The sequence below is a fragment of the Anopheles cruzii genome, chromosome 2 (assembly GCF_943734635.1).
Source record: "Anopheles cruzii chromosome 2, idAnoCruzAS_RS32_06, whole genome shotgun sequence".
Taxonomy (NCBI): domain Eukaryota; kingdom Metazoa; phylum Arthropoda; class Insecta; order Diptera; family Culicidae; genus Anopheles; species Anopheles cruzii.
In genome coordinates, this window is record NC_069144.1 from 52,476,408 (window position 1) to 52,618,650 (window position 142,243).

The following is a 142,243-nucleotide window of genomic DNA, read 5'->3' on the forward strand; positions in this document are numbered from 1 at the left end:
ATGTTGTTTTCATAGTTAGTCCCGGGACTTTTTGAACGATGTGTTATCGACGCAAAAATTCCCGTTTTTGTTCCGGCTCAGAATCATTAACACGTTCTGGTTTCAACAGTGACCCCTTTGAAAGGGACCGCCACTTTGAGCAGAGCTTCCTCATAGTCAAATGCTCAACTACATAACAGAAAGTCGTGTTAATTACACTATTTATAATTCAAGAATGGCTGAACCGATGGGGCAGAAAATTGTTGACAGGTAGCTTAGAGCCAGGAAACGGACGGATAATTTTTATCCTGTTGCGAATAACAATTCACAAAAGAGGAGTAAATGAAAATGTATGGTTAAAAGTTTGATAGCTAAACGTAATTTTGTCACTGGTTAACAAACAAAAGAGGAGTTACTCTTAGCATAATGACTCACAAACTTACTTAGAATGTGATGACATTTTAACAGCTTCCTTTTGAAGGTCAGTACTAACGGACCAAGCGGTGAATGCAATAAGACTGGCCACCATCTGTGTGTTTGTCCCGATACCTTTCAGCCCATATGTTACATTTCGTGTAAAATTGAACCACTAAAGACTCGCCATCGCCTGGCCATTGGTAGAACCTTTTTTGCGCTCAAGTTCATTGAGTCTGCGGTCACTTCTGTGAGGTCATAAAAACAAGCACAACCACACACAAACGCACCCACAAATGCGCACAACCGCGGTGCATAAAGTGGCTCCCAATCGCTTGGTCGCTTGCGGGCTCATAAAACGGAAGTTTATGATGCGCTCTGTGCGTGTGTGTGTGTGTGTGCTTCTTTTGGCCTCCAGTTTTCACCCTTGTTCCGCCGGCGCTGGCCTCTTGGGAGCAGGACCACCCAGGCAGGGCCCAGAAGCCAGAAACGCGGCTGCGACCGGCCGTTAAGACACCGATCATTGAATTACCCACCGACCGACCGACGGGGGTGGCGGACGGCCACTGAAATCCTCTTAACGATCGCACCGTGCAGTAAGGAGGGCAATCAGGGGTCCGCTCCGCACTCTAAGCCCCGTAGAGGGGAGAGAGTGCGAGAGCGCGTTCGTAGGAGAAAATGAATTCCAAGCCCAGCTGGATTCAGCCCCCGCGCCGCGCGTGCCCCACGGGTCGGACCGGGAATCGGGACTAGGAACACCGTTTTGTCCGCGCCAGTTTTCCGCGGACTACTTTCGGCGTCTCGGCGTTTTAATGCGCGACCCCGGACGCCGCTTAATCTGACAGTTCGTTTCAATTAACGTCTTAAAAGAGCGCTCGACTCGATCGCTAAAATCGGCGAACCGCGGCACCCTGTGGTGGCATCGGCAGGGGGCGGTATGCCCCGGGGTAGGGGGGTAACATTTTAATTAGAATAAATTCCGCCGACGCGAGGGAATCAAAGCCCGCCCGGCCTCTACATTGGTTTCGGTAAACAAACGGATCCGGGGCCGCCGGATCGTTTAGTGATGGTTTATGTTGCGAACTTTTATGTGGCCGGCGTGCGCCCTCGTCCGCGCGACCCCGTATTTCAGCCTTCCACCGGTGGCCACATGGTCCGCAGCAAAACGAGAAACTATTAACATTTCGGTTCGGTTGCCGATTCGGTCTGGGGAGAAATTAACGCAACGAGCTAAGCAAGCATAATCGAGACTGAGACGCACACGAATGGGCACAAACGGGCAGAACATAAAATCATCATCGTTCTCCAGCGGGATGACCGGGGACTTAACGGGTTTTGCGAGGCGGGGTGCCGCAACGAAATGGGAGAGTTCCGTTGCACCAATTTTTAATGTTCCGTAATGATCCGACTCAGACTCCAGTCTCGGAAGCTCCGGCCTCGGAAGCTCCGGCCTCGGAAGCTCCGGCCTCGGATTAGCGTTTCGCCTTCCGCCCGGAAAAGGGCCAACGACGTGCGGGCGCGGAGGAAAGAAGCGAGAACAAAAACCCAACCCGGAGAGTAAAACAAATTCCCCGGAATGCCGTGCAGTTTTGCCTTCCGTTTGAGCCCGGCGCGCTCGGCACGGCTGAAGGCCTTCCCAGAAGGATGCTGCTGCTGCTGCTGCTGGAGGACGGCAAACAAAGCGGAATCGGACCAGGGGAAAACCCATAAAGAAAATCGCCCTTTTTATGCGGCCGCGGCCCGCGGGAATCTCGGACCCGATCTCGGTGCACCGTTAATTAGCGAATGGATTCTTGTACCAACCGCGGGTTGGGATCTGTTGTTTGCCTTTTACTACTTCATTTCGCGTCCACCCGGGGGCCGGCGGTAGGGCCGCGTCTTTTATGTTACACCGACGGCCACTCCGGCCACAGGCCCCCGCCCAGGGTCACGTTTTGTGAACCAATAAAATATCGATTATATTCGAGATCATTTCGAGACCCGTGACCGGGTGTGTGTTCCCTGTATTGCTTTAATTTCACTTTTTTAACCGCCACCGCCGTCGACGTGCGATTGGAATCTGTGGTTGACATCTGGGGCGCTGCCGTATCGCGTTTCCAACCGGTAGCCCGCGGAGGGCCTCGGCCACAATCGACTTGCCACCATCTCGGGACGAGCTCGCTTTCCTTTCGGCCCCGATTCAAATCCGAGTCCGTTGACAAAAGCGGGCAAAGTTGCAGTAAAAAAAAACGACGGGAACGACGCAGTATCAAGGGTTCGATCTACGGGCCGCTCGAATGTGGCCTCGGATGTAGCTAAACATCGGGCTGCAGGTTTTCCACCGTATTTTCGTTGGCTTGCAGGCTCGTGGCGCAGGCTAATTGGTGTTCGATATGGGCTGGCGTTCGGAAGCGAAAAAAACTCCGCATGACGGATCGCGGTCCAGGGTCCAGTTTAGTGGTGCTGAGGCGCTTATCTTGATGGGGCATTACATGAGCTTTCCACCGGGGACCGGTTGATGTTTTCCAATCGACGGCACCAACGCACTATCGACGGACCCATCGCCGATCGCCGATAGATTTATGTGAAACCGTGTCCGCCAAATTTAATGCGCCTTATCGCGGGCCTCGCAATCGGAGGAGAAACTGTGCCGTTCCACTGCAGATGGTTACAGTTAATTTAATGTCTGCAACATAAATATGCAGGATGTATTTTGTAGAAGTAAATTTCTTTTTTTCGGACACGAGCTAGTCACGAGTGGTTTTCCTTACAATACCATCGGAAATTAGACTGGAGACTGGGTTACTGGTAATCTCCAAAAATATCTGAATCGTAATGGCACCGATTCCAACCGTTGCCCACACTCAAAAACTTACCGACCGCCACACATTATGCATATTTCTCAACTCATTAGGAAAGTGCTTTGAATAAAATGACTGCATCATAATGGGTCGGGAGCTTTCTGTGATCCGCTCAACCTAAAGCCAATAATCACTCGCCGGTCGTAAAACTGAATGTTCTATAAATAATGCTTCAAACTGCTGTCGGGCCTCCACGGAGCGCATCGCTGATGCTGATTATGAAAAGCAGTTTCGATTTATGTGTGGAAATTATCGGCAGCCGGTGAACTTTGGTGTTTTATCTGAGTGATTCGTGTCCGTCCGTCGAGAGTGAATCAAAATTTACATATTCATAGCTTCTCGTTTCAGCTTCTAATCCTCGGCCGGCCGTATCATTCCCGGGGTGCAAATGTCCATCATCAGTGCGATTGGAACAGGGGGGGTCGCCGATGGGTCAACTAGAATCAATCACACGGACAATCGAAACGACTGCCGGCTTCGCCGGCGTGTCCAGGTAGCTTCCCGCGCGAAGAAAGCGTCCATTTTTCATCCACAACTGAGCTCATAAAAAATGGACCATTTTTCACCCGTCTTTAACCTTTACGATCCCGGGCCCGGAGGCAAAGGTCTGACGGCCAGCACACGGGCTCGATGGCCTGGGCTGGGCTCAGGGACGGCCCTCCGACCCCATGCTCACCTACTGCCCACCGTCGGGAGGGTTATTTAAAGTTCCAAATTTGTTGGTCAATTAAAACCCTAAAAGAGAGAGAGAGAGCGCGCGAGAGAAGGTGCATGCGCGAGTAAGGCGCGTAGGCATTTCCGAAAAACAGAAATTTAAGACAGATTAGCGATACAGCCAACTAATAGCTTCATTAATTAACATAATGATGGTATCAATAGCGGCCTGCCGGGTCCGGTTCTCGGGCCTCGGGTTTGAAATAAAAGTGTTCAAGGGACGATGTTTCGTGGGCACATTATTTAGGGCTGAAAATACAGTTATCGGTGAATCTGCGGCCCGCTTTGTTGCCCACGGTTTGCGTCTAAAGGTTACGCTCCAGTGCGCCGGGGAGACGAGGCCACCTGGGCCCCGATCAGCATGGGGAAATATAGTTGGCATTCCGGCCGATCGGTTGCCCTTTCGCAACACCTTTTGCACCCCGGCGACGCAGGTCATGCAGATTTTTGGGGGGAAACTGGTTCTTCCGCACGTACGTGGAGTCGGCACGGCCCTACAAGGTGACAGGTGATGAATGATGACAACCCGAGCTGGCCCCGAGCAGCATAACGCCCGTCCTCGAGCCCGGTGATTAATGAGGGAAGACACACACACCATTCGACGGGTTATTGATGTGCATTACTTCTGTGAGTGTCGTCGCGCCACTGTGTCTCGTGTGCGCGAAGTTCGAATGATCGGGCGTGTGTGCGACATGGCAGCATCAATCAATTTTTCGTCCTGTCGGATGCCATCCTGCGTCATCGTCAGAGAGGGAACTGGACCAAGTATTTTGTCGGACAGTTTTTTGGAAAGTTACTTGGATGCTACCCATCATGCGGTCGGACAGCGAATGTAGGTCAACCCCAGGATGGCGATGTAGGCCAACCAAATGGACCTCGTTGAGGAGGAGGTTTCTTGTCACCATCGCTGCAACGACTTCGTGACAACCACATGCACTGTCCAACTCACGTCATCGGAGAGCAAATACTGGTCCAACTCCAAGTGAGGGCGAACTCCGTTATGGAATCGCGTTATGGTGCTGCTTACCTCGCGCAAAAATGTTTCCGATTATACGCGATTATCGCTCAGATCAGATCCGATTACCGCTGGTGGTCCAAATGCCAGGAAATGGCGAACTGTAAATAGAAGAAGAGAGAAAGAAATGGTAGAGAAGCAGAAAGCATAATCGCACAACAACAGAGCCTGCACGCGTATATATAATCAACACGCCGATTTCGGCGACTGAAAGGCGTGTGTGGCGATGCGGCGAGAAGATGAGAGTTTACATAAGAGCCGCCGGCGGGATTTTTATCGCAAAAGCTCACGAACGCACGCGCTCGTGAACCGCGTGCGTGACACGGCCGGTGGCTCGCATCCGCCCCGGCCTTACATCATCACACGTCGTTGTCGTTGGTCCTTCCCCCTTCTAGTTACGACACATACACACATTTGTTTGCGTAGCGTCTCTCTTTCTTCACCGTGGCTCACGAAGGCCGCCGGAATGGAGTTTGGGGAGCTGGCAAGCTGACGGAACAATAGAACGAAATTGAAAGCGTAAGTCTATTCAATTGTGCACCACCGCCACAATCCACGGAACCGCTCAAAATAGGGCTCATCACCATTGGGACACACGGAAATGGAGCAACACGCCCGATGTCTGACGCGAACCGATTACGAAGCAAAACCCCTTTGCCCATTGGTTAGACGCGCCCGCATGGAATGTCGATCGATAGATGGGTCCTCTTTTTTCTCCGGTCCGCCCGGTGTCCTTTCCAGCTTCATGGCCTGGGTCATCCCAATCGCCCGGAACACACAATCGCAAATCAGCGGGCGCAAATCTTGGCCAACGAGGCCACAAATAAAAGCAATCATAAATACGTGGCGGCGTCGGCGGAGAACTACACAACAACCACCGCCACTACTACTACTACTACTAATACTACAACTACTACTCCGCAATCTTCATCCGGGCCGTGGATCGATTGGTACTTGGTTCATAAAAGGTTTATGGCGGTCCCATATATCATCGCCTCCCGCAGCCCGGTTTATGAGGGTGAACCCCCCTGGGGGAGGCCGATAAGCCAGCCCTATCGAGAGGGTCCAGTCCAACCAGAACCAGCTGCAGTGCTCTGGGAGTGTTGGTGCCATCAGACACTGTTCCGGACCATAAAGCAAATCGAACCCTGTGCAGCCCTCCAGAGCCTTATGGTTTCAACCCGTGGCTCGGCTTGATTATTAGCCGCCATCTGTGTGTTGTGGGGGGAATTCAGCTCAGCGTCACAATGAAACTCTAACCTCACTCGAATCAAGCTCTGATTGATTGAGCAATACGCGTCCAACGTTTACTTTGTTCCCGGGCATGGATTGCAAATCCCGCGTCCCGAGCCGGAAATTGATTGCTCCATTGAACGCCGGCCCCATCCGGACATTCCTTGGTCCGGATCGCCCACGGTCCAACTTTCTCCCTGTCTCTCTCTCTCGGGCTAGCGGAAAAGCGGGCCACGGCGAGTGTCCCCGGCGGGTGAACGGGTCGCCCAAGGATACGGCCGGCCTAGCGACAATTGGTGCGCAATTGTCCGATGCCAACCCGTCCCGAGAAGCCTGCCATTTAGTTGGCCATTTTTCGCCGATCACAGTCAGCCTTGACGGCGAACCCTGTCCACAGCCGGCAGCCTGTATCCTTTCGATGGCGGGGAGGCAGTAATCGGCCTGCGCTTGACCTTCACCATCGGCAACCCGGCGTGGCGTGATGGATGTTCGATTTTCACGCCCCCGGCTCGTACGATGCTCGATTGCGATCCGATTGCCTGTGTTCGATGGCGCTGTGTTTGGGGGTTTTCCTTGAACTTGAGCCGCGGTCCCCCCACCGAGCTGGGCACGCCAAGACTTCGGACGCCGTCCAAGGTCTAGCCCTTCTGGAGCCCTCTTAGGGGTGGCGGTGGCGAGTTGTGGCGAAACAATTGCGCGATCATAATCGATGCGGGAGGCGAATTTGTTTTGCAACGAAAAAAAAAACGAAACGAAAAGGAGAAAACCAACAATGGTCGAAGGAAAAGCCAAAAGATTTATGTTTCTGCCCGTTCTGCGGCGGGGCCACCCGTTGGGTCGCTGCCGCCCCGCCCCGGGGGGTTTATGCTTCGTCAGCGCAACGCAATGGTCGGATGCTTTTAAAAGCATTTCGCGCCACCCCTCGGGCGGGGGACGATGTTGGCACAGCGTCCTGCGCTCAGCATGAAAGGGTTTCAGATGCGTGTGCGTTTGTGCGGCAGACAAGATGGATACTCATATCGGGGGCTTCGGGGCCGTAGGATTTGACCGATTTGGACCCAACCAGGCACGGGCTGGCTGGGTGATGGATTGATTTTTATTGTACAGCCCGTAACATAAAGCGTCGCATAGCTCAGCCGATTTCTGTTTTCACTCACCCACAAGTCGGCCCGCCTGGGATCGCAGGCCGGCTAGATTTATGGTGATGGCGCCGGGCGCCAGCTTAAAGGATATCATCGGCAGCGAGGCAAAGCGAAATGTAAGGAATCGCCTCCGTTGAAGGGCGTAAACCTTGGCCATCGGTCACGCGTTTATTCCGTATGGCGGGGTCGGTCGACTGGCCAAAAAATCCTCAAACCGAAATGCATAATACGGAAATCAGCTGCAGGTCTTTTCGCGTCTTCCAGATTCTGGTGTCTGAAGGACGGCATGCCCGGACCAACTCGAGTTTATGCTGATGCTGTGAAAGTGTTCTAGGTGGTGAGTGGTGAGAATGATTGTTTGGACCTTCAAAAGCGGCCTTCATATCTTCGTGAGGATCACGCGGTCGCGTACCCCTATCATGCTCAATTATAAGCCGGTTGATGTCGATATTAAGCGCACCGACAATGTCCGGGATCCAGGTATCCTACTTGACTATGAGCTTACTTTCATCCCGCATTTACGGACAGACAGGCGGCTAAGGCATAAAGACAGCTAGGGCTAGTCATCCTTGACCTTGTGCTCCGTGATTAAGCCTGTGTTGTCTGGTGCCTCTCGATCGCCCGCTCCATTAAACTCTTGCAGGTTATTCAAAGGAAGTTCTCACGATTTGCTACGAGGACTGGATGGAGAACCAGAGCTCCCGCTCCCGTCCTATCGCAACCCTGAAGAAATCGTCTCCATATCCGTCTGTCTGAGTTTGTTGTCCCTTCGAACACTTTCGAGTCCTGCCGAAGGTAGGAATTCTTTCAGGCGCCCGGATCACTCTTTCTAGGAACCGTGCATTCACCAGAAAACCCGGACCGATTGGAGGCCTTGGTAGTAATGGAATGTCCCGTTGTGCGTCGAACATGAGCCCGCGTGAATGGGTTCTTAATTCCGCCTGTCAACACACACCCACACACGCACGTGCAGCAATCGTTTCGAAAGTTACACTGCGAGACTCCCTGGCTTTTGCTGGGTCTCCAAAAAGTGTGTCACGCGTCTAAATGCGGCCCCAGAATCTGTACTGAGTGGTCGAGTCCTTGTACCGATTTCAAATCGTGGTGCGCGTGTGGTTTATGCTTCTCACCCCTTCAGACCCAACGGCGAACACTCCTCGTCGTCGGAAATGCATTGAAAGTGCTCGGCCAATGATTGACGGCGCGGCGATGTTTGTTTGCTGACATTGAAAACCATCGCTCGGATCGGACTCGGACCGTCGAAACCACCGTTTCAGACCGCGACCCCCCCTCTTAGAGTGCTTCCATTTGGGAGGCACATCATCAAAGCAGTGTGTGTGTGTGTGATGGGGTGATGATAATCCCTATCGGTGAATTATTCAACAAACAAATGAGTCCCACGGAGCTTTCCGATGCGTGCCGTTCCGGTCCGGCTGCTAAATGTTTAATAACAACCCTTTTCGGGGCGGACCGAGCGCCGGGTGCGTGAAACCATCAATCATCCGCAGTCCAGTTAGTGTGTGCCCGTTTCCCGGTGCCGGTGGATAATTTCCCGCCGCCCCCCGAATCGGCGAGCCGAAAGGTTAAGCTCGCTGCGCCGGTTTTTATGCTGACTCCTGAGGGGGGCACGGGCGCGAAAAGGTTAGCCGAAGCCCGATCCCGATCATCGCCATAACCTGCCCGACGAAGCCCGGTGATGATCCGGTGCCCGATGGTGGATCCACTGGCGCCGGGGCTGGGCGCTAATAATTGGCCCGGGCAAGTAATTCAAACAAGGCACCCAACAGCGCCCTGGCAGCTTATCGTCGATCGGGCCCTCTCGGTGGCGAAGGATGCGTCCGAAAAAGATGTCGCTTTGAAGCGCACGCGCGCATCATTCGGCGGCGATTTCGATGAGCGATGAAGAGAGGAACCCTGCATCGATCGTCGGGGCGGATCAAGAATAAATGGAGGACGGGTCGGGCTTCTTCTCGCCTGCGGCCCCACGTCCCATTCAACCGTGAGAGCACCGCGGGCACGAACGGGCGGAAGGGGAGGGGCGAAAACGTGATGATATTTATCTGGATTTGAATAACTTACATAAACCATTTCATCATTTTATTGCCGCGGATTTATGCTGCGCTGAGGCCCGAGCGCTTCTGGTTCGGCCGGTCGACCCCTTCATCATCCGTCTCGGTGGACAGAAAACAACGGCGGCAACAAGCAACAAAAATGCTAAGAAATGATGTTGCGTTGTCTTTCCGTCCTCTGTTTTGTGCTTTCGCTTCGTGCCTCCGGCTTCGAAGCCGGTTCGGTTTCGGGGGTCGAAAGGTGAAGGTGATGGATGCTGGATGGAATGGAATGCATTCCGTGCAGCCGCGATCCGTGGTTCGATCAAGATGTTAGCCGCTTGATGAGGGTTACCATCCAGTCGGTGGTGACACATTCCGAGCACCACCCGACTGTCGGCCATGCACGGGCTAATTGAAGGGTTTTCGGGGCGTCGATCGGCACGGTGTAATAGACCCTCATCACCGCCCAGCCGGTGCCCCGCCGGATCGGTTGCGAGATCGGATCGACACTCGCTCAGGAAAGCAAATGGAATCGAAGCCCACAATTGTGCACTTAAAACGTGCTAATTGCCAGTGTCGGCGGCGGGCGAAGGTGCCATTAGTCACCGTCGGTGCACCGTTTCGTCCCGACCCGGCCCGGCCCGGTCCCGGACACCGGCAGTTCGATTGCATTGGCGATATGATGATCGATTTCGCGCATTCACCGCGGCCGGCGGAGGGATAATTATTTGGTGCATTAAACTGGCATCGCACCTTGCGCGGCCATTTCAATCGGTCGACTCGGTGAGGCTTATTTAATTATAAATCTATCCATCAGCCTCGTGGCCCTACCGGACATCGGACAGCTAGCGGACCGAGACCCGCCTCGGTTGCAGTCCAGCTCGGAGCTAATCCGTTCGCCCACTCGGCTTGACCTGCTTACCGGCGATGCAACTGCGCAATGTGCTCCGGACAAATCCCGCGGCTCCGTGGGAGTCCGACCCGTCGGTCGCCCACCCTGGGCCTGGGAAAGGAAAGGAAAGGAAACGCCACGAAAGCTAGCCATCTGAATCGTGTATCGGTTATGGATTGAAAACTTTCCCGTTGTGACAGTCGCTGGTCGGCCATCGCGCTTTTCCGAGCGGAGCATAAGTGCAACATACGTCGGGGCTGGGAATTTCCACTCAATAATCTCAAGGACACGTCCCGAGTCGTGCCGGGTGCGGCTCTATCGCGTTCCACACACACACCACGTTCTGGGCGTGAGTTGGCATTAATTAGGGCCCTCTCGATTATCAATCGCTCGTGGCGTGATTATGAAGTGATGATTTATGCGCGTCATCAGCATCGACTCAGGCGGATGGGGCGCACGGCGGGGAATGTGGCGCAAAAGCAGCACAAATCGGAGCGAACCAGGCAAGTGATTAAGCCGTGAGTTGCCCGGAGGATCCGGCGGCCCGCTAGGGACCTCGGTACCGCGGTACTTTGCATAACTGACATAAAAACATTAATCTTGCCGATGCTCGGTGCGCGGCCACGCGGTGTCAGTGGTGCCGTCGGCCGGAACGTCTTGTTCGCCGTCGGCATCGTCGGCGTCGTGCAGTAACTTTCATTAATTAATTCCCCAAACTGCGTGTGGCGAGGCTGGCGAGCGTTTTGTTGTGCAATTTTAATCGGCAAATTGTACACGTGTGCCAGGTACAAAATGGCGCGCCCATCCTGAGCCGACGCAGCAGCAAAAGAAGTAAAAAATCCGTCATATCTGTTGATTCCGCTTTATTTTCTAACGTTCTCGGTTTAATGTGGCCCACGTGAAGGACGCCCTGTTCGTAGGCCGCCCTCTCTCTCTCTCGCGGATCATTAAGGAGAAATAATGTATAAATCATGTACCACTCCCCGGGCACACTCCACCGAGAAGGTGCATTCCCCAGGTGCAAGTTACAAGTTTCGTCGTTATCGAAGCCGGAAAACGAGTCTCGGGCTGACAGCTGCCAGCCGGGGTCCAGGTCCGATCCCTAAATCATTCACGACACGCGGCGCGAAAATGATCTATTCGATGCATAAAATCTTCAGGAAGTGAGTGCGAGAACTGCTTCTTTAACAAAGACATTGCATCATTGGCGCACCGATCGTTCTGCGCCGTAGGTTGCTGGTGCTTGAAGGCAACGCTCTCGCCATGTACGGGGCGGACGTTGGCGGACAGCCGTGGGAGGATCAACTTCCCACAAAAAATTGGCACAAAATATACTTGTCCACAACCAGCCAGCCACAGGCAGCCAGCCGGAGCACGGTTCTCGCGCGCCGTCTAGTGACATTTGCAACGACCTTCGGGCCGAGGAATTTCCTCACGCTCCGAATCGGGCCCCCCGAGAAGCGAACGGTGCGGAGCATTCACTCTGGCCGCCAAGCGCCTTGCGATCGGTGGAATTCGTTAGACCGGTGCCGCGCGACGCGACGAATACGGCACTCATCGGGACCTGTTCGAGCGTGAGCAACGATCGGCGAGAAAAACCGGTGCTGGTCCCGGGAACCAAAGTGGTTTAATTGCCTCCGAACTTCTGCTACTTCCATCGTGGCTCATGACTTTGGCATTATGGGTTTATTTAAACAATTATGCAACGTTACCTAATGGGGCCCGTTGGTAGCTTCCGCGCGGTTAGCTTAGCGGGCCCCCCTTCCGTCTGGACCGTCAACGTTCCAATTACTGAGGCATCGGACTCGACCGGCCCGACGGCTTCCGTTGGCGGATTTCACGAAAGAGAAATCAATGCCAGAGTGCACGAGTTTAAATGACGGCATTGGACGGGCCGGGCCGCGGATCAGCGCTGTGGTTGCTCCGGTTGCTCTATAATTTGCTCCGGATTACTCTCTGCCCAGGGTGAGTCGACGATTGAATGTTCCGAATCCGACCGGGCCGCTTTCGTTTTCGCTGACCGATCGCGTGGGAAGAATCATTTCGGCTCGCCTGACGATTCTGTTTGTTTTAACCATGGCCGCGCACAGCATTTCGATTGAGTATTCGTCCACTTGGTGGTGGTCTGATATGTTTCCGACCTCAACATGATGGTGGCAACACCAGTAAATGGAAGCTAGAGGATTTTTGATTGTCAACATTCTGGGTGAGTTACTCACGCAGCTTTCAGCCCTTTTTCTTGTACCTCCATTTACCACTGTGATATTTTGGGCAGTTATATTTAAACGTGGCCAGAAGAGCTTGGGAAACGACGAACGATCGGGACGTCCAAAAACTGCAACAACCGGCGAAGGCATCCAGAAGCTAGCCCCAAGAGACTTTTGTCAAACGAAGACGCAATCACCTTCGCGAACAATTATTTTGCAGAGTAAAAGTACTAGTTATGTGTGTGTAAAACGTGTCTAAACGTGAGTGAAATGTTAGAACATTAAAAATAAAATGCATCTTTTTCCGATGGAAAGATGGAAACTTTTCATGCTAGCCTCACAGTTTTTATCTTCCAGCGGACACGCCATTAGACGTTAAAAGTCCCTATGAAAAGGAAAGGCTTAAATAAATAAAATTAGATGCTTGTCTGTTTGTTAAGTGCTTTGTTTGGGCCATCGCTCATCGCACTCGTAAATCGTTATCGTTTGGATTCCAACCGGCAATATGTTGCCGTTTGGCGCTATTCCGCAAATCCTCGCAGACCGCGGTGAAAACCGATTTGCATATTGTGGGTCCGTGGCAATAAAATGGTGCCCGCCCCGTTTCGATGATGCCCCTAGCAAGTACCAGCGGGAAGGATTGCATATAAAACGTTCATTAGCTATTCTTGGCCACTTTTTGTGCGCCGATTGATAACGCAGCTTCGATCAGTGCTTTGCATATAAATTGATTTTGTTTTTTTCTGTTTTTTGTTTCGCACATTACGCACCGGATCACCCGGAAAACGTTCGATTTCACAGCAGCCGGGAGCGTTTCATTCGAGCAATGGTGTCATGAACAGTGTACTCCAGCAGACTCTCGCACTGTGAGGTCGCTCCGTATGAGGTTATTATGATCCGCCGATCCGTTTCCGCTTCGTTATGCTGCCACGGAGCTGTGGCGTGTTGGCGGCCAACAAACAATGGCAACCTGCTACCGGTGTTCGACAGCCTTGACGATTGTTTTCACTTTTTCGCGCTCCCTTAGCGATCCGCTTGTGCGAGGCAGCATCCAGCAGCCACTTCAGCCGGGAAGAGCACGAGGGCAACATCTTGGTGGTCACGGGTTTGCCGGGCCGGGCCGTGTCGTGAGTGGAAGGCGGTGTATCGAGAGCCGAAGTCGTGCATCGAATTTCATTTCATTTTCCTGTCACTCAAACCCCAGACCCGACCGGCCCAGAGACCCGTGTACGAAACCGTAATGTTGGCAGCCTTTATTTGCGCCCTCCCCCCTTTGTTATGTGTGCAACATGTCTTTGTCTGTGGGGGACGCGTGTAGGATCGGGCGGCAAAAAAGTGGATCGAAGAATCGGGCTTCGCGTGGAATGCAACGGTGCGGTATCGATTACTGGTGCAAGCGATGCACATGTTATGATACTCGTTACCCAGTTTCTAGCCCCGGGCAAAAAACCGAGCGCAGGAAAGGGTGAGAGCGCGCCAAGTGGACATAGATTTATGCTGGTTTGAAGAGCAGTCACGGGACGCTTAAGCCGAGCAACAGTTGCACGGCTAGAGATGGAAGTGCTCGGATGCCGGCGACACGGTTGGCGTGCCAAAGTTTGGTGCATTTTTCCGGGAAAAAGTAAAAGGAGTCGAACGAGTTTGCTGGCCATCGGTGCCAGGGCCTCCCGATGGGATTATTAGGTTTATAATCCCCGGTGCATCGATCGGCATCCGAAGCCGAATCCGTATAAAGAGCCGAGCGATGGCAACGTTCGCATAGCTAGCAAGAAGAAAGTGAGACTTTCCTTCGACTGCCGTCAGGTTCGATTAGTTCGGCCGAACAGAAATATGTGTGGAATCGAAAAAGACATGTTTCAAAAGGTGCTTAATCCGATTAATGATAAACTGTTTTAGCTCTGAGTTGCTTTTATTGAATTGAAAGTACTATTGTTGTCATCGAGCTAAAGGCAGTGGACATATAGTGTAATTGCCATCCTTATTATAACACTAGACAAACCCCTTTAACTAACGGAATAACTAACTGTTCAATTGTCCGGATGATGGTTTAGATGTGGCTAGCACGGTCATATGTATTACTTTGATTTGATATTTACAAAACTTTATTGAATAGATTTTAATTCTGAAAAATTATCGCTACGTCAAATTATCACCTTTTTGTTTGAACACTTAACTGATTATGTAAATGTAAACAAAATTGGATCAACAAATACGATTTCAACTCATACACCTGGTACATTGATGCTTGGTCATAGTCAAATCAAACACTGACAATACACCATTGAGAGAGCGGAACTTTGAGTTGATTGGAGCGCTCAGTCTGGAGTCTGTTAGGCAACTTTACTACAGCATCCGCCTAATCGAACGAACTGAGGGTCCTAATCTGCGGGAAGTCAAGCAGAAGAAGCAGGTCAAACAAGCCCAATCAGTCAAACCTTTGGCATAAACTAATTCTTTCGAGCTGTAGATGGAAAATAAAAGGACTTTAGTATGCAACGCTCATGAAACCAATGACAGACCTAGTATTTATGAAAAATGCTGAAAGAAACGAATCAGGTTAATCATTTGTACCTTAAATTTTCAGATAAATTTACACCATTACTTTACTTTACACACGCTCCTATTTGGATACAGTTTTCTCACCTGTTAGATTTTCCTATCTCGTCAACATAGATGTTTGCATGTATTGTTAGTGCTCTTTACGTTTGAACATTATTTGATTATAAATTTTAATACATAAACCCACATCGTTTCGAATCCGGCCTTCCATCCGATAAGTAGTTCCACCTTCTCCACTTTCCCATCTGGTTGAGAAATAATAAATTGGAAGTTTTATCAACTCGGCCCGACGGCCCGACACGACCCGAGGCCCCCACCTGGAATGCGGCTTTCCCAGTGAGTCCACCCACCCCTTGATCCTGCGGGCAATGTTTTTCGTTAGGATTTTCCCTTCGTTATGAGCGCCTCCCGCGCCGGTTAAAGAGCACTGGCGGGGGACTCCTTGTCAGCGATTAGATTTAGCTAGACCTACATAATCCGCTCGGCTCCGCAGGAACAAGGAACAGGAACAACGGTGTGCCCGCGACGGCGCGCGCACCGCAAAACCTGTTCCGAAACCGGCCAAGCCAACTTTGAAATCCAAACACCCTCGCCACGTTCCGGCGAGTTCCCCGGCGCGTCCTGGTACACACGCACCCCAAGTGCTTCAACTTTTACTTCAACTTTTGCCACGCCGTGTGCGCACGCGCCCTGCACTGGCCTCCGGCGTGCCACCGATGCAACTCGGGCGCGATGCGCTCAAAAGCCGCCACCTTCGGCCACAACTAGAAAAACCACTTTCGCGACGCCACAAACTAGGGTACACCTTCCGCGTTCCCTGCACCGAACAGTGACACCCGCCACCCCCAGCACCGCTGACGTTTAACAAGCTTCCGCAGGCAACCTGGGGCCTCGGGTCTCGCCGTGGCCCCGAAGATTTGTGGCCCTTTCGCGCTTTTGTGTTGCGCACGGGCGAGCGTTTATCATTCCGCGAAACGGCTCTGGCACCCACCGGAAGTGGACCCTATCCACCCGTGGCCCGGAGGCCCGTGTGCGGCGAAGGGTGTGAACACATTGGCGACACGATTAGCACGATTTGCATGCGCATACACATGGCGTGGCGAGAGAGGTGTCCGTTTTCGGTGGGCGCGCTGTCAGTCGGGCGCCCACCAGCGACTTCTGGGCATGCCCATAGCGATATGCAAATGTCCGAGCCTGGCGGACCGCGGACAAATCGCAGACAAACGTACGGCAGCGGGCGAAATGTCAATTTGTTTGTCCACCACCTGGGCTTCGGCTTGGCATTTATCTGTCGGTGAAAGACCCGCGCAATCCGTGTTTCTGCCGACTTTCATCCGCTGGCTAGTAGCCAGGTATAATGGCCGGCGCCCAAATGTCATGCCTACGGCGTGAGGTTCCGAAAAACGAATGAAGTTCGCACCCGCCGCTGACTGGCGAAGCCCTGGACCCCGAGAAACTCGTAACCTTCTTCGTTTGGTCGCCGCCGCAGGAAAGTGAAACCGGTGCTCTCCAGTGCGAGGTTCTGGCCACTGCTGTGAAGAAGACCGCTGCGTTGGTAAAAACAAAGAAACAACTCTCAAGATGAAGAGCCTCGAAAGAGCGAGAGAGAAAAAGCGAGAAACGAATATAAAAACACGCGAACTCTGCACGATTCTTCTCGATGATGTTGGGCAGCCCGGGGGCGATGAAGGAATTAGAAGAGGATCCTTGGAACCGGGCTTGTCGGGGTGAGTCATCGGCAGCAGCACCAACAACAACAGTCAACAGTGGGGCTTCACTCGAAAGTGAAGCCCTTCGGTCCGCGGTCCGCGGTTGCTTTCGAGCATCACGATCCGCGGTCCCCGGCCGATGCCGTGAGGCTCGTGATCGCCGCGAAAATGCTAACGCGGGGATGCCAAAGGTCTTGCGAACAACTTTTGATTTCCTTTGCAGCCAGCAGCCGGTACCCTCCCTGCTTCGGCTGCTTTCCTTCTGCAGGGCGGTTGGGCGGCTAGGCGCTAATGCCCATGCTCGGGCGTAACATAAAACAAACATGTGCTTTTGTGTTTGTGTGCATAAGCTTTAAAATTGTTTTTCTCAAGCAGCGCTCAGGCAGGCGCTGTAGATAGGGCGTACTACTGTGGCCAAAAGCGAACGGGAAATCCTTTCGAAGCGGGCCAAACTGTCAACAAAGAATGACAACCTTTTACAGTCAACTGTGGAGATAGGAGCCGAAATGAAGAAAGTGTTGAAGGGAAAGGTTGAAGTATTGGAACAAATGTAGACATAGATGTACTATATAGATTAGGGACTGCATACATAATGACATCAATTTAGTAGGATCAAGTAACACTTTTTCAAGGTTTAGATGAATTCCCGATAGGTTTTGGCCGATGTAATACAACCATTCCACTGTCGATTAAGCTAAAGTGCGTCGCAAAATCCCAAAAGTTTAGTTCAACAACACAAAACTTTGCTTGTTGTATGCGAGTGTGAAGACATGCCTTACATTATCGCACATTTGAGCATAAAAACGTTTGGCAGTAAGGATTTGAAACACAAAAAAAATTTTCTTCTACAAAACGTGAATCTTCTTGGCTGTTCGAAATTTCACTCGAACCCGGCTGCATTATGCCGTTAAACGATGAAATCCTAACCAATTAGACAAGTTACTACAGAAATGATCTCTTATTTCATCATCTTTAGGTAGACTTTTGAGTTGAGTTGAGTAGAGCCACAGTCCTGAAGTATTGTTATCGTTCCAGTGGCATTATGCAGAAATGTATCTTAATGGCAGCTTATTAATACAGAGTAGTTTTTCCTAGATTGTTTAAGAAGTTTTCAAACCCCGCTGATGGTAAAATGTTAACGATTGTTTTTGCAATAGAGCCTTGCTTATGTTCAGAAGATTTTAACCGAAGCGACCAGATATGTCTCCATCACGAACCATACAGCGAAAGATCTTCTTGAAAGGTGTATTTGTCGCTTTTCGCATTTTTTGTCGTGGGCAGAACGGGGTTTCTAATGAGACCTTCACTAAAGGGTTATTTTGTTCGTTTTGGTGTTTTACTTTAGTTGAGTTTTTCATATACTTGTTTTATTCTCTCGATTACTTTGGGCAAATATTAGTGCAATTATCTTTTTATTGTTTACCACTAACCAACCATCAATTTATGATCAGCTCTTTTCTGCTGCTGCTTTGCTTGGGTACCAACTTTATATTTCCGATAGATTCGGTGTCCGGAAAGATGATTCACATTAACCATCGCCATCTGTTTGAGCCTTGTTTCATTTGATGTTGCTGAAAGCCGAACTTCTCCCACGGAGTTGTGTAAGACTTTCGAAACCCGTTCGCGTTCCCTGGTATGATTTATTTTATCATCTTCCAGCCTGGCCAGCCTGGCCAGCCCGCCAGTCGGTCGGACCAATATTTAGATCACGCCGAGAGCTGTCGAGAGATTAAGCAATCTTTTTAACACGCTCTCGGTCACAACAATGAAACGGACGAATCGAAGAGACGGCAAGTTGGGATCGATTGTTCAATCTCCTGGGGCTGGTCGCCCCCGGTTGGACTGGTTTCCGATCGGGTCGCCTTTTTTGGCGAGCAACCTTTTTCGGTGGTTCGCGTATTCGTGCGCCGCCCGTTTCCGTTGAGGTCTTGGAACTCCGTTTATGGTGAGGCTCACCCCACAGGGCAGCGCAAATTGATTGTCCTTGGGCCGCTTTGGGCCGGATCGATCCATCGAACAGCTGTGGGCCTCTTCCTACGGAAGTCAGCAATTTTTTTTGTGGTGGAATGGCTGATTGGTAGGGAGCCTGTGTTGAAGGGTGCAGCTCACGTGAGCACGCGTGACTAGATCGAGCGATCACTATCAGCGTGGTGACCTCGTGGGCCCACAAACAGTTCCGTAGGGTGGCAGGGGGCGTGAAATAGCAACGCATAAATTATCGTGTTCCAAGATGGAAGGTGCGAAGATTGGTGTACCGCACAACGCACAGTTCGAATGCCTCATCCTAAATCGCTCAAATTGCTTGTGGAAAACAAAACGGAAACCCTTTCCGTGTTGGGGACCCATTTTGTCGCCCCCGTCCCGTCGTCGTTACGCAACAATAGACCGCCACGCAAAAGCCCCCTTGGCTGTGCGTTCGTAAATAGAGTGCTAAGCCCTGGACCCCGGAATGGGCCGATTGGGGGGACGGTAATTAAAAACCATCACTCGGTGCTGGTCACGTTTGAGTGTGCCCTCGACACGGACACTCACACTGTGTGAGAGGGTTCTGGCGTGTAACGCTACGCGCCTCACGCACGTAGGGCTCCGCTTTTCCTGCTTTGATTGCTTCCTACTTGTCATCGACCGGCGAACGGCGAACGGCGTTGATTTCGCTCGATCATGGAAGGCTCGTTTTTTGCCGGTGGCCCCTGGAGAGCGGGATAAAAAACTCCCATCAACACAGCACAACATCGTGCAGTGCGGTGTTTAAGGTTAATGAAACTGGCGCAGGGCAAATGGCGCGGCTACCCACGTGCCCGGCCCGGTTTTTGGGCAACCGGGTTTTAACCGTTTATGTGTAATTATAAACTTGCCGGTGCAAGTAAATGATCCGTCCCCGGCTCGCTCTGCTCCGGTGCTTCCGTACTCTGGTGCGTGCGGGCTAACGCGTGACGGCATTTAATTTTGAACGCAGAAACGACGCAGTGGCCCGATTTACGCCGTCGTATGTCGTGACACCGGCAGAGCTGCTCTTGACACCCGCGGTGGTTCCGGCCAGGTCGCCGGAAGCACCGGAAGGTACGGAGCCGTCGAAGAGCCACCTCATTTGGAGGTGGCTACAGTCAAGGCAGAAGCAAGCCGTTAAGATGCCGGCGACACTATGAATAGCTTTCAAGGTCCTAACCGCGACTCGTGGAAGGTGGCTCAATGGAAGACGCCGCAACGGTGGCAGCGGCGTTGACATTGAAACAAAATATGACAAACTCCCCCACGGACGGTCGCAGCCGCGTTGCGGCGCTGCGGTTGCGATTGATTTGTTATGCAAATCCTCGCCGGTCGGTGTGTGCGTGGCCGCTGCAAGGCCGCGCCATGTTTGTCAATGGATATTAATGTCATCTCGGTGCCGCCCGTGAATGGGACGTGAGCGGAGGCTCTGGCATCTGGTAGTCGCGATGATGACACAGATGCGAGTGCGAGACACGTGACACATAAGCAGGGGCTCGAAGAGTTGGCGGGCTTCGACACGGTTCCGGGCGCTTCGAGGACGCAACCTATCAACCCAGAAAAGCGCCGCCACCTTGGTCGGGCACCAGGTTACGCAAATGATGAGCTGCTTCATTGTTTTCTCTACGCGTTTGGAACTTTGTGCCCAAATGGCTGAAGGCAAGCTTTATTTGTTTGCGAACAAAGTGTTGTTTTGTAGCAGTTTCTGTGGCGCTACAGATAAACCTTGCCGTTTTATGCGCCTGCGTAGTGGCAGGTGTTTTGTTGCGAAATAAAATGGCCGACGGCGGGCCTCATACCGTTCATGCGAGATCGGCCGATCGCTGATGTCATGATCAAGGACTTCGAACGCAACGAACGAACAGCGAAGGTGGCGAGATCGGAGCTCGGACTTAATATTCAACATACTGCAAACGGGCGGTGACATCATCGTCGTCGCCTCCATTATTCGGTCGTTGCTTCAGTGCACCCGGGAGGGAGGTTTTATGTCCACCACGTCGGATGGAATGTGTCCAAGAGGTGCGGTGGTGTCAAGAGCGAACGATGACCGTGTCCGATTAAGGATTGGCTGCGGGCGCGCGACATTTATCCCTCCTTCACGGGCGGAGACAGAGACCCGGTCCCCCGAATGCCTACACCGAAAGCCTACGTTTGGCGAAACTAGATTCTGGGCGAACTTCCAACGCGCGGCTCCGTAAATTAACCACCCCAAAAAAAAACAGGAAACATTAATCATCTGTTAGTCGTCAGTCAGCTGCCACGTAGGCGCGAGAACGTTCTGAGCGAGCGCCCGCCCCGCCCGCGCTTTACCGTTACCGGCAATTTCGAGCCCGAAGGATTGATGATTTTTGATTGATTTTCCAAAACTGCACACGGTATCCAGCGAGCGGCTTCCGGCGAGCGGGTGCGCTACCGGCCCGTGGGTCCGTGGGAGCCAGGACGGTGTATGTTTCGCAAACGAAGCTCCAGATAGTTTCGCGTGGTCGCAGCCCCAACAGGCGGCCGGATGTCGAGTTTGTCGGCCCCGTTTGTTCTTCGCCCGGGTCGCAGATGATGCGAAGTGTTGGGCGACGGGTTCCTTTGCCAGGTTTAACACATCCACCGGCTGAATCACCTGCTGCCAGCCAAGACGCCTTGTTCTCTTTCCAGGGTAGATCGGCACCAGCAGCACATGATCGGACCGTTGGTCGTGCAGTAGGTCGATCGTGATCGTGTCGTGCTCCGTCACACCGAAATGCGGCGAGGCGGGCGTCGCACAAAATAATTTCATTTTTCTTCGCTTCAGGAAATTACAAAAAAGCGCTAAAAAGCGTCTTTTCACGACGTTTGAGTGGCATCGGTAATTGCGGTTGCTCGGAAAACAACCCAAATCCCGGCGCACGGTCGCACTGGTACAAAAGATTTCAACGCGGCCACAAGACGGGAACCCTGACTTTCGCCTTCGTCGCTGTCGCCGATCGTTGCGACCAGGCCAGGACGGAAATTATGTTTCACCTGACCGAACGTTCGATTTCGGTGGCAATGTTGTGACCAAGCCACGCCGTCGAGATCGTTACGCCCCGGGGGGAGACCTTTACGATGAATAAACTCATAAACGCAGATCGAAGAATGGTTCCAATGGGTTGTTTCGGTGGCCAGCCGATCGGTAGCGGTAACCGCAACCCCTAACCACCGGACAGATGTCGGTGTGGTTTGGATCGGTGCGGCCACCACGGAACCGAGGAGTCGTAGGGCTCGGGTGAAAATTGGGCTTCAAACGTTCGCTGTGTAATGGGCCCGCGATTAGGTGTGTTTGGGTTCGAGCTAATTCTCCGAATGCTACTGCGCTTGGGGAACCCGACAGCAGGTTGATCTTTCGCAATGGAAGCTCCAATTTATTGTGGCAACCACTGCCTCACTGCCGCGCGAGGGATGGCCTAATCGTTTGAATCCCGTTCCCATGATTTGGTTACTGTGCGGGGCGGGTGAAGAAGAAACCCTTGAGCAGTGAATGGTATCTAATTGTGAACAATGCACCCACATCACCCACAAAGACCTCGTCAACTTTCGCCCCGTTGGATTGCTTCCAAATGACGCTATGTTGAAACATGGTGCTTAATGTATCCCGTGATCTTACCCGACCAGAAGCAGGGCTCATTTATTTAATTTAAATTGAATACGTCAGTAAACGTTGATGCCCTTACGATCGGTTTCAAATTGCCGATTATCGGAAGAGACACACACATTACGATGATGTCGTGCCCGTGGGTCATAAATTGTGATTCGTTTAAACGTTAAACAAACAAGCGGCGTAAGAAATGTTTTGTGTGCGCAAAATGCGCCATGCCATGATGAAAGGCTCTCATTCATGCAAATTTAAAGCGGAGATAGGCGCACGCTATAATTTGAAGAAACGCTGCGCTTCCACACATTTGCATAATAACCACCAGGCGGGTCATCAGTGAGTCATCGCTTTACAGGAAAGAAAACGACGCTTTTTTGGCCATTCCCCAAAAGTGGCTATCGCGTTTTCACACGCACCGAGCTCAGAGCCGGGCGGCATGATGTCACGTCTTTTGAGTCTCATCGACATTGATTCGTCCTTAATAATTTTCCATTGACTCTGGAAATATTGTTGCATCGAAATCCGTGGCCCACCGCGTTTGCCTACCTTGAGCGTCCGGACTGCCGGCGCGGGCTCCGAAGCGCGCGCCGATGTCTTTATCCTTTTGCGGTGCGATTCTCGTTATTTCACCTTATTTGGGCAGCGCCGTGGCTACCTTCGGACGTCCCGGCGCTTGGGGGGCGATGCTGTGGGAACACACCACACTGTGGCGGTGATAAAATATTCACCAACTCGAACCGAAAAACCAGTTTGCCTGTCACCAGTGCACACAATCACACAAACACACACAGGCGCGGGACGACACACGCAGGACGGGAATCGTCGCGAGACAATTTATTTTACTTTTGCGGTTTGCAACTATTTTACGTTTCACCCGACAACCCGTTTTCACACCTTTCACGACAACGTACGGCGCAGCACGCCGTGTTCGTGTTACGCACACGCACACCAGCAGCAGCACTTATCGCACTCACTTTTTGCGTACAATGCGCGGCAGAGCTGCACGCAGCATCCACACTACACTGCCATCCGCGAGAAATATGCTAAAAAAGGGGGGAACACGAAAAACAGACAGACGATTATGAAAACGAATCAACGAACAGTCCGAGGGTCGAGATGATGCAAAGCAGCACGACTCGAGCGGTGAACATTGGCCAATGCCGCACGTACGATCTCCTCACAAAATCCAAAATCCACGCGCGATCACAGTGATCACCGGTCGTCGTTGTCGACCAAATTCTTGACAAACACTTCACATGCGGCGGGTTCCTTCCATCCCGGGTCGGTGTTTTTGGTTTCGGCCCATTCCCCGACTTCTTCTGTCTCGACACGCAACACGCAAACGACCGGCGCAAAACATTACCAGCGACGACCCGCGAACGGCGCAGTGTCAAAATTACGTAAGGTTTCTCGCGGCCATCTCCACCAACGTTGCTCTCTCTATCACTCAGACACGACCAGCCAGCTCTCGGTTTCGATCGCACTTATTGGTCAACACAACGGGCAGTTGCTACTACGATTCTACTCGATTCGACTACCTTTGACCACTAGGAGGCTTAGCTATTTTAAATAAAATTGGAAAACGGAAGCTAGAAAAGGAATCGAACACGTGTTAGTAGAGGAGTGGATGTTAGTAGCTTGTAGAATTCTTCACGCTACAGTCTCCCGACCGTGCTCACGAGCCACCTGCTGTCCAAACACGGAAAAACTACGCAAACCAACGCACACGCCGCCCAGGCCAGCATCAGGATGCCGCGAGGATGACGTGATTCAGCTGTGCGCTTTCAACCGAGCCCAGGAGTCACCGAAAGCACTGCGCAATAAGCTCGGAGCCGATCGAAGTAATAAGACACCGATCCGCTTGCAGTTTCACTTGGATTGGAGAAATATTGGACCCAGTCCGCGGCAGCACCGCGGCAGGTTGCGCGGTAATGCAGCATACCACCGCACGTAACTTACGCGCCACCGTTCACCGCGCCGTTCACAGTTCACCGGGAATGGCGCGAATCTCGGAACACAACAACAACGCACACCAGAAAGCGGAGCGCGACGATCAAACAATATGACGAAACCGTTTCGGAGCGAGTCACGAGCGGCACTGAGCTGAGACTGGGCGGTCCGAACCCGCTCAACCTCGCGGCGCGGACCGATCCACTATGGGACAGGCGGACATGTTGGGACGAATCTACGGACTTCAAGGTTTTTGTTTTCTTTGCATTTGTTTTGATAAAATCCAACATTTTATGTGTAATACACAATAATTGTATTAGATGATCATGATTCATCCTTGTTTGAGATCATTATAAAAATCACACAAACTTTTAATACACTCTGATACTGGATTTTTAGTGTAAATAGAGCCATCTACCGAGAAAGTAGTGATATCATTTACCACTGAGCTAACATATCTATTTTAGGAAAATATAGTAAAAATTCTCCCTTTTTAAAGTTAATTTATGACCGCCTTTTCCCCATAGTGTGTGATCGTGCTCCGATCGTTATGTTGGCGCGACCGTTACCGGTAACGCTTCGTAACCGGTCGCCCGAGCTTTCGTGGAGCCACAAGCTTTTAAGGTGACTTGGATTAAAAGCGACATAAGTCGGCGATTGGGTGGTCGGTGTCGATGCTACGGGCCAAACCACGGCGAATTTTTCAGTGGGCAGCTAATGTCGAAAGTTATGATTGCTCATTCAACTTGCAATGAAAGTCACAAAAATAGGCACCATTGACTCAATTCAGTAGAAAGAAAAAAGGGAAGGACTATCGGAACGTGCCCTTCCTTTGATTCGCCGCTTCGATGTAATCCGTCTTCCGCTTCAACTATCGGGCGATCCGACCGGGGCCAGATGAAGCTAAGCACAGCGGCATGGCAGCACAAATTCTGCCATCGTTTCAGTTTTGCACGCCGAGACTGCAAATAAAAGTTTTTAATTGGATTTGGTCCTGTAAGAAGCTAATCAAAACTGATGAGGCGTTTGTTGTTTTTGAGGCGATGCCTGAAAAATTGTTTCCAATCCGGCGGCGGTCGGTGGTCATCGGCGAGAGGAAAGCGAGACGCCGAGACGCCGCGAAACAAAATAAGCCGGCTGTACTTTCCGAAGAAGAGCAACTTTTATTCTGCGGCTAATCGAATGACGTCGACAGCGGCTTGGTTTAAGCGTTATTCGGTGAAATAAAATGCTCGCTGGAGACGTTTTTTATTTCATTCGAAAGGTGGGTGTTTTCATGGAAAATGTATACCAGACGGTATGCTCGCTAATGCGCGAATCATGCCACGCTTTTTTACTGCAGTTTCAATATTCATGGTTCGTTGCTTTGTCGACTGCCCTGCTGGTTACAAGGATACTAGTGGACGGTGTTGGCACACTAATTGGTTTATTAAAAATTGTTAATCCAACAAGCTCCACGGGCCTTTTTTAATGACAAATGTCATCCGCGACATAGTTTACACTGTAAGCGATGTATGTCACGATGGTTTTACGCTTACTCTGTGTGAATAAAATGGAGCCCTTCGAATAATGCGGGCACGTGTACTAAAAAAACTAGTTTCTCGCAATTATGTGTTGCTAACCACGCTCATGGCAATAGGAAGCCATCATTAGCCAGTTGCATATAATACGCTGGTCTACTGAAAGGCTTGGAAATGCTGTCGTTTGGAATGTTTTTTTTAATTAGTTTTAATAAGCTAAATCTAAAACCTAAACCATTACCCGTTTTAATAAGCTAAACCAGCGGCTATGCGTAGCAGGTTTCTGCACCTTCATTCACTCTGAAAATCACACTCAGTCGTTGAACTGAAATAAGGATGCAACAGGATGCAGCTCCAAAACCTTTAAGTAGCTCGCTGGGAACCACCAAACCGGAATGCGGTATGCTATCAATCCATCAAAATGAGATTAAACATCATGCACTTCATGAGCTACTGGACGAAAACGGACGCCAAAGCTCTTGGTCCGTGCGAGTCAGTCGCTTAGTGGGATGCATTGTGAGTTGCTTATGTGGGGTTTCCGGTGACGAGGACATGCTTTCAAATTCAGCATGACGGATCACCGGCCTGGGCAAGGTACTGTGGCACAAGTTTACCAGAGCTCTGGTTCACATTTTCACATTAAAATGCATTCAAGGTAAAAAGCAGAAATATAATTTTAGAGAATATTGCCATTGCCATGTACCGTTGTGATTTTAAAACTAAAAAAAAATTATATTTCATAATGAATCTGTTTCGGAACATTCTGGAACTGACTATGGTCCATTTCCGGGTAATAAAAATTAAGCCCAACCAATCGTCCAATGGATGCGGTGTCGAATAGAAAGGATGTTGACCGCTGTTTGGTGAAAATGTCGCGTCTCTGTTCACAGCTGTACCAGGAGCCCAGCGACTGGCGTCGGTAGCGGCAACTTCCGGTACCCATGGAAAACGGCTCCGAAGCCCAAACACACAACCCCCCCCGTTACACGCCAGTGTGTTGGTGAGTTTCGTGTGGCGAGAACAACTACACCAACGGTAGCAGGTGGAGCTCTACGCTCTTTCGGAGCGTGCAGGACGAGTGCTCGAATCTGGCAAACGGCTTCCTTTATGTGTGCGTTCGTAAAAGAGCCTGTTCTGGTCCGTTTGGAAACCCGAATCGAGAGAACTATCGAATTGACGCGGGAGTGTGCCAGAGAGAACCAACCAAGTGTTTTGATTTGGTGAAGAGAGTGTGACTACAGGACCAGGTCGTAGAGGGGAAAGTCCCAAGCGCAAATCAGCACATCGTTTGTTTTGGTTTGGTACAAATTTTGGATGTTCAAAAATTGGGAAGTTGTTAACATTCAAATTTGTTCACCGATTAAATTTATTTTCGAACCAAAACTTGGAATAGCCTCAGAATAGTCTCTGTGAGGTGCCTCTTCGGAAACTGCTACACTGTTTCGCTTCATCCCTTATCAAACAAGATGGACGCGGAGCATATTCTACAGGTTATTTTTGTTGATGGTCAGTGACAACCCCTTCCGAGAGGAGAGCGCGAGCATGTGTCTCTCCGAAACAGGCGTTGACGAGGATGTCTTCCCCTACGAAGAAGGTTCGGTTCGTTTACGCTCTCTCGCGGCCACTCCGCGCAGTCATGCGTGTCGACGCTGAAGCTGGGGCACTGTGGGGAATGTGTATGGGATAGGCGGACATATTTGGCTTAAGGAAAAATCTACGGACTTTTTTAAACATTTTTGTTTTCTTTGCGCTTGTTTTGATTAAATTACACATTTTATGTACACGCGTTCAAGAATCATAAATAACGAATTATTATTATCCATCCTCGTATTAGATGATGATGATTTATCGTTGTTCGAAATCATTTTTTTTTCAAAAACATACAAAGACTAAAAATTCGTATTGATCATAGATAATATATGTGTTGTAGGAAAATATAACTAAAATCCCCACTTTTTAAGGTTGGTTTTGACCGCCTTTTCCCCATATAGTAGTCCCCTACGGAACTCAGTGGCATGAACTCGGCGGTTCTGGAGTTCATTTGTGGTACACTTTCCCAATTATCCGTTTTATTACCAAAAGTGATTGGAAAATTATTTCAACAACTTGAAATGGAACCGGAAAACTGTAAATATTGAACATGTTCACCGTTCCCAATCAACGATAAGATTTGATTGTCGATAGCTAATCGAATGATCGGTACGGAATGATTTCGATAGGAAAGAAGCCATGAAGACAATGCCGCGTAATCATCTAACGGATACGGGGTCGCTTTTCACAACCTAACCCGAGGTCCGGGTCTCCCTGGTAGGGTTCTGAGCCGATTTGCATATACCTTTGCCAACCCTGCCCGAGCCAATCAAACTCGTTAGAAAATATGGAATAAAATTGTGTCTGCCGCCCCCTAAACGATGGCAAATCGATGGTGACCTCCAATCGGTTGGAGCATGGAGCATGAAAGGAGTGCACCGCTCGACGACAAGGTACGACGGAGGCCCCCGCCGTTTTGCTACGGCCGAAGCTTAGATGTCAGGCGGCCACGGACATCTTCTACGAATCGTCGTCGCCCTGACGTGATGGGTTTCGTGTGTCGCATCAATTTGCAAACGACTCTCGTTCCTTGCGACGGGCATGCGAAAGAAATAAAGTTATTTCATAGCTATCTATCATAGACCAGACCCTCACCCGACCATCGCCCTCGCCGCCGCCGCCGCCGCCGCGAACCACAATCGAACCGGGGCCGGGGCTCCCTGAGGTCATCCTCATTGCCCTGATTGCCGATGAAGATGCCCGCGAACGTGGCGCTGTTGTCGTTGCAGTCGTTCGGTCGTGCAGAATGTCACTATTCTCGGCGCGCATCGTTTCTCAAGCTTCCCGGGGCCCACGCTAAGCCCGGGCGGGCAAAGAAACTCAATTTAAGCAATTTGTAGTCCATTCCGGTGTTTTTCCTGGGGATCGCCTGGGCCGGGGAATGGACGCCTGGGCCCGGGCTGGCCGTGGTGACGAAATTGAGAAACAGATAGCAAGTCACGAACATTATCGTTTCCACCCGAGGGCCCCCGGTCAGGTTGGTTTTTGGTCGTTCCGATCCGTCTTTTGCAGCAACGAGCCCAAGAAATGGTTACAGATCGCAAAATCCAGCGCACCGCAAGGGCTTTCGGGTGGAACTTTCTCGGTGAATCGTCGTCCCCGTCAGCTCGAGCTTCGTGCGGGAGTTTACGAGAATGGGCGCGAGAATTGGCTCCTAAGGCCAACGGGGTTGGCGGCTGTTGTTGCCCGAAGATCATCATTTTTAACGAGATGATTTGCTGTGATTGGCGAATGGTTTAAACTTTTTGATTACTTTCGTCACCGGCACCGCCGGGGCCCGACGGTGCAGGGACGAACGGATGCAGTCCGTACGAAGGTGTTTGGGGAGTTCAAGACATTTCGGGCCGCCCGCGCTCGGGTCACGACTGGGTGCTTGGTGGGTCCTTTGCCTTGCAGAACTTCAGCGTGCGGCCCGGTCCATGACTAAGCATACCTGGACCGCCCGGGGAAGAGAAAACTTTTAATTATGTTTATGACCTAAAGCTGGACGGGGAAAAGGAAAACATAATTGAAAAGTCGCTACGCTCGTCACCCTTTCGAGATGTTTGCATTGCAGTTTCACCTGTTGTTGGCACAATTGGTGAGGCCATCTCGTTGTACTTTTTGCACGATTTTACTGTCCAGATACTCAGTCCGGGAGATTGTTTTTTATTTTCGAAAACAGAAACACTGAACATTGAAACAGTTACGAATTAAAAGAACGAAATTAAAATGGCACTAAAACTTCCTAAGAATACTATACTAGTGAGAAAGCGAGAAAGCACCTCCCTCGACAAGTCCAAAACAGGTCGTTTCCCCATGTTTGAATAAATCAAATATCGCTTCGAAACAACAACTCTCGCTGGCATAAGCCCAGACTGAGTTTGATCATTGTGGCCGAACTGTGGCGGTGGCATTTATTGATATTTCTCCCCCAATCGAAGTTGAATGATGGTCTGTAAATTTTCAATCGCCAAAGGTAGGTTCATTGTGCGCCGCAGAGAGTCGAAATGGAAAAGTAATAAGTCCATAAGTACATTCCATTAATCATTCGTTCGGTTCCCATGCGCCGCAGGGTTTATTTTTATCGATTGACAGTTTTGTTTGATTTACGACCAAAGTCTGCACAAGTGGCCTGAAAAAATCAATCATTTACGTAATAAACGAAGCCCTATTCGGTCGCTTGCTCAACCGAAACATGTTGTATTGCGCCCAGAGACTGTTGTTATTACCTTTTCATACTTTTTACATCCAGATGAAGCACCAATATCCCAACATCGAGCACATTCCTGGTGCTTGCGTTAACAAGAGCTTCGCGAAAGTACTTTCGTAATGTAACTTAAGTAAGTCCCAAGTATATACAATTGCAAGTTTTCGTAATCTCTTTTCGTAAAACAAAGAACAAAGAACATGTTGAGCCACTGAACAGCATGGTCGAAAGAAAAGGGCTTTAGCAAACATATTCAACGCTTCAGTGTGTTCCAACGAAGTGAAAGAAAAAAACTAGAATTTTCCTTCTCCGTTTCTGAGAATCTCTCCGACCGACAGTTGATCCGCAACTCATAAAATATTTCCACCTGACCCTTCTAACGATGATCAGCGACCCGATGCGCGCAAGGACAATCCATCCTGACACCTGCACGCCCTTCTTGCGGGACCCGTTGTCCGTCGCAACGCCCGGTCACCCGGTTTCTGTTATGGCTAAGGGCTAAGTAACGGCCGGTCAACAGTGTCCGTAATAAAATAACAAACGGTGGCGCTTGACATGGACGTCCAGCAGCGACAGGCCAAGAACATCCGTGGCTGGCAGCATTTATGATGGAACAAGAATTAATTACGCTTTCGGAAGGGCCGGAGTGGAGGGCCCCGAAACAGTTCCCCGAAAGAAAGCGCTGCTAATATTGCTAAGCACACCGGTGCAGGTGAACCGCAAAAGGATACGCCCTCACCACCGAAGGCAACGCCACCGGTGTTCCGTTCGTTTGTATTCGGTTCTCTTTCGGGAAGCGGAGATCAGATGAAATTTTTGTGACACGCCAAATGCGTCATCGTTAATGGCCGGCAGGGCGGTAGCGAAAGGGTCAACAGGTTTTCGTCCGCCCTACCGTAACCGTATTTTTGTGCGTCCACCTTTTGCCTCTATTTCGTTGAGCTAGTTCATTGAATCAAACAAAAAGATTGCCAATGCTTTCATTTCGCTGTGTTTCAACCAAACTGGTCATTCAAAAACACTAATGCGCTGGGTGTTCACCACTGGAAAGGCTTTTTCCGCCCAACGCCACACTTTTCACACGAGCGCAATAACAGGCCGCCATTAAAAATCACCATCAAAGTGGAACCTATTGAACCATCCACCAGCGTTCTTTGGGGAACGTGATCATAAAGTAGTGACATAAAATGAAGAAAAAACCGGATGCCTGCGAATGCACTGCACCGTAGCACTTAGAGGACACAAGCGGGAGAAAATATGTTTCCGATGCGCCGGTGAAGTGCGCGAAAGTGGCACCAAATGGTGGCCGCGTTGCGAAGGTAATGGGCGTGAAGCAACATTTCCGCTCATTTCCAGTTTCCAGCTTCTTATGTTTCGTCGCCTCCGTCGACGAGAAGAAGGACGAGCAGGCTTAATGCGTGCAGAATCTTTGTTCTTCCAGCACACGGTGCCGGAGATAATTAAACACGTCTCCTGGAAAAAAGATGTGCCGCCATGAAAGTTGTGAAATTTTATATGAGCCTGGGCGTTCGTTGGGAGTTTCTTCAGGGTTCTGAAATGGAAATGTACTAACGGAGAAAATGTAAAATGAAAAGTGAGGATCACAGCATTTTTCAGCTGCACACAGCACTATTTTATTTAATGTTTTTTTACAGCTGAAGATGCTGTGGACTGTCCGATGTTGCTGTCCGATGTGGAGACTTATTATCTTACTCATGGTCTCAACAAGCTCGTCTGCTTCTTCGTTTGTGAGGGTCGTATTCCAACCCTAGGCTCGATACGATACGGTTATTTCAGTGGAACAGTGGTCAAAACCTGTAACAAGAGACCACGACACAGCATCCATTCATTGCAGTTCATAGATTCTGTCAATCATCCCCGTTTCACCTTCTATCTTCCGTTGGCCTTTGGGCCCTTCAAAAAGCTTCACGTCTTGCGCTACGATATGGAGCACACCGGATACATCGTGATTGACGCATTCGACGTTCTATCAAGAGCGTCGTTATGCCTTCGAAACACCCGACAACTCGCGAAACCTGTTTGAAATAATGTTTTGTCATTATTTCGATTCCGCACAGTTCTAGTTTGGGTCTCCGGTGCGGTGTCGAGTATTGAAAACTATCCTTCTGACGATACGGAGGAAACTTTCTGCACTCCGATCTGGGCCACTCTGTTGCGCGGTTGCATCCAGTCGATTATTCTGCGATCTGCTAACTCTACATCCCTCAGGGCTGCTCGTATCGAACCATGTCTTGTTTGACGCTGCCAGCCATTTCGAACTGATTCGTTTGCCGACTCGATAGTATCAGGAAACTTTGCGCGCGCTCACACACACACACACACCTGGGTTTTCGGTAGCTTAACCGCACATTTTCCGAAAAGTTCCTGATTCGGTCCTACCGAGGGCTCAGATTTCTGAGTCCCGAATCCATCGTCCCGTGACTCCCGAGCACTACGGTTGCCTGCGGTTCCTGCAACTTCCTGGACCAACTCGACCGAAGAATCGGTCGCTCATCGTCTGCAAGGACCTGCCCGTACCCTAGAGACGGCTAGCGGGGATGTTGTTGCCGATTTTCCACCGCTCGTGGAATTCTGGTTACAGTCGGCCGGAGCTGCGGCCAGTTGATGAGCTTCAGCTTCAGTGTCGCCAGGTGACGTTGAGTGATGCAAACTTGCGGTTTCGGCCGTCGGGGGTTCGCCGTATCATCCATAGGCGGAGTATTGACTCTAAAAGGGACCATCGGCTGGATATTGAAGCGCAATTATTGTGCATCTTAAACTGGCACCTCATGTTTTTTTTCTTGTTGTTACGCCAAAGTTGTGGTTCACCATCCTGAGGCACCCTGTGAGTTGAAACATCCCAGCTTTTGCAGGTGTGGATGTTGCCGTGCTGCAATGCATCTGATAAGACGGCCACTAAACCACCGAAAACGCATCTTCGGGACGACACACCCACGTCTCACAGGACCGTTCGGGCGCCGATAAGCGGAACTCGTTAGGGAAAGTCCTTCAAAGTGGCGTCCCTGTGTGACGGGTAAATGTCCTCCGTGGTCCCAGCGAGGTTAGTTTTTCATTCACTCCCGATCGCGACCCCGGCACTGATTGAAAAACGGTGCGAACCGGTATCGCTAACCCCGTTAACGCTCGTCTCCTTGAACGGTTGGATCGGCCCTTCAGAAAACGGATTTCTTATCGCCCAGCCCGTTCGAGGACTGTCTATCGGAGCGTCTTGCACGTCCCGGCACAGTCCCGAGTTCTCGATGCGAAATGGACCGATTCTGCTCCTTTTCCGTTCCGTATGCCAGGCCCTCTTCTTCGCATGTTTAGCCTTTGGGAGTGCCATTCGTTGGGCTGAAGTAAAAAAGCCCTTGTTTTGCCCCGGGATAAGCCCGTCCGATCCGCATGCCCGCACCCTTTTCAACATCCTTTGGTACGCTTAGCACAACCGGATGAGCTCCCTGTGGTATGCGACCGAAAGAAGGTCCACTCCGAAGACAGGGCGTACTGTATTGGTAAGCGTTCTACATGCGCGAACGCTGTTTAGAGGACCTTTTCTATGTTTTGTTTGTCTGCCAGGACACATGATGAAGCTTCAAACGACTTTCTGGCGTGATTCGGGATAAACGAATCTTTTAAGCAATGGACAACCTCAAGTCGTAACCGTAAATCGTGAGGCCAAAGACCAATGGTGATGGCCGAGTGCTCTTCTTGCTATCCTGTGGTCTGTGGTCTTTCGTCTCTGTAACTGAAAAACAATGTTTTTCGCAAACTCAAGCCGGATTCACATTTAAGATCTTTACTTCTCATTTTTACATGCCGAAACTTCTTGCTCAACTTCTTAGCTCCTGCTCGGTTTGTGAGACGACGACCGGGCCTGGAACTCAGAATTGCTGCCCGACAATGAGCCGATACTAGCTTATTAGAAAACTTACGTTTTATTGTTGTTTCTGCTGAAGCGGAGTCCTTACTACACTTTTTAAGCCATTTTGACCCCTCCAGAAGTATTGTAAAAGTACATCACGAACCTGTTTTTGATCCATCGATTTGAAAATAACAAAAGCACTGTCATTTTTAGCACAACAACTGCTGCTGTGTTCGTTTCGCGTGTGGTGATTAGTTGCGCTATCAGCTTCTAAGTTAGTTCTACAGGTTGTCAATCAGGCTAGGTGGAAAATAAATGTTGTTTCATGTAGTTAGGGTAGAGCAGATATTCTTCCTATGCCATGCAAACGAAACACAACCGAATAATTAGCACACAGTCACATTTCTCCATCAGCTTGCCAGTTCATTACCAGTAAAAACAAAAGCTTCGAATCAACTTTTAAATGGAAAAGTTTTCGGAAAACCAAGAACGCATAAATTACCAGCAATCGATTCACCCGGACCACGCAAACCAGCAACAGAAAATATGTTTGCTGTCCAAAGTTTTCCCTTCATGTGTTGTGCCACACATTAAATGGTGAGCCTGATTCGCCCCCCAATCTGATGGACCGACCCTCACCGTGACCCCGTTTAGGTCAACCCGACCCCACAGCACCCGGAGTGCCACCGGAACCGGAAACACTTACTTTCACCAAAACCGACCGACCGTGTGAATCCGAGTCCCCGGTGCCGGGCCCGGCGAAGGGAAATAACACGGTGGCTACGCGCTTTAATTTGGGCACCAGCCATAAGGGCATCGTCACCTAGCCAACCTACGCCAAGCTACCGTGGGTGCCGGGCAAAAAAGGACACGTCGGCAGGAAAGTTTTTGTTGGCTTAATTCTTAGTGCCCACTCCACCGTCGTCGTCGTCGTCGTGGTTATCGTAAGGCTTCACCGAGCCCGTGGCATGGTCCGGCACAAAAACTAGCCCTAATCATAGCTTTTGCTCTCTTCTTCATTTACTTCGAGTCGTGTTTCTACTTGGAAAGAGGACCCGTAACGAATTGCCCTCGTAACGTTGCGTATCCTGTGGCCGCAGTCTGTAAAAACGGTGAATGTGTTGGAAGCGGACCACTCCGGACCACAGGCGTCGGTTTCGGCTGTGGATAAAAGGACATGTACAAGGCGTTGGACTCTCGGTGATCCGGCTCTGGCTCTCCCTTCCCGTCGCGCTCAAATCATGAAATGATGAGTGTCATAGTGGCAAATTACAATTGCCTGCCCGACCGGGCGTTCCCCGCGGGAAGTACTAAGGGACTGAAAAGGTCACCGAAAATGCCGTGTGCCCGTTGCCCTTTCCCGCGGCACGGCACGGTCCCTTCGTGTGCCCTTGAACCACTCTTGCCGGGCAGCAATTCAGGTCACGAAAAATCCCCAAAAACATTGCCGACCGACCGGGAAGCCCACACCTCGGTGCCGGTGAGGGGCCACACTTTCGTGACAATGTTTTTCCTTATTGAATTAAATCCGATGGGCCCCATCGGCTCGTTGTCGTTGTCATCGTCGTCGAACCGACGGAAGGTGGTCCTAGCCGAGCGTTCTCCGTGCTCCGGCTGGTTGAAGGATTTTCCGGATTTGTTTCGCTCACGGCCTTTTCCTCGACGACGGTTCCATCCATGGGGTGTTCCGGGAGGGCCAAGCCATTTTTGGGCCATCAGGCGACACAAGCGGGACTCCGGGCGGTGGCTCAGGAGCGTTCACGTTTTCTTACCTTTTCCCATGTTCTGGGCCACCCATCCGTCATTACGCTGTGACGATGCTGAAACCTCTTTGCGGAACACGGGGAAACGAGGAAAAACTCAACCCACCAGTTTGGAGCCAGTTTGCAGAAAGTGGCGTAGGTTCGGGCAGGGCGCACAAATCGAATGGAGGGGCTACGGGTTGGCACTAACTGGTTTCGCTGGGGCTGCGGTTTTGCTGGTTCTGACTCCCAGGAAACCAGGACATCCCGTCGTATGGTGGCCCTTCGTTCGGGTTCCCTGATTAAATAGAGAAATGTTAATTTAATTTTAATTTATGCATCCATTTCCCCGTAGCCAACGCTCCCCGTATGAGCGGGTTTTTCTCCCCAGCGTAGTCTCCTGCAACGTCTTGCACGGCGCAGGCTGCAAACTCCGATGTGCACGGAACGTAATTTTACTTTCGATTAAAAACGGGAGCCCACATTGGAAGAAAAAAAAACCCGGAACCGGAAGACGTGTGTGTTACGTAACATCAGCGCGCTCTGCCGATGAACGTGAACGTCCCCGGGACGGAACGTCGGGACATTCCGCCTTTTACGGCCTTCATCTTCATCGGCCAACATTACTGTTCAGTTTGGAGCAACATAAAGATTCAATTCGCTTGCGGCACTTTACGCCAGAAGGCGCCTGAAAAAGGTGACAAAGAGTTGTCCAATTTATGTCCCATTCAGCCGGACTGGATTGGATGGTTCCGATTATTGCTAGTTCCATTAGCAGGCTCCAACCTTTCCCGCAAGCCGCCCGGTTGGTGTCACACAAATTAAAAAGCATAAGATCACCGGGCCGAAAAGATTTGAAAAAGGCAACAAAACACTTCGAAACCCTCTGACAGGGCCCGTCCGTTATTTGTTACGGTGCCACCGTAAAACAGGATAATAAAAACCTTTCCGCGGCTCCGGTACGGACCCGTCTGCCATTGATGACTAGCGTACGCGCTCACTTCCACGACGTTGTCAACATTGCGGAAACATCCCGCGAAATTTGTACGTTATTTGTGTGCTTTCCGTGCGAATCTTCGCGTCCACTTCAGTGTTACGCACTCAGCAAGGAAGCCGTGCCGTGCCGTGCCTCCCGCTTTGTGCGCTGGCTTACCAGGACACACGGCGTGGGTCCCGGCGTGGCTGGTCTGCGCTCCTGTTCGCTACGCCGATAGCAGTGGGGCGAATCACCCACTGCGGGCGCCCGGCGCTGTTGTAGTGTCCATTCTCCGGGTTCGCGCTTACGCTCCACAAAACGTCGCCATGTGTTATCAATCGTGTGCTCAGTCCGCGTGGCCGTATCGTATCGATTGGCACCCGGAGCCACCCGAGTCCGCGTTGAGGCCGTCTCCGAAATCTCGCCGTTACATTCGACCTACTTTCCGTACAGGAGGACTGATAAGGACTCTCTCTCTCTCTCTCGATCTCTCCGGACGCGCACTCGAGCACTCAGTCGGGGAGCGAGTGACCTTATAGTTTCGTTCTGAGTGTTTTATTATCACACTCGGCGCACGGAGAATTTAATAAACGCAGCGCAAGAGGTCGCAAGAGGACACTTGAACGAAGCACCTGATACCTGGCGTTCCGGTCAGATTGTCTGTTCACGGAGCCCCTCAACATTCGGCAAGGGCTTTCGGCTGTTACACTGCACCTGGCCAGTTGGATTCTTTATTGCGCTGTAAATTAAATTCTTCGAGTGCCACGGGATATGATTTTATTTTCCCGCTTGAGGCAACACTTTGGCAATCGCTGAGAGCAAAGAAAAACAAGAAATAATATTAAAGCGTAGTACGGTAGTAAGAACCAGAAGAAGGTAGTGATCCAAATCATTAAACCTGTAGCGACCACGCCGCAAGGAACATCCTTTCACCATTACGAGGCGGGCGGTCGTTCATTCGGAATGAATTTCTCATGAGACACGCACGCTACGTTTAAGAGACTTAACCAATTTCACGACTTCACCGCACACTAAGTTCTGTCAACAAGCTTCCCCTTTTTGGTGTGATGAGCTGCTCCATAGAGAGAGAGCGAATGGGAGAGAGAGAGAGCCTGGCAAATGGCGTTATCGGGTTGGTGCGATTGATAAAACTCGTCTGCACGCGCGCTCCTCAGTAGTGTGTTGACCGTGGCCAGTGATGGTTGGCAGTTTCTTGGCGTATCTGCAGCAAACCCTGCGAAGCGGTTCGACCACTTCCCAAGAGTGTTTCCAGCGGTGCAAGTGGTGCAAGCTTTGGGCGGCCTCGTGCCAGGTACCACTCCTTGGAGCGAGTCGAGGCTCGAGAAGAGGCAGGCCAACCTAAACGACGGTGCTGCCCAGATGCTGCCCTCTTAAAGTAAAAGGACGCTCGCGCGCGTTTACACATTTCGCAGCTTTAAGCGTCGCCATCGTCTTGAGGGGTTGTTTTCTGTGTGTGTGTGTGTATTTGTGAGCTGCTCCTACAGTGATATAAGCCCAAGACGAGGGCAGAAACAGCCTTCCGACAGTGACAGTGACGGAGGGGCCGAAACATTCTCCCTTGGAGCAGAGACACTCCGCGAGAACATGTGATTTGCGCTAATGATTTCAGGTGTGTCCTGAACGGCTCGAGGCCATACTGTCTTTAGTGTTTCAATGGAGAAAAATATGTGAATTCAATTTTTGTAGTAGAATATGATTTTTTGTCGTATGCCAATCACTCTCTAGTAATCTAGTTCACATTGGCAAGATTCCTGGATAGTAATGTTAATAGTTTCCTTGTTACAACAGCAAGTGGCGGTCGCGCCCGCTTGGGTAGGTCCGTAATGTAGTCCAATGGTGGACAGAAGTGCACGAAACTAGCCTTACGATTGTCTACGTGATTGTGTATGTTCGTGTGTGTGCGTGTAAAGTTGTGTCCGTGACAGGCGTGCAAAAGTGTGTTGCTCAAGTGGCCAATCTGTTGCATGTTCTCGTATCCAAAAAGTCGTGGTTCGTGCCGTGGACCCGAACAGGTCATCGTTCACTTCGTGGGACTTCTTTAAGTACGTATGATGGGTAAAATTCATTGTGTGATCTTAACGATTGAACGTTTGGAGCATTTTACATGTTAAGTCAGGCAACCGCACGGAAAATACTGTCGGTTTATTAAGAATGTGGCTCCACGGCTTCACAATAAAAGGGTGACGTTTGTTTTTGTGTCCTGTCTGAACGCGACCGCATGTTTTTGAATGTTGTGTCGTGGTGACGAAACAATTCCCTAGAAGGGTTCCCTTTTTACCACAACACAACTTAAAGGGACCACAATAGAGCGGAAGGAAGAAGGAAAAAATGGATCAAACCATTAGCAAACAATATTCGCCCACCGCCCTCTAGTCGAGCGGCGACAGAAAACAAAGGCCCCGCACGGAACTGACGGCTTCACTAGGGACTAGGGAGAACTTGTCGGATGTCGTGAGGACGCCGAAGTCAAAGCGCATCGGGTGGCACATAAAAACGCAAACCGACGGAACGAAATTCTATTTCACCATGTCGCCAAACTACGGACAAGGGAAGGTTTGGTTTTCGGTGTTATTTTATGAGGATTTTTTTTGTTGCGCAGATGGAGCAGAGAAATCTGGGGCAAAATTGCGTTCAAAATTGCGCCTCCGCCGCGCCATTGTAACGGGGCCGGACGACGCAGAGTAACACGGTGAAGTGGCAGCGACGGACGGAAAACCTTCCGCCCGAGTGCTCGACAAATGTTTTCCGACAAGTTTTTCACATTTTTCCTGCCATCGGGACACACGGTTTTCTTCGCGGCTGCGGTACTGTTGCTGGCTGCGAGCGTCTGTGATACGTTTCCCGGAAAGGTTACTGCCACCTGGCCTCCGGGGCCAGCGAAGGATCCGGGAAAGCGGAGCGAAAGTTTCTTGTGGTTGCACCCACCCCACGTCCCACCCCTGGCATCATCGGTCCTTGGGACAGACGGCTCTGGCACTTCCTCGGAATGTAACAGCAGCGGGCCGTGGCGAGGGCCGCGTTGTTTTGCGGTTGTCAAGATCAAAAGGCCAAGATTGAACGATATTTGTCATTTTATTACGGAGCGCTTTGGATGCGCCGTTGTTTCGCTGCTACCGTCAAATGCGAAATGGAAATGGGAAATATAATTTATTTTTGAACAAACAAAACGTGCCAGAAAGCCACGATTCAATCAGTTGAGGATGTGATGCTCGCCACAAAGGAATTCGCCAGAACGGGTTTTTGACACATGAGGTAATGCCTGTATGTGATGCGCAAAGTTTAAGCCTTCGAGCGAAAAGCCATTCGTCTTCAATTTGATCTCCATCTACCATCTTCAAGGCAGATGGTAGCTTCCTCCTTTACCTTACAATTCATAACAATAGCAAAAGGATTCATTTTTTGCTGTCGTGCTCAGCGAACTAGAATTGATGCGAGATGATAGAAGTTTGAGCAGCCGTTCGCCATCTGTTTGCCTTTGGGACGTCGCACTGCAGTGACGCAGGACGGTGGGTTAGTCTGCGTTTATTTCCTTTCGAATTTGCACGTTTATCATTCCCGTGAGCGAGAACGCCTCCAGAGTATTGGTTCTGCACGAAAAATGCAATCAATTTTACTTCCGCCTGCCGGAGCTCAGTGATCGAGACGGGATAAGTAGTGTTCCACACAGGATGGCACAGGATATTCGTTTCCTTTTTTTTGTCGGGGGTATTTTGCCTTTATACGAAAAGTTTCATTCTACCACTAACGTCGTCTTGTGAGTGAAGCTTAGCATCGATAATGGTTGAAAGGCTGAAAATGGGACGCCGCTTTGCCAGGCCCGACGTCTACTCGATGGAGGCGCATGGTGCGCCGATGGAGGCGCCCGGTAGCCCGATCGGGGGTATCGAAATTCCATGAAAACGCCACATTTATGCACATCGCAACCTCAGCACAAAGACCGAAGTTAATTAACTCATCAAGAGTATTGAGGAGAAATTTTGACACACCTTCGACAGGCGACGTGTGAGAGCTTGGCCAACTTTCCTCACCTGTTACAGGCCACAGCTTACCCGCGATGCAGCGCGTAGCGGTTCTGAAAGTGTGACGTTCGTTGGAAACGGTGATGATCGATAAAAAGCGTATCCGATGCGTTCGGCGTACGGCGCAGCGCCTAACGCCGACCGAAAAGGTCATAGCGAGTAGCGAGCGTTTTTGTGCCGTCAACGATTTGGCATCTAATTTCCGTTTCTGCAGGCGATACTGCAACTGCCGACACCCCGACAGGCTTGACGAGAAGCAACAGATGGCCGGTTGTTGAACGATAGTCACCTATCCCACCCCGGCTGCCCGGTAGTGTTTCGAACGGCGAAGAAAAACGCCACACGTGGTGGCCTCTGTTGCGACATGATTGATTGAGTCCCGTAATTAGTAGCAGTGGGTGCTGTATAATTCATCTGCCAGCCGGCCACCACATGAGTGCCGAGGGAAGCCGGTTCAGTTTGAACGCCGCTCGAGCGATATTGATTTCATTCGAATACTTTCTGCGCCGCAAGTACAACATAGTTGAAGCCACGGAACTGAATAATGGATGTCCCGCGTACCGCGATGACGGTACGTGTCCGGCTGGCGGTTTTCCACAGAAGCCAGCTCATCAAATTTCCCCCTATTCTAAATGCAAAACGGAGATTAATGCCTATTTATTCGGCTCAGGGTTTTTCTTTTCGTCGTTATTGTTGTTGTCTGATGTACTTTGCACGGGCACTTCCCGTCACACTAATAATCATAATTCGTGCACTTGCGCGTCACCGAACGCACGCCCACGCTGCCCCATTTTAATCAGCAAAGCTGACTCATTAATATTCATGACGGCTAGAAACATGATAGGAACGGCCCGTTATAGCCTATCAGCAATTGGGCGGGCTGTGGCCCACCGGGAAACTGGATCGGGCGGAAGTGTTGGGCCGTGGAGGGAGCATTACTCACGCATCCGGTCCGCGGGTGGGAAAAGCCATGCCCCGTTACATGAAGAATGATTGCCCACAGGGTCGGCGGCCCATCACCATGGTTGGCGGAGAGAAATTCCTGTTCATCTCGGGTATTATCCATCATTTGGTCGTTCGAGTCGATGATAGTGGCCACGAGCCGGCACGGAACATACGCCGGCACGTACGCCCCTTTCCAGCTGCCAGTCTGGGAAGGTTTCGGGGTGATTTGCTTGATGCCACGGGTTCAATCTTTCACTATTGTGAAGATGAAAAGAGAGCAACATCAAATGAAGTTGCCAGTCGGACGAGTGCCACTAAGTCTAATTTGCTGACCGTTCATATAATATGGTAACTACTCATGAAACGAAAATGATGTAAAATGTGATAATAAAGATAGCTAGACACTAGGTTGCTTGAAACATGTTTGTAACGATTGCAAGTCAGTAATCGTTGGTGCAACTCACCATACAAAATCAGAGCTAGAGACAGCACTTAAAGTGGGTTGCAAAAAAGTGCACCATTAAAGCGCTAACAGCCGCATTTGGTTTGATTTATTGTGCAGAACGAATTGATTGATGCTTTACTTCGCTAAGAACGTTATTGACAGCTGCGTACCTCATTTCGCGTCTCGGTTTCATCAGCACCATGCGGGGACTCGCTGCACTCGGCTGGTTTTTACGCATATTAAAAAGGAAAGCGATGCACGGTTTTATGTGTTTTTTCGATTGACTATCCGAACTGAATCGTATGCCTGTAATGAATTGGAGTGCGTAGAAATGCTTGACGAGTACTTCAATCGTTTCTTTTTGTCCCCGGTGCCAGCGCTACCTGATCCTGCAGCGTTCGGACGCTTTGTAGATACACCTTTTCCGCAACACGTCGAAGCATGGGGCTGCATACATACATAAGTGCAGCGGCTGTTACCGGTGGCAAAAATATTCCTTCTACACCCATCTTTGAGTGTCGAAAGTGCCATAGGCATAGCGACACCATCGGAAGTTGATGGGCAAAAACAATGGCCACCGGGGCGGGATGTATCGAGGTTTGCTAGCTCAACACCGCCCTCGCTCTTTGATGGCGTTGGCGATACCGTCCGTTTTTTTTTTGCTATGCCATCCCGTCATGGCCCGTCATGATTGTAGATGAATATTCCAGCTAGTGGCAAAGCGAAGACTTGCGATGAAAAAGGCTTTGTGTTTGGATTTATTTTTTAAACCCCTAGACACGGTTGTTTATTCATACATGTAGATTACATTCATTCGTGGTGTTGAAAAGTATAAAAATGTAGTTTTTCAACGAGGCGGGAATCCTAAACGGGGTAGACATACCTGTGGTAAACTACTGAAGTCGCGCAAATTCATTAAATTAAATTGATCTGAAATAGCGGATTAAATGTTGTCCTTTAATCTGCCTTTGGTATGTTTGACAGGAACAGAAATGATAAACCCAATTTAAATGCGCGCTACCGATTGTAAATGATACATTAAAGAGATGGCTATAAATAGACAAATATTTCAACATGGTGAATCCATCATAAAAACGATGGACTGAGCAGCAATACAATCCAGCATTCCTGTGGTGGGGCTGTATTTGATTAAATTACACCGTCGAAAACAAAAGAACCCAGCCACACTTAACAATTTCATAGAACCAAAATGAATGATAATCATGGCTAGCGATTTTATTTCTTTTGTCGACACAAATTTTCCATTTCGGTTCGCAATTCGCTTTGTCGAGCACCACAAAAATTATGTCGAAAAAATCCCGTCTATTTTTGGCAACAGAATGTTGGATCCATCGTTCTCTCCTGCAAAGACTGAAGCAACAAAATGACGCTGTCCGTAAGGGGATCTCTCCGTAATCGGCAGGAGATAAAACAAAGGAAATATCTCAACAGAGCGTTTCGGGCTAAATCCTTACGAAGGGCTGTTGGCACTTGTTACTCAACAAACAATCTTACCAAAAACAAAATAATCAAAACTTCAATTAAAAGCACCAATCGAGCAAAAAGCGTTCGTCGAACCGGGCTACACGTGGCAGCAGTTTGCGTCGAACTTTGGGTTGTGTTGTATTAAGGCTTTAGTCGCGTTCGTACGAACACAAACAGGAAATTCTGCTACGCCGACACACAAACACCGGCCCGATTCTAATCGATCGAACCGGTTCGAATGGTTCGGTGGGTCGAAGAAAACTTTTTCCACCCACTTGGGCGGGGGGCGGGCTCCTCGTGGACTGAAGATGGCCGCACACCACAGCTGGACAGTCGGATCTGTTGCGGAAATTTATTGTGTTTTGTTAGTATGTTGATGTCGTGCGTAGGTTGACGTGGTCCCAAGGAAGTTAACCCGACCACCGGGCCCTCAAACTCAAACGTGGCAAGAATATTTATTTTCATCACACCCACACACCAGCGGGAGGCTGGTGACACCTTCGCGAAAAGAGAACCCGAAGCAGCAGATAATCTAATTTCAATCACCCGGAAACACCCATCGCACCCAAACGCAACCCGGCGATCTTGCGGAAGTATTACGCACAACGGTGACACCGATATTCGCCTGAATTTGGCGAACGGAAACGACGTTCGACTTGGCAAGAGATCCTCGGCTGCCGCCTCATAACTTTATGCTCATTTTATCTTCGTAATCTTCAGCGATTCGCGTGTCGCACTTGTTGCTGCCATTATCGATTAGCACGCTTCGCCTTCATCAAGACTCTGTGATTCATCCCACGGGCTCCATGGGATAGAAAGCCCTAGAAAGCGCGCCATTTTGCTTCCTCCGAGCGACTGGGCCACCCGACCTGGGTGAAGTTGTGAAAAACTTTAGAATCAACTTCTCTCGTGGCACCATCATAGACGGCTGCGACCAAGTTCAGCATCGGTTTCGCCCAGTTCGTGGAAAACGATCGGAAAAATTATAAACAAACACCCGAGCCCGAGCAGGTGACGATTTTCGGGTGCAAGAAAAAAGTTTTCCCATTTCGTTCGCGAATCTATCGGGGGTCTAGGATGTGGAAAAGCAACTTGAAAGAAAACGCCCACGAAAGCCACGGTCGGTTTTCGCCCTTTTTTGTCCTGCATGCGCGTGGTTTCTGTTAATAATTTTCACTTTCTCCTACGCTGCGATGAACCATTCGCCATCGGTACTCGCGTGGGCAGCGAACCAATGTCGAACCACTTCGGTGAAAGCGACACCAAAAATGGCCTCAATGATTAGCGATACCTCTTATACGTTTGGAGAAACTGTTGTCGAGAACGCTTCTGTTCTATTGCGCCTGTCAGAGAACGTTCCAGGGAACTCCAACAGCCCCAACTTTTCTATTTTCTTGCTTACCGCGGCACTTTTAGTCCTTGGCAGGGACACGCTACGTCATTGGATTGACGTAAACCCGGACGGGCGTGTAAGAAAAGCCAAAGTCTTTTCTTAGTCTCTCCCGATATGATGTTTTATTATTTCCGACCATTCGGGACCAGAGACACAGCCAGACGAGGCGTCCTGGCAGGCGTTGTCAAACAACCCACACACATCGCGCGGTGGCCGACGGACCGGATTACGGGACGTGGCCAAACAAAACGAAAATCCGCATCCGGCCCGTGCCCGGCAATGATCATAATATAGTCACCTCCTTGCCACGCTTTTCCGGCCAGCCAGCCACCCGAACGTCGCCCCGATTGATCTTATCTTTCTTTGTTTGTGTGTGTGTGTTTTTATGGGCCGGAAGCCTTCCGGGCGATTCCAGTGGCGTGAGAAATGGTCGAATCAGTATGTAGTGAACATTAATCCTTCGCCTGTGTACCTTTCCCGCTGGGTGCTTTCCGGGGCTTTCGGCTTTCGATTCTGGCATTCTGATGAGATAGCAACGGTGGACGATTTATTTTGCCTACCGTTCGGTTCCGTTACCGGTTACCGCTCTGGCAGAAAGCACCGGTTGTACGCCAAGGCCAGGGCAATTGATTGCTGGGCGTGCGGTGGCGAAGCTTAGCGTCTGGCCGAATCCTGGAGTCAATCGGATGGGAAATGGATAAAAATGACCCGAAGTGAAAGTGAGTAATGTATAATTTATTTACCCAGACCCTGGTGCGCATCCTTTCGCGCTAATCTGCGAGCATCCATCATCGCGGGGCGTGGTGGGCGATAATTTTTGAACGACCATCAGCATCCTGATCCGGCCGGGCCAGGCCCCTAAAAGCCCAATCAGCGCCCCTGATTTGACTGATTTGACGACGAGACAAGCGGAATCTCATTCCAGCGCGTTTATCAGCGCGCACCAGGCGAGCAACGAGACACCGGCGTTTCCGCGAGCTTCACCACCGAGCACCGAAGCGACCGTAAAATCCTTCCCGGGGGTGGCTGTTTTTACTTTCCCACCATCGCACTATGAGGAATTTGGCGGACATTGATGATTTCAGGAAGAAGCTATGGATTTTTTTAACGTGTGAAGCGCCACGACTGAAACCGTTTATTCCATTCTATCGCTTTTTATACAGACTTTCCGTTCCGTCGTTGTCGTCGCTACCCGTGATCGTGTTGCCCGTTCGGAAGGACTTAAGTTGATCTGGCTCCCTTTATCGATTTGGCAGTTCTGGGAATTGAACACAGACCTAGAACACCTATGATTCTAGGAATCTTAATAAGCAACAAAGTATTTATAAAGCCATAACTTCTTCGATAGATCTTTACTTCAATTTTTGTTTTTGGCGCTTTTGTTTCATTTTTCTTATTGTTTCACGTCTGATCCCGGTTTCAAGTTCTATTGCTCTCCAGTTTCGTTTCTATCGCGCGATATTGGCGGCTTGCGGTATTCTTTTTCCTTTTTGTTTAACTTTGCATATTTTTCGTGATGCATCCTTCAGGGTGGCAATTAATATCGGCGTCGTTAAGGGTCTCGGTCGTCTCGAATCTTCAGGATCGTCGGCCGTTATTGTTATGATTTGAAAATCCTCGGCTTAGGATTCGCTAAATGGTTACTTCTTTAATACCATTTTCCTGTGCTGCGATCCCGTCACACGTACGCTGCTTCGTGTAACCGCTGGGTAGGGATTCGCGTCGAAATTGTTCTGCATGAGTGTGGTAGAGCCGTTTCACGTGTTTGTTTTGCTTTGCTTTGTGGTTTGATCAAATTCAATGTTCATCTACACGCGTTCAAGAATATTAAACTAGCCATTTTCCGATATTTTATGGTATTTGAACGCCTGAAGTTATGCAATCGGCATGACAACTGCTCGGATATCAATCATATTTATGACGTTTTAATGGATAGCCATTTTGTTAGAAATCTGATCATTTAAGCATGTAAACATACAAAGGAATCTTAATTAGTTGATTTCTTCATTCAAACGCATATCGATATCGTCGACTACTACTGCAAATTAACGTCCTAAGGGTCCTAACAAGTTATGCCTCATAATTGCCTTTTTTTCGGCAATTTCCATGCCAAATCAATCACTTCTTCTAAACTGTATTTGTCATAGTTAACTCATCTATTTAAAGGAAATATAACTGAAATCCTCAAACCTTGAAACCGTCCGCCTAATGTCCGCTTTTTACCCATAGTGCACCGGCTTGGTGAGCCTGTGAGCGGGGAAAAGGAAGAAGAAACCAAAGAAGTCAGATGATAAAACGCCAGCAATCTTGGAGTGGCAGCAAACAGATAAGCAAATAATGTCCACTCGCTGGCTGGTGGTGGTCCAGCGAAGCGAGCGATCCTGCGGCGTCCCCATTGATTGTACGACGCCATAATGGAATCTAATGATTATGACAGCCGTCTGGTGTGAAAAGCAATTGCCAACCGTCCACTCGTTGACCTTTCGCGTCGCGTAAGCAGTTTTTTTTTCGTTTTGGCTCCGCTCAATAAAGGAGGTCCTTCAGGACCGCCTCTTGAGCGTTGGGTAGCGTTGGGTGATTGAAATTTATAAACTATGCGAAGAACTGCGCGAATTACAGCTTCAGTTTCAGTGTTTGTCGACAATTAAAACCCTCGCTCACCCTCTGGATCTGATCAGCCCGGCATGAGCACCGGCCCACATCGTCTCGGATTACCGACAATTAAAGTTTATGTGGCTTAATTGCTAACACAACCGGGCCCGGCCCGACCCATAGGCCGCCGTTGTCTCGTGACGAGTTTGGTGTTTGGTGTTTGCATTACCCGCACTTCACGGGTCACGGGGCCACGGGACCGGGTTGGGGTTGGGCCGTACTTTCATGTTTCTCGTACTTCTCGTCCTCGTTCTGGTTGGTGCAAATTAAGTCCAAACACGGAATCGCACGCACACGGAGGTACCAAATTACTGGCCGGCGCCGTCCGGGGCGTAGAGAATAAGGGTTTTTTGTTGCTCCGTTTGCCATTACGAGTTGCGCCGTTCCTGGTTCACGTTTAACTGTACACTACGAGGTGCTTGAGGCACCAACGGTCGACACGCCACTTTCTTCGGCCAGTAGCTGGAGCGATGGGCGATCCTGATTCATCGGTTGAAGCCATGCTGCCGATGTGTTTCGTGTTATCGGGTTACGGGTATCATAATTGAAACGTAATATGCTCGAACCAATAATTCATGCGGCGACGGTTATTGTGAAATCGGTGGCCCGTACCGTCGATTACGTATTGTAAGACAACTAGACACAGATTGGTGTGTAATTTTATGGACGCTTGAATTGCGTTGTCGCTCATAAATGTAACGCTGTTGATGGAACCGTCACTTGAATGGGTGACCCATTTTGTGGGCCAAAACTTTATGCTTATCCTTCCACTCGGGCAGGTAGCCTGAGATAATAAAGATGGTCGTAAAGATAAAGGTGGCATTTGTTTGAAAGGCGGATATGTAAATTTTAACAGCAGCCAACGCGTTAAGGAAAGGCGTGCGGGAAACAGCGGCACCGACCATCGGCTCATGCTTAGCATAAACAACGCAACGAAAAGCAATATACGCGCCAATAACTCTTGAGCACGTTCGCTTGTGGGTTTTCGAGAAACACCGTGGGCATCCTGGGACAGTGAACCAGGCGCGAGAAAAACCACACAAACGAACGAACGCGCGTCAGAACGAACAAAAAGTGACGAGCGAACAAAATTAATCAATTCTTCCATTAAACATTCACCGTGCTGCCGGCTGGGAAGGTTTTCCCGAGGTTTTTCTCTCATTTGAGCCACACACACACACAGAGAGAGAGACACACTTTTCGTTCGATTTCCCGGAACCGGCAGCACGGAAACAAAACAACGCCATCGGTTTCGGGGACGAGGATGGGTATGAAAACACAATGGTTTTATGACCTAATTCACCATCCCGGTAACGGTTCTCGTTTTCCTACTTCACCTTAATTTGAACTACGTTCGGTGCGTCTTAAACATATTTATTGAACGCACTTTCGTTCGCCCCAAGGCCCCTCGATTCTAGGAAAGGCCGCCGGCAAAGACCGTGTACCGTGCCGGCTGTCGGTTTGGTTCGTAATTGGAATACGGCTCACGCCGAGCTCGGTAACGGTCGAGGGTTGATCGAGTAAACTTTCCAGCCTGGAAGGCCCAAAAAATGCGATCAGCGTAAGTATGTTTACATGGGTGACATAAAATTATCCACCCAACCGTGCCCAGTGCCGGTGGCGTGTGCCGCACGAGGAAACAACCGCACGACAACACCCCGATATTTTGGCCGCAATCAGCAGCACCCACCAAAAACCCTGAAGCCAAGACGATGCAAGCATGTGCGACAATAGAAGCTTAGCATATCCCAGCATAGCGGGCTCGTGTGCGTAAAGTCTTGTGCATATTTTTGCATACGTCAGCACCCGGCTCTGAGCCGACTGACCGGGATCGTCCGTGGTAGACGTTGCAACCACTTAGTGTTTTGTAGGAATTCGCTACGTCCCACGTCGCAACGGTCTGGTCTGAGGAGGAATTCCGCTTAGTGACTGTTGTTGTTGTCGAAGTCAGCCAAGAGACGGCTTTTCGGAAGCAATTCATTTGTACAGATGATCAAAGCATGGCTCGGCATGTGTTATTTTTGTGCTTCGCGCTAATGTTTTTCTTCCCCATTCTTCTTCACACTCTTGAGCTGAGCTCTTTTCGGTCAGAAAGGTACACCACACGATTGGATACGAATTTCGCGTCACCCGTCTCTAAACAAAATAGAGAAACGATACATTACTGGCAATCGCCCATAGCTTTGCTTTTATTGCGTATCGTGTACTTTACTTCCACAAGAACTGCGAACAATTTCGATCCCCGCACGATTCTGGGATTTCGCCCTTGACGTAGATTGTATCAGGTATCAGGAACTTATTAAATCATGACGTCATACGCTGACTTACATCACAAACCCGGGCTCGCATCTCCTGTATAATCCTCAATCGCGCACGGATCGAGTCTTAAGAACCGTCAGCTTCCGCAACAATATCTAACAATGCTTAGCACCGGTGCACCAATCAGTATTCGCATGGCATAAGCTGCTACAAGCAGACCCGTGTCACACGGCTCCATAAGTCCGGAAGATGATACGTAGATTGCACTACTTGCTCTATGGCTACAGGATTGAGACTGACTCACGGGACTGTCGGTATTCATATTCCACAAGCTACCAAGCTACCATTCTCTCATCAATTCGTCTGTAAAGGGGAGAACATTGCGTTGCTGGAACTTCTGGACTTTCCGATCCACATGCTAGCCGTGTCGTTGCGTTCGTTTATATTTTCCCCGAGAAAGCTGAGCGCACAATCAAAACGAAATCCATCCTTCTACCAATAACGGGATGGCGATGCTACGAAGGCCACCGGATCGAGGGTAGAGTAGCGCCCCGTGTGTCCTCGACGGTCTTATTCTTGCGTGCACCAGCGTAAATATCATGCATATTACATCTGAAAACACTTCCTAGACTCACCGGCAGGACCGGACCGGCAGGATAACAGACAGAGTTGCGCCCGTATGCGCAAGCACGTTCCACCCGGGAGAGTGTGCAAAAAGTGGCCCCACACCGAAGCCACAAAAAAAATAAAACACGAAATATATATTGCATCCCAAATGCAAGCCTTGGGGCGCCGAAGATTGTGTTGATGGCCCGACCGACGGCCGGAAACGACCGCCCGTTGACGCCGTGCACAATCACGCCATGGCCGCTATCGTGCGGCATCTTCGCACCGGCACGGGACACGGCTATGGAATGCAAATTTGAGCTTAATTGAGTTTGCCAAATGGCACTCTAGATGGCACGACCGTTCCGTGGCCAGCCGATTTCCTAATCCTGCCCGCACGCGAGTGCATGTTTTATTGCCACGGCGCCGACGTTCTGTGCTTACGTCGTTGGCCGCCGTTTGCCAGAAAGTGGATAATAAATCTCGGTTGTGGTACAGGATTCAAATAGGAACTCGAACTACGCGAAGATACGCGGAGAGCGAGCGAGAACATTAGAAGCCGAGGAACGCCGAGACCACAAATCATACCGTAAGATCCTATATCTCCGCAGCTAACCGTTTCTTTCTTTTACCCGTTCCTTTGCAGACGATTGGCGAATCCGAACGATGTACGCGCGAATCCCTGTCACTTGTCGAGGTGGATCAGTGCTGTGATATTTTTTAACGCCCAAACCGGACGGGTATCTGGTGGTCACGATTAGCAGTGGACTTCCGGTGGAATTGACCACCAACTGTTCTGTTCGCGCCCGTCCTAGGCCCGAGGGACAGCAGCGACGCAGAGCGTGGTGCCGAGGGTCAAACACAGACGTGTCAGAAAACCCGGAAGCCGGAGCTGTCCGTGCCCTCCGACACCGATATTGTTTGCTGTCGGTTTGTCCGGATCTGGCCTTTCTGCACTCCTGAAGGAAGCAGGTTGTAAACAGGTCCCCGAGCAACGACTGGGCGGAAGAGAACAGGAACGGAAGAAAATAAAAGGGACACGAACAGCACGTGCCCCCGGCTCGTAAATATCTACCCCCGGAGTGAGTACGGAGGGCCGCCGGAGGGACAAGTTGTTGTGTTGTTCCCTCCGCAAAACTACAGCGCTTATCCTCTTGGCGCTCTCCCGGAAGACGGCGGTAGCTGCTCTTTCGCAAATACGAAGACGTACGACCAGCCGCTAGCCAGCCGAGTGAGTCTCGAGGGCTACTCGAAGGCTGCTGGCAGCAATCTACTGACACTGGACTCCCCGCAACGGCTGGCGGAACAATAGCGGATCAGGAAAAACCCGGCCCCAACCCCCAGCAGCGCACACAACGATGAGCTTCTTCAGCTCGCTACAGCAGTACGTGACGAGCGGCGTGGCCGGACTGGGGCTGAACCCGCGGCGGTTCTCGCTGTCGCGCCAGGAATCGGCCGACGGCTCGTCCGGGCTTTCGGGGGGCCACTCGTCCTCGTCGTCCTCGGTCACCACCCCGTACGGCATGGCGGGCAGCATGGGCCACAGCCCCGGGCTGAGCCCGGGAGGCCCCGGCAGCAGCAGCGGTAGCGGTGGCCCCGGGATGGGCTCCGCCCACGGAACAGTCAATTCGGCGGTCGGCTGTGCAAGTCCGGGCCCGGCAGGACCGGGCACGGGTATCGGCGGCATGGCAGCATCAACAGCCGGAGCTGGAGCAGCAGCAGGGCACGGTAAGTCTGGACAACGCGCCTCCACCGGTCAAACGAGCCACTTCCGGGCGGGGCTGAAGTATCCTTAGCGATATGTGGCCTTTTCAGCCGCCAACGCGCTGCGGCCATCAAATGCAATCTGTTGTGTGTCCTCGTGAGTGCAGTGCGCGAGTTGCGCTGGGCATCCCATCCCCATTCCCATGTCCTTTTTATGTGTCTCTCCACATTACTTATCTGGGCCTTGCCGCACGCTCGGGCCAGCTACTAGTGGATCAAAACGAGCCGGCAACAACTCGGACCGGATGTCGTTGGCGGCGTGCAAAGTTATAAGTGCCGAATGCTGCACGAAACTTTGACATATGCCACAATTTATATTCCACGCGTAGGGCCATTCGAGTTCGAGTTCGGGGCCAAGGCCACAAACCCACTCCGAATCAGCGGCCCAGATGCCACTTCACTCACTTCGCTTCACTTTTTCGTGCTACATGTGCCAACAGTACATTCACGGCTGCATTAGTCACGTGCAGACGGAGAATATCTAATTTATTTTTGAAGGATTCCTAGAGAATTCTCCGTTCGTCACTTGGGTCAACTCTCTGTTTCTCTCACTTCTTTTCCGCCAATTACAAACGCCTGGCGGTCTTCTACCTTCCATTATCCACAGAGCAGGTTGATTCGGCCCCAATTATACTTGGTGCTTACTTCATAGAATCTGAATTCTTCCACATAGAAGGCAGACAGATCGCAGGCATTGTTTGTGTTCACATTATACTACATATTGGCAGTTTTGATCGACTCATCCTTTTTGGTTTCGCTATTAACAGTGTGAATTAATTCGTTTAGAAAAAGACCTGGAGTTTTCTAAATGTTAACTAGTGTTTGCTATTGGCTTTGTCTAGGGCTAGATGGGCTGCCTGTGAACTAATGGAATTAATAATAAGCAATAATGCAATTGAATAGCTTCTTCATACATTATTATATTTTATTTAAAACGAAAGGTCACCATAGCATTCGCTTCCGTAGGACATCTTTCGCTGCATATCTTAAGGCGTTTATTCAGTGAATGAGCCCAATCACCAAGAGGCCTTCTAATTGCCCAACTCCATCTCGCCACGGTAGCGAGCTAAAACTGCGAACAGTTCCCAACTTCCGGTACCCAACGCTATCGCAAAGCCGACGAACGCTTCCGCTTTTATGGTTCACAATACCCATCGACGCAACCGGAGCGCCTCCATTAGGCTTAAGGCGCAGCGAAAAAAGCAATCTCACGGAGAAGCATCCTCTATCGTGCTTCAATCTGCGGTCTGCCTTTTAGCTCCACTCTACACAGTTACGGTTTTACCTTCGTTCGCTCCCGAAGCCTCTGCCGTGCCCTTTATATTGCCTTCGGGGCAGCAGATTGTAAATGAGCTGAAGATAAAAGATTAAGCAAACAGTCTCCCGGTCTCTCGACCCCCCCGACCGGCCGGGGGGGTCTCCAGCAGATGGAGCAACGAAGATGGATTATGTTGCAGCATTATGAAGCCGGTGGAAATGGGCTGTCCCCGGTGTGCACAACTCGTTGACTGTCGCCCACCTGACGTGGCTCCGGGAAAAAGGAACGGCCGTCCTGGGGACGGTTTGAATATTTGAGCTGGAACTAAATCAAGCCCCCTGGCATGTCCTGGCCCCACAAAAAGTCTCCGAGAGCCGTCCCAAGACATTCTTGCACGCTCTGTGACCCGTACGAATCGTTGATCCCAACTGTCCGGCCGTCTAGGCCATCACAAATCGTACCCCTGCTCCCAAAAGCCAAGACTTCCCTCGTCGTAAGGCCTTCCGTTAATCGGTTTTTCCGAAGGGCAACTTGACACATCCCTACAAGAAGAATTATTAATCATCAGGCTCAGGCCGGGACGGGATATTTCACACGGGAATTTCCACAACTCGTCCACAACTCGCCAAGTGCCACTGTCGGATGGAGGCCGATTTTTAATACCGCCCAAAGGTGCCCCGTTTCCGTTTGGTCAACTTTCTGGCCCACGTCAGACTGAGGCCACGCCTTTCCACGGAAGTCTCCATGGAATTTAAATTGAATTTCTGTCCAACTTTGCCACACAACTTCATAACCGGAACCGGAGAGGGCGGCGGATCGATTGCTCTGTCGGGGATTGTTGGCCGTAGGATGTTGTAGCTTTTTCGGCCGCGCATCTCTCGTTTTTGTTGTTATTTGTTTAGTTTGGTTGATCCAACTCAAGCAACTAAACTCCCGGCACACCGAGCTCACGGTCGGCCGGGACTGTAACCCTTAATTGAATTACGAATACAGTTAATGATATTGCTAGACACGACGGACGCGAGCCGTCGAACTCGCTGACGGGTTGTTAAGGGATTTAGGTAAAGGCGTTCGGCGAATTTGGGTAGTTTCAACGACGAATGCTCACCCAAAGGAAGGTCCTGGCGAAAGTTCCAAAAAACTTTCGTTTCTTTTTCCCAAACATTGCTAATGTTGTGGCAACCTTCCGCTTGGAACTGTGGCCCGGAAACGGTTTGGAAGTGCTTTCACAGCTTGGACAGCTTCTGAACTCCTTTTTTGAACATCGTTTGACACATCAAAGTGAAAGAATTGGAACACTAGTGACGTTAGATTGCTTCCATAAACTTTTGCAGAGTGTGTGGGCTTTCGGAGAGCAATTATCAAGGCTACCGATAGTCACCATCCGGCCGGTTTATGAAGCAGAATCATCGATCGAGTCCGCATCGAGTGCCAGAACTTCGAAGGACATCTATGCTCCCATGCATCGATGACAAAGTTTTCCTAAGCCTTTCAAATTACGATATCTCCAGCGAAGCCACTCCAATTGCGGTAGATTTTCTGCAGCCCGCACACAGTCCTTGGTTCGTAAGGATTCTTTTCGGGTTCGATGGGAACATTAGAATGTTCCAGCGACCGGGAAATGAATCTCTACCGGAACGCACGGATTCTCTTCAGGTAGAGTACTAATTTGAACCGAAACTTATAAAGCGGATTATAAACTTTATAGCTCAACTTTCTGTACCATTTACTCTCGGCACCGGTTTCATTCGTTAGCATGTTCCGTTAAGCTGTTCTCAAAGTTTGCGTGAAATGTTTCACCGCCGATGGGGTGACATTATCGTTTCCAGACAGGCAGTTGCCGGCCATTCAAGAGCAAGAGAGATAGAGGGAGCGAAAGAGAGTGTAAGATGTTGCGGAAACCACCAAATAAATATACAGAACGCGCTTTACACCCAATCGAAACCATCTTCATTCCCATTCGGGCCGCATTTGTATGCAGCAAGGAACTTTGCGGCCGTGCCCACTGCCCACTAGCGCTACAGAATGGCCCCAGAAGTCCGTCCGTAAAGCGGACGCACAATCGTAACATGGCTTTGCTGCTGAGAGAGCCGGTTTTGGGAGCGGAAGAAGAAAAACCCAGCGCCACACTGAGCGCAGCGACTTAACTTCGTTCGAAAGAATTTCCACCAGACCAAACTCTCAGCTGCGTGGCAAAAACTGCGCGGATTTTCCGACACTGCCCACAGCCACTGGTAGCCGAGATTAGCCGGTCCCCGACTGCCTCCCTCCTGGGAAGCTTATCTTAAATGAGTCTTTGTGTTGTGTTACGTTACCGGAACACTGCGTGGCACGGGAAATCCGAACCGTTCCGAACACGCGAACCCGGCAACACGGGAAAAAGAAAGCTTAACACCTGCCTTGCCTTTGGGGTCCGAGAGAACGAACATAAATCAATTCAGAGCCCGTTCCCTCGGTGGGGTTCCGAATTTTCCGGCATTCCGGCACACTCACGAATGCACGAGATTTCGAATGCTCCGGTGCCCGGACGAAATATCGCTCTCGGTTCATTAGTTAATAGCAGGACGCTGCTGCTTGTTATTGCTTGCCCGTGGAACGGTAAAATATTTGTCGGCACATCTCGCACGACGGAACTGGGGGCGCAATTTCTGGGCAGCTCCCGGTTCAAGGAATGCTGTGGAAGTCATGTTTAATTACACTCCAGCAGCTGCGATTGGCACGCTGGGGGTGTGCTTCGGTTTTAGCGAAACACTAGTCGGGCAATGTCGAGCTTGTTCCAGGCTTAATGTATCGGGACATCGAGCTGGAACTGGGACCCAACGCAGCCTGTTGCTTGCGATTTCAGCTTACATCAGCGCTATCTGCAAAAAGAAGTCCGGTGAAGGATCCCAACTATCTCTTGCCCCGTACGCTGCTAATGGCACAATTATAACACACTTCGAACGGACTCAGAGACGTCGCCTTTGTGTCAGCAATGTGTCCCACCGGTGGCTGCCGAAGCGATCGTGAGGGTGTCGGCCAACATTCTTAACCGACCCCCGGCTGGCGGATGACGGAAATAATACCTTAATGCTATTATCAGTGCTAAACGATCACGTTCAAGTTCCGTCTGAATGGCAGGAACTTAAGGAAACGCAATTGGAGTTGCGCCAACCCCGGGTTGCCCCTGGGTGCGCTCCGGAGGCTTCCCGTGCCGGTCCGCCCGTGCGAATGAGAAGGTGTGGCCTCCGGGCACGGTAAACGTGACTGGCCTTATGCTTCGCTCGACCCTTTTCACTCGCACCCGTTCCATTTCCTGCCTAATGCACCCCGTTCATTTCTATTACTACGGACCATAATTTATAAACTTCCTGTTACTCCGTCCACCATCCGGCGGTGGGCGCGGGCACTTTCCCGAACCCGTCCGCGGTCCGGGCATCCTTTCCATTTCTTCCTCCGATGCTTTATCTCCGCGCTGAAGGTAGTGGCGCGTCGCTGAAAGGCGTTCGTTCCATTTTTTGCCCCATTCTTCCTGGTGTGCCTGGTGTGATTTCGCAGTGCGAACGGCGGCTTAAAGCCTCGACGGCGTCCGACTGCTTGAAGTGCCCCGGAAGGCCGGTAGGAACGTACGGTAGGTGAAATGGAAATTGAACCACCAGAGCCGTGGGCACAAAGTTACGTAACTAACTAACCACCGAGCTACTAACCCAATTCAGTGAAAGCTGCAAAAGTTTCTCACTCTCACTCGTCGCCCTTGATTAGTTTCCCGGCCACGGCGCGGACCTGGTACGTTTGAAAAATTCTCGAAAAGCCCCCTCGCTTTTTAATTAATAAAAACGTTACTGACTATTTATTGTGAGGGCCACGTGCAAGTCAATTGAGTTTGGCTTCCACCGCGGCCACGGTGCACTGCTGGTACGAAGCGAAAACAGATCCCCTGTGCGAAGGCGTTCGAAGTTTTAGACCGAACCACGGCCTACGCAATACACAATCGAGCGCGGCGAGGCCAATCATTGCGGATCGTACGTAAGCTTCAGCCCACTCTGACGTTCATGCGAATTCTCGGAGCACTGGCTTCGGATTTGAGAGGCTTAATTTAATTCATTCATTAGTACAGGGGCGGACCGTAACAGGTTCGCCGTACTCATCAGTCAATTGAGGTGTATTTTTAATTTTGCCATCGAAAATGATGTTCGACTGACTCTCGGTTCAAGATGACGAATGCGAAAGGATCAGCTAAACAGAGCACATTGCCGGGCTGAATGAATCATTTATTTTAATCAAATATTTCCGCAATGTTCAGGACGCAGGTTCCCGCGGTCATTCCCGACTGCTGCCCGACTTTGTGCGGACGAAATTAATGTCGTGCCATCAGCATAAAACGGCCACTTTGCAGAACGCGCGTTAGCTAATTGTTTTTGGCCCGGAACCGGAGGCCAACACTCGAGCGCCACTCACACGAACGGTTGGCTGCGTGTCCGGTGTCCTGGCACATTGTGTCCAACCCGTTTGGCTGACTAATGTTTGTTTTTGCCCCGTTCTGCCCTTGATTTCACTACACCTGGCCAAGCGCCATTTGTTGGACCTACAAATATCTGGGAACTGAAGTTGGCAATCCGCAACCAAACGCAACCTGTGGCCGACGTAGGCTGGCATTTAATCGAATAAAATGGTCTGGCCACGCTTTAATCACTGCCTCATCCCGAGTGCACGCCAACAGCACGCTCGGTTTGCAATGGAAGCGTTCGCCGGCAGCAGTACCTCCGGGCCGGGTGCATAATTTATGCACCACGCTCCTTCCGGACCCCACCGGGACCGGGCCATTAACGGTCCAGGCCCAATCGAGCCACACATTAACGTGATGGTGGGGCCGAAAAAAAAGAAACACCCCGGGAAACTGGCAACCGGAGAAAGGCTCCGGCTCCAGTGAGAATGGTGTTTGATTGCCCGACATGCTTCAATTAGACGCCGCTGCCTTTTGGGCCGGAAACATACAGTCCATGGGCCGTATAAACAGCAAGCGGGAGTAATTAGGATTTCGTGTCAATCGCCAAATACGGTACCGGGGCAACAAGTGGTCAGGCGGGAGCACGAAAAGGGACCGTCAGTTCACCGCACGATCATGTTGACCCTCGAAACGCGTTCGTGTACGGTACCTGTTGCGAAAGTGTTTGGCCACGAAGGGCTGCAAAAAATAGTGTCCAACGTTATTGTTTCCCGGCAGATGGTAGATACTTGTTATTAACACTTTCGGTTAACATGACCGCTGTGTTGGTTTTGTTGCATACACGCACAGCGTTAAACAAAGTTTCATACCACGCCCCTGTGGTGGTGCTTTTTTAATTGTCACGCAACGTTAAATGAAACGGTCTACGGGGCCATAAATGCTGCCAAATGGTGTCATTAAAGGGAAGCACCTACCCTCGCCAAACGAAGGATGGTAAACGTTGCTTAATTTTACAACACATTGGTTGATTGTGGAGCCATTAGCTGGGCTCGTACGGGATTTTACTTCTCTTATTTTGTAAGCTACAAATGTTACTTATTTTTTTGGCCTACATTCGTGCTCTTAAACACGTTCTCAAATTTATGAAACGCATCCAAAGCAAAAAGGGAATAAAACAGGACTTTGCTCGTACTTTGCGTCCCGCAGATAGACAGGTCCATTAGGCAAATCGCGTCATTTTTGTTCAAAATGCGTCTCTCGCTACTAGCGCTTCCCGAGACTTGGTGCTGCACGCGTCCTGCACGTCCAACGTAACATAAATAAATCCTGCAAACGGCGTACTATTTTATGTTTCCCATCAGCACGCGTTACGGAAATCGACGAACGTTTAACGGGAAAAGTGGTCCGTCAACAGTCGGTCTGAAGACGGTCTGAGTAAATATGAACCCCACACGCTGCGCTGCAAATGTGGCCGTCCGATCCAGGAACCACCCCACCGGTGGTCCTTTGGCTCGGCTTGAAATGTGGAATCGATAACGTCGATGCCAACCTTGTGCCAGAAACCTTGCAATCGACGGCGCACACGCCAGTGTAACTCGCCCCTCCGTAAGGGGGAACTCTTTCTGGAGCGTGCGACAGGATGCGGACGGGATCCCTGGCTCTTTTGATTGCCATTTTGATTGCCGGGCTGTAGGATTTGTACTAATGCAAATCGCACGATGCTGACGTAATCTTCGCCGCCCCGGGGCGGGCTTTAGCCAAAAAATACGGATCGTGGGATGCGCTTTGCTAGCCTTGCACGAGAGAAACAATAAAAAGACATCGACAAAAAATGAGGACGTCTTGATATGGCGTTGTGCCGTTAGAAGGACGCTCCCGAGCGTGAGTTGGGACGGCGTGGGTAAATGGGTTTACCATAATCAATAAGCGGTTTATTTTGACGAAGCACTCCAGAGCGAAATGGTTGAAAATCAAATCGCATCAGATTAGTGAGAGCATGCCTCAGGAAACTCCAATTTTGATGAGTATGTGGCATTTTCCCTGATTTAACAAATGGGGTTATTCCTTTCAAACCTTGCTCTGTTATTGTCATTCAGGGTTTATTATTTACACAGACAAACACGCACACCACTCTATCCGCAAAGTACTGTTTCTCCTGCAGTAAAGAGGTCCAATTTCGTAATGCGCTTGACTTGGCTTTAAGGAGCGTGATTTTTCAACCAGTTCGACCTTGTCCGCACTTGTTAACACGACTCATTTTCCCTGTGTTAAAGTGGCTTTCGCAAGGCACATAAATTCTGTGCTTTGAGAAAGAGAGAGAAATAGAGAGAAAGGAAGTTTAGCGCTGACGAAGAAAAGTTTCATTGCTTTTCCCGAGGCCTTTGGACGATCTGTGAACCACGGGCGAGCTCCGCACGTTCCACTTATCATCGGATCGCAAGAAAGAAACACTCCTTGCCGTACCTGACAACAGCCGTGAAACACAATGGCAAAAACATGGAAACATGGCCGCACGGGTGTTCCGGGCCAACAGACCTGTGCTGTATGAGATAAACATTATTGGCAAAAAACCTACCGAAAGAACCGACTTCGAGCAAGACAATACGTCTTCGTTCGTTGGGGCTTTATCGCTACCGAGCTGACCTGCCCGCCTGGAACTTTGATCCTTCGAGAGCGCCTTCTCCGTCCGAGCCATTCGCCATCTCCACACTTTAACGGATTTTTCCTTTTTCAAATTTGTTTTACGGTACTGGCACATTAAACGATTTTTTCGTCGTACGTTTGGCTGCTGGGCCACAACTTTGACATCATTTGGCACAAGAGATAGAGTGGACTCGTTGTGGCTCGAAATTCATGATACTGAGCGAACGGAACAATGGTTGGTCGGTTCGCTTTTCCCCTTTCCTTAATGTAGAAAAATTGAAGCACTCAACCTAATTCTGGCACCGAATCGACCTTCGGGTTTAAACTTACAGAAACGCTGGCAATGTACAGGACGCCGTAAACGTAAACACTTGGCCGGCGGCCACGACCAGCATGACATTTATTTTGCCTACGGTGCAATCGTTGAAACAATGTTAAAACGGCAAGATGTCTGAAGAGGAGCTTTGGGCAAAATGATTTGCTGTTCTTTCATCTTCGTAATGGGTTTATTTTTCGTACAAAATCACGAACCGTCGACCCAAAGTGGGAATCAAATAACAACGAATTTCATGTCCAGCACAAAAACGCCCCTTACCTTGTACTGTCTCCAACACACGGCACAATTTCGTGAGTTTTTAATTTAAGTGCCACCCGGTTTCCTGGCTCAGGGTGATGGACGCCAAGTTTTTTTCCCCGGCCTGCCGGCAAAAGCAAGTTGCGCGGAAATTTCATAAACAAACAATTAATTTAATTATCCCGTCGAAATACTGAGAACTTGCGAGTCCACTTTTTTTGCGATTGAAAAACCTTCCTCAGCATTATGGTCCACTCTTGGCACTGGCAGATACTCGTTTTCCTTCTTTGACCCTTATTAGCACATTTGGGTAGCTACTTTTATCTTACGGCCCTTTCAATCCAAGCGGCCGCTTCACGGAATTACTTCCTTTTTCGGCTTTATTACTTTCTGACGCTGTTTTCTGTGCCCATTCGTGCCCATTCGCGCCTGGAGATCTGCCTTTCTTTCTGTTGGGCCAAAGTCAGACCAAAAGTTTTGCCGCGAGGTTTGGAGCGAATGAAAAGTGCAACATTTTAGAGCGGCTGAAGCCTTTTCTTTCATAATCGGCAACCTACTTTCCACCGAGTCCAAACACAATCAGTTGATAAGCTTCGCAGGCTCCACAGGCTTGATTCGACGTCGACGTGCACTGCAAGATTGTCCCGCTAGAGAGGGCTTAGTGCACGGAGCGAGCTTCGTGGAAGTGAACGCGTAGCGCTGCAGAATCCTTTTGTTGCCGAGATTTGCTTTTCCGCCATCAATCTCGTCAACTTTCTTGCCACACAATCAGTGGGGTATCCGGTGACGACGGTGGGCAGCTCCATTGCACCGAAGCTTCCGTCAGGGAGCTAAAGCAATTTCCCGGAACACAGGAGATTGTTTAGTATCGGGCGGCAATTGTTGGTGCAAACAAACAAAATAAAATATCAACCCACCTCGGTAGCGGTTTCCTTGACAATAGGATTAAAAGATATGAATATTCACAAACTCAAACGCCAACTCGGAAGCCAGTGAGGATCAGCATGCCCAGGCCGTTTTAGTGTGAAGTGCATCCACTCAAGATCCTTTTCGAGGGTCCTCTTAAAGCAGCAAACACCAATTTGCTACGAAGCTCTTTTGCCAAATGAGAGTGTAGTTTGTTATTTCTCCTGTCGACCCTCACTGCGAATGAAACACATCAAACGCGTCGTAACGCAGGCAACGTGCTTCGAAAGCTGACATTTTGGGGCATAGTTTCGTGAGCCATTCCGAGCGCTGCGGCAACACAAGAACCCCCTTTCGGAGCGGGCTGATTTTGCAGCCGTCCACTCCCAGGAGCCACTTTCGCAAAACTTGAGACGAGCCGGAAAAGATGAAAGCCACTCGGAATCGGAATGTCCAGCCCTCGAAACTCTCAAGTGGGGAACTCGGGAAAGTTTCTGTTGGTTACAGATCTGGTTCTGCTGTGGTCCTGCACATCAAACTGTAGATTAAATGTCTACTGGTGACGCAAAATTGTTTTCAGAATAACATTTACAAATAAAACTAGTTCTAGTAAACGTTAATTTGTTCATCAAATCTATCCATTTATAATTTGTTCGTCTCAAAGCAAACGTTTACCTAAGATTTAAATCGTAACATACTGTCGTCAACCTAAAAGCCGTCCTGAACTATTCTTGGTCGACCCCAGAATGTTAGAACGGAGCCCCGTGTGTGTGTGTGGGAAGCTGTGCTTTATGTTACCACAACCACGCTCCACTGAAACGGGGCATGTGTTTCGTTCGCCTCCTCACGAAAGCTTCTGGTTGCCCACCTGACGCTACACTCGGACCACGGTGCAAAGGAACGAAGGCCCAAGATTGCCACCTTAAGCTTGGTCAACCACAGAGAAAAGTTCACGACAGTTCCCGGGCATTCTGTGGGCAGAGCCGGATCGGGTTTTGTTTATTACTGCCACCGGCACAGGACGTGCGCCCTCCGCCATTAGCCCGGGCCTTGATTCTGTCCTTTTACTTTCGGAAGCAAATGCCCGGGGTTCCAGTAACGGCTTGCGAACGGCCCGTGCGAAAGAAGATTGCCCGTGTAGCACGTAAGACCACGGTCGGTTGCACATCGGAGTGCATCCTAGTTCTGGCAACGACTTCCGGTAACCAATTACCAGCCCACTTTCACCAGATAACTGGCGCAAAGCGTGTGCACTTTCTTCCCTGGCTGCCAACATAAATTACGGCACGGGCAGTGGAAGGCGGAGCCCAACAATGGAACCATGGACCCGGGCACGGCATCTCGGAGCCACAGGCACAGAATCATTTATGCATCTATGCGCCCGTGCACCATTCCGGTGCCACTGTTTACAATGGCATATCATACCATTCGCCCGCCCAGCCACTGGGGCAACACTAATGGAAGGCCTAGCCCCTCATCCGTTCCTGGCTCACCACCCTCTGCGGGTGGCAGCTCCGGCACTGGCCCGGCCTGCCGGTCGGCAGGATGTTCAAATTAGTGTAGACACATAATTCAATGATTTCATTAGGCTACAATAGCACAGCCGAGGCACCGGGGACCCACAGCCACACGGATGGTTCTGTCACGAGCTCAGCCCGGGGGCTCCCCAGCTCTGCTGCTGCTGCGGTAATGGTGGTGGTGGTGGGCAAGAAACTCTTCAACTGCAGGCAGCGCGACCGAAATCAGAGGCCCTCCTGCCGATGAGTCGTTGGCAGAGGGCCCTTCAGAGGGCCCCCATCGGAAAACGCAGGAGCACTAGCTCATGCACTTCCTTCGAGAACACTTGCATCACCACCCAACGCCTCTTTACGCCCCTTAACGTATGCGGGCGATTGAATTGGAACGACTTTCGAATTGGGCACTGAACTGATTACGGATTAATAGCTTTCGTTAATTGTTTAATGACATCTTTCGTCCTTTCTTCGCACCTCCGTTTCTTTCCACAGCGTACGGCAAGGCAACGACACCGGCGACACTGGCCGCCCCGGGAACGCCACCGATCCGGCGCCAGTCTTCCGGCCGAGGGCTGGACACGCTCGTGCCGCATCCGCGCCAGGGCTCGTTCCGCGGGCGCAGCTCGCCCATCAACCCGAACCCGCCGGACAAGCCATCATTTTCCGTGTGGAAGCGGCGCCCGTCGTGGCCCGAGGTCGAAATCAAATCCTCGTCCGGGTGAGTAGTACCTTTCCGCGTTCTCTCGGCTGTTTTTTCCTGTTTCATGTTCGTTTTTCCGAACAGCGCCCCACTCCCGCCTAGAGAGTAGTGGCTGAACGCTGGCGCGGGGCGCGCTGCTTCGCTTGTCCGTTTAGTTGCCCTCCATCCCATTTTCTAGGCCAAACGGTGTTTCAGTGTTTCCCGGCGTGATTGACGCACCGAAAGGCCCACAGGAACGCAGGCAGGGAACGTAAAAGGCGTCAATTATTAGGCGAGCCTTTTGTTGTTGGCCGTGATAATTTCAATAAACGATTCAATTTGAGGCAGTCTCTATTGAGTTACAAACGAAAATTGGTTTTTAATGTTCGCTGGCTGGCTATTACTACGATGGCTATTCAGTTATCGTGAACAGTGACGGTGTGCTACCGTTCGACGCACATTAAAACCAAATGTAGCTTTATTCGAAGTACTTTCAAAAACCCCAGTTTTAAAAGTATGTAAAATGGAAAGAGCGCCTCCGGTTGGAGCTACAGGGTTACCTTGTAATTAGGGTGGACCATTAGAAGTGGGAGCATTTGTTTCCATAAAACAACATACATAAAAAACTATTGTTCTGTTGTTCAATTGAAAAATCTTTTTCTGTTGGTCGAAACTGTTTTTTCATAATCGCTGTTTAAGAATGATATTGCGCAAATGGCCACTCCAATTGCTGCTGTTGGATTAATTGAGGGTTTGCGGTAAGCCGACGACTATTTAGTTTTTTGGCAGGGTGTTCTGTTACCTGGTCACGAGCCTTATGATGCGCTATTTCTTCCAAGCAGCTAGTAATATGACCAAATTCATTTGAACAAAGTACCTAATATGCCCTTCGTTGCTGGTCCAATTTATGTTCATGCTTCTAAAGTATCTTCTTTCTCGCGTAATTGGATTTTTTTTTCATTCGCGCTGTCAGTTGCCTGCTAAAGCCCTTTTTTCAGAATTTAACCCCTTTACTAAGTTCCAAACGTTTCATAACCAAACGCATCTATTCATCACCCGAAAGATGGGCTTTGAAATCCATGTTTTGAAAAGCTTTTGTGGCGGCTCGTTTAAATCAAATTACCAGTAGCCCTGGTTCATGTGACTCCATCCGGAAGGCCCAGCACGCTGGACCCCGACGATGCTGCCGGCCCAACACAAAGCCAACCGAAAACATTAAACTTGCGGCGCCAACAACCACACCAGGACGGGCCATCCCGGACGGCGAGAAACAATGGTTTCACGCAAACACGCCACGCTCACGCAAGCATAAGCGCCAGGATTTTCGGCTCGGAAGCCCGGCAGCCGAGCATCAGTGCAACAAAAATTCATTAAACTAATTTCTTTAATCTTCACTGCCCCCCCCCGGGCTAAGTGCGGCGCGCTGCGCTGCCCCGTCGCTAAAAGGTGTACTGGCGCTCACCGCATTTCCGGTGGCCAGTGTTGGCTCTTTCCGGCCCCGTCAGACGCCGCCCGACGTTTCCGGGCGCTTGCCTTTTGTGTGCTCCGCTCCGCTAATGGAGCTTCTCGGGGTCTCAGGCTTGGTTGATGATTTCCGGCCCCCCTCCGGGCGGGGGTGCCACACGCTGAGGGTGTGTTTCAATAATTAGTTTTCGAAAACCACACTAAAGGGACCGACCGACAGATTGCCAGCGGATGCGCGCTCCCGCAGGACGGGACTCGGTCTCGGTCTAAAGTGGTCATCACCGTTACACACGATAAACCGCGGAAATCCACACCGTCCGGTGGGGTGTGGATGTGGCGAGGCTCGGCGCGGGGACCGTAAACATTCTCATGACTTCATGCGGCTGGGCGAAAGTATGTTTAAAAGTTGGCGCATAAAAATACCCTAAAACGGTGTGTGATGAGCCCAAACGAACGCGGCAATGAACGGACAATCGTCTGGTCCCGTGGAGGAACGAATATGATGTTATCTTCCAGGGATGCTGGGCTCCTCGATACTGTCACCGTGGGGTGGAAAAATATAGGGTGGAAAACTCGTTACTTAACTGGTCCGAGAACTGGTGCCACTCTCCTCGTTATCCTTCTCGGAATTCGATCCAGTTTCAAGCCGCGTCGGGTTACCAACGCCGCACCGTAATGGAACACAGAAGGAGAGAGAGAGAAAGAGAAAGACAGAGACATCGAGTTACATCATAACACCATAAAACTTCTATTACAGTCTTTTGCGACCGCTAGTTTGTAATTGTTTCCGGGAAATGGCAAAGTCCGTTTGCAGCGGGCCAAGATAGTTGCGGCCGCTGATGGAGTTCCGAAAAGAAACTCTCGTTCCGTCCCTCCGTTCGGATGGTTCGGACCGTGCTGAACCATTACCGACCGATGCTAAATCCGGTGGAAATTTCATCTGCGGACCAGCCAAACAATAGCATAATACGCTCCGTAATAGAAATAGTAAACCCGCCCGGAGTCAGACAATTCTAAACCCCAACCCATTAAGCCACACAGTATCTCTGTCTTTCTCTATCTCTCTCTACTCCAGCCTGTTTTTGGTCCGAGCCCATCGCTCTGAAGGAAGCATAGAAGCTGACCCACGACCTGCGGCTAGCTAGGTTTTCTTGCTGGCCGATACTGAATCGATTCATTTCGTGCCAATCCATTGCCGTTCTGTTGGCAGCGATGGACGGGTAGCCATCGACTATGGAGTTACCTTGGATCGATAAGAAATAAAAGAGATATTAATTTCCGCACTATGGGACTACCGTCTAAGCCATTGGCCTGAACGTCAACGGGCCATCGTTTCGAGTAAGCTGTCGGTTTTTGTTCTTCCGAGCAAAACTTGTCGGTGAAGACAATGCTGCTTCTCGGCGTCGCAGAACGAATGAAGGATTCGAATGTGAGGCTCAAACACGTTCACCTGGTAAGCGCCAGGGTTATCGTAAGCTCCGCACACCGGAATTGGCTTGCAGTACTCTGGCTGCATGTGAGTCGAGATTCACTACATTCCGCAGCTCGCTTGAATGTTCTGTCCTTTTTTGCCCCGAGAGTGCTCGGAAAAGAAGCATTAGTCCCGCGTTAGGCTTTTGCATTGGAAAATTCCAACAACTCATGCCTGCCTGGGTTTCCGGGCACGATGATTAACTCATGAGCATAATAATAATCACGCATCCTTCTCGACAGTTGAAGACATCATAAAAGCGAGGGCCGGGTTTCTTGGGATGATCAATGGCAACGGTGGCCACCGAATTACCATACTCACGGTCCACGGGTGGTAGAGAGCGCAAAAAACGGGAAACTGCGCCTGGATGCCCCAAAAGGGACCCACAAAAAACCCTAAATAAATAATGATTTGGGAAAAATGTGTGACCCATCGGGCGACCGTCGGGACCGTGACGAGAGTAACCCATTTCACGCTTGCTGCTCCGTCATCTCATTATTTTTTTCTTTCTGACGCAGCTTGTTTCTACTTTTCTCAACCATTTCAACATTAATTGCGTAAATATTTAAACATACTTATAGTTTGATTTAATCTTTATTGTAAAAAAACTCTCTCTGGGCGCAAAGCACAGCGCAGGCACCGTCGTTTGAGTATGCAAAGCAATGTGTACAATATCCTTCTCCGTGTTCCACTGTACCTCTCTATGTGTGTCCCTGTAAATGGTTGCATCATGGTCGTAGTTTCTGTCGGTTTGAATTGCATTAACCCGGGTGGGGTCTGGCGCCCCACAAAGCGTTACATAAACGTAGACAATGGTGGTGGCTACAACACTGATTAAAACTGTGTTAAATATTCGTGTGCAGGGGGCGCGCGATGCGCTATCGGCTTACTGTGGCCACGAATGTTATCACATAAAATCGCTACTGCCTGGCACAGGCGAGACATTGGCCCCGCCAATGTCGGCGGCCGTCAAGAAATTCGCTTTCTATGCAAATCCTCACTTAATGTCCGTTTAGGAGGGACCGCTGTGCATACCCCCCGCGGAGCACGGTCGGTCGCGGAGCGAAGCAATGAGAACTCATGAATAGCAAAGAGCGACCGAAGATGGACCGCGACCGAAACGTGGTTGGAATATCGCACCACAGCCCCCATAAGCGAGAAGAAAGCAAGTATCTTGACACGTTGGGTTTTCTTTTATTCGTCCTGGTGGCCGTTTTCCAGTGCCGTCCGGGTTTTGTTTGACTGTGCCACCGCGTGGTCCGCGCCAGACCGGTCTCTAATCGAGCGGTACGGCGATAGTGGAGCCTGTATCGCACCAGCTTCGTTTAATCGGATGATCTTGCCTAGGGGTTGTCCAAAAAAAGGTCCTTTTTACCCAAGAAACATTTGCTGAAAATTATACACAAACAGATGATAAGTGAGAAGTTTCCTTTCTTTTTCCGCTGAGTTTTTTCTTTCTTCGTAGCCGAATAAAAAATCACGGGTACGGGTTTTGAAAAATGCATAAAAGTGAACGGCACAACAGCTGTCAGCTACTGTCGCACATCAAACAGATATTATCCTAAACCAATTAGAAGGCACCTCTCACCAGAGAGAGTTTTTTTTTGGTTCTATCAAAGATAGTATTATGGTCATACTTTTAGTCCGTTTTCTATGCTAATTAGTATCATAATTTAGATGTGGAAATGTTTCTCTTGTAACGGTATCAGAACCATAAAGTAGAAATTGGCTTCTCGCTTTGACAACTACACGCCACTTGTTGGCAACCATTCTTTTTCCTTACCTTCTGTCCAGGAATTTGCAAAACACAATAATATAGCGGAACACCTCTGTCGTTATCCTAGGCTAGGCCTAGGGTTTTGTACATAATTTGTCGATTTATTTCCGGTGGCTCACAAGATTCGTTGCCACGTCACCAGGAGCGAATGGGGATGTAGAAATGCATGCAATGCACCACGTATCAATAGCATTAAACCTTGAACTTTCGGTCGTGTCGAGGAACGCCGCATCTCCAAAACGCAAACCCACAGAAAGAAACCCCGCGAGCTACGTGTGCACCGATTGATGTGAAAGCCTTGTGTGTGTGTGGCTTTCTTCGGTTTTATGTGTGTGTGTGTGTGTGTGTGTGAAATGGCCAAACTTTCCATATTGTTCACCCATTGCCGTTGATTGTGTATTCGCTCATAAATCCACGATTCGTTCGGCGCTAACACAAAACGCTATCGCGGTGCCAGCTTATCGAATTTGCGATATTTTATTGCTCTCTCTTTCTCTCTCTCTCTCTCTCTCTCTCTCTCTCTCTCTCTCTCTCTCTCTCTCTCTCTCTCTCTCTCTCTTTTGTTTGCATTGTTGCCCACAGTGTGCAGGAGAACGATGGTTCCTACTTCGAAAGCTTCACTGCCCTGTCGTGGAAGAACGAGAACCGGCGGATGTCGGCGGTGCGCGCCGTCGAGACGCGGGCCGAGGTCCTGCCGGAGAACGACAACGAGCGGCTGCCGGAGGACGACATCGAGCGGTCGGAGCAGAAGGAGCACCTTTACCTGGACGTGCTGTACGCGATTGCCAACACCGTCGGGGCGCCAGCCCCCGGGGGACAGGTAGGCCTACCGATCCGCGCCCAGCCCCAATATGCTGCGTGTGTGTGTGTTTGGGGTCGGGCGAAGACCGCCCTCGGGCGTCCATCTGTCCCGCAAGGAACCCGCATCGTGTACCGTGGTTTTCGTTCGTCTATGTTATTTGTATTTCTTTTGCCCTCCCTACGACATGTGTGTGTAGTCTGAGCCGTCTGCCGTCACTGTCGTTCGTTGTCCTGAATGTCTTTCTGCCGCGTAATAGGTTACACACCAGCATCGTATCTTGTTCCGTTCTACAACTCTACACGCGCCTGCATCGTTATCCCTTCGTATCAGGGATCAAACTTCTTCGCTCTATCTCCTCCTTTCCCTCTATCTCTCTCTCTACAGCACATTGTGTCATGTTCTGTCTCCTTATTTGTTCTCTCTTGAGCAAGGGAAACTTTGGATTCATCTAACAAAATGTACAACACTTGTGATGGGACCCCCTCGGCCTGGAAAGAGCCTGAGAACCCTTCGCCACCTAAGCCCTTATGTAATCGGGTTAAGTTAGTTACCAACTGGAGGAACTGTCTGTAACGGTAGTAGTTAATTTAAATTTCGAACGATTTGATACATTGTGTCCCCTTTGTTGGCCCTTCGCAGGAAAAGCAGATTACTTGCTTCTTACGCGGTTACTCTTTAAGTTGATCGATTGACTCTATTGCTCGTGCAGGCGTAACTCAAGCTGGTTAAGGTTTGCTGTTCATCTCACAAGCATTATGTAATGTACCTTCAAGTTTTGGTTAGGTTTTCTCAAAACTCTATTAAAAAGAACTTCGTTTAAAAGGGAAAAGATAGGGTTCAGTGCATTACGGCAACTCTTATTCTCTTCTAATGGCTTAACAATTCTTGCTCTCTCTTTCTCTTTCTCTCTCTCTCTCTCTCTCCCTATACTTCTATTATCTACTTCTATCTATCGCACGCCTATCGTAACTGCACCGCAAACCGAACGGAAATTAAAACTCACCCACCATTGTGTCTATCTGTGTTGATCGATGTGATGGCCGAATCGGAATTGGAAATCCGATTCAAACCAACGACCGAACACGCTGGACCAAAATCAATCAATCTGACGTTCGATAGAAGAGACTAAAAGTAAATATTCTCGCTGCTCTATTCTCTACTCGGCCTAGCTCCATAAATTGGCTAAACATAACGTGTTCTGTGCGCCGAACGGCCGTACCTTAGACTAGCTTCAACAATAGTTTCATTGTTTGCGTATAGTCGCATCCATAAACAGTAAAAATGGCGAGCTAGGCGCTGTTTGATTTTATTGCGCAACATTGTTTGCTTCCGACGCCAACCGAAAGCAGTAACCATAAATACTAAGCTTTTGTACCATTTCATCCTTACACCGAGCGACCGCTTGTTGAGAGCTTTTCAATTTCAAACATTCATCCCTTTTCCTCGCAAAACCAGTCACTAATAATAAATCGTCTGCTGTTGTATTAATCTCCATTAGTTCGGTAGTAATTTATCCTGTTTGATTTATTTCCGTTGCATGCGGGTAGAAAATCGATTGGCATGTGCGTTAGAAATATTTTGTACTATAGCGTACTATAGAAAAGGATCATAAAACCGTGCAACAACCCAATGTTAGCCAATTCATCGCAAACAGTTTCCGCCATGATGGCTACTGGCGCTACGTCAAACAACGGAACATTTTGACATCCCGAAACATGTGTCCACAACAGCAAAATTGCTCTTACCAGGGACAAATCGACGCTACGCTTTTTATAACCCCGTTCAACCATCGATGGAACCGACAACTTCAAACTGTGCCCGAGGTCGGGCGAAACAAAGCGCGGAACGCCATTTTAATGGAAACACAGGAAAGGCCCTTACAGGAAACTTCAATTTCCACACAACACGCTGCAGCACTACAAATGACTGGCGCCGAATAAAGTTTTCAACGACCAAACTGCGCCAAACTAAAACATCCTCTTGTTCGGTCTGATCGGTTCGGGTGTTTTTTGTACATAAGCTAGTTTGCCGGCGGGCACGACTCGCGAACTGATGAGTGAATCCCATCTCTGCATGGCCGTGTAATTGAAAGGCTCCCGGATCAACCGGAGCAGTTCTTTGTGAGCTCAAATTTACAACGCCCCCACAAGGCCTCGTTTATGCTGCGAAGCACCATGGTAGGCACTTTTAGTTTTTCTCGATACACGCGCCCCAACAACTGGACCGGACGTGGCAGACCAACTATCTTCGGTTAAACATTCACGAGCACGACGGACCAGATTGAAGCATCCACTCGTGCATTCCAATTAACGAAGAATAATGCCCGCCCAACCTGTCGGCCGCGGTAACATGGGGCCCGAGGGAGTTCTGGGGCGTCTTCACCAGATGCCTAAACCATCGGTTGGTTGGCAGAGAAAAAACCGTAACTCGATAACGGCCGGCGCTGGCCGTAATTCGATAACGCGTTCGAACCAGCAAAAGGCAGGGCCACCCACCCAAAGGAGGGGGCACCCAAATTTCACAACCCCTTGTTGCTTCGGAGCGGAGCAAAACCGAAGCCGGGTTTGTCGGTTGATCGCATTTGGCCTTAACCAACCGAACAAACAATTGAACGCTCGACTCGGTTTATGCAGCGTTTTTCCGTTGTTCCGAGAGTGGGCGTTGCCCGTCAGCCTTAACATAACAGCGCGTCAGCCGGGGTGTCAGTGCGGGGAACCAACGGCTCCTAAGATCGGATTCTTCGCCGAGCGCCCGGAGAAACCGGAGAATGTTCGCTCATCCGCCTAACGAGTAGTTAAGTCGCGTGGGATTTTCCGATTTACGTCACCGCGTCAAGTGGAACGGAAAGCGCGCCGTTCGCGCCCGTGTTTGGAAGCGACCGCACCGATCGGCCCAGCAACAACCGACTTGTTTACGGGCAGCTGACACCGAAGAAACCATACCCCCGAAGGCTCGACGGGCCCCGTACGAGTGGCCGATACGAAGAGGCGCGACTAGCTCATCTCACTTCTCGTCCCCGAGACGCAAAAGTGCCATTCGGTTGCGATTCATTGATATGTTGCTGTGTTTTTGGAACGCGAGGCTAACCGCACTCTACAAAGGACGAGTTTCAGTGGATCATCAATGGATGTTTTTTTTAAAAATCGAGTTTTCGAATCTTTTACGAAATTCAAACAATTTGCCGTTTGATTGGATTTCGGAATGGCATCGATTGCTCTTCCCAACCAAACACCGACGACGCTGGCAACTCAATAAGCTCCTCCAGGAAGGACCTTCATCGACAGAAAGAATGGCACCCGTTCGTGCCCGTGTTAAATGTTTAATGTACAATCGCAAAGTCGCGGACGTAAAGTGCAGCGCACCCTCGCCGATGGCCCACGGAGAAATGTAATATTCGCGGAGCCGTCGATATTAAATTTGAGAAAAAGGCACAAGACCGTCACTCGTCTGATGTCGTTTCCGGTGTCTGTGTGCCGTCTCCGGGGGCCGCGGAGTAAACGAACGTTCGAACGTTAGCAGCATGGCAGACAGCTTCAGCAAACGGCAACAGCCGGCCACGATCGATCGGTGGCGCTCACCGCGTCCCCGGGGAGACGGCTGGCTGCAGGACGCGAAGGGAGTGCCGTGCGAAAGGCGCGTGCCACGCCGACGATTGGTATTTGCATGGACGTTGGTTTGTGTTTAACACACTCGCTGTTTCGGGAGGTCGTTTTTCTGGGGTCAGCATCGAAATTACATTCGCTTATTTTATTCATCGTTTAATTGGGCTTATAGTGTTTTGTGGACACGCACCGTTCGCCGTACTTGAACAGAGTGGCCCTCTGGTTCGCTGGTTGGTGGTGGCCGTTGGTAAATTAGTAACGCTTGCAAGTAGTGATCGATTTTTCCTTTAGACTCTAGAGTGGCCTTTAATTAATTTCGCTTGCATTTCGAGAACGGCCGTCAGCGATCCGCCAAATGTCAATCATAATGGTCTCCATGTTTTCTTCTTGCTCTCCCTCCGTCCGCGCCGCAGTTTGCACACTACAAGGAAGAGATGTACCTTCAGGCGCAGCGTGTGTTCAGTGTGTCCGCCGACCGCCACTACCGGTTGCTGCACGCGGCCACCGAGGAGAAGCCCAAGATCATCGTGCTCACCGTCATCGTGCAGGAAGCGGAAGGGCTCGAAGCAAAGGACGCTAACGGTGAGTGGTGGAGTGGCGTAGGGATTTTCTAAAATCGATTCCGAAGCACCGTCGGGTTAGACGGCATGTTTGTCTTCCTGGGGGTCCTAGTGCTGCTGGCAGTAGATTTCCCCCGTGTCCATCTGGACCCCTGTTGGCACGGAACAATGGGTGCAAAATTAGTTGCCCACAATGGGGCGTCGACAATCCGGCTGCCACATCCCTGACATCGAAATTTACGTTGAGCGCCCGGAGATGGAAAAGCATAAAACGAAAACATTGACTGGGCTGGGCTGGAGCTACACTGTCACCGGCTCGTCATAAGAATAATATTATTCGGTCTTTGGGTTGTGCCTGGTCGCGACGTAAAACATGTTGGTTTTACGGGGTTTTGTTGAAGTTTTAAATTCGACAAGCAGTACACACTGTATAACGCCCACGAACCGCACGGCGCGTGGCTGCGGCCCACGAGTTTATCGCTCCGAGACACTCCGGACCGGAGTCGCTGGTATCGCACGTCACGGCAGCGGGTGGCTCACAATTAATCTGTGCCCCACGACACCGGATTACGGGTAGCAGTTACTTCAAACGCCGTGCATCATCAAACAACTTTCATCCGTCAGCCACGGCCACCGCTGCGGCTGGCCCAAAGTAAACAATCCGTTTCGCTCCTGCGTGAGCGAGCTTCAGGCTGAAATTAATACGCACGCATCATGAAGATCGCTTGCGTGGTTAGGGGCGTGCGATCCCAGCTTCTTTTCTTCCACACAATCCGACGACGGAATCCGAGCATAAAATTGAACCGCAAACCATTTGTTCTACCCCATGAAGCCTTAGAGAGAGAGAGAAAGAGACAGAGAGAGTTGAGGAAGAAATTGGCCACACTCGACTTCCCGGACTTCCGACAGACGGGTGGGCGGCTTTTATGGCCCCACCGCCCGGCCTAAGTTAATTTTGAAGTCTATTTTTAGTACCCATTACGATGTTCTGGGGGCCGAGGTCCTGCTACATAGCACCCGCTACCCGGCGGCCCGGGCGCAATCAGAGATTTACGAAAGCTCGTAAATACATTCACAAACCTCCGCCGTCAGTTCCGGATTCGCTCCGGAGCCCGCCTGTGTCATAAATACGTTCCGTTACTTCCGGAATGCCATTATCGTCACGGATTCACACCATTCCGTCGACCGGCAGACCGAAGAAAGGACGCTCGAAACCCGGAACGAAATCGTCGATGGCCGATTACTGATTGTCCGCCGACTCTCCGTCGTACGCCGGAGTTACTAATGACGGAAACGTCGGAATTGGGAACAAAACTTGACCCACTTGGAAGTGCAATCCAATGATTAGAGCGCGAGCAATCGGTGCCGGCGGCAGTCACCGAGCCGTAATGATATGCAAAGAGAGTAAATTTAATTATTTGACTTAAACAGTACCTGACATGGGCGCCCGTGTCTGATAAGACTCGAGCTGTCGTTTTTTTATGTTTTGTACGTGATGCGTAATTCGCTCTGTTCTGGGATTGGCAAACATTGTTTCGATTATTGCCGACGACAGCCGTAGCACATTTTCTCTTAACTGCGTTCGCTTCGTTATGATTATCTTACAGTCATTCCTGGAAGTACTTGCGAAGTAGGTGCCCGCAACGCTGACATCCGTTTGGCGTGGCCTTGCTAATTTCGTTGCTTCAACAAAGAACCCAGTTTACGATTTGTGGCAACCAAAACAGGCACAGTATTTTGAGTGCTTTATTACATGGCCACGCTGCGCCAACAATCGGCATCGGTGCTGTACCACGTCGCTGCAGACCGAGTACACAAAACCTCAGGACTCTGGTCACGCTATCTACTACTAACCCGCTGCCAGCCAATGGCAGTCAATAATCAACCGTTTCGAACGGATCGGCGCCGGCATCAAAGACCACAGCACCAGAGACCACATCTAGGCCCCCGAAAAGACGGAGAAGCTAGGCCCAAAGAGAGCTCTTTGCTCGTCCTTCCAGCGTTTGAACCGCTGTGCCGTCGTAATTTATCGACTTCGACTCCGGGAACGATGAAAACTGGAGCTCCTTTCGTTCTCTCTCTCTGGAGGACCGAACCCCGATCGATCCCGCGCAACCACAAACGACCGCTTGTACGCCCGTACTGACTCCTCCTGACCGCTCCGTTTTGTGTTTTAATTTGAAGTTGAAGGGAAATTAAATTTATCGATTACTTTTTGCAACAGTCATTAAACGGTAATACCATTCCGCGGCTTTCGTGTTCCGAGTGGGCTTTCGATCGCGGACTAGCAAAACGTGGAGATCCACTCCAGGCACCAGACTGGGGATTAAACTGGGCGTAGGAATAAGTTTGACAGGTGAATTTATTGACCAAAAAATCAATAAGTCTTAATGGGTGAACGCGCTGGAACCGCTTGAATGGTTCCGGACGAGCGAAGTACTTTAGTCAACTTTTGTCTTCCGTTTTGGGGGCCAACATAGATGAGCTAGACGGGTCCATAAATTGGGCACGGATAATCTAATGAATGGTTCCGTAAAACTTTGGTCTTCGATTTATTGAAAATTAGCATCGAGTTAGTTGGCCAACCGGTGAACTACGACACAGTGCAAATGCCCTCGCTAGGACCTAGTACACGCTAGACAGAACAGAGCACGGAAAGTAACGTGGCCAAACACGGCACCGAACGCCAGGTATCCGGAACATGGCGAAAGGAAAATCATATAAAAATATTGCCAGTCGTTTCCTATTTATGGAACAGAGGACAATAATCGTCCCTGAAGCTCTCTCAGGTTAGCCTCCCCCCGTTAGCCGCACGGCTTACGCCGGCCAAAGCATGACACCCGGGGAACAAATGGTGGCGAATGCATTTACTTTCCTTCGACCGCCGCTGGTTGATGGTCCTTTGATTAGACCGAATGACGCACGTTTACTCAAAGGAACGATCCTGCCCGTATCCTCCTGTGGCCTTCTTCTGCCGCCGGTCCCGGAAGCGGAAGACTTGGCTCTTTCCCGACCACGAAAAAAAAAGGGAACAACACATTCATTGTGCTAGACACCCAGATAAAGGGACCGAGTTTTCTGCAGTTTGCGGATGGTGCCAGTGGCTTGGTGGCGACACGGACCACCATTTCTGGGGCCGGAAAAAGCACGTAATCAAACAGTCGTTTGGTCAGCAGTTTACGTTCCGTATTTTTACGTCCATACGAGCTGGGCGGAGCTGGGCTTTCGGTTACGGCGGCGGATTTCCGTCGGAAGTGGTGTCGATACGCGGAGAAGGAATCCTCGTACGGCAACCAATTCTTTGTTCGCTTCAGATACAGTTCTACAAGCGCGGAATAAGATAATAACACGGAGTGTACTCGTTATTATGCTGGATTGATTCATGGACCACATATTTGTTTGGGTGAATTTTTAATTAAACGCATATATAATCTTCTCAACATGGCTAAGGTTCAATTCTTGGGTAAGAGTCTAAATTTGCAGACCAACAAACGAATAACAATTCAAGATGTAAATCGAATAACAATTCAAGTGAAGCATCCCCCAAGGCGCTCTGTCGAATTGCTTCGGAACCCGCTGACTGGCTGAAAGCCGACACCATAAAGCTGGATTACGTGCCTCGGAACGAAAATAAGATTCGGCACACAATCCGACGCCGTTGGACGAATTTTGGGACGCTTGAAACTTCAATTCTGCATACACACAGAACAGACGGACAATCCGTTTCGGATAGCATTCGATCCACACTTTTATGAGCGCATCTCTGGCGCGCAGTGGCCGAATTGCAAAGTCGTACAAAATCCTTCACACGGATTTCGCGAATCAGAACCACGCCCAAAGGGGATCGCAGCATGATTGATTGAATATTATTACGCACATTTGTTGTTCGTTCGTATGTCGAGGGCGGTTCCCGTGCAACAAAATTCCGTTCCGTTCGCTGCAGTAAAATGTAAATCAACTTGATTTATCCGGAACGGGCGAATTCGTTTCGAAACCCGTCGCAAATAAATCAAAACACTCGCGCCTCGCTGCTGATGGAGACGCCTGGTACTTTGTAGCATTTTTGTTTCTGCGAAGCGCTTTACGTTTAGATAAAAATGTATTGGCACCAATTGATGTCAAGACGACGAGCTCATGACCGTGCTGGCGCCGTTCATTAGCACGTAATTGAATTGCTTCCTGGTTCGCAGGCTGAACAGAGGCCGCGTCAGTCGTACCAGTTCAAAGTATGGTAGCTAAATATTCTAGGCACGAGTTCCGATCCATTCTTCCGGCAGTGGCTTCAGGTGGCAGTTTCTGATTACAGAGGAATATCCTCGCACCAAGGACCAATCACATGGACTGGACTCCGGGTAGCATAGCTCCGGGTTGTTTGTGATGCGCCGGCCGCGCAGGACCTGTTATGGCTCAAATGTGCCCCTCATCAACGGACCGAAGAAATCTGAATTAATGGCCTACAGAACAATGTGATGTCATTAAACGTGGCACGGGACCATGAAACAACAACAGTCACTGCCATGCACGTGTTGTGAGGGGCCTAATGAGCCATTATCATTCGGTTGAAAGTAATGTGCGCCGTGATTGAGCAGCAAACCGTGCCGCAGTGGCAGAACGGCGACGACGGAAATAGGCGAAACTTCGCTTGTTGGTAGACTGATTATTTTGATTCACGGCAAATGTCAACAATAACACTCTGCACCAATGAAGTATTTTCCCAGAACCGATGGAGCTGCGGCACAATCCAAAACCACGGAAACTACTTGCCCTGGCAAAAAGCAGAAACCAAAAAACAATGAAAGAAAACATTCTGAAGGCATTCTAAAATTTACTCCTTCACTTCTTACTGGCGGAGAGGAATCACGGAAGAGTTTGAGTTGTCAATTTAGCATCTGGATTGGCCGGAATTTTGTTCGCTTTCTCTACTAAACGCGAGAAAGGGGGATGAATTATACAAATCTTGATTGATCTAATTTCCAGTTTTTGTACCACGAAATTCCTACGCTTTGCGGATTCATTTGACAAATCACACCTCAGGGAATTGGGAGCCTATCGGTGACTACTTGGCAAAAGTTGAACGATTTCGATGTCAACCGTGAACGCGGCACCAACGGAGCAAATCGGCTTAAGGCCGAATTCCTAACCGTGCCTTCTCACCTTCCGTTAACGGAAAAGAATTAATTATTGCCTTTCCAAACGCCGCCGCGTACTTAATTACAAATTCCCGTTTTCTGTTCCTGGTGGTGGAATAAGACATTTTTCGATCGTAATGATGAGTGCCGACTCTGTGCTCCGTCGTTAGCGGTTCGCTGCAAGGCGGTGCGGTACAGTGTGCCCCATGAAAACCCGATCGGAGCGACCGACGGTGCTGGGTAATGGCTACCGGAGGCCCACCGGATCTCCCGAGGCCATTAGCGATGGATGTTGGAAATGTGATTGAAAAATTTATTCGCCCCGACGCGATTCAATCTCCCCGAGCCGGCTGATGGAGTTGGAAATCCGTGGAAAGGAATTAAGGAGCACACAGAAAAAAAACACATCCTGCCTTAGGGAGGCCCCAGCCCGACGCAGCAGCAAGATTACTCGGGGGGGAAATTTGCTCTACCAATAAACAATCGTGACAGCCTCCATCAGCATCGTCGCCGGTAATTTGTCAGAAAAGTGATGTCCGCAAATGGAGCCGGCTGTAGGTGGATCGTGAGTGGTTGCTGGCCCCAAAGGGGGCATTTATCGACGGATCGACGTGACGTTGGGGTAATTTTTGAAAAGTTCGACAACAGCTGCACAGTATCAGGAGGACAAGCCGTGGCTTAGGTTGTACCTTTATTTTCTCATGATTTCGCATCGTTCTTTTAGAAGCTTCCTACTTCATTCTTTTATTTCAAAATAAAAAAAGGGATGATTAAAATGTCAGGCGTCATAACTGATAAATCATTCCATGAGTGGCAGAGTTTTGTGAGTCTATTCCTTACTCAAAATTCACCTATGAAAAGGTTCAGTTAAACCGACAGCTCGTGTACTTTGAAGGCATAAACTTCTCTGCCACCATCGACCTTCCCACAAGTTATGCTCAGCACAAACAGTTGACTATGTTTCTTTCATGTGGCGCATGTGAATGCTACATAATGAAAGTGGTTTCCGTGAACCACACGAATGAAACCCATATGTACGTGTCGGTTACCAGGCGCCTCCATCGGCAAACCAAAAGCATCCATCCGAATTTCGTTGGCATGCATCGCAATTAAACTATGATAAACCGAAACAAATTATAATTGTGTTTTTCGCAAATGATTTAGTCTCATAATTTTCAGTTTCATCAGTTCAGTAGATGGAGGCAGCAATGTTACCCCAATTTGCTATAGCCACTTTTTCGATTAATAAATTGTATCTGAACCTCCACCAGTTATTTCATGACGGTTTATGTAAATAAAAGACTGGATTTCAATACACTTTTCACACGACATGCCTTTGAATTACGAACATAATAATACCATTCGGTTGAGGCTATCGTTCGGCTATTTATGCTACGGTATGCATGGCACAATTCGTCTGCCAGCATATGAAAATACATTAATTGTAGTGTGATTCGATTACATTTCATCATGACAATGGACACTGTAACCATCCCAGAACTCCAACGACAATACCAATCCTCGGACGATGTGGCAATCGGCTTATATTATTCCACCGTCGGCACTGGGCGTACAAATTTAATTAATTAATCATTGGCTACAGCATCAAAATGACCGCTGCTGTTGGTAACGCAGTGAATTTAAATCAAAAAGCACCGGCAAGTTCCTTTCCACGGCACGCTCAGGCGTACGCTCGATGACTGAGGCACGTGATTTTTTTGACATCTGGAATGCACTGATTAACAGAGCCCATCAGTTGATTGTAGTTTATTTGAACATCGAAACACAATCAGCAATCAAACATTCCTCTTGTTTCCATACGTCAACAAAATACACTTTTTCGCTCACACCAACACTCAATTACCAAAAATATGAAAATATTACGCACTTTTTTGAGAACTATTATCGAGGTCCACTACTGCGGAATCGGACGATTAATTTGGTGCAAATAACTACCTTGGAACTCCATGCTGGGGATAAGCTATAGTGTTATCGGCCTGACAAAAAACGTAACAAAGCTAGCTTAAAACCTGCCGTGAAAGGTCCAAAGTTGAGCTCTCGGTGTGCCAAAGTAATCCACTTTACGATAAATACAACATAAAATCATAAAACATTATCGGTCCACTTCGTAATGGGATTGTGTTACCTGTCGGAGATCCCGTTCTCATGACTCCTCTCATTTTTGTTTTGTGCCCGGGCGCGTTCCTGCCCCCCCCCGTGGTTCCGAATCCGCATATGGATGTTTCGGACCGCATTACATAGCGAACGTAGGTTCGCTTACGCTTACTACGACGTCGTATTCCCTGCTGTGTGTGTCATGCTGGTTTGTGATAGCATTTGGTGCTCTCGTTTCTGGAACGGTTAGCCGCATTGACCAAACACGTTTCCAACACCAATATTATTTTGTCTCAAGGCCGACCTAAGCGCTCTTTGGAACTATTCCGAACTATGCGAGTTGTTTCTATCCTCGGTTTTGTGGAAACGGATGGAGTGCGGAAACGGGGCAAAGCTCTCAACACGATTGGTTTACTGTCAACACTACGGTTAAATCTCAGTCAAGAAATCTCAACCTACAACAGGGCTTGCTGTACGGGATATTATCACACTCCTATTACATTTTGTAATAGGTTCCAGGGATCCGTGTGAGATTTTGTAGGGATAATTCCCGACCCGTGCTCAGGATTACGGCTTCAGGCCAGTGCACAGCAGGACACCTTTCTCTTAAGCCCCGGGGATAACGCTCCGGATTCCCAGATTGCAAACGGCGTCGGTGCGCCGATTGGTGAACCTGATAAATCATCATAATTTTCGTTGCCCCGTGAAGAACAGTTCATCACTGACCGGAAAACGGAGAACCTGCTGAGCCTAGGCCGTATAATCCTGGGCGTGATGTGGGCTTCAGTCAGGGGGCCATTAGGACTGATTGATGTGCACGAGGATTCATTCATTCCACCGAAGCGCGGGAAAACACCTGGCCTTATGATACAGGCATAAGAATACGTTTGAAGCGCCCCGAAGATCTAGAAGCAGCACGCCAAAAGCGTTTCTATTTGCTGGCGCGTGATTTGTCCTATCTGGTCCGCCTTTTTTCCATCTCCCGCAGATGGTGTCCATCCATCAGGCGAAGAGCTATTACGCTACGGATGTGATTAATATCACAGCAATTGTCATCTCTTTAGTTTGTTCTTCAAATTTTCGCTGAGTCCCCAAAATCTTGTACTACGTCTAATCGAATGAATCCTCGACAAGGACCCTCCTTGATGACCGGTTTTTATGTTTTGCTGGCGTTACGCTCACTCCATACTCATAAATGGTCAAACCTATAACAATGGATCAACAAGGCACCTGTTTAATCACTGAGCTATGGGGAATAATGTGTTGTTCCACAAACTGTGTAACGTGTAAATCGTGCAAAAAATTCGTTCAACAACACTCTCGAAAGGATGCGTACCATTTTATGGCTGTTTTCCTATCTCATCTTATTCTGCCACTGGGGAGAATGGATTATACCTAATCCTGAGCCTGTGAGCCGTCCGTCTATCGAACGGGATAAATAAATTACTGCCAGGTGGCTGGAGCAATAAAATCATTAAACGGAAACGGCAACCAGTCCAGCATAAACTGTTCTACTTTTAGGTCCGTTGTGTTTGTGGTGCCCTTTCCATTCTTGATTCAGATCGCACGATCGGTTAATCGTTCCTGAAATAGCACAGGTGCTATTTTAATTGCCTCCTCTAACGACTCTTTGATCGAAGGGAACCTTGTCCCTTTTCCCACTAACTCACATACCAACTCTTAAACTGTAGTGGCACGTCTCGGTAAATGTCCTAAGGGAAAAAGGTGTTTCCGATGTTTGTTACAGATCCCTTTTCTAGTAATTCTACGGAGTAGATTTTATCTGCGCTCATATTTATGCTTGTAAAAAATAACCGTTCAATTCTCCAATGCTGGCCCAAAAACTGGCAACCATTTGGCAACCATTAGCTCTAAGCGTGCAACCGTACCGTTCGAAACAAAGCTAGAAACCCGACCATCGAATCGTCAAGCTGAAAAATGGACAGCAGTATCGCCGACTCCCTGTCGACGGTCAAACGCGATGAAGAAAAATGGACTCACAGCATAGTTCGGCTGCCGCATTTTGTGATATGCGACCAAGGCACGAACAACGGAAAGTTCACTTTTAACCCAAATGCCTCACATAAACCGCTTACTTCAATCCATTTTTTGAAGCATTCGGAACCATTTTTCATTCCGCCGTCGGTGGGTCGGTAGTGAAACCCGAACAAATCAAAGCACCCGCTGCGCTCAGCAGTCGCCGGACCGACCGCCGTTTCCAAGGATGGCGGCCGTGGCGGGAATAAAAACTGGCAACCGCGAGGCATAAATCCCTTCGCACGCAAAATCAAAAAGCGCTCTCCAGTGTGGCATGTGAGCCGCCGAAGCAAGCAAATGAGGAGGACAGTTTCTCCGGCTTCGGTGCTTAGACGGTGTCCCGGTGCCATAATATTTTTACAGCAAACCCAACCTACGCAGTTAGTCCTTCGAAGCACCCCGGTGTAGTAGTCGTTCACATGGCCATCAACAAATGACATCGGAGAGTTACGGAAATTCCGGACATTATCCTACCAGGCGGCAGACGCACGGAACGGAAGCATTAATAATAAAGTAATAATATTGCCCCAAAAGGGCAGAGACAGAGAGAAAGAGAGAGAGCGAGACAGCCAGAAAGTCGTAAAAATAAAACCGGGCTTTCCGGGAAAATGCGCAGCCCGAAGTCAGCACGCAACCGGAAGTCGACCAGCCGGGAAAGAAATCGTTTGATGACGGAACGTCGCAACTCCCCGGCCCGACTACAAAAGCCTCGCGGTATCTGCAACGCAAACAAAGCATTCCCACTCCCGCATTCCGGGTCCCTGGTACAACCTGAACAGGGCTGATGAATGGACCGTTTTTTGGCAATCGCGGGACGCCCAGGACGTCGACGGGCGACGGGTTTTATGAGATTTACAGAGAGCGGAATGCTAGTAAAAAAGTGGCTGGCGGCATGACTTTTCGCCCTTCCCGAAGCTAGAGTCCGCCCGCCCAGTTCCCGAAACCGGGTTTTTAAACGTAACATCTTACGTGCCCAGGCCGTGCCAGGCACGCTAGATGAAGTCTCGAAACTACCATTTATCATCGTGCCCAGCGGCGGCGCCCACTGCGGGCGACATCCAAGGCCAAGAAGCCGGAGCTACACCTTTTTGTGGCATTTTATTTCCTTTTCCTACGTAAGCGGTGTGTCTAGTGTATGGCCAGGCTTCCGGTTTTCGGTGTTGTGTGGGTAGAAACTAGCTTTCCCAGCGATGAGGCACATCGATTTCCCGTCGATGGCCCCCCGTGACTGCCACATCAAACGGTAATCTTCGACTGGAAACTAAAAAGCGTCACGTCACGTCATTCGTCGTCCGATAGATCAAAACCGTTGATGGACACATCGTTTAGCCACACAAATGGACTCCATAATTTTTACGTATCGAAGAACTCTCAAGCACTTGTTCTCCGGGCAGATGATGGCTACTTCCGGTACGAACATCTCTCGGCCGTCAGGCTTTTCTACCATTCTCAATTGTCCGCTGGCGCACGCTCATTGCTGTGTTCCCGTTCTGCAGTCAGCTTCCACTGGCCGTCGATACGTAACCGAGATCACGTTCCGGTGGCGAAATCAACCGAACACAATCGGGTCGCCATCTCAGTAAGGACTAATCGATACCGTTACTTTGCATGCCGGAAACCTTCACCGTCAGCCGTTCCGCTTCCAGCGTCACTTCCATTGAAGCTGTGAATTGAACCGTCTACAGCAAGGTCGACACTTTTATTAACTCTATTCCAATAAATACCGCCTATCAGCAGTATTGTTTCGTACCTCGTTCCCTGATCCCTCTTCACCGATAGGACACCGTGAGTGAGCTGTCTGGTTCCTGGATGCTGTACTTCACGGAGCAGAAGCTCCGTTTTATCGACGGCTCTATCGACCGTCGTCTCCGTCCTGTCGTCGTCGTCGTCGTCACCGTCGACTGACATCGAAGGCTTTTATAAACCTCACGCTGCGACGGTACGGTGTGGCCCGAACGGTATCGTCGATAAGCTATCGCTGTACCGTATCATTACCGGCCGCCGTCTATTCATGGGCCAATTCCACCACACTGTGGTCTCACAGGGCACGAATTGCCGCTTTGCCGAAGCCTACTGAAAGCAACACACACCATGTGCCGAAGGCCGGAGCATCAGGTCGGACTCATGTTACCCGAGATAATTAATAACCGTTACGTGGCGCTCTTAATGCGCTATTGTTATCACAGCAGATCCCATTACTAACCCGTAAGGGACGTCCTGGAACATCGTGTCATCATCATCGTCATGTTCGTCTGCCAGCGCCGAAAGATGATGACTTTCATAATCCCGAAACTATGGCCGCCACGACATGATGGAAAGTAATCGCATCGCTAATTCCAGTTCAATTTTCATCCCTCAGCCAGCGCGACAATCGATGGCTCGGGTGGCTTGGCACTTGGCCCTCTTTCTTGAGAGGCTGATCTCGTCCAACGACAGTGCCTCGGCGTTAGCGTTCGAGGCTAACAACGAAACCCAACGCTTCGTTTCAAGTCAAACTCGAAATTATGCAAATTGAAATACAGTATAGACCCGACTGTTACCAGCACACCGCAGCACATGCCCACACCGGGCGGTAAATATTTCCCATTCTTCGTGCGTACGACAAACGCTCTGGTTCCGAATCCGGTTGTCCGTGGGCGACCACGCGGAAAAATGGCCCAATTTGTCGTCAACTTGCGCGTCGCCATGAACGCACCATTCTTGGTGATAAATTTTAATGACTTACCATAACACACCAACTGGGCCGTGTTGTCGGCGTGGTGTCCCCCGCAGCATCTGCTTCACTTCCTGAGAACGTGGGCACAACCAAAACCAGCAACGAACAGAGACCGACGGAGCAGACGATGGAAAGTAAAATTTGCATTTTCTCACTCAACTTTTGGGCACAAGTGGCACAAGCCCCACCGATCGTCGCCCCGGGTCCTGCGTAATTGAAACGTCAGCCGGAACCGGGTGGACACGGACTTGTGTATCTTACCTTCACGGAACCACTCGGCGTAGGACTCGGCGTGGGGAGAAGCTATGAAATCACCAAACCAAAGATGACGAATGGAACACTTCCAATATGTGATGGCCGATTACCGATAAAAGCTTTCGAGATTGAGAATAATCAATTCCGGAGGCTAAGGGTTCCTCTCCCCCCTTCTTGGGATGTTATCCCAAAACAGATTTGATCCCAAGACAAATCCCCGCTATCCGGACTTCGGTCATCCGCATTAAGCTAATTCTTGCGATCTTTACATTGTCCCCCCTGCCAGGTTTCAGTGACCCGTACTGCATGCTCGGAATACAGCCCTCCGGAACACCACCACCTCCCTCGCCGCAGCCGCCGCTGACTCCGCGGACCCTGTCGGATACCGGCATGGACAGTCTGGACTCGCCGGAGCACGGCAAGCTGCGGAAGCATCACAGCTTTCGGCTGAGCTTCAAGCGCAAGGACGGGCGCCAGCAGCGAGACTCGGTCGGGCCCGTGCCGGCCAAGTTCATCCGGGCCACCTCGGTCAAACCGCACACCCTGTGCCCGAAGTGGAACGAGAAGTTTAAATTGTAAGCCTCGTCGGTCTCATCGGAAAGCGCCCGAATAGCCCCAGTTTTACTAAATCGACCCTCTACCATCTGCAGCGACATCGACGACATTCACTCGGATCAGCTGCACCTGGACATTTGGGACCACGACGACGAAAGCAGCGTGCTAGACGCTGTTTCGCGACTGAACGAGGTGCGGGGCGTTCGGGGACTAGGTAGATTTTTCAAACAAGTATGCCAATCGGCCCGCCAAGGCTCGCAGGACGACTTCCTGGGTTGCATCAATGTTCCAGTCTGTGTAAGTCGCCGACCGACCGACGGAAGATCTGCATGCCGATCTGATCGATGTCCTCTCGCTCTCTCTCTCTGTCTGCGCAGGATATTCCTTCAACTGGCCTGGAGGGTTGGTTCAAGCTGGAGGCCCGTAGCTCGCGCAGCTCCGTGCAGGGTCGGATACGGCTCAAGATGTGGCTGTCGACGCGAGAGGACCGGGGCACGTCCGAGGAGGACAACACGCTCGAGGTGAAGAAGTTCGAGCGGCTGCAGACAATCTTCATGATCCACGAGCTGAGCGCCCACGAGCCGGCGTGGAAGTGGAACGGCGAGCTGGCCGGGCCATCGCTCACCATCCTGCACCAGATGGCGGTGCAAAGTGACCTATCGGATCTGCAGATTTCCCTCGCCAAGTAAGCTTCCCGACCCGAGGATCGCGCCACCACTCTAACCCCCCTGCCCGTTCCCTTCCAGGTTGGTAGCTATCGTTAGAATCAATCGGAAGAAGCCGCTCGACACCAAGTTCATCCACCGGCAGCTGATCGAGGTGGACAAGCTGTGGATCAACAACTACAACAACGAGCCGCTGACGCGCGAACTGGAGCAATGGTTGGCCGACTCCCTGAACGGGTTCGTCGAGCGTTCGCTCTGCCAGATGCGACGCCTGCGCGAGATCTTCCCGGCGCTGCATCCACCGTCGCTGGTGCGCCTCGAGTACATGCTGCGGTGCCTGGGGCTGCTCGGGTCGATGCGAGCCTTCCGCCAGGTCAGTCCGTTCAGCAAAGGCGTCCGCGGGGAGATTGTCGGGGCGCTGCGCAAGGGATCGACCACCTGGTCGCAGGCGCAGCTCCGCGAATCGCAACGCTCGCCGAACCCGCTGGTCCAGTACACCACCATCCTGATCGCGGACCTGCAGCTCGGCATCAGCTACTACCACGGCCTTTTCGACTCGACCAACGGCATCCAGTACTTTAGCATCGTCTACAAACAGTTCGATTCGCTGGTGAGTAGAGCCGAATACCCGAGTCATCTGGCCGGTTATTGACGTTTTGTCTCCGCTTTTCAGCTCTCCGAGGAAGTGACCAACCGGATCGAGTGTGGCCAGCTGCCCGGTACGATCGTGAACCACTGGACGATCCTGGACCACGATCGCGAGCCCGACACGGCACCGTTCGAGATCTACTTCGCACTGCAGGAGTTCCACAACCTGAAGTCACACCTCTCGGTGACACCGCAGCCACCGGAGAAGCCGCTCGGGTTGCAGAACTTTCACGAGTGGTTCGAGCCGGCCGTCCAGCGCTGGATATCGGTCAGCAAAACGAAAGCCATCCAGCGCATTAAGGCGGCCGTCAACGTGGACCAGGTGTGCGAGGGCGAACGGATCGTACGGCACAGTACGTCGTCCATCGACACCGCGTCCTGTTTCTACCAGATCCGGGAGTTCTGGAAAAACCTCGCCTGGCCGGATCACGGCTCGGTGGCGCACTACGAAACGCTTATCATCGATCTTGTCTGCACCACCGCCAACGTGTACTCGGACCTAATTCACCAAGGACTAGCCGAGAGCGGGTCCGGTTACTACGACAAGCAGAACGCGCAGCAGCAGCTGCGCTCCACCGACGAGCTGTGCGTGATCGTGAACAATCTCGAGTACGTGCGCCGCGCCCTGGCCGAGTTCCACCCGGAAACGCACCAGCTACCGGAGAACGCCGAAACCTTGCTGGACAACACGATCGCCCAGCTGGAGGCGAAAGCGGACCGTGTCCTCACGAAGCTCACAGCGTCGATGCAGGGTCCGCTGCAGAAGTCCGTGTTCCACCTGGCCTGGTCACCGGACTCGCTGCCCGCCAACCAGGCCGTGATGCCGTTGCTCGAGTACCTAGACTCCCACCTGGCCACGCTGAACGTGACGCTGTTGTCGCAAAACTTTTACCGCGCCATGACGCTCATCTGGAACAGCGTCCTGACGGAGTTCGCCAAGCAGATGGAGTCCGGTGGCGAGGGCGAAAAGCCGACCAACTTCCACGACCGCATGTACGGCGCTCTGCAGCTGCTCGGGGAGTTCTTCAACGCCGAGGGACTCGGCCTGCCACCGGAAATACTGCACAGCGACACGTTCTGGCGCGTCGAGCAGCGGCTTCAGTACCATAAAACCGACACCGACCACCTGATCGACCTGTTCTACATGCAACGGCTGCAGGAACAGCTAAACACGGGCGGCCCGACGCCCCTGGGGACGCTCTCGGTGAAGGCGTACTTCAACCACGACTCGCTCTGCGTAGAGATCCTGCACGCCAAGGACGTGATCCCGCTCGACCCGAACGGGTTCAGCGACCCGTTCGTCATCGTCGAGCTGATGCCGCGGCGGCTCTTCTCGCACTGCTCCGAGCAGCAGACCAACGTGCACAAGGTATGTCGGCGACCAATCAAAGCGACATCCAACTCAATTCCAAATAGCCCGCGACGAGTGTAATTATTCGTCGTCAAATCCCCGCATCGATTAGACCGATTGGCGGACCGGTGCTCACACGTTGCCAATGTCACTATCGATAGGGCTGCGCTATTTGTAACTCCCTTTTTTGTGCCGAGTCCACATTGGGTTCAGTCCATTAGTTTTGAAATACCTTCCCGGAGGCGGATCCGAATGGTGTAGCGGTAGTGTCGTCCACAGTAATCCTCTTAGCAGGGTGCAGCTTCCTAATGGACGGGAAGCTAGGATAAAAGTCCGATGGTTCAGGGACGTATCGAACTGTTTTTGGTGTAGAAAAACTAACTCTCTAGTAACATTCTTTCAGAAAAGCAAGTGGGCTCAATTTTTGTTAACTCAGTTTATGTAAATTCATAAACTTATTCCCCAATTTGTGTGTGAGGCAGTTATCGTAATATCTGAGGGGCATAAACAATATGGCGAAATTTATTATTAGTTGAGGTCCTAACTAACAAAGCTCAAATATTGGAATTCGAAAGGCATAATTCGGTTCGCATCATCCCACCAAAGCCGTGTGTCCTGACACGCAACACAGCATTACGATGAGTGCGTGCCATCAGGCCATCAATAATGCACAGCGTAGCGACCACCCCGGAATTTGTCGATACCGGCTCCTAACCGCAAACTCGTCCCCCCTTTCCGTCGTTCCGGAACCATGCTTACAGAAAACACTCAACCCGGTGTTCGACGAGTGCTTCGAGTTTTCCGTCACGCAGGAACAGTGCCTGGTGGAGACGGCCATGATTGTGTTTACCGTAATGGATCACGACGTGCTCACGGCGAACGATTTCGCGGGCGAAGCGTTCCTGTCGCTCACCAACATCCCCGGTGTGGCCACGCACTTCAACATGAACGACAACTTCAACGGGCTGGCGCAACTCGAGCTGCCGCTGCTCGAGATGAAGGACAAAAGTAAGTAGCGGCTCCGGCTTAACGGCCATAACCTTCACTTACCGGCTTCCTCACTCTCTTTTCGGGCAGACCACCCGATACTGCAGATCCTGGAGGGACGTGTCAACGACAAGAACTCGATGGACTTTCTGCGCAAACAGAAGGCGCGTGTCGTAGGTTAAGCGGTAAAGCCGGACAAGATTTGGCCAAATTTGGGAAACAGGAAAGCGCCGTGCGCATTCGTCGAACAAACTGTACATAACGGGAAACGATGGCGTGGCAAGGAGTTCTCCACTCGAAAAGGGATGCACTAACGAAAAAGTGTTGTAAAAATGATGCACGCTCAAAAAAAAAGGCATTTTACAAAAAAAACATCAACATTCCAGTCGCAAGTTTTGAAATGGTTGACCAAGAGTCCTTGGTGGCGTTTGGTTTAAAGCTCTTCATGTCAAGTCTTTTTATAGCTCACCCGTTCGCAATCGATTCACAAGCTCAGCACAATCGGCATCACGTAAAATAATCGTAGTTTCTTCAAACTGTCTGCTGTACATAGAATCTCCAACCAACAGGAAACCGTCTGCGGGAACCAATGGAAGCACAAGCATCGTGCCAGAAACGAATATCAATTACCGAATACGATCACCAACAAATAATCACCAACTAGTCACCACCAACAAAACCGTTTCATGTGTTTATGGTAATAATCAATGCAAACCTATTCGGACACATTTAAGCCCATCTCCTTGTGGCAGAGCCCGAAGGAATTAGATCGTCTCCGGACACAGACACTTAAAATAGTCACCGTAAAAGCATGGTATACTCAAGCAAGCAAGTAACTTTTTACCTACACAACAAGGTCTCAGCAAGGCCCCGGAAGCATAATCTACACGGTATCTCGTATTAGAGCATTAGCGCACACGGTCTGCGACTAGTCTACGCGGACTAATGAGCCTTTTTAGCAAACAACTATACAATAAACGTATCCTGTCTTCTCCGATGACCACCTATAACGAGCTAGGACCTAATGGTTTCTGAAAACCAATCGAAATTCTGTGTGCGGGTCGCGGACGCGATGCGCGTGAACGTGGCCTCCGGCTCGGCTCGGTTGCGTTTGTGAAGGCCGTTTTAACAAGGAAAGCCAGAGAGGGAGAAAGAAGGATTGAAAGAGAGAGGGAGAGAGAGAGCGATTAACTTTTAAGCTGTAAATTTTCACAAACTGCAGATATTTTCTTATGAATGAATAATGAATCTAGGCAAAGCCGCCGAAAGTATTACGCCACACCGCGACAAAACACGGGCATGGTTTTTGATATGAACAAGGCGCACAAACCGCACCCCCATCGTCCTGTTCCAGAACCCTCACCATCCACCCACCAATCCGCCACGAAGGCCCCCTTCGAACGGGGACCCCTTACTGAGGTCCACCATCTTGCTGTGTACAAAGGTCAAATCTTTCACCAACGTAGAAGTAACACGTCAATCGGCGTGCTGTAGCTGACCCTCGGTGTATGTGTGTGTCTGTGTGTGTTTGTGTTGTATTGTAGACATGTAGATGAATGGCACAAAACAATCGTAGGGTAAACCCTCTCTGAAAGGGTCCTTTTTCTATTCCAAACACGCAAAAACAGTGGGGAACAGGGTCGTTTCTATTTTTAGTCACCTGAAATTGTTAAAAAACGAAACCTGTTAGGCATGTGGCCAGAGCTTTGGCTTCTTTTCCCGATTCATTGCAAGTTTTTTCCTGTTATTGTCTTACGTAAGACGTCGGATGATCCTGTTACGTACGCTGTTGAGTTGTTTCGATAGAACTTTTAATCGATTGCCTTGGTCCTGACCTCTTACTCAACGGGCTCTGTGCCACTGCTCCACTGAAGCCAGCGGTCAAACTGGTGTAACCAAATCCCTACTGCTTAAGAAAGATAGTAAATGTCGAGCTTAGATGTGCAAACACTAATAAACCACTAAACGTAAACTCGTTGCGGCAACCCGAGCAACAAACATCTGATTCCTAGCGACCCAAAAAATGAAAAGAGGGTTCCAGAATTTCGCCCGGCTTTACACGTCCAGGCGTGCCCGGGGACACCCTGGAGAATCGTCATGGTTGTACATTTTCGCACACTCCCATCCGTTAGCAACTAGTGACGTAGCGTAGAAGCATTTTTCCCCGGAACATCCCACAAACTAAACACTGGCCAAGCTTTAATGTACGGGAGCAAGATTGTATCACGCACTTCCTCGATCGTACTCTTACTCTTACGTGCCGACAAAAATCGGCACATCACTAGGACTAGGCAGTATCGAACGGCGAGGACTGGGTATCCTTTTCTCGATGTACCTAAACGTATGTAGGGAATGTACACAGTTAGAGGGAAACTTTGCTAAGAATACCACAGCTAAGGCGTTCTGTAGACTGGAATATAGACAACTTTTTTAACCACCCTCAGGTACTGCACCCTCTGGGGGTGGAAATCCGTACTTTTATATCCTATAGAATCCCTCTAGCGAATTAGCGAATCTAGCTGACTGTGTGACCGAAGGAACACTTCCTACGAAGCGTGTATGATAGAAGAGGGACGAAATCTTTAGACGCAAACCTTACACTCTCATACCTTGTGCCCCCGAGCAGGAGCCTTTTCTAGCAAACTAAAACTATCGAAAGTTCTCGATCGAGTTAGCGTGTGAGAGAGCGCGTGTGTGTGTGTTTTGTACAAATTGAACGCAAAAGTATTTAACTACCAGCATCCCACACAACGCAACTATCGTAGCGTATCGAGTTTTGTAGTAATCGAAGCACCAGCAAATCTATGCTCATTAGCCAACAGCACACAGCCATCAGCATCTCCAGCACGAGTAGTACCACTCCCGCAGCATCAATGGCGATCGCGTTAATTCAGCAGCACCCTCTTTCAATCTACACCACATTCGTAACGTTAGCATCGCCAATTTAGTGCAGAGGTTCCAGTGAACGGCTCGCAACTTCGTGAGTGATCGAGTACACTATTTTATGGCGTCACGTGGCCCTAGAGAGAGAGGAAGAGTTTTCGGGCGACAAGAGCTCTAATTTTACGATAAACCTGTGGTCAGCGGGCTGAAGGACATATGGAACGTGTACACGCCAGTGCAAAGGGTACTCTTATACAGATATATTTGTAACTACTTTTCCGTACAATCTATTGGGGTTCGTTCGCGCACTGGCCGCGGCCGGCGCAAAACACACTATACATACACGTGCTACGGGTGGAAAGATTGGTTTCCGTTTTGCTATTGCTTTTACCGGATACATTTTATTGTTGACAAATCAAAGAATTTACTGAACGTTGTACAACTATCGTAAAACCAAAACTCTCTACATATATAAATACATATATATATTTGTACTTTGTGCTGCTGATGTGTGTATGCGTGTGTGTGCGTGAGAGTATATGTGTGTGTGTTCATAGGATCGATTGATTAGCTTAGCACGCATTCGCGGAAGAATAGCACGGAAGCAGCGCGGAAGAACTACTACGCACAGTCAGTGAAGCAGCGCGAAACATACTACAAAATAGACAGAACAACGCATAAGACTTACAAACCGTATTTTAAACCATGCTTCGTTGGGGCCGCACCGTAAACCACCACCGTAAACGGTGCACAGACCGGGCCCAGGGTTACTAATGCCGATCGGAAACGGAACGGAATCACCAGTACCAACGACTGTGAAATCAGTATTTTGGAATATTATCAGACTATAAAATAAAACCACAAAACTATCATCTCCGTTAGCGTGTGTTTAAATTTTAAATGGCATTGCGTAAGGTAAGATTCAAATTGCCCTACGAAATATTTCCAGCTAGCTTTCTCTTGAACATTTGAAATCTTTCGCATGCATGCTCTAATCGTGGGTAAGTTTCAAGACATGCGGATTGCCTGCAAGCTAGGCGCAAGCTTTTAGAAGCAGCTCTTAGTTCAGTCTAATAAAATGGAATTATTTATTTATTTCTTCTTATTTTTGTTTTATTATTATTTTTTATTTAAAAATTTTTTAAATTTTTTTTATTTTATTGTAAAATGTATTATGTATTTTGTATTGTATTTATGTTTTAGAATTTATCAGTAACTAATCTATCTATATATATAAAAATCAAGTTCTCAAGTGAACTCCAAAACTACTGGACCGATTGACTCGAAATTTGGTATACAGGGGTTTTGGGGGCCGGGGAGTGTCGTTATCATGGTTAGAAACCCCTCACCCCCCTCTTTCTTTGTCCTCCCATACAACTAACTGTTAAAAACATCAATTACTCCACAAGTTATGAATCGGATTTCATCAAAACTTGCACAATGGTTGCTGGTCACCTGAGAAACCATGTGACGAAATTTGGTCCTTGCAGGACGAGGGGAAGGGGGGGTCCCCATACAACACCAATCCTTAAAATACGTCCTAGGGCAATATGGGTATCGTTTCTTAGGTTTTGGTGGTCTCTAAATCGATAGGTTTCACTTAAAAGCCTTTTCCTTCCTTCTTCCACCTATCACCACCCCTCATTCTATCCATCTTGAAGTAGTGTGATGTTGGGGGAACTGCATAGTTTGCGTTTATTTCTGAAGAAGGTGCCAAAGAGAGGAAGAGAGAAAGGGAGAGAGAGATGGGGGGAGAGAAAGAGAGAAAGAAAGAGAGAGAGAGAGAGAAAGAGCGACGGACTGCTTCAGCCTTCTAGATTTCAATTAGGATCATATAATAAAAAAATTACATTTCACACTTCCCGGGAGAGGAGGCTCCCATACAAACATAACATAAACTTCAGCATAATTCGGGTTGTTTTCGAACAAATCGAACCAAATTCTGCAGGTCGTAGTTTTTGGGAAGGGGAAATATTCTGGTGAATATTTGAAACCCCTCGCCACTTTCCAAATGGTGGCTCCCATACAAAATCTGGGTAAATTTCAGCAAAATTCGAAAAGTGTTCAGACAATTTGAGTCAAATTTAGCTGGTGCGAGTTTCGCCATGTTTCCAACGGGAAGCGGGAAGGAAAGCCAATCGGATACATCACCGCGAAGCCCTATCATTCGGAACAGAGTAACGGGAGGAGGAAAGGGAAACTGAACAAATACGTCACCGGGAAGCCCGATCGTCTGAAAAGTAGAAGTAACGGGAAATGCAAAGGGAAGCTGATCGGATACGTCACCAGGAAATCCGTTGAAACGTAGGATAATCGAGAAATGAGGATGAAATGAGGCCTGGCAACGCGCGCCGGGATCAGCTAGTCATTAATAAAGCAATTATTTTACCTATAAATCAGTTTTTCACAAATGCTTAGTTCCAGCTCCGGACTCTTTTATTCCCTTCGTTCACTCGTGTACCTCAAGCCGTAGCAAACAGGATTACGTTTAAGGTAAAATTAAATAATCGACTTTATTTCGTGTTTTTCCATATATTTCCTTTTTCTAATGCTATGTTTAAATGCACACAATAAGACAATAGTCCTAGCACTAAACGATATGAAACGGTGTGGTTTGAAATCTGATTGACACGTAACAGCGAAACGTTCCTTAATTCACATTCGTGGCCCCCCACGAAACGGTATGCGAACGAAATCATCTGACCCACGAAATCTTGCGTTCCAACTTACAATCTAACAATATCGCGCAAACTATGGCAGTAAGGCAGAACTGGTGGGTGTGTGTGTGTGTGTGTGTGTGTATGTATGTATAAAATCTATGTAAATTTCATCTGGCAGTCGGTTTCCTAACTACAGTCTATTGGGTGGTTTCGGTTGAGCTGATTGTGATCCTTCTTGCGGTTTAGTTCCTTTGTATAGTTGTGAAACGGCGGGGTCGCTTTCCCCACCGGCGCGGTTCCCCCCCTTACGATGTTAAGTAAGATTAGTGGCGGTCCCCAGAGCGCGGTGACCTGTGCTTTTCTGCGTTGCCTACATTGGCATCGGTTCCTGCGTGAAGTACGCATGGTTCAGACACTGTCGGGCGGACGGACGGTCGTACCGGTTGAAAGCGAGCATGGTTTTCAGGAGATCGTTGGCGTCATCGCACAGGTTCGGGCAGAATTCTCGCGGTTCTCGCGCCTTCGTGGGACGAAAGTTTTCTCGTACGATCGAAATTCCCCGTGGCCATTGCGCTTCCGATGGGCGGCCGGTTAACCTGTGGGCGCGTCAGGTACGGCAGAAAGCAGAAATAGAGTTCGTCCTTTGTCCCACTTTTCTCGGTCAAGTAACTTACTCAAATATCTTCTCCAGCTGGTTACCTTCGGCCGTGCCGGGGAAGAGGGCCTTCCGTTGGAACATTTCCGCCATGATGCAGGCGGCGCTCCAGATGTCCACGGAACTGTTGTACGCTTCGCCGAGCAGTACCTCCGGTGCGCGGTACCACAGCGTGACCACCACCGTCGTGAGTTTCATCTCAAAGTCGTACGTCTTTGCCAGTCCGAAATCTGCCAGCTTCAGGTGTCCGTCGGACGAGATGAGGAGATTCTGCGGCTTCAGGTCACGGTGAACGATGCGGTGCGAGTGCAGAAAGTCGATTCCGGTGAGCATTTCCTTTGCCAAGCGCTGAGAAGCGAGATGGTACAAAAATGTAAATGGAACCAGATGTGAATGTCACTGAAGGTCCTTCACATCGCAATACCAGCGCTCGAAGTGACCCCACGGCACACGGTTCGTTGTTTATCTTTCGTTGAAATCATGGGTAATTAATCAAACCATTCCAAAGACAATAGTGCACTGGAGAGACATACAACCGCCAGTAATGGCCACAGAAAAACAACAACAACAACTTGTTGTGCTCATTCAGAGGATACCACTTTGAAGTCCATCGCTTAAATACTCCTCATGGAGGCCCTGTGGCTGGGGGGCCGCTTACGCGTCGGTCAACAGGCCATTTTAAGGCAGTCGAGTCCGACTTTCAAAATAAACAATGGTCAATGGAACTTGAGCAAGTCTGGCACTACGGAACACTAAGGTGGCGCTTGCAGGTGATTAGTTGCCGAGGAAGAGACACACAGTCGAGCACGGGGCCTCCTCCAGGACATTCGGCCACAGTACGACAGCCCTCGGTTTACCTGTACGGTCATTAATGGCATTCCCTTCGGTGGCAACAGTTTGATGTACTCCGCCAAGTCCTGGTCCAGGTGCTCGAAAACCAGGAACAAAACCAGCGCTCCTTCTCGCTCCAGGCGTTGTCCTTGACACACATCCAGTAACCTGCGAAACGGGCAATGCCGCTGTGTTAGTGTCGATGCTCCGGTTGTCAGTGGCAACCGTGGCACCGTGGCCACCTGTTGCACGGCCGTAAACAACAACTCACTTCACAACGTTCGGGTGCCCAAATGTGTCCAGCTGCTTGAGCATGAAAATTTCGCGCAACGTAGTCATCGGAATGCCATCCTCGGTCAGAGCGACGCGCACCTTCTTCAGGGCGACGATGTTGCCGGAGTTTTTCAGATCCCGTGCCCGGTATACGGTCCCGTAGGATCCTGGAAGGGAAAGGACGCAACGGGAAAACGGTATATTATTGCGAGGTCCTTTCAGCGACTGTATGCCGGATCCCGTTCCGTGGGATCAACAGTCGCGCCTTACCCGTTCCGATCAACCCGAGCTCCTCGTAGTTATTGCTGCTGTGGGCCATCCGGGCGCGTCCCTGCTACGTATCCTGACAGCTGCAGCCCGGTCCTTACCTAACGGCCGTTGCCCGCACTGGTTACCGTCCGTCCGCACCCCTGTGCCGTACAAGCGATCCTTTGTTCGCACCAGAGTCCTTGGTCCGATGCGTCCGGCGTCCGGTTATTGTGTCGGTGGCGGCGTCGGTTACTACGGAAAGCCGGTTGACCGTTGGCCCGGTGGTCAGTGTGATTGGTCCAAATTAAAACTCCAATCAAGCGATCGACGGAACAAAAAAATCCAAACAAAAAAGCTAATAGCCGAGAGAAAACGCAGGAGAAATCGGCAAGCAGAAAACGCAGGAGAAGCGCTTTTTGACGTGCGCAACAGAGGGGAAGTAGTAAGCGGGACGGCAATAGCGGCGCAGGTTGTCAGACAAAACAGCCAAGCCAAAATTGGTCGAAAATGCTTCGAATTTCGAAGCGTTTTCGAGGCACCGGAAATCGAAGCGTTACTCTTCCACGATTATAGCACGATTTTCTACGCTGCGAAATATTTCAAGTGTTCAACACTTGCTGGAAATATTTCGTTCGCTCTTCCTAGCCCCTGCAGCAAAAGTTGACTTGGCGTTTGCTGAACACTCTGTGCTGTAGAGCGAGACAACCATTGTCGCGTCTGTCGACGTGCGGGAAATCAACCCTCTGCTCTTTCTTAGTCCTGGATGATACGTCGTACATGTAGTACGTTGCTGCCGTATAAACCACATTCGGAGTGAAATTTTATTCACTTACCCCGTGAAACACGTGTTTTCGAACGAATCCAGCGTAAACAACCCTAGCGATGCCGCTCGCCAAGGACTTCCTGCACCCGTTGCCGGCCGAGGAGAAGAGGAAGCACAAGCTGAAGCGCCTCGTGCCACATCCGAACTCGTACTTCATGGACGTGAAGTGCCCCGGTTGCTACAAGATCACCACCGTTTTCAGCCATGCCCAGAGCGTGGTGGTCTGTGCCGGCTGTTCGACGATCCTGTGCCAGCCGACCGGAGGCAAGGCGCGCCTCACCGAGGGCTGCTCATTCCGCAGAAAGCCGTACTAGGCCCGATTCAAAGGACCGATGTGCGACCCGTGACATCGGAACGAGTGCCGCGGAAGCGCACCGTCCATGGAGAGGATTGGGCGCCCGCCTTTGAGCAGCAGCAGCTAGCATTTCGTGAGGTCGTGCATCGTGTTTGAAAACTCCGACATTCGGAAGATGTATTCAACCGGAAGCAGAGTTCAACCTGAAGCAAGAGGAACCGGAAATAAAGCAAGAGTCGATCGTCTGTACGTGTTAAAAGTGTGTGAATTTTGGTATTTTGCGTGTGTTACAAATGTGAGGTTATGGTTTCGCTCGTTCGCAGTGCGTGCGTTTGCTGGCGGAAAAGTTCATCTTCGCCGCGTTTGACAGTTCAGCAGCGATCATCGAAGCAGGCATTGTTTGATTCGGTCACCGCCGATTGCGTTTGCTGGCGAAACCCTTTTGATATTACAGCACTTGTGAAATAGATATTATTTCACAACATGCCGACAGGCCGAAGGAACCGACCTGCGCTGAACATGTTCGAACCTGTCGAACGCGCCGAGTCATATTTGTTTTCGTTAGTGATTCTCCAGGCGGTAGATAAATTGCCTCGAGCCTGAGCAGTGCTGACAATAATTTACATTTGTGAACGAGTTTAATCAATCCATCTCAAAGAACAAATGTAATTTTGTGTACTATTGTTTGTACATACTTTCTTAACATCAACTGAATTCCTCTGCGGTGTTGTTAGGAAACGGTCTTCTCGTTACTCCGCATCGGGAGTGATAAATTATCTTTTACGACTGAGCTCTGTTTCATATAGTTTATTCTTATCCTAAGCAACTTGCTCCTGGAAACTTCAACAGTTTATTTGCATTATCTTCTAATTGTATTCTGTCATTCGTATGAGAACAAAAGCAAGAGAATGGAATCAAAGTACTTAGTATCTCCTAAATCATTCCAGCACGAAAGAAAAGAGATATGTTTGAACTAATCCCAGACGTACACAAATCCTGATTGTTGTTAAAACAACTTTTTATAATAATTTATTGTAATCAATTTGCTTTCTGCGCTGTAATGTTTGTTGGTCCAGATTGCACAATTGTTGAAATTAGAAACCTCGACCTCGATTCATTGAACCTGCTCACTCAATTTTATACATAAATTTTGATTTCTAGAATCATATTTTCCAACGGCATTTTAATTCATTTTTATTTCGCCACTGTTTCGCTCTGAAAAGTGATGCCATGAAATATTTCACCATCATAAAAAAATCGAATATCTGGCAGCACTGCTCGAGCCGTCATGTATTGTTTTGAAAGTGTTTCAAATCCCTCTTGAGTTGTTTTGGTTTTCGAGCGGAAATTGAGCCGGTTTGCGATCACGTTTTAATAAACCGGGCACATTTAGAGAAAAATGGCTCGCACATCAAAAAGCGATAAGAAGCTTACGCCCAAAGAAGAGGAAATGGACAGTGATGCGGCGGCCACGAGTGATGAGGCGGACAGTGGACAGGAGGTAGAAATAGCCACCGATGGTGAGCAGGATGAACCTAGCAAAGAGGACAAACCTGGCCGGTTTGTAAGACCACTGGAAAAGAAAAAGAAACCTGGCATCGTACACATCTCCCTTATTCCCAAGCACATGAACGTGACGATACTGCGCGAGATGCTCGAACCGTACGGCAAAATTGGCCGCATCTATCTGGAAGCGTCAAACAAAGGTACGACCAGAAGAACCTTTTGCAGGCCACAATGTATAAACATGTATTTCGCTCCCTATTGCTCCCCGTTCGATTACAGGTGGCAAGGTACGCAAGACAACCGCAAGGGGCAAGCGAGCGATGCTACGATACACCGCCGGATGGGTCGAGTTCGAACGGAAACGGGTGGCAAAGGCGATCGTTGCGCAGCTCAATGCAAAACCCATTTCCACGAGCCGAAAGTCCGTTTTCTGCGATGTCCTGTGGTGCATGAAGTATATGCCACGCTTTAAGTGGATTCACCTGAGCGAGCTGAAAGCGTACGAAAAGGCCGTCAGCCGGCAGAAGCTGCGTACCGAAATTGCTCAGGCACGCAAGGAATCATCCTACTTCCAAAACAATCTGGATCGAAGCGAGGCGGCTCGGAAGCGGGCTTCGAAAGTAGGCAAATCAGGCGGCAACGGTGCGGTTTAAAATAAATCGTTAAAGTACTCGAAAAGGCCAAAAGAAGATTAAACGATTTACTTTTGGTTAGCAACATATTTACTATTGTTAATAGAGCTAAGATTGGAATATAAGTTCGATGTGTGCTGAACAAAGATTCTAATTTCTTAGAAAACTAATCGTTCTAATTGGACGGTAGAAATGTTATCTTAGAGAGAGGTCTGCGATGCAACCGTTCCGATTCATTACCTCAGCTGCTTGATCCCGCAGATCATTCACAACCTCGACGCGACATGTATAATAATAAAATTCAATCTTTGAAAAAAGTTATCACTTCAAACGCCGATACAAAGTCATTTTGATTGAAATTTTCGCTAAAATATTACTGCTAGCTTTTTATTAGAAATCACATCCGTATTTTTGTCTTGAATCCTTGAAACCGATTATTTAGTTTCCGTGGTTAAAGAAGAAATTTTCAGCTTTAACCATGATCTGTTGTTATAATGATCAAGAACTGATTTGAGAAAGATAGTATTTATAATATCAGATAATAAAGCCTATGTTTCGTGTAAAAAATCATCTCCAACTGGCAGCCGTTAGAGGTACTGTTGGCTGCGAACAAATTGGACCAATATTATCATTTCAAGCACACAGTTCATGCGCTTTGATGGCCACACAAGATTTAGTATGCGACACGGGTTTCAACTGCTTTGCGCGGCCCCAATGTCACACCAGTCCGAGTCACAACCAAGAGGAAGGGATTCTTCGACATTTCGTACATTACTCAAATGCGCGTGCGTCCTCCAAAACCGAAACCACCCACTTGACCGATTATCCGATGGTCTAAGGTTCTGATTTTGCTCTAACCACCAGTGATTCGTTGGTTCGTATTTAAGACACTCGCTGCTCACTGGAAGTCATCAGTTCAGCTGCAAACGCATCCTTAGCAACATTCGACCAGCCCCAGCCCAACTCCCAATCATCTTCAAAATGTTCAAGATTGTAAGTATCCGTCATAGAAAACAGTATTCACTCGACAGGAAGGAAAACTATAGTCCCATGTCCTTTTCTTCACAGGTTTGCATTTTCGCCATCCTGGCCGTTGCTTCCGTGTCGGCGAAGGCTGATCCTAAGCCAGGTGTGCTGACGTACGCCGCGCCAGCCGCCTATGTCGCCGAGGGTTCCGCCGTTTACGAACGGACCTTCCACGGTAATGCTGCCCCTCTTGCCTACGCCGCGTATGCCGCCCCGTACCCTTATGCCGCTCCATTGGCCTATTCATCCCCGTATTTTGCGGCCGCTCCGGCACAGGTGCTGTTGAAGTAGAGGAACTCTGTTTTCGGCCATCCTGATACTCTCTGTTGATCCAGTGCAAAAGTGGAAGCCTGTGTAAATAAACTTGTTGAACAACATGCTTGCAGTTGTAGCCATGTGCTAAAGCAAAAGACAATTTTTCAATTTTATTTTATTTCTTGTTAACTGGGCGCAAGATTGTTTTCACTTCCAATTTGAAATTTAGCTTTCAACGAATGAAGTCATTGAGGTAAACAATGAGCTCCACATGCGCCCTTAAAATGTGCAAAATGCTGATAAAATTAAAAGAACATTATGACTCTTGGTTAGGCTTGCGAGAATTGACGCTAAAAGGATCTGTTAAAACAATAGATTGTGCGCAATGTGTATCGACTTCAAGATCACGCCTAAATGATCAGTAGTAGGTCTGGACAGCAATCTACAACGATAAAGAAAAGATAGTATGAGAAGGTGGACGAAAATTACACTCATTACAGTTTCACGGTGCGAAGAAGACGTTCCATCGCCATAAGGATAAGAGAAATAATTACTTATTACAACCATGATTACAATAAATATTTACTATTGAACATAGTATTGATGCAGAAATATTAACGTATACTTTTCAGGAGTGGGAACCGCATACCATTTGAGGAGTCTCCAGTATAAGATGATAAAAAGTAGTTAAATTAATTGTTCATTTATATCTTGCTTGCTTTTTCCCCTTCAATTATCTTGCTCAACAAAATAAAGCACAACTATGAGAACCGTATTTATGATATTTGAAACTTCATCAGCCGTAAACTCATATAAAACGCACAATATTTATGGTGTCACAACAATTTCATCACATTTATTGGCAACATTGCATTACATTCGTCCGGAGTCCAGACTGGTTTTACAGGACGTATTTGGCGGCAAAGGGTGCGGTGAAGGCAAAGGGTGAAGCGGCCAGCGCAGCCGGGGCGGCAGCATACGCGGACAAGACCGGAGCGGAAGTGTACGCGGCGTACGCCGGATTGATGACCTGCGAGTTGTGCGAAGTGACGAAGGCAGAGTCTCCAACGTTGGTATATCCGGCCGTATAAGCCACGGCCGGAAGAGCAGCAGGAGCAACGGCCAACGGTGCCGAGTAAGCGGCCAATGGTGCTGGGAATGGAGCAGCGAAGGGTGTGGCACTGTAAGCCAGCGGAGCGGCCGGCAACACGGCTCCAGGCTTAGCACAAACGGTGGCCACAACAGCCAGCAGGGCAATAAAGGTCTGAAAAATGCGAATATTAAAAAAAAGGTACTTGAAAAAGATTTCATCCCACGGTCTTACGATTTTGGAGAACATTTTGCTTGAACGGAATGACTGCGGGAGTTTCGATTGCTCAGGCGATAACTGATGTCACTCGTAAAGACCAAACGCGGTTTATATACCCCGGTTGCCGGTACCGGACCACCTCCTTGCGTTCGCATCGTCTAACGCATCCTTCCCCGAACGATTCGCCCCATTTTCGAATGGCCACCGAATTTCAACGAGATGCAAATCTATTATCCCCCACGAGGCAGACAGAGAAAGGCACAGTTTGTGGCCGCGTGTCCTTGCAGACCCCACCGGACTTTTCGTAATATTTTCTCTGTCTCTTAATTTTCTTTGCTATTTTGTCGAATTGACGAAAGATTTCGAAAGAAAGTCCAAAAAATAGTGCTCCAAAGCCTGGCGCTCGTTGTGTAAGTATCGGGCGCAAGAGCGGCGCAGAATACTAATACCTTCGTTTCAGCGTTCCGTTGCACTTTCGGGGGCGCACAATTCGATGCAACCGATATTGGTTATGAATCGAAGCATCAGGAGACGATGCAATCCAATTAACAATTCCGATCAAAGCACAACGATTGGCTGCCACAATGAGTTTATGTTTGGAATTTATTGGATAGCTTAAACGATGTTTAAAAGACGTTCTTTCTTTCACTTTAATATTGTAATTAACGACAGCTATTTTTATCCGTCTTTCTCTCGCCCAAGGATGCCCGCTTCGTTACACTTTTGCCACTAGTAAATAGTAGCATTAGCCCAAACGATTAGTGATGCAAGACAAATTGAGTTGTTTACATGCTCGACCCGTTGACCAACTGTTGTCGGCGCTTCCGAAAGGCCAACATTGCGCTGGTAAGTGTTCCTTGACACTTTCGGCAAACCCGTGGCACACTTATCATCGATGATCACCTTGATCCGATTTGCCAACGGCAGCCCCCGGTGGAGAACCCCGTGCCCTTGAACCAGTGTTCCAATATGAAGCAATGGCGCACTGCCACTGCCGTTGTGGGCCATAATTTACGTACCACTCTGAACTCTCATATCTAGCGCGTCCTGGTCCCGGTGCGCCGCTGAGTGCAGTTAAAGCAGGCTACCTGGCGCGTGAAATGGCCGGCACTAAATTATACGCGCAAGAGTGGCAAAGAAAATAAAACGGTCTCACAATTGTAATCCGATTATCGGCGTGGACCGTACGTGATGAGCATAGTAAATAGTAAGCCGGCGGCGTCAGCGTCGCCGCGTAACGTGGACCGCCCTTTCCAGCGGTTGACAGAAGTCGTTTACCACATTTCGATTTTTTGGTATATTTTCCGCTATCCGACGAGACCTTCGCGCGGTCGATTAGTATTTCGCCTTCAGCCCCGTCCCCTCCGGGGGGGGGGGGGGGGGTTTATGGCTCACTTTCAGGTGACAAAATGATGAAGAAGAGACCGACGGACAGGAAAGTGCGCATAAAGCAATTACCTACGCACGTACGGGTGTTGCACTAGTTTCGAGTGCCGATGGGTTGGCGTGCGTGAAGCCTGCCGTAGAGTCCTGCTGCCTGGTTGAGGAGGGGCCACGTCTGAATGAGTACGGTTGTAGTCGTATATAAAGATGCGCACGATCGTTGAAGGATCATACACCGATCGAGCTTCCAGCAGCAAACAACCAGCCCCGAAAGCCCTTCACAACTCAACTCGAACCAACATGTTCACCAAACTGGTAAGTCGGAGAACGGGAACCGAAGGCTCACGCAGGACACAACTAGAGTAGGGTCCTTATTCTTGGCGATCCCTTTCGTCCCGACAGATCTGCCTTGCCGCTCTGGCCATCTCGTGTGTTTCGGCCAAGCCAGGACTCGTGGCGCCCGTAGCGTACGCCGCCGGCCCAGCCGTCGTGACCGCGCAAAGCTCTCAGGTTGTTGCCCGTAACTACAATGGAATCGCCCCGCTAGCCTATGCTGCCCCCGCCGTGGCCTATGCTGCTGCCCCAGCCGTCGCCAAGGTTGCGGCCCCGCTAGCCTACGCTGCCGCCCCTCATGCTCATGTGGCCGCTCCGGTCGCTTACGCTGCTCCTTACGCTGCTCCTTACGCCGCTCCTTACGCTGCTCCTTACGCTGCTCCTTACGCTACTCCTTACGCTGCTCCGTTCGCCACTCCGTACGCCCATGCTCATTATGCTGCGCCGTATGCGGCGCCATTCGCGGCCGCCTATGCTGCGCCGTATCAGCAGTGGTAAACGCCGGAAGTGTCAGCCCATCGTTGTTACCGCAATCCTTACAGTTCCTTAAGAATGTCAGTCTGGTGATGTCGTGCGTTGTTGAGTAATAAAACATAGAGAACTTTCATAATCAATTTTAAACTTGATGTTTTCTTCTGCAGCCAAATGTCTCAAGAGAAACGGTTTAGAAAGAAATGAAAACATAAACAAACAAACGGTATTACCTTCAACCGAGATTGTTGTCCCTGTCTCCGGAATACACCAATGCGAAGCAACTAGAAAATGCTAAAGAACATTGAACTGAGTTAGGTTAGCACAACCGGCTAGAGTGCTATCGTCCAAACAGGTTCCGACCGGCTATGTGCTTGGAACCTTGGTTTTGGGTCCAACTGCCAATTCTAGATCGGCTCTCGCTTTCAAGCGGCTCCAATTTCAAACATTCGTCAAACCAGTGGCATCAAAATGTTAACCACATTTCAAAAAGTGCCCGACTTGTTCGCACGACACCTCAAGTGATTAGTTCTGCCTTTTTTCCTTCTTCTTGTGTGGGGCTTGCTAATCTACCCCTTCGTTCCCGTAGCCACTTTACTCGACACATTCGACACCGACCGGTTCGCCGTTAATGTAATAAGGAGCTTTTTACGGTGCCTTCCGGTGATTTAATGAGAGCAGCAAATGTAGTTTTAAATATTTTTAACGGGTTTGTACCTTTTGGACCCTCGTACGCTCTTTGTTTGCGCCCCAGAGAACCGGACAGCCAATCTAAACTTTGAACCACTTCTTGTGTCGCTTGTAAGGCACTTCTAAGTAAGTAACGTTCGAATCCTGTACGACCGGCTTTCGGCCCACTAAAAGTCCGGAACGGTTTACGTTACTCTTTCGCGATTTGTCCTTTCGTTTGCTTTGACCGCTTCCATACATCGCGTGGCGATTGATCGATGGAAGTAAGATGATCAACTTCTATATACCGCGCTTTGTGTTCTGATGTTTCAGGAGTACGCTCGTTCCCGGTTCCAGTGGATTAACAATCTTTCTACATATCCGTATATGTGCGTCCTGGTTGGTTCTTCTTCTTGTTATGGCGAACTCTGCCTGGAGCAGTAGTATGTAAAGCGTACGTATAAAAGGCGCTCAGAAGCGTGTGGAACAATCATAAGCAACCAAACGTGCATCAACTCAGCAGCAGTTTTTGAGTTTAACTCGTCAAAAAACCTCCCAACGTTCGTCAAAATGTTCGCCAAACTGGTAAGTGTTGCGCGAACGATCAGAAGATCACCAGGATCAATTGGCTACCCTTTTCAGTTCATCGTCGCCCTTGCTGTGGTGTGCGCTTCGGCCGGAGCTACGCGTACTCCCCGGGATACCGTGTATCCGTTGGCCTACAGTGCCGGAGTGTATCCGTACGCCTACAGTGCCCCGGTAGCCTCTACCTATTCCACCTACTCCGGAGCTCCTGTCTACTCAACCTACTCTGGTAGCCCCGTGGCGTACTCTGGTAGCCCCGTGGCGTACAGTGCCTATTCCGCCCCGGTCGTATCCTCGCCGTACTACTACGGCCGCACCGTGGTTGTCTAAGATGTGGAGCATCGAATGCACCGACCTCACGGATCTAGAACCGCAACATACCTCCAGAACCTCTCTACTGCTTTTCGTTCAATTTAGTAGACACGGCCAATGATCTGAACCATTCTGTATAGTAAAGTAACTGAATTTTCATTCGATATGCCGCTGGTTTATTATTCGATTTTGGCTCCGCTCCGAACTAAGCTCCAAAGACAGTAAATCGCTATCGAAATTGATCATCCGATTATGCGATCATGTTTGGCGTATGCGAGTATTTCAATGCCACCCTTACGCTGCCGTTATGTCACAATGCGTGGCCACTGCACAGAGGGTGTTGTCGATGCCCGACCAGTGCCGGAGTTAGACGATCGTGCCTGGTCCGGTGACGACGGCCACGGAATAGATTTACCGGCGCGCGAATCGGCGATACTCGAAAATACTGCCCGAAAACAGTGCGATGGGCGCATAATCGTGACCACGGTAGGATCACACCGTTCCGGCGTCGACTTCCCGGACGGGGGGAACCGCGGGTCGTGGCAGATGGGACCGACCGATAGACCGGTGACCACCGGCACCCCTCTGGACGGCGGTGGGAACAATGGCCGGGGCGTCCATATAAATACCCGATAAAGGGGATTATCGGTTCATTACGCGCTAATTGACCACCGAGTCAGCAGGTTCCTCTCCGGTGAATTCAGTAGTGTCCGGGTAGTAAGTTCCGCTTTCGAAAATGGTTCCCACAGTGGTGAGTGTAGCGGCGTTAGCTTCGTCAGGACACAGCCGTTTGACGAGCCGTTCCTTGTTTCAGTTCCTTGCTGTCGTCGGTAGTTTGGTCGCAGCAGCCTCCGCCAAGCCGCATGTTCTAGCACCAGTCGGACCGGCTTTTGTAACGGCCCAGAGCTCCCAGGTGTTTGCCCGGACGTACAACGGATTCGTTCCCTTCCCGGCCGCGGTGCCAGCTGCAGTGCCCGCGGCTATTCCTGCTCCCGTGCCCGTCCCACTGCCCGCTCCGACGTTTTTCGTGCCCGCTCCACCGACCCACTTCTACTACCCACATCCGGTGTTCTACAGTCCTCCGGCGGCGGTTCCGGTCCCAGCCGTTCCGGCCGTTCCCGCAGCACCAGCGGTAGTAGCTGCTGCGCCAGTTGCTAAGCTGGTTGCGCCAGTCGCGAAGGTAGCGAAACTGGTACGACCCTACCTCACGACGTTCCGTTACCGGTCGGTGGTTGCCTAACCTCGGCTGGCGTCTTATGGAAAACCGGCGAACATATGTGATTAAGTAGAGTGCCAAAGCTTATCGGCGTCATAGACTGCAATCGAGTGACACCTGTACCGCACGGCTTGACCGGCTAGCCATCGTGTTGCATAAAATGCTCAAATAAAAATAGTCAAATTGTTATAAGAATGAAGCTCAAATGGGGTTTTCTACTTGTTTCGGGGCACAATATGACTCGACTTTTGTGAGACTAAAAACGGGGAAGCTTTCGACTACCTTTAAGCATCACTAGCCCCTGAACGAAACACGGTTCTTACACAGCCCGTCCCTTCGAAGATTGTCAAGTCTTAATATTGACTTAAACATTGACGAAATACGTTCTTTGAATATTTGTAAAGAGACATCTCAAGACATCGTTTCTAAAGAGTCATTTTCTCAGAAATCTTTCATTTATCGTTCCTCTTTAAAGACGTTGGATCTATGAGTTGGTTTAAGATTAGGAGCAATTTTTAGATATGAAACATCAGCTAATAATGACCTTTATGTTTCATTATTCGAGGATGTTTTATCACTGTAATATCTGGCGGCAGTAGAGAATTTTTCATTAACTTTGATGCACGTGTAAGTTAAATCACAATCGACCTAAAAATATTCGACTTTCTGGAGCCGCAAAAAAACTAGGGTAACAAGAGCGACTGGTAAGTAGCACCACTGACGCGAATCATGCACCGAAAAATTGCACCAAAATAATTGGCAAGCAATAATATTGAAATATATTGCTAATAAATATTGTTTAGGCGATAAATGTTTGTTAGTCAGTAGTGCTACCTACCAGTTGCTCCTGCTCCCTTAATCAAATTTCGGATTTTTCGGGTTTCAGATTTTTTAGGATTTTTCAAAAGTTGTTTGTCCGTCGTCTGTTCCGCTTTTTCTCCAAAACTACTGAACCAATCCGCGTGAAATTTTGCACAACGTAGTTTTGTGACACCGGACAGTGAATACAGAACCGTTCAACCCTCCCATACCTCCGGGGAGGGGGGGGGGGGGCCTGCACACAAAATCTAAGTAAATGTAAGCATAACTCGGACAATTTTCAAGCAAATTGAGCCAAATTCAGCTGGTGCGAGTTTTGAGATGGCAAACGGAAGCGAGAAAAGAAGCCGATTGAATACGTCACCGGGAAGTCGGATCCTCTGAAACGCCGCATCATCCAGAATCCAGGCGACGCACGCCGGGAACAGCTAGTAATGAAATAAAATGAACTTCACTAAAACCTTTATGTAATGTAAACAGTAAAATATGGCAGAAATTATATGATTGGCAAAAATTCTTTATTTTACATTAAAACAATCAACGATAGCATTGTCCGGGAGCACCGATTATGTTCCGATCTGTTTAGGGTATTCCGTTTTACAGAACCAGCGAACCGTAGGCAGCATAGGGATACGCACTGTACGCACTGTACGCATACGGTGACGCAGTGTAGGCCGCGGCCACGGGACCGGCGGTGTAGGCTGCGGCGAACGGAGTGGCAAACGGTGAAGCCACCGCAACCGAGGGGCCTGCAAGGAGAGGCGAGGAGTAGGCCACCGGGAACACGGGCTTAGCGTAGACGGCCGCTACGATCAGCGCCAGGAAAAGGATCTACAGGTGGCCAACGAAAAGGAGTTATCGACTGCCACACGCTCGGTGCTACTGAAGGAACGGCTACTTACGATTTTGGCAAACATGTTGTTGGGCTGGGCTGGTGTTGGGCTGACTATTCAACGAATTGCACTGTACGGCTAGACGAAGAATGTCCGCGGTATTTATACTCTTCTAGGTGGGCAGATGGGCCCCGATCGGCTTTTAAAATTCGATCAACAAACGAACGACCGTACGGCCTCTTACACATTCATTCACTCCACGGATAAAGTGAAGATCCATGACCCACAGAGCTGTCACCTGTCGGAGTCGTCCCGATCAGGGCGGTACCTTCGCTAAGCCGAAGGTCCTTTATCAAGTGTCAAACCCCGCCAACCCCCTCGTCAAGGTCGAGTTCCCTAGACCCGATGTACTTACTCGGTGTTACGCAACGTCGCAGTGACACCATTAGCAGGAGCACGTTTGGTCGCTACTGTCATCGTCGGGCGGCCGGGTATGTGAACGAAATGTGATTTCGATTGACAAATCAAAGCCGCTAGGCGGTGCTATCAGATGGGGCGGCTGGCAGGGGGGCCATTAGTATTCCCGTCAGATGCGCCGCGTTCGGGTTGGCCGACACGGTTTTGCTCCACCGAATCGACAATTGCTTGGACGCAATCGAACGCGCTCCTCTGAATTTTGGGGCACGAAGCTACTTACTGATAGTGTTTCGGTATAAAAACCATCCCCAGTGTCACCCAGTGTCACAGTAACACGCCGCTATCTAACCAACTCACTTAGGTCCTCACACGGTTCTCGATCAGACCAACCCTCCAAACAAAATGTCTGCCAAAATTGTGGTAAGTCCTCATCTAAGGCGGGCCCTTACTCCAGGATTCATCTGCATCACAATACCGTTCTCAGATCTGTCTGGTTGCCTGCGTGCTGGGAGCTGTGTCGGCCGGCGTCTTCCCCGTCGCTGCGCCGTTGGCCGCCGCAGGAGTAGTCGCTCCGTACGCCACCTCCTACAACGCGCACACCATCAATCACGCCGTGGCGGCACCGGTTGTTGCTGCTGCCCCCGCCCTCGTAGCTCCCGCGGCACGGTTTGTGGCCGCCGCCCCGGCACCGCTGGCCGCACCCCTGGCCTACACCGCCGCCGGTCTGCCCGCTTACAATCCCTACGCGGCGTTCAACGGACTTCCGGCGCCGTATGTGTTCTAAGGTGCTCGGACGAGGACGAGGGCTACGGGCCGCAGCACAGCTGGCTGATTGGTTCTGAAGAGACCTCGAGCCTCTATCGCTTCCCACTTCAACTTTAGCACAATTGTATTTTAGCCTTTTGTAAATAGCCTTTCATAAAGTGCAAATGGAATAAGCCGGAAAAATATAATTTGTTACAAAACTTATCCTTGATTTGGTGAATTAGATTTGTTAATTAATTCTGTTTTTAGGTTTCATTTTGCCAATTAATTGGCCAAACTGTAAGACGTAGCAAGGCCAGATTGACTAGATTTACTAGTAAAAGGCCACCCTGCACAATTTGATATGATACCTCAGACAAGTTAAGGCGATTTGTGTAAAGGTTGAGCAACGAGATAGGTTTTATATTTCCGATGGAATTTCTTAAGAGGAATCGCTTAGAATGTTATTAAAGGATACATTTTGCTCAGTTTAGTCTCTGTTTGATAAAAAAAATACAATGAAACTATTGTTTGAAAGTTTAAAAAAAAGATCGTCAATGCAATTAACTTGCTTTATCTAACCACTAGAACAACCCTGAAACGAAGTCAAATATTACGAAAATGAAAGAAATAGTAGTCGAAAATCGTATACAAAGTAATTCGGAAGTAACACTGGAGAGGGTAGTTCTCGGCGGGCAAGGATGTTGAATCAAAGTGAGCAGGTCAGTGGATATGCGATCTCGGTCGGGAGTCCCAGAGTCCCTGACCTATTCCTATTCCCTGAGTTAAAATGCCATTCGCCAGCAGAGACGTTTCTTGTCTAGCAGAAAGGATGCCAACCACGGTTGCTACAAGCAGAGTGACACTTTGGAGAAATCTCACCTGGCATCACCTTGTTATGTTCGGCCATTCGCTAATCGCCCATTAAATTGCCTTAATCGGATCATGTCGAACAGCTCTCGAGGGAATTACCATAATGAACGTGCTCTAATTGTGCTCATTACAACAATCTCACTGTTTCGCCCAAACCAAGGAGTCTCCACGATAGAGACACACACACATCGAAGGTCGTAGCGGCAAACACTCCGTCCCGGGCAGCTGCTATCCTGCGAACAACCGTTGCGTACGCTCATTTATCAACCACAACCTCCCAGTGCAGTGAGCCAACATTGACCGAAGGGCGAATGTGTGACTCCACCGCGAAGGTGACCCACGCAGCCGTTCCCCCTCCCGGATTGGACCCCAATCAACCGACCTCTTCGAGCTGGCCGGGAAGTTGTTGTCAAAAGTTTTCGCCAACTCATCGTGTAACAATTTTACATCTCCACAGCTGATTTGTTGGGCCGACAACGTGGCCACTCGGAGTGCTTTTCAATGGCACATTGTGGCACGGATTGTTCGGAAGGTTCCATGGCACGCTCTGGGCAGATTGTGTAGTTCTTGTTTACAACTTCCACCACCAGATGGGAGCCAGATTGGTTTCGCAATCGTTTCAATCTGCTCCGTCGCAAGGCTCATCCGCAGAGCTGGTCCGATCAGATCGATCTGGGGGCCGATGATCGGCGCTCGTGACCACCGTAGTGGGTTGATCAATCTCAGCTCGAAGTGCAAACCTGATAAATCAACCCCACAAACAACGCGGTCGCGACCCTTCGTGATCGCGCGGCCCGGCAACATAATAACCATTTACGGCGCAACCTGCGAGCCGAGCAGGTCAAGCGGAGCCGTTGTTGACCGTGAAGAGGGCCCCGAAGAAGTCCACTCCTGGGGCCGAGGACGCACTGTGCAACATAATTCAAGCTGTTTAACGTGAGGCGAACGAGATAAAGGGTCTCGCTACCGCTTTACGTGCAGCTCTACAAACTACTTTGGTCTGGTCTGATCAGGTCGCCGCCGCCAAAAACGCACCCTTGAGAAGGGCTTGCCCTTTCGAGAACAATGTATTTTCGAACGCACGTCCGTGCCAACGACACGAGCAGGAGTGGAGTGCGGTTTGGAGTGCCGCTGCGTCGACGACGTATGGGATTGAATTTTCCCATTTTCTTCACCCGCCCCACAGGCCCACCGCCGCGGTGTGGCGGGCGCTTATAATGAAGATTTATCCGAGCCCCGGGGGTTAACGGGCTCCAAACTCCACGCTACGCGCTCTGACCTTCGGTTCCGTAATTGATTTCCTTCTCGCCGCTGGCGCTGGCCCTTGACTCCCACGACACCCAAGTGGCCGCGGGGTTGAAGGTAACAGCAAACAGTAGAAAAAAGGGAAAAAATAGATTACCACTTTGGCACCCCTGGCGCTGGGCGCCGTCGGATTGCGAGGATAATTATTGATAATTTGTACGGCCATGTTTCTTTCATTCCACTCCGAGCGGCCAGTGGATAGTGCAACCTGTTTGCGGTGGCGACATCGCCCTATGGGTCTCCTGCCACATCCTGCCACGGGTGTGCGCAATGCGTCGATTAAGATAGAAGTCCGTTAGACACAACCTTGCCGAAGGTGCGACGCGGTGTGAAGCAATTAGAACGTGCTGAAATGCAAAACGAATTTATTGTTCGAAGCTCAGGCGACCGGCCGCTGGCAGTTTTTAGTAGTTGGGGCTCTTGGTCTACTGGTTGGCGCGGAAGTTCTGCGCGGCGGTCACCGCTGCCATGTAGCAATCGTTCGGGCAAACGCCTGGAATGCCCGGGGCACCCCGAACGCCCGGGTGTCCTTGAAGATGAAACGATCGGAACGGTTAGGATCGAAACACGAAGCAGACCACGAAGCCGGCCACTTCCCTGCTCCGCCCGCTTCACCACGCTCACCGGCACGCCCCGGAGGTCCAGTGATCGAGTCGCCCGGTGACCCCGCAGGACCAATGGGACCCCGGGGTCCCATAATCCCGACACCGTCTCGTCCATTCTCCCCAGGCAGTCCCGACTCACCGCGCTCACCGGCCGGACCAAGGACACCCGGGGATCCCTGTTCCCCGGCAAACTAGCGCCTAATTGAGCTGAGTGGATTTTCTCCTGGTCGTTCTTGTATGATCACTTCCGACATTGAACTCAATGTGGAGAACTGAATTATTTCACCATATGCGGTTCACAAGAACTCCGGTCCACTCTAGCCAGTCAAAGTTCTTCTTTTGCAAATCAAGCGACTGGCTTTATTAGCCAGCCACAGAGAACAACGTCTTCACTGATCATCGCCGGTCACAGCAGCTGAAACAGTTTTCGGGCAGGGTTTGTGGCATAATTTATCGACCAACTCCGGGGCCGGCCGACACTGTGGCCACAAATCTGTTGACAATATGTCCGGGTGTGATCGCCACTTTTACAGTTCATTGCTTGGATGCTAGAGGGCTGCCGCAAGATCACTTCCTGAACAGTCCGTTGAGACGGCCCAGCGCTTAGCTATTGGCGATTTGTCAAGAAATAAATTTAATATGTAAAGTCGCAACTGCCGCAGCGATGAATGGGTCGAATGACTCACTCTTCGATTGAGCAGAGTTGGTTACTCCATAATCAAACAATTATGCTATAAATATTAGGCCCTTGTTGGTCCGCAAACGTCATGCCAATAAGGCAACGAAAGGTAGCTTTCGTTCGTTCGTATGGCGTATCGCGACCTTAATCCTATGCAATGGACTGAGGATCAATAAATTTGCTTTCGCTCCTGCCGGACAGAGTCGGACCCCGAGCTGACAGTGGTCGGTACAGTGGTCGGTCGTAGGGACTTCACACAATGACCCTTGGGAATGTCGGACTACGGAGCTGACCGTGCATGTGATCGGTGATATCGATCGGTTAAACTCCTTTCGCCCAAGCCGGCGAGCAGCCCCGTTCTTGGCTCATCTCGTCCCGGTCTCGGCCAACCCGACCACCGATCGAGAAATGTCGTTGGGTTCTGTATTTTCGCATCGACAAACGCACCGAATGCGACCATTAATCAATTTTATAGCATTCGCGTACTGAAATGTTATGAAACCCGGGCGTCGTCGTCGTGGTGGCTGCGCGGTGTGATTGTGATCGCTCGCCGCTGGCCGCCCCGGGTCGGCGTCTGATTTGGCGGCTGATTGAACCCGTTCCACGGCTCACGCCCGGCTCGCGGGGCCAACATAACGCTGCACGCCCGAACGACAAACCCGAGAGCCGAGAATATGATTTATCGTCGGCGGCATCGGGCGGTCCTGTGTGCTAAGAACTTGTCCCTTGTTTCAGCCGAGTGTGCGAATGGCGTAATTACGGAACGGTCAGCAGGGCGTAATATGTGTTTCCGATCGCGGGCCCCGACCCCGGGAGTCTCACTTCCACGTGGTGACGATCGTTGTGTGTTCCATCACATTCCAGATTCTTTTTAAGTCCACCTCGGGGTGGTCGAACGTGGTTAATCCTATCGAGTGAAATGACAAACGAAATTAGGAACAATTTATCATCCCTTTTATGGAAAGTCCACGCCCCAGCGGAGGGTTGTTCCTGACTCGATCTTGTTTGCTACCTCCATACACGGGATCCAACTGCTTGAGAATTGTGTCTCAAACCCCCGTTACTGTCGTTTGCGATTCTAGGTGGTCTACTGTGTGTCGGAAAAGAACCTGTCACCGTGCCTGACGAGATCATGGATAACTTTAAGCGAGGCAGGTATTTATTAAATTGCCCAATTTCGTCGTAGAAATACCAGGTGTCGTTATTGTACTAATTAATTTTCAGATTCTTCAGAGATTTGACCCACCAAAACTATGGTTCTGAAACGCTACATCGCAACGGCTCACGGGAAGCCTTGTCTGCAAAATACTAGCCGCGGAGTAGTTGCCAACCGTGGCGAGGTGCCAAACCCGTCACCACGCCGGAGCCGAATGACCAAACGAGGGTCTTTATCTCTGACAGGTAACACGGGTTACTTCGTACCCACGTGACTCGTAAAGTGGACCTCGGCGAGGGGAAGCGAAAGGGCTGCGCGTTACGCTTGACCAGGTCCTTGCGTCCCGATAGCGTCGTCGTTGCGAGCCGCGCCGTCGTACGAGTTCAATGCAATGTTGCAATTTACGATGATTAAATTTATAATAAAGTCACCGTGGTCACCGTCGTGGTCGTCGAGCGCGTATGGCGGCCCGCAGACATTTTTTCTTTTTGCTTTTCGGTCAAAACCAAAGTGACAACGCAGTCGCTGCCGTACGATCGAAGGGATCGCGGCTCGAATGGACAGGGGTGCCTAACCCGCGAACCCTGTCTCTGCACGGCGTGAAGGGTTACGGCGCTGCTGGTCCGTCTGGCCCGCCCAGCGGGGCCAGCGCGAAACAAAACGTTACCATTAGGATTTAATTTATCATTTCGATCACCACGTCACACCGCGAGCACTCGAGCCACGAATCGTGCGTACATGATTTGTGGGCGATTTGCAGTCGCAGGTGCCACATTCACGATGGGATGCAAATTGGCCGGTGGTTTTTAATTGGGTTTCCGTCGATCAATAGGTCAGCCTCCCGTTTTGTTACGGGCATACGGGGCTAAATGTAGAACGCATGACACAAAGTGCATTTAGCAGTCAAATGGTTCTCACACAACGCTAAGCGAAGGATATTTCTTTTAATTTACGACATTAATTTGACCCTTGGCGTACTTTAATTATTAATCTTCGGGCACACTTTGGAGTATGGGTCGCTGGTAGATAGATTAATGATCACTTTCCATCATTGCCAATGTGCTATCAGCCGAACCAGATTGTAACTGTGTAACTGTTTCGCAGGGACTTCTTACAAAAAGAATTCAGAAAACTGTGTACTTCTACAGCATGCCCTCAGATAAAGTCCGATTCTCGTCCCCAGGAACCTATTTTGGCTTTGAACCCTTGTAGAACTTTTATCAAACTCACTTACGGTGACAAGATCGGCCATTATTAGTGATCAGTCGATTTTTGACAGCTGATTTGCTTGGACGTGTTTTGGCTCATCGTCGCTTTTTGTCTCTTCCAAAAGTAATTGAGCGGTAATTTGAGTTGTGGAAACAGGAAAAAGTCACTGGGGACCAGATTTGGGGAATACGGTGGCTGTGGTACCGTTAGTGTGTTGTTTTGACAAAAAAATCGAATACACGTAGCCCGCGTAAATACAAAATTGACATTACTTTTTGAACAGATCTCGTATAATCAATGTTTCTAGCTAAAACCTCTTCAACCCAATTCAATCTCTCGGACGACATATTCTTATGTTTAACACAAGTTCTCACTTTAAAATTTAACCAACTATACCACTTTTAAACTTTCTAAGATAGAACATATTTTTTATAATTCATGAAATTCCAAATCAAACAGGAAGAAGCGAATCGGTCCCAAACAGATTTGTTAATAAATTCAATTTAAAGGCACGCTGCGAGAAAAACAAACGACCCCTATCGGGAGGACCCGGCGGGTCGATAGGCGACGCGAGTGGCCCACTAGCTACGCAGAGCCATTTTAATGAGCCAGCTGATTGCAATAGAAATAACGATCAGATGCGAGCACGCGACACGCACGGTGAACGGTGAGCTTTCACGAATTTATTAAGTGCGTGAACGGCGCGACGCCGGCGCTGGCCGACCGTATACCGAATCACGTGCGCGGTGGCCACCGAGGCAGGAAGTTGTTATGATTGAAAGGTTGTTTTTCTTTTTTTTCCAAGTTTGTCGCGTCGCGAAGGAACCTTCGCGGTGGTGGGGCGACCGCTAGTGACTGCCCCGGGTGCCTATTTTGTAAGTTGCGTTTATTGTCCCCATTTTCCTTCGACTGATAAACTTCAAACAGGTTGCAGCGAAATGGGGCCACCAAGTTTTCTGCTGATATGCAGTGCAAGAGTCAACGGGTGAAATGTTCGATCCACCCGGTCCGTTGAGATAGTAGGATTTTAGAACCATTTTCTCGGAAATAAAATGTATTGGCCCTCATTTTGGGCACACAAAAGAACCGATCCTTAGATCGCAGTTCGCTTCGGGCTTTCCAAGACTCGGCTGCCTAACACTTGTTAATGTCAAATTCTCGGGGACCCACCTACGACCATCGTCGCCCCCCAAGCCGGGGGGGTGCAATTAGTTAATCAACATCGAAGTGGATAAATGGTCGATAATTGCTACCCTGTCGCTAGCTTCTCGAGGACCGCGAGTGTGTCTCCTTCGGCCACGGGCAAGTGAAGGCGTGCCGTTTCAAGGAAGAGGCAAATATCACGCCACCGGACAATAAAACCGGCCATCCAACGTTCGATTGATTCATCGTTTTTGAGGCAATTCGGAAGACGTGCCTTGACAACCGCACGTTCCGCTCGCGGCAGCACGGATCGTGCGGGAGCGGTGCAAAAAACAAAACTGTCTCAAGGACGCGCGCAAGGCGCGTGAACGGTGGCGTGGCTAGTCACCCACGACGCTGCATAACCCGCGTTACGCGAACCGTTACTTCAAGACCAACCAAAAATACTTCGAATGGGAGTTTCCGTATGCATTCCGCTTCGTCTAAGCGAGTCTTTTCGCAATCCGGCGGCGGCCCTCATTGTGCGCATGGCAAGCGGGATGGAGTTTTCGCCTTTTGCTACCCACCATCTGGAGCCATCGCGACATTAACCTCCGCTTCATATGCACAACCCGTCCTCACCGGTGGGGGGGGGGGAGGCCTGCACGTTGCATCAGGTCACGAGTGCCGCGGTCTGGGGGTCTTAGACAAGATGGTCTCACAATGTGTCATTATTTTAAGCGAACTTTTCGATGTGTTTATTACGTCGACACGCCGTTGTTGTTGTCGCCACAATGGCGCACGCCGTTTGTCGAAATGCTCCGGGCACGGACGACATATCTTGCAATCAATTGTCGCTCGCGGAATGGCCAGTGAAATGCATTTCGTAGAATTTCGTGCAAAGTTATGCTCGCGGGCACCCCCTCGCGGGACATTTGATTGCATCCCATTTCTCATTCGTCACAAGAAACGGTTCCATTGCTGTTTCACACCTACAATTATGCCCCCACTGTCCGTGTTTCGTGCTCCTCTCAAACGCGCTGCTTATCGCGCAAGGTTGAGCCGCACGGAAGGCCAATCTTGTCCGGCCGTCAATAGGGCAATCGGCGCTTTTACTTTATGAGGACCGTGAGCTCGCCGAAACCGGCGTTCGGCTGACATTTTATTTTTGCGCGCCCGCGCGCGGATTAAACACAACAACGCGGTCGGTCGGTTGTTCTGCTTGAACTATGATGTTTTTGATACCCTCGGTCGGAGCACTTGAGAATGGTCGGACGCCGGCCGAAAAGAGCAAACCGATCGACATTTTCCAAAACGGACGACGGATCGACGAAGCGAGGGATCGAGCGGCAAAGAATGGGTCAGTGTAAATTACCGTGGCAGAGAACATAAATCCGATCGAGAATGATCCGTCCAGCTGCAGTGGTTGATTTATTGGCGTGTGGATTGGTCCTTTTATCTTTCACTTTTAAGGTCCATCGTAAAGTAGTTTCATTTCACTGCAATACGTGTGACCTTTGAGACACTGTAAGGACCTTCAATTTACAAAGTATACACGATGGTCCTTTATTATGTGGTTTACTGTTAATGTCATTTTAAGAGTTTCAAGCTTAGTAAATAATTATTTACTAACATTAGTGTAAAGGAGAATACAATTAATTGCATACACATTTTAATGATAAATGATGCAGCTGGAATTGATCCACGGAAAAAACAACACTACCTCCGGATTGACCCAGCAAATCGTTAATATTCGTTTGCTCCAGTTCCAGTGTACGGTGACATTTTGTGCGTCGTTGTCATCGGCGAATGATCACTTTTTCTTGCAGTGCCGTCTTGCGAAGGGTCGACGGCACAGGCAAGGCGCTGGCACGCTGAAGCCCCAACGTAAATCAACTTGACCCATATACTTATTTTTCCCATGATCCACTCTGCCCGCGGAATGTAACGCCGAGCAGTGGCCGAGCAGCGACCGACCGTTGCGGCCACTTTTCATCTGTATCACTTAATGCCGGCTTATTTATCGTATTGTCAGTCGATGCCTGCAGACCTACCTAGGTTGTGGCCTCTCTGTCTAGAGTGCGCACCTGAACTAGGGAGCCCGGCTAGGAACCGTCTAATGACCGTATCGTCGGAGGTCGGAGGCGTCGGTTACGTAACAGGGTAGGCCGCAGCCCCATTCTAGACTCCGTCGCGTGTCCATCGAACGCGGGGTTGTCACTTACCCCGGGGTGGCCGGTGTCGAGCCTTGCATTTCATGATAAAAACACTCTTCGGAGCCCGGGCCCCGCCGCCGCCGTCACCGTGTGGGGCGGTTGTCTCCGATAACGCCTTGTACAACACGCACGTCGTCCAATAAATCGGGAAAGGTTGAAAACTCGGATCCAGTTCTACGGCACCACGTCTGCAGTCGGTCGGTCAGTCGGACCGACTGCCGTGCTCTTTTGTGGCCCGGTCCGGGTCCGGTTTTTCGGCGGTGGGTTCGGCGCTCCTCCCGAAGACCCAGTGGACCAGTGACACCGCAAGCGGCGGCGGCAACGGCGGTCCAACTTGTCCAGCCGAGCCGGCCCTGCACGCTGTGGGTCACGAGCCCTTTGCGCTGCTCGCTTTACGATTCAATCGTCTGTGGCTTGCATCACGGACTCGGACCGGCCACAGTCAGCTGTTTCAAACCGCCCGCCGAGCCCCGGGCCGGGCTTGAAGATTGAAGTGTGCCACGAAGGTGGACGCGACGGCCGAGGATTGAGCGGTCGCGCGAAGCAAAGGAGAAAACAGGCAGTCGGTTGAGCACTTTTCATTTTATCACATTAATTATCGCTTCAAAGATCGTTAGGATCGCGATCGCGTTTCTTCCTTTTTTTTTGGGCAAAGCGAGTCCAAAGAAATGAACCTACGTCCATTATCCAATCCTGGTGCAACCTGGCGCCCTTTCAGGCATGAAGGTGATTTCGATGGCGCAGAGAGAGTGCTAATGGTGCCAGCGGTAGGGCAAATTGGTTAAATTAAATCACCATTGGCGGAACCTGGGTGATAGAAGTGTGCCTATGAAAAGCGCAAAAGTAATTGTCGTCAATGGCCGCTGCACTGGCAAAGTGTCTCAAATGGATGTCTGTTAAGCGTTAAAGTATATCTTTGGGGTTGAATAATGCTGTGAATGATAACATTTCTTGCTCACATCATTATCGCATGATCATATCATTTGGAGCACCTTTCAGATAGGGTTGAAATGCTGAGTGAATGTGAAGTTTGCTTCATTGTTAATACAAATTGTTGGAAATAATAAAGTGTGCAAAATATAATCACCACATGATTTTTGATAGTCAAATAATTCATTACATAAATAAGAAGGTCTCATTTGCTTCAATTTATACTTTAATTTCTTCTTTCTAACTACTGCGTGGTCATTTCATGGTTCTTATTTTCATTTCACTCATTCATTCATATAATTTTTTTATAAAATAACGGATAAATATTTTTCGATGGTTATTTATTCAACAGGTTCATTCACCTCATTTTGCACGTTGGGGGTTTTTTTCGAACCTCAAAAACGCCAATTTTGCTTATTAACATAACCACCGAGATGGAAATAAACTTAGATGAAATGTTTATTTTATGCACAAATAACATGAATCAACATTTCAAATGAATGAATAATGTTTAGCCTGTTTTTTATAACCAAATGCAAAACCGATCCTTGAAATGACCACCTAGTACTAATGTACTAATTTACTGTACCTGTAAATGTACCTATACATATTTCATAACTCTAATATAAACAAAGAGAATCATACTACATAAATTTAAGCAAACCTTTAAACTACCATAAAACATTGAGAGCCCTATTACACCTAAACAGAATTCACCTTTAGCAATGTTAGCCCTACATTCTCGAACGGAATCAAAAGTGATCTAAACGATTGATCACGACAGCCAAGAATGACATTGCGCGGTCAGCGGGAATAATTGTTGCTGCAGCGAGCAGCAACAGAGGAATTCGCCTTTGCTGTCTGTCGGGCGAGCATATACGTGATATAATCGATCACTTAGCGACGACGACAAGTGATCGAGCAAATATATGAGGGGACCAATCAGACCAGAACATGCGCGGTTCTAGTTCATTCTGCCCATCTCGCTCTCGCTACCATTCGCGCCGATCCAATCTCGATCATAATCACCTCTTGGAGAGCATTAACCAGTTCCTTGGGCGCGTGTGACAAACTTGCAGCCCTCACCCCAGCGGAATCGCTACAATTAGCAAATGCGTCAAATGATGACGATGACGATGACGTGTCGTGTGGGGTGGGGTGTGCATCGAGTGCACTGACGACGCCCCGGGTCCCGGTCGGCCCGGTCCGGTGGCTCGATCTAAGTGCCTCTGCTCGATATCGCGCCGTGCACGATTAATGACCGTTGTTGGAGCGATCGATCGTGCGATAGGGCCGCCGCCGCCGAAGGTTTCAACCCTTCAGCCATCGGCAGGGCCCGGAAGGGAGGGGGGCATGAGAATAGAACCTCCCGTATCGGTGGAGGAGTCCTTGACTCTGAGTGCGACTCTTTCGCTCGGATAGGCCTGAATTGGATGCAATAAAAATAGTTAGACGCCATTCAGTCCTGGAGGTGGTAATGAAAACGTAATCAAAGATGTTGGCCGAATGTCGTTTCGTGGCTGTAGTAGTAGAACTTTATGGTCCTGTCGACGAGTAGGAACTAGCCGAGTTTTGCTCGGCTCCGTCTCCGGCTCCATTGATCCGGGTTCGCGGGTCCCGGACCTACCCGCTGTTCCAAGAATCTCCACCTCCGTCGGTCATAATCCACTTGTTCACGTCGATTGCCCCGGACGGACCGACGTTGCCGTCCGGCGACCTTCGCTGACATTGAAAGCATAAATCAGTGCACGGAAGGCGACCGCGACGTTATACGATCACACAGCCCCCATGCTGGGCTGTGCTGTGGTTCCGGTTTTTTGCTCACCCGATTGTTCTTCGACCGTTGCCCGTGCCTCACTCCAGATTCAATTTCTGTTTACGATCACCTACGGGCGGTTTGGTGGTATCGTTTAGTCGCTCGGTTGCTTGTAAACCCCCCAGCGAGCTTCCAAGTGGTGAGCACCGCCAAAGCCAGCGCCATTGTGCGCACCTGGTGTGCATAATTGTTGATGCAAATTATCTGCCCTCAGCCGCCAAGATCTCCGAGCTGCACTCGGGGCTGGCCGCAACGAGGACGCCGCAATCACCGCACCCTGCCAATCCGGACGCGAAGGGCTACGGGTGAGGGCGACTTTGAGGTTAGGGTTTGTGTGCCGTCCCACCACGTCCGGCCGGCTGTGGTCGGATCGTATGGAACCGACGCGCACACACCAGCGCAACCGTGTGGTTCACAGAGACACTTTCGGTTTCGATGGGGAATTAATTACACGGCCCCGGTCCTGGGGCCTAAGGGACCTGGGCACCGCAGCGCCCGGACCGTCGGTCAGGTCGATCGTGTTTGATCTTCGTGTGAAAATCCACTATTGACACACGCGACGGCCCCAAAGGACGGCCTTTGCCTTGCTTTTGCCTTTGCTGATCGAAGCGGGTGCAAACTGCACCTTCCCACCCCGGTCAGTAGCCACCGGAGCCGACCGGAGCAGCTGTTGGGCAGCTCTGAGGCCCCCCCCCTTTAGGCGGGAGACAGGACAGGAGCATTACACAATCTCGCCGAGACCATCTCTGGTCTCGGGGGCCGCGCGGTGGCTAAATGAACGCATTCATTCCACGAATACTTCCAACCGCTTCAGTCGATTAGCCGCCAAGGGTTGCCCCGGATATCTGTCACCCAGCCACATTGGCGGGCTTTTCCGATGCGAAGGTAATAAAACTAGCGAAAAGCAGCGTCCGTGGGGACAGTTTATGGAGCGCTTGTTTTTGCTCGACGGCGCTCGACGGCGCTTCCAGCAGCAGCAGCAGAGCATCCGCTCGCCGTGGTTGGTAGGGCAATTGGAAGCGATTGAACGATTTGCGGAGATAGTTGAAGTGCCAAGCGGCTCATAGCTCTACTCTACAAGGCGCACACGCAGTTGCATTCTTCCAACAGCCGGTGTGCAATCCGTCGTAGGCCGGCCTGCCTCTTGGCTGTCGATTATCCCGCGTGTCGTAAATTTATTTCAACAATTCGCGCTGGCTCGAGGCAACAAAAACCTGTGGGCTAATGGAAGGAAATTTTTAATAACCCTGTGGCGACCGTCTAAAATCGCTAAGCATTAGGTGTTAATTTGGCTTTATCGGCATGGCACGAAACGGGAAACCGTTTTTCTTTGATTATCGTGGTGCAGTGCATCATGAATTACTTCCAAATGGTTAAACTGTCTACAAAGAATTAGATTTGGGTTTTGCGAGTCATTTGCGTAATGCTGTGACTCAAACCAGACCGGATTTGTGGAGAGACAATTCTTGGGTCTTGCATCATGAATTTTGTATCACATTTTCTTGATCATCTCGAGGCCATTTCGCTACAAACTCGACCCATATCGTTCTTCAAACACCCTTTTTTCCTGGACACCTGGACACGTTTTACAGTCAATAGCTGTGATAGGAGTCGAAACGAAGGATGTGTTGAAGGTCATTCCCGAAAAGAACTTTTCGGGCCATTTCAAATGTTGAAACAAATGTAGACATAGATGTATTACAATGAGTAAGGATTATTTTACTGTCCACTACATAGATTTAGAAGAACAAACAAAGGATTTGTTAGTTGGACACAGTAGTAAATTATGTAATCAGGTTTTACGTTTTGTCTAAAGTCTTTGGTGTCAAACAAATATTCCGATTAATCAACATTGGACTTTTATTTTTACCTCTTCTTTGAAACGGACACTACGACTACAATTTGTTTGATTCCAAACAAAACGAAGCAAGCGTAACTTTATGACCAAGTGCAATGAAAATGTAACAAACAATGTTAGTACTAAATCATTAATCAGTCTTTCTTGTTATATCATTTAAAGTTGTGTGTTGCTAATATTTCTTAGCCTTAAACATAGAGCGATGAATGTGTGTCTCTCCCAGTTTCCTTCTTTCTCATTCTCTATTTACAAAAGCAATTCAATAAATTCCTTTTCCAAATAATTGCCTTCAAGGCACACGTAGTCCAGTAAGACTGACCGAGGCCACAGTTAGAGCGATCGGGCGTCAAGCAATCACAATCAAAACTAATGATGCCCGATGTCCGGGACCGCGGAGTGCGGAGTCGGAAATTAGTAGCCGGATGACTCACTTAAGCCCAACCCTTACGCGAACCTCAGTTCCGACTTCAGTGCCTTCCCAGCTGACATCGTGGGATTTGGTCTGCAAAAATGTCAACTTCATCACGACTTCCTCAAAGCGAAACACATGCGGGCCGTGCATGAATGGGACTCCGCAGCATAGGACACCACCACTCGCGGAGGGCAATTTATGTTCACAATCTCACTGTGTCGTCGGCGTCGGCAAATGCCAGCCGGGCCGGGCCTGGCAACACCTCAGCAGCCACCGTCGACGACCGAGAACTATCACAAGCCCCCCGGATTCGGATGATCTACATTTTGCAGCACATTACCGGCACGCCATCCTCTCCGTAGGGGGCGCGCTTGGTAAACCTTCCGAAACGCTCCAGGACTTGCCGGGACCGGGTTTGAGGTTGAGCGGCCGGTGTGATGAATCAGCTTCGCCGCGGGACTTTAGTGTTCAAGTTGCAGGCGACGAACCTAACGTGCCGCTGACCGAGCGACACTGAGAGGTTAAGTCAATAGCAATCTGGCAGCCGCCGGTCCGCCGGCCGTCGATCGGTCGCGCGTTCACGGAGAGGAGGGAGACCCCATGCGAGACAGTCGAAGGCAGTGGCGTCGCGTCGTTGCTCTCGGCTACTATCATGTTGTTGTTGCGGAGCTCGGTGCTCGGCAGCGACCTACGGACGACGACGACGACCGGCGCGCCAAACGGTGTTGGTTCGGTTCGGGTCACTGTCAGAAGGCCCCCCCTGTCTGAGGCTAGGATCTTTGGAGACAATCCCTTTCGCCACCTCCCGCTCCGTAGCTCCGCGGCTCTTCGCGTGCACACGATTCTTTCGTGAAGCAGCGCAACAATCGAGCGCGGTGCGCGAAGAAAAGTGAACCACGCGACGGGTGCGAGCGAGAAGACCCCACAATTGCTATCAATTCTTGGGCGCCCCCTCCTCGGCGGAGCCACGTTCTGAGTGTACGGCCTCCGACGGCGACAGGTCCGTGTTTTCCAACTATAAATAGTCCGGATCGGCCACCAGAAGAGCATTCCAGTTTCACGCTTCAACAACGGTGCAACAAAAGCCCTCACTCACCTCACGAACCTCGACGTAGTTCGCAAACACACCCCATTCAAAATGTTCAAGCTCGTAAGTTGCTGACCGCCAGTGCACAGTGTTGATAAGAGTGTTGGTCCACGGTGTCCACGGTTGGGTGGTGCGCCGTTTGCAGTGTGTGCTTCTGACTAATCCCTCGTGCATATCCTTCCGTGTCCTTTCGTTCATTCAGCTGGTTCTGCCCCTGTTCTTCGCCGCCGTCTCGGCCGGATACCTCGGTGCCCCGCTCGCCTACTCGGCCCCGGCTTACTCGGCGGCCTACGCCCACGGCCCGGCCTACGCCCACGCCCCGCTGGCCTACGCCCACGGCCCGGCCTACGCTCATGCGTACGCGTCCCCGGTCGTCAAGACGGTCGCTGCCCCGGTTGCTTACGCCCCGGCCCTCCACCATGCCCCGCTCGTTAAGGCCGTCGCTCCGGTTGCCACCAGCTACGCCAACACCTACAAGGTACGTACGAAATTAGAACCTTCTTCGACGACGACGAAAAAATAGGTCGACGCTCGTCGCTTGCCAGGCCGTTGAAGTCTTTCGAACGGACGAATTAATTCGCTCCCTTTTCGCTGCTTTTTCTTTCGGTTCACAGGTCTCCGTGAAGGCCCCGGTTGCCTACGCCGCCCCGGCCGTCGTGTCGCACGCCCCTCTCGCTTACGCCGCCCCAGCTTACGCCGCTCCGGCTTACGCCGCCCCGGCCTACGCTCACCACGCTCCTCTGGCCTACGCTCACGGATACTACCACTAAGCAGGGGGGGAGCTGCCGTTTCGGGACGGGTCAAAGACACAGGGGGAGACTCGGGAGCCCGATGGAGGCCGCCCGCCGGCCCGCCGTGATCCCGCCGTGATCCTGCCGCGATCGAAGCGTGCGACCAAGGCGCCCAGGGCCCTCCTTCACCGTGCGTTCCCTGTCACTGCCTGTCTTCTTGCCATTAGTTAACGCGCTGCATTCCGTTCGCACAGAAACATAACAACCCAGCAACACAAACCCTTGTCTCGAGCCACCCCATCTTGACTGCCGTTAGTCGACCGACCGACCGACCGTTCGGTCGCAACATTTTGAGATTAGATTCGAGCTCCGCCCTCCGGTGCTCCGGTGTGCTGCGGCGAATTGCCACCCTTTGCAACAACACATCCTTCGGGCACAGTGTCAAATCCAACCGAAACGAAACGAGTCCAACCGTCGTGTGTACATATGATGTAAATTCACTGTATTTATTACGGAATAAACTACAAAACAATCTAACGAAGGCAGAGTTTGGTCTTGGTCCGGAGCTCCATTCTGGTCCACGTAAATTGAAATGTTTCGGCCCGAGCTTCGAGTCGACTTTTCGAAGCGAAGTACAGCTTCCCATGACCTTTCCCACGTGGCTTTCGGGTTGTCCTGCCCCTCACCACCTCACCCTGGACCTGGCTTTCGAAATGTCACCTTTGGTTGCGAAATTCATTCGAACGCAAGAATCGGACCGCCCTTTTCCGGCCCGGCGGCCCTTCGAACGAGGTTGGCAACGGTACATTTTAAGAACCCGGCTTGTTGTGTAACAGAAGCTGCAGAAGTGACACCGTGCTCGGTGGAGGGCTCGGTTGGGCTCAGTGTGGCACCTTCTGGCGACCCTTCGACCGACCGTTCGTTCCCAGCGAGATCAAAACGCCCGCCACCGCCCACCAGCCACGGAAAAATTCTAAGAAAATCATTGAACCAGCGGCCCCACCGAGCGGCGTGGCCATGGTGCCCGCGTGTGTGTGTGTGTGCGCGCGAGGTGTCCTCCCTTGGCACACGGCCAGCCCTTTTATGTTCGAGTTCGGGGCTAATTATCGGTGCTGCGGGCGACGTGCAGTTGCCAAGACCGCCGCCGTCGCCGCCGCCGTGCACGACGACGGTGCAGCCGGTCCGATTAGCAATCTCGACCTGCCACCGGCCAGCCGACGGCACCATAAGGCTCTAATTTAATTGATCCTCCACACCGGCCCCCGTCGTTGCCGACCGAGACCGATCACTCGTTCGCTGCGCTCGGTACGCATTTCCTAATATGCGCACACACCGGCCCCAGTTCAGTTGACAACTTCTTCTTCGTCTTCTTGCTACTGATGGCCGTGGTGCGTGCGAGCAACTGGGTGGGGAGCCCACGGCCCCCTGTCCGACCGGGGAGTGCCAAGATTGCCCAATCTTGCGGTTGGATCGAGTGATTTGAATCGATCGAAGCATGCGTCGTCAACATACGGTGCATCGGTGCATCGGTTGCGGCTTTTCTTTTCCATTGAATGACAAAGCATGCGTTGAAATGCGGTTTGTGGGACACTCCGGAACACTCCGTAACCGGCTTCTCGAACGCTCGCTCGAGTCGAATCGAGGACAGCTTGGTAACCGGGAACCGGGCGTGTGCCAACGGTTATTAATCAGACCCACCATTGCGAGCGCTCCATTGGTGCAGCCCCCCCAAAAAGGGGTGCACCGGCTGCCCGGGTGCAACATTGTCCCGCTCGGAGGCAATTAGGCAAAAATTCGCCAAACTCCCATGGCCATCTGGCTTGCCGTTTGCCGCATGTTCCGCAACGCTAAACGTTTGTCCATGGCAGGCAGGACACACACCTTGAGATGGTCTTATCGATACCGCGGGCACAGGGTGGTTCCTTTCGCTAATGCCCGGGCCCCGGCCACTGCACGCGACCTACTGGGTTGTTCAATAAGTGTTTTGCCTTCAGCCTAGCCTTTAAGACGATCCATGAAAAAAAAACGTCAAACAACAGACACAACACCTGAAGTCGTAAGAAAATACAGGATATCGTATTGGAAAATCGGCGAACCACCGAAAGAAATTTAGTATAAGGCCTAGCCATCTCATTGAGCAGTATAACCAATATTTCGACTGAAGTATTGGGTTTCAGCAAGCTGTTTAAAATGGGTGCTGCATTTGCTAAAAAGGCATTCACATGCATCTTTCTTGGCAACATTTAAAGCGTTTTAGATAGGATAAAGTGGATTTTGTGCATTGAAGCATCACAATGGATGAGAGTTGAGTCTCTCACCATGGTCCTGAATCAAAACAAGAGGCTAAGGAGCGGTGTGAATCTTATTCTTCAGTTCCGCATTCGTTCAGAAATTGACTAAAAAGATGTTAGCATCAGTTTTGTGGGATACAAAGAAAATTTTGTCAGCGAATTACTTGCAAACTGGTAAAACAATAAATTTTGATTATTCTTATAACATTGCAGACTTACTGAAACAGAAAATTCGTGAAAAACCCGGTTTGAAGAAAAAAAAAACATCCTCCTCCATCAGGGCAATGCACCGTGTCACGAGAGCATTTTGAAAATGGCAAAAATCCTTGAATTTGAGATCGAATTGTTGGCGTATCCACCCTATTCACAAGATTTGGGCCCTAGCGACTTCCATCTGTTTTCAGACCCAAAAATAATCATGCGTGAAAAGCGTTTTTCATCAAATGATGACGTCATAACTGCTGAGGAAACGTATTTTGAAGCCTTCCCAGTTTTGGAATTTATAAATTGGAGTCTCGATCGAACAAATGTATTGATGCTCAGGGATAACATACTGAATAATAAAGTGTATTTCAAATAATAAACATGTGTCCCTCTTATCGAGGCAAAAAACTTATTGAACAACCTAGTACGCTGTATTGTACGGGATTGAAATGAAGCAAACAAGCTACAACGTAAATACGTTTCGGTAAGCAACGGCCGTTTAACGTACGGCCAGATTTAGCAGATCGAAATGGAACGCATTCAGGGAACGCATTTGTTGTTCTCGGCGCCGTCGGTTACGAAAGACCCGCCCCAGATCGATCACATCAACCCCAGCTCGCCCCAACTTGAGTCGTGTTTCGCAACCGTAAACACGGCGCTGGCCAGTTAGAAACTGCACAAGCTCCCTGGTTTTTGGTTCAAGGCATCAAAAAAAGAGGCCACAGGATGCACTGGAACCGATTGATCGCGAGCTCGTAACTCTTCCCGAGTGCCCGTCATTTTTTTGCCACGCAGAGCAATAAGCTTCGGAGCTACCTGCGCGCACCCTGCGTGACACGATTACCGTGACGCGCTCGAAAGCGAAAGTGCGACAACGTGTTCGTCGCACCGATCGATGGCCAATCAATGGCCGGTCCGGCTGTGAAATGGAGCTGCAGCCGCAATTCAAAATGCACCGTCCGACCGCGTGCACGTGCACTGAATGAATAGTTGGTCCCTTATTCGCCAGCTCGAAGATGCTATAAATATTTAAACATCTTCGGCGCCGGCTTCGGTGAAGCGAAGATCTTCTGCGCGATTGGTGAACCGACAGGAAAATATGGTGCTGACGCTTCGAGCCGGCAACAACACCCCATAATGGGCCATCGGGCCCCACGTTAAATGGCTCTATCAGCACCGGAGCTGGTGCATACTTTTCAACCGGCCACCGTAACGCAGCACGGTAGCCGTGCTGCGGGGAAAACAATTCCGCCACCGTGCGTCCTTGAAACGGTGGTCGATTTTTAAGGTATGCATGAGAAAAAAGGGCTCCACGGTAGCCCCAAAAGCAGCCACCGTACGGTACCCACCAAGAACTCCATATCTATGCTGCAGCATTGTGCAAGTGGTGCGATCACGAGCGATCGGTATCGCTGGCTGACACCTTGAAGGCCCGCGAAACTGCGACTGCGTGCCGTGCGCCGTAGTGGGAACGACCCGACCCGAGCAGGAGAAAAGAACGAAAATATGCAAAAACAATTTGTTGATTAATCATTTGTTAACGCACCCGTTATTTGCATGAAAGACGGGGCGTCGCACGCGCTATCTTCAGGTGCTGATCACAGGCAGGGTCTTGAGACTTATTAAGACACAACAAGGGGGTGGGAGGAGATTTTTGGCAGCAGCAACTACTAATCTCGCTTCATCACGCTGCGGCTGCCGCGCATGATCTTGACGCGACGCGATGGATATGATCGAGCCGCGGAGATAGCCCTCTAATGTTATTTCTTTGATCTCACATCAACCCAACCTCGAAGGTCGCAGCATAACGATTCTCCGAAATTGAACGACTTCGGTTACGGTGTGAATTTATGATGCGTAAACATAAAGAATGTGCCCGTGCCCGTGCACCATGCCATTAACGAGCGCAGTGATTTGCGGTTGTAGGGCAAACAAGACGCCCCTCGATCTTGCGGCAACCACTGTGATCAGGCGAGCTGGTGGGATGTATGACACAGCAGAAAATAAAATGTAAGCAATGGGTAGGCTACGGTCCAAGACGGCGGCATGGCTCTAATGGCATTAAACGAAGCAGCGAAGATAACTGCTCGGATGTGGCACATCGTGGAACTTCTAGAAACAAACGGAAAACGATTAGTTTTTCCCAGCTTGATGCATTGGCTAAAGTGCAAGTAATTGATTTCCGCTCGGTCGCCTTTGCTGAGCCGCCCGGTGAACGTTCGTTCTGATCGTAATTTAAATATCAACTTGCTGTCGATCGGCCGACGGAATCGAGAAGTGTCCTTACCAGATGTCCAGCTAATTATAAAGTGTGGGATAGATTACATAAAGTTTTGCACTCATTAAGTGTCTCCTGTGATTGTCCTCCTCTTTCGTCTATTTTTATTTATGTTTGTACCGAAAAAATTGACGATACCCACTATTTGGACACTATTTTTAACACGTTTAAACGCCTATTTAGCATAAGCGTTACAGTCATAAACACAGTCATAAAAATGCCTATCAATGCTTCTGATTGACAGCTGAATTAAAAGCTGACGACAAATTGTTATGAAATCCGAGACATTATGTAAGCTTCTGGGTGATCAGCCCTATTGTTTTTTTACTCTATTGTAAAGCTCTGTCCAAACGCTGCCGCCTAGTGTCAAATTTTGATTAACTTGTCTATGGTCGAACCGACTGAAAACCGGTAACCGTGGGCTAGTTACAAGGTTGTAACGGCCAAGCCGCCTGTCCGAGAAGCGCATGTAATACTTAATGACCTGTCAGCTGGAAACCCTTTTTCCCAAACGGTACACCTGGGGGCAGGAATCGTCACCTAGACCTACTCGCAGAAGCAGCCCATTTGTAAAGGCTTCGATGCGATGACAAATGAAATGGGATCACTAGGTGCCCAATAGAAACAGTAACAGTAACAACACAGGATATTACTAGGTGTATGCATGAAAAATCGGGAACTTAAAAAAATGGCTGTACCTGCCGATTGGGACTTCCTAGTTTTGCTGTTCTTTCATCATTACCTTGTTTCGACATCAGGTAAATGATTTCAGGTCGAAAAAAAAATTATTTCGGTTTGCAACCCATAATTGAAAGGGTTAAACTATGTCAACTTTTGTGCCTGAAAATGACGTTTTGCGGGGATTGTTATTTTTCTGCCCCTGTTGAAGAAAACTGCTTCGGAATCGCACCAAATGCTTGTCGGGACTTGTGTTTGGAAGATCGCAGTGCTTTGAGTGGGTTAAAAAATTTCAAAATGGCGATTTTGACTTAACAAAAAAAAGGGTCGAAGGACTCCAAAAAACGAACTTTCTGGTGGGACAGAAAGTTGTGGTGTTTCACAAGCTCCTAAAATCTGATGCAAACGTTAATTCCGATCGCTACTGACAACAAATGATCAATTTGAACCATGCATTTATCGAAAAACGACCAAAATGCAATTCTAGGGGGTTCCGATGGGGGCGCCTGGTGGCCCGTGGAAACAAGCACTAGGCCCCCAGAAAAACAAAACTGTTTGAGGATACTATCAAATCACTTGGATGGGAGTTGCTATCCCTCCCCGCGTTATTCACCACACTTGGTTCTTTCCGAATATCATTCATTTTCCTCGATAGGACACGTATTGGCTGAGCAGCTTTTCGTTTTTCTACGAGGAAGTCAAAATTGGATGACTAACTAGTTTACTTAAAAAAAAGAAGAATTCTTTCGCCTGGGAATCCACGATTTAGCAGAGAGATAGGAGAAATGTATAGCTAGCGATGGCACATACTTTGAATAAAATAGAAATTTGCATAAAAATTTTATAAACGTTTTTTGTGTGATAACAAATCCCGATTTTTCATGCATACACCTAGTAAATCATACCTCGCGATCCGATTTTGGTTCCTTTCCTAGTCGCGAAACGCGAACGAAAGGCGAGAAAATCATCGAAAAAACATCGAATGTTTATTGTGCAGCTGGTTGCAGCTATTCTAGGCGCATTAGTGCTGTAGATTTGAAGTCACCGTACACTGTAAACCAGTACATTACGAGGTACACTGTAAATTGAAAAAAATAAACAAAAAAAAATTGTAGTTACCTAGGGCCACACGAAGCGTAAAACCGAGCCTAAAAGCAATGCGTAATGCCAAATCGTTTACGTTTCGTGTGGCAGGCTTAAAATATAAAAAAGTTTATACAGACATGTCAAACATATTTACATTCATGCTTTTGGTCCGTGAAAACAGAAATCAAAGAGGTAAGTTGACATCTAAAAAAAAAAATCTGTTTTTTTAGATTTTTTTTTGCTGTACCAGCAAAGAACTTACATTATCCTCTGTTTGTTAACAAACCGTATGCAAACAGCAATCATTTGCCCCAAGGAAACCGTTTGAAACCGTTTGTCCCAAGGGACCCTAAATATTACCGTCACGAGGGCCATCCGGTTTGACAAGGACTTTCAACCGTCATTTAAAAACGTACAATATTACCGAAGGAAATAGAGTACACCAACACACCCGGACAATGGACACACGGACTACGATTACAAGTACGAAACCAGAGGATCATGGAGCCGTAGAAATGTGCCGCCTTGGCAATGGTTTGCGGAAAAAGCGAGGTTGGTCTATGCGGTCGCGCAAGGGAGTGGAGTCTGATAAAAACTGGTTCACCGGCGATACAGCCCGGTTCGTTGAACGACGTGCATAATTCGATCAACCGGATCGTTTCTCTCTCGTCCGCGTTGTGACCGAGCTGCAGCATTACAGAGTGAACTTGACCCTGACGCATACGAACTGTCCGCTCTTGGAGCGTAGGGCCTTCGCCGGTATGAAACCCGGTACCTCGAAGCCGTGGACGAAGATTGAGCTGGCAGTGGCCGTCGCCGTGACTTTCCGTTTCGTTGTGAAGTAATTTATATGAGCGCCAGGCACGGATGTGGTTGCTGAGATGGCGCTCGCGTGCGTTTATGGTGGGTGTTCCACGGCGCTAATTACGGCAGCCACTGCCGGGCTAGGGTATTAGATGGATCCGTGTTATTGTACCTGTTGAAATTACGATTGATTTCCCATCTTATGTCCGCGTTGCGAAAAGAACGACATTTTATCATTTCGTTTAAAAATGTTAAACTTACTTCAATCAACTTGAACACTAGTGAACACTGAACATACGATCACTTACGCATTTACGATCAGTGGACTGATAATTGTTGGAGAAACAAATTACATATTACGACAAGGATGTCGGGTTAATGGGACACGACGGTGTGTGCAATTTATTCCCTCCTAAGCCATTACAAATCTCACGGTTCGGTAAGCAAGTTTCTGTTGACGCCTAGCCAATGGTGTCAATAGACGTGTCATTTCCATTTCGGACTCGTTCCAAAAATATAAGACTAACTCTACACCGTTGTCTATATCGAAGACAGAGAAAAGTTTTTGGAATGGTTTTTGGACAAACCCTGAGGTAGATCCACTTGGTAATGCAATAGGGTACAATTTACAATTTTGGGTAATTGAACCCTAAACTTCGGATAGTAGTTGTACGAAGAAATATAACTTCTAAACAGCAATTGATACAACAATTAGTAAACGAAAAGTGATACAATTGAAAACAACTACGACGAAATGAGTTTCACGTTATTTATTCAAAAACATAGCCATGTGTCCAATTCTGAGATTGATTTCTCTAGTTTTAAGAAACACACCGTAGTGGCACGGATTTTAAATTCTTGTAGCTGATAAATAGTCATTTCAGTTGAAAACATTTTGACACATTTTGCGTTAAACGTACCATAGCGGGGACATTAAATCGTCCTTATTTGGACGCCCAAATTTGGTCAATACAGGGCTGTTGGTCGAACACACTCAACATCCTTCCAGCACATGTGCGATCGCGATCCAGTAAAAAAGAGATTGTGTGCGGCACATGCTCAAAATACCGAGGACACTACTCGGCCCTTCGACGCGCTTTCTGACGCCGGCTTTCGGTTTCGGTAGGCAGTAATAATGTGCAATCAAGCATGGATTGCACTAATTTTAGCCAGGAGTTACAATGTTGCTGGACGTCCCGTAAACAGGTCCCCCAGGTGAAGGAAGGGGCCTCCTAGCTTGAGTGGTCGTCCTAGCAGCATCGAAAGAGAATTTCTGTCCGAGGCTAGTGGTCAAGATCTATGGACCTCTGGTCTGTTTCTGGCAGTTCGAAAGCCTATGCCGCAGCAGCGGAGAGCTGATCGTTACGATCTTTCGAATCAAAGCGACCAAATTGTTTCTATAATGAGGTCTACTCGGTTCTAGTTGCAAATTAATTCTAATTTTATTCTAAAATTTTGGCTTCTTATGTACTGACTCATAACAAACGGTGCGTGTCGTTGATGTTCGTGGAGTTATCCTGTCGTTCCGCCGAGTTCGCTCTGCCGGTGCAGTAACCCACTTTGTCCCTGTGGCATTGATTGATAAAACATCTGAACTGTATGAATTCTCCGGAAAACTACAGCAATAACCATACGATCATTTAAACCGTGTGCTGAGTTGCACTTTCCCGATGTTCAGAGCGACGCCTGCGGTGACGCCGTTAAGAAATGAACCATACTCGATTTATCTTTAAACTTACAAGCACCACCGCTTAGCAGAAACAGCCCTGTAGGAGTAGAAACAATAAAGCGACCCTTTCTAAAATTTCCTAAATCGCCACATTGCGCGGGTGGTTCGTGAACTGTTTTGCACCCAGAACGAGTACGTGGCCCGATCGGCTGTTATGTAACGCCCCGTGCGGAGCATATGGTCGACCCAGAGTCAACGGGTTGTTTCGAGCCGATGTTGTGTGTCGAGATGCTGGCGCAATGCCCGGGACTGGCGCGAGAAAAGAACTCATAAACCCTTGTACACCGGATGGCAAAAGAAAAACTGAATACGTTAACAACTGCCCGACGGTTTCCTTCGGTAGGTGCCGATAGGTCAGGCCCGCAAATGGCCCGTGATCGAACGGCACCATATAATGCCAAACCGGAGCATAATAACACACAGTGCGGGGGCCACTGCCGGGTCACACGCTCACGCAGTACGCTGGTCGGGGAGCGAAATTGATTATGATTTATACTGGACATAGGAAGGTAATTTCGCTGTCATCTCCCCCGGTCATCTGTCGTCCGTCAGCGGAGTGCGGTTGAGCGAAACACCAGGCCATTTATTTACGACTACCGGCCATTTTGATCCTTGGCGATCCAGGCAACAGCGCTTGACGCCGATCTTGTAATTGCTTCTGTAATCCTATCGCCTGCCAGATCGATACCGATGAAGAAAAAATTGAACACATCTGAAACGAACGACATCAAAGCAGTGTTTGTCAGTAGTCAGTTCTTTTGCAACCTTTTGGGCCGGTTCTAACCACATCTTAAGAGTGTCCGTGTGTCGGGGTCGGTTTCCTTTGCCTTCCGAAGCAATATAAATTAACTTTAATCGTCGAGGCAGCGGATCGGCAGGCATTAATTATGGAGTACGTGGAGGTAGCAGCGGACCCGGTTCTATCCACTTGTCGCGATAGTTCTACATCGCGGGCGCGGTGTGCATTAGCAACTCCGCTCTGCCCGAGAAGGTCCGTGCAAACGGTGTTGAACAGCCCGCCCTCCCGGTCTGATGTTTAATTTATCGTCCCGATTTGTATTTTGCACCATTTTCGATCGCTACCCATGCCCATCATCATCATCATCATCATCGTTAACATTCGCGGGGCTCCGATGTCGCTGGACGTGCAACGGTTTCGGTTGTAGGCTACGAAAATGCCAACCGGAAGCCGACGGTGCGACGGCCACCGATCAGTGTAGGATGATTTACCGTGCCACCACCGGCTACGTGGCTTCGAGGTGCGTCGAAAAGAACGCTTTACCGTTTTAAAACACGTCTACCGTGGACACGTCAGTTCGTTTGAAAGAAACTCCACATCCGGGATTCGGTTGGCTGCAATTTATTACGGACCGGTGGAGATGATTGTTTTTTTTTGGGGGGGCAAACTATGTTATTTTGGATTCTACAAAAACATGTTCAATCATTTCGGTGTTTATTAAATTCACAGCTTAACCCAGACCGCCATTCCGAATGACGAGTGTGACTTTTAATTAGGCTCTTAAGGCCGATGCTGGACTTTCAAAAGTTGCGCAAAACATGTATCGGTTTACCCTCAGTCATCGCGGTCCAACCGAAAGTCCTTTTCCATCGTGAAACGTGAGGTGTGCTATCTGTCACGTTCCCTAAAATTTTATGGATCAAACGGTGTCTTTTATGTTCCATTCTCTTGGTGGCATACGACAAGGCGCCGTGTGGAACCGTTGTTCATGGCCTGCACTGAGCGCAATTCCAAAACAATAAACACCTCCAAAGAAAACTAGGCCTCCTCATATCGCTTACATGCGGAGCTGTTGCAAACACCTCGTACCGAGACAGCATAATGCATTTCGCACAGCCTTCCACCACGGCCACCGAAGGCATCGCTAACGATGCAAGTGGTGGCCCTTGTACGGTGCAGCTGCAGTTTTGTAGAACAAACAAACAACAGGGTGCTATCGTCTCAATTTAATGAATAGCAACCCACCGTATGATCATCTATCTTGGGGTGGCGGGATTGAGCAATCATGAGCCTGTCATCATTTGATCGAGATACTACTGCGGTTGAAAACTGACGAGTCAAAGCTGTTACTACCGGCACAGGAACATCACATCCGTCGTCATGGGATTTGCAAACCATGAGTAGAACCGAATCAAAGAACAGTCGAAGTAAACTTACTTAATTTAATTCAATATGCATAAAAGAAGTATGGCTGTCTTTTCCAAATACTGAAACCTGTGGCACATCGGTGCAGAGAGGAATGATGATCAATCTTTATACTAAAACTTTTTTGTTCATACAAATGAGCATGATTCTCCAATACCTAAACATTGAAAGTGAAATAAAGCAACTAACTTAACATAATTTTTTATTTATTTTTTTAAATATTCCAACATGCGGTTTCCAAAATAAATAAACAAAGTTAAAAGTTTATCGAAGAAATATATTATGATCATAATATCGATACTTTGAAACGTTGACTCACTAGTTTTCAGACCAAGTAGTAGAGATAAAAACGCGGCCACACGTGGATTCGTCCTTCGGCAACGCGATGCGAAACGAAAGCCCCGTGCCGAAAGCTTGTCACGGCTTTGTCCGGTCTTTGCGACGTTGGGCAACGAGGACCTGGCCACGATTAGGACCGACTGCTACGTGACGTCTGTCATGCGCTGTTACGCCAGGTAAATGGACAATGCCTTTTGCCCGTTTGGTAGCGGTTTCGGTCTCTCACCGCACATCACATCGCAACACAATGGTTTATTATAGTGTGGAACAACTTCGGTAGCAGACTAGCCAACCTTCCCAAAAAACCGCCGCCGCTGCTGCACTGTGACAAATGATTCTTTTTCTACCGACAAAATCGCAAATCGGACACCATCTTAGGTCCCGCGACGGATTCTGTGGCAAATCGCGTGACTTTATGGTGGGTTCGCGCTTTGGTGCCCGGCATACCCTACCGCAACACGAACATCGTGACACGGAACATGGGTGAGCAAGTTTCATTCATTTATGCAATCGAGCTCCGGTTCATTCACAATATAAATACTTCACGACCAGCCGGCGTTTCGGAGAAGGAAGGAATCGCAATCCATTTTGTGCGTTTTTCGCTCTCCAACTCAGCTGAAGCAATATAAAGCTTTCAAAGAGATAAGATAAACTTTTATGTCCAGATTACCCCGAGACCACAACAAACGGTTGAGACCGTCGTTTCGCCAAAATAATCCTACAACCTGTGGATAGATGGAAGCTTCCTGAGTATGATGAGGTAACGCAAAATTTAAAGTCAATGTTTCAATTCGGCATTGCAATTAAAGTCTGCTTTCCGTTAGGTTAACGAATCGCAAGGCAGTATCGAAGAAAAGGTCAAGGTTGACTTTTAAAACTGTGTTTTGGTGTTTGATAGTTGTTATCGAAATTACCCAATAAACTATCGTTTAGTGTATTTTTCGATGGCCAATCACCTAGTCGGAAGTAAACGTGGCCTCTTTAGTCAGCTTTTTCTGCCCAAACGTTTCATACTTTGCACACATCATAACTATCAGCAACGAAAAATCTCAATCCTGATCGGTGTTCTTTGTCCGGAAGGTGAACTTTAGCGACGCCGAGATCCCGTCGCTTATTGAAGGGGCTCTGACCAGCGTCACTCAACGTCTGGATCCGGTTAAACAGGATTTATGTTCTGAATTGGTTTAAACCGGCATCGGCATCGTAATGTAACGTGAGGAGTGAGCGACGCAAAGGTGAATTCTTGCCGCAACATCAAGAGAATAATGATGCTTTTACTATTTATAAAGATCATCATCATCATCATCATTACCGGCCAACTTCAGGCTTATTGTTACGCATATTGATATCACACATTATGTACTGAGTACTGATCTCATATTCATGGGAGTGGCTACATGGGAGTTCTAGTTATTAAACTATTGAGCAGAAACACATAACGTTGGACTGTTTCCACCAACTTCCAAATTATACATTAATAAAATCCTCATTACAAATACTGTACTTTTCTTCCTTAACACTTGTTGGGGAAACATCAATAAACATTTTGAATTGGCGTTCAATCAATAAATATTTTGAATCAATACGTACCATGAAACGATAGTATATGTTAATTATTTAACTAAACCCCCAATTTAAAACACGACTCAAATATCAAACATGACCTACTAAAGAGTAACACGGAAGTGCAAAACAGCGACAGTATACCCGTTGAAGCAGTTTAACGTACCGTTCGCAGCAGTGGTCAGTTTGTTGACAGCGCTGTCTGCACGAACCAAATGCTTCTATTTCCCTAACTTTAGTTTCCTTGGTGCATTTCGCTGTGCAGTCATGCGCTGCAGGAGCTTTCAAAACACCAGAAATATCCAAATACTGAGTCACAATACTCATACAAAACGGATTCGACGGGCATTGAAAACTCATCTTGTGAAACGCGGCAGCGAAATGTGCAGCCGGACAAACAGCTTTGAACGTGCTGCCGGCGCTTTCGGTACACGAGCGGCAGCATAATTATGAACGAAAAATTGACACTAAACATAAAATAGCCCAATCGATTCTGCTGCTCGAACGTGACCGACACGGGTGACGAAAGCCACTGGCCACCGGCTTGCACTGCTGCAAGGAGGCTATAATGTTTACTGTTTCTACTCCTATTTTTCGTGCGATCTGATCGAGTGTAGGTGTCCCATTGCTTCGTGGCACGTGGTTTTCTGATGCCGTCTGGCCGCCTGGTCGCCTGGCCGATACCGGGCAGCTAGTGAAACCCTTCATACCACCACCACAAGCCTCGGACTGACTGACTTCCCGTATTCCTTAGCCGTGGCTCGCGAAGAACGAACCTCCCCTGAAGGTAATGTAAATGAGTTCTATGTACCCGTGCCGTGGTCAAGATACTGTGCACAATACGTCGTGCTTCGATCACGCCGGATAATGTACGGGGAGGGCAACATATAGGCTCGAGATTGCACTCCCCAGAGCCCACGCCGGGGGTTCGCAACGGCAAAACAAATGCGAACATGCTTCCCACCTGCATTCTGGTCGCCGGTGAGATGGTCAGTACCGCGTAGCCAAGATCTTGATGGACATTACTTAGCCAAACACACACACACACACATGCGTAGACTGAGGTGAAATTATAGCGAGAGGCTGGCGCCTCGGTGCACTCGGTGCCTTCCGCCAGCCCAACCGAGCGGCCGGTTTTCCTTTGCAACGAACAAGGGGCTCGTCGCTTGCTGCCGCATTGCTGTCTTTTGAGTTGGTATTCGCTTTTTCTCTCGCTGGCGCGGGTGCCTGGCGTCGAGTTGAGCCGGCGATTTTTCCCGATTCCATGTCGGCCGAAGTAAACACGGTGCTAGAACAAGTACCCTGATCACTTACTATAAAAGCTACCGACAACCGGGCGGGATGGTATAGTCCGTACTCGACTGTGATCCGCAACACAGACCTTCTTCGTCGTTCTTTTTAACAATCCCAATAGAACTCGATCGCAAAATGCTGAAGTTGGTGAGTAGATCGCGGGCGATAGCGGGACAGAATACTGCAGGAAGAACGCTCTCGGTGTGTGGAATGGTGTCTCAATCAGGATTGGTTCTATT

The 142,243-nt window shown here is 49.6% G+C and overlaps 13 protein-coding genes across 13 annotated transcripts in view; 9 read left to right on the top strand and 4 right to left on the bottom strand.

The window, feature by feature from the left end:
• Positions 1–24,419, bottom strand: part of LOC128268593 (uncharacterized) — a 76,053-nt gene extending 51,634 nt beyond the window's left edge. Inside the window, exons 1-3 of the mRNA XM_053005721.1 lie at positions 24,305–24,419; positions 22,892–23,388; positions 4,975–5,063 (exon numbers count right to left, since the gene is read on the bottom strand). The gene's annotated coding sequence lies outside the window, so the exon portion shown is untranslated. The remainder of the gene's footprint in view (positions 1–4,974; positions 5,064–22,891; positions 23,389–24,304) is intronic.
• A 27,438-nt stretch (positions 24,420–51,857) lies between these two features.
• On the top strand, positions 51,858–90,579 carry LOC128267718 (BAI1-associated protein 3). Its single transcript, XM_053004609.1, has 11 exons — positions 51,858–52,227; positions 64,077–64,302; positions 69,558–69,795; positions 73,793–73,961; positions 86,478–86,766; positions 86,842–87,043; positions 87,124–87,431; positions 87,493–88,021; positions 88,085–89,428; positions 90,172–90,418; positions 90,488–90,579. Exons 1-11 carry the CDS (start codon positions 51,858–51,860, stop codon positions 90,577–90,579), a joined length of 4,014 nt encoding a protein of 1,337 aa, XP_052860569.1.
• A 5,237-nt stretch (positions 90,580–95,816) lies between these two features.
• LOC128278230 (cyclin-dependent kinase 6) lies at positions 95,817–98,133 on the bottom strand. Its single transcript, XM_053016908.1, has 5 exons — positions 97,970–98,133; positions 97,698–97,866; positions 97,453–97,594; positions 96,615–96,943; positions 95,817–96,536 (listed from the first exon to the last, which is right to left on the bottom strand). The coding sequence occupies exons 1-5, from the start codon at positions 98,016–98,018 to the stop codon at positions 96,311–96,313; spliced, it is 915 nt and encodes a 304-aa protein (XP_052872868.1). The 5' UTR covers positions 98,019–98,133; the 3' UTR covers positions 95,817–96,310.
• A 580-nt stretch (positions 98,134–98,713) lies between these two features.
• On the top strand, positions 98,714–99,335 carry LOC128277412 (40S ribosomal protein S27). The gene has a single exon (XM_053015865.1). The coding sequence runs from the start codon at positions 98,831–98,833 to the stop codon at positions 99,083–99,085; it is 255 nt and encodes an 84-aa protein (XP_052871825.1). The 5' UTR covers positions 98,714–98,830; the 3' UTR covers positions 99,086–99,335.
• A 1,161-nt stretch (positions 99,336–100,496) lies between these two features.
• LOC128277890 (activator of basal transcription 1-like) lies at positions 100,497–101,401 on the top strand. The gene is made up of 2 exons (XM_053016493.1): positions 100,497–100,772; positions 100,852–101,401. Exons 1-2 carry the CDS (start codon positions 100,517–100,519, stop codon positions 101,223–101,225), a joined length of 630 nt encoding a protein of 209 aa, XP_052872453.1. The 5' UTR covers positions 100,497–100,516; the 3' UTR covers positions 101,226–101,401.
• Positions 101,402–102,185: 784 nt separating this feature from the next.
• On the top strand, positions 102,186–102,521 carry LOC128268346 (uncharacterized). The gene is made up of 2 exons (XM_053005403.1): positions 102,186–102,197; positions 102,273–102,521. The coding sequence occupies exons 1-2, from the start codon at positions 102,186–102,188 to the stop codon at positions 102,519–102,521; spliced, it is 261 nt and encodes an 86-aa protein (XP_052861363.1).
• Positions 102,522–103,386: 865 nt separating this feature from the next.
• On the bottom strand, positions 103,387–103,824 carry LOC128268262 (cuticle protein 67-like). Its single transcript, XM_053005312.1, has 2 exons — positions 103,810–103,824; positions 103,387–103,749 (listed from the first exon to the last, which is right to left on the bottom strand). The coding sequence occupies exons 1-2, from the start codon at positions 103,822–103,824 to the stop codon at positions 103,387–103,389; spliced, it is 378 nt and encodes a 125-aa protein (XP_052861272.1).
• Positions 103,825–105,477: 1,653 nt separating this feature from the next.
• On the top strand, positions 105,478–106,008 carry LOC128266935 (cuticle protein 16.5-like). The gene is made up of 2 exons (XM_053003725.1): positions 105,478–105,492; positions 105,580–106,008. The coding sequence occupies exons 1-2, from the start codon at positions 105,478–105,480 to the stop codon at positions 106,006–106,008; spliced, it is 444 nt and encodes a 147-aa protein (XP_052859685.1).
• A 1,212-nt stretch (positions 106,009–107,220) lies between these two features.
• LOC128266936 (zyxin-like) lies at positions 107,221–108,787 on the top strand. Its single transcript, XM_053003726.1, has 2 exons — positions 107,221–107,235; positions 108,362–108,787. The coding sequence occupies exons 1-2, from the start codon at positions 107,221–107,223 to the stop codon at positions 108,785–108,787; spliced, it is 441 nt and encodes a 146-aa protein (XP_052859686.1).
• Positions 108,788–110,179: 1,392 nt separating this feature from the next.
• On the bottom strand, positions 110,180–110,499 carry LOC128268237 (uncharacterized). Its single transcript, XM_053005276.1, has 2 exons — positions 110,485–110,499; positions 110,180–110,413 (listed from the first exon to the last, which is right to left on the bottom strand). Exons 1-2 carry the CDS (start codon positions 110,497–110,499, stop codon positions 110,180–110,182), a joined length of 249 nt encoding a protein of 82 aa, XP_052861236.1.
• A 735-nt stretch (positions 110,500–111,234) lies between these two features.
• On the top strand, positions 111,235–111,616 carry LOC128268137 (uncharacterized). The gene is made up of 2 exons (XM_053005159.1): positions 111,235–111,252; positions 111,317–111,616. The coding sequence occupies exons 1-2, from the start codon at positions 111,235–111,237 to the stop codon at positions 111,614–111,616; spliced, it is 318 nt and encodes a 105-aa protein (XP_052861119.1).
• A 15,207-nt stretch (positions 111,617–126,823) lies between these two features.
• On the top strand, positions 126,824–128,102 carry LOC128267231 (cuticle protein 10.6-like). The gene is made up of 3 exons (XM_053004032.1): positions 126,824–126,907; positions 127,047–127,322; positions 127,459–128,102. Exons 1-3 carry the CDS (start codon positions 126,896–126,898, stop codon positions 127,612–127,614), a joined length of 444 nt encoding a protein of 147 aa, XP_052859992.1. The 5' UTR covers positions 126,824–126,895; the 3' UTR covers positions 127,615–128,102.
• A 13,912-nt stretch (positions 128,103–142,014) lies between these two features.
• The window catches only part of LOC128278383 (cuticle protein-like), a 960-nt gene continuing 731 nt past the window's right edge, over positions 142,015–142,243 (top strand). Inside the window, exon 1 of the mRNA XM_053017109.1 lies at positions 142,015–142,151. Coding sequence (XP_052873069.1) covers positions 142,140–142,151 — 12 coding nt within the window. The 5' untranslated portion in view covers positions 142,015–142,139. The remainder of the gene's footprint in view (positions 142,152–142,243) is intronic.

Coding starts and splice junctions, on each gene's coding strand:
- LOC128277412 (XM_053015865.1), top strand. CDS start 98,831: ATGCCGCTCGCCAAGGACTTCCTGCACCCGTTGCCGGCCGAGGAGAAG.
- LOC128267718 (XM_053004609.1), top strand. CDS start 51,858: ATGAGCTTCTTCAGCTCGCTACAGCAGTACGTGACGAGCGGCGTGGCC. Junction 87,044..87,123: donor GCATCAATGTTCCAGTCTGT/GTAAGTCGCCGA, acceptor CTGTCTGCGCAG/GATATTCCTTCAACTGGCCT. Junction 90,419..90,487: donor GCTCGAGATGAAGGACAAAA/GTAAGTAGCGGC, acceptor CTTTTCGGGCAG/ACCACCCGATACTGCAGATC.
- LOC128277890 (XM_053016493.1), top strand. CDS start 100,517: ATGGACAGTGATGCGGCGGCCACGAGTGATGAGGCGGACAGTGGACAG. Junction 100,773..100,851: donor TCTGGAAGCGTCAAACAAAG/GTACGACCAGAA, acceptor GTTCGATTACAG/GTGGCAAGGTACGCAAGACA.
- LOC128267231 (XM_053004032.1), top strand. Junction 127,323..127,458: donor GCTACGCCAACACCTACAAG/GTACGTACGAAA, acceptor TTCGGTTCACAG/GTCTCCGTGAAGGCCCCGGT.
- LOC128278230 (XM_053016908.1), bottom strand. CDS start 98,018: ATGGCCCACAGCAGCAATAACTACGAGGAGCTCGGGTTGATCGGAACG. Junction 97,867..97,969: donor GCTCGGGTTGATCGGAACGG/GTAAGGCGCGAC, acceptor TTTCCCTTCCAG/GATCCTACGGGACCGTATAC. Junction 96,944..97,452: donor TGCCATTAATGACCGTACAG/GTAAACCGAGGG, acceptor CTCGCTTCTCAG/CGCTTGGCAAAGGAAATGCT.